The sequence below is a fragment of the Hevea brasiliensis genome, chromosome 9 (genome assembly GCF_030052815.1).
Source record: "Hevea brasiliensis isolate MT/VB/25A 57/8 chromosome 9, ASM3005281v1, whole genome shotgun sequence".
In the NCBI taxonomy this organism is placed as follows: Eukaryota; Viridiplantae; Streptophyta; class Magnoliopsida; order Malpighiales; family Euphorbiaceae; genus Hevea; species Hevea brasiliensis.
Genome location: NC_079501.1, coordinates 21,054,615 through 21,179,319, shown reverse-complemented (window position 1 = coordinate 21,179,319; position 124,705 = coordinate 21,054,615). Strand labels below are relative to the sequence as shown.

Sequence of the window (124,705 nt, the reverse complement as noted above, 5' to 3'; positions counted from 1 at the left end):
AGGGCTATATAGGGAATCAGCTCCCACATATGTATTGTTTGACAGTGTTGGGTGTGTGAGTGCCCCAAATTGCCTTTTTGCTGTTATGATGTGAATTATATAAAAATTATGATGATATTGCATTTCATTCCACAGGGTGCATTAGCTTTAGATAGCTATAAAAATTGTACTTAAAATTGGTATTTTACTTACTGAGTTGAACGCTCACTCCTGTTCACCTATTTTTCCAGGCTACAGGAGGAGACCTTTTTCAGGATAACCTGTTCCTTTCCTCGCAGGTTATGGAAAAAATTACTTAACTGTATTATTATTGCATAAATTTTTAATTTAAAATTTCGCATGTACTAGTAGTAGCATTAATCCTGTCAGGGACTGCATGCATTTAAGTTTTTGTATTAACAAATGAAAAATTTTTATGAGTTTTAAATAGTTTGTAAATGATATAACAGGGTTGAGCTGGGCTCCCCTAATTTTAGTTTCTGATAATTACTGGGTTAAGTTGGCCCAAAATAAAATTATAATAGTTTGATTTAAATTATTTTATATGCATATTGGGCCTAAATTGTGGGCCTGGTCATGGGTTTGAGAACAGTAAGGATTACTACAAGCCTCGGGAGCTTTATACCTGCCTAGGTCCTAGTGTCTGTCCGGCCCATAGGTTGGGTCATGACAAGAGTGGTATCAGAGCTTAGGCTTCAGATTCATAGGAAGTACATGTCTAAAACTTTAAGAAGAGTCCAATTAGGAGTATAGGATTCTGTTTCGTCTTTTTCTGTAATTTTTTGTTTTTAGATTTTGCTTTATTCCTCGGTTAATATAAGAGTGCTTCAGTTTAGCACCTCAGTTTTGTGAAGTACATAGAAGTGTGAAATAGAGTTAGCAGATATGTTGAGGTCTGCCATGGAAATATGTTCTCTAAGAAATACTATATTTCTATCAATATGGGTCTAAGTGTTGTGCCTATCTGGTGCTAGGCACGAGTACATAAAGGTGAGTTTTGATAGTATAATTGCACTAGATAAGGGTGAGGATACCACTGCTGGCGGTCGTCAGTGGATGACACAGTCAAAGTAAGTTTATGATAATAGCAGATTCAAGAGAGATAAGAGATTAGGAGACCTAGTTTGGACGTATTTTAGTAAGTATACAATATTCTCGATATCTACTCTGTAAGCTGCAGATTACAGTACCAACATGAGATTATTGTGTAGAGCTGCGTGCATCCCCGTGGTGCTCCATAATGAGGTTGTTTGCGGATGGCCTCTGTTTTAGTACAATTATGCTAGAACAGAGTTCTATATCTGCAAAGGAGTTGGGAACTCCTGGTTAGGGATCTAGAGCTAGAATATCGAAAGGTCACAATTGGGTGGTAACTAGATTCAGTAACTCGGTTACCCTATCATGAGCTCGAGTTATAGCAAGAATTGCCATCAGACCAGAGGTTGTAGATTAGTTGCAAAGTAAAGGTGACATCTATAGAGTGAGACCATTTGGTCTTCGGTATAGAATTTTGGATGGTTTTTGCAGTACGACAGACATTTTGCTTAGAGCTTAATGAGAATAATATATCTTGTGTGTATCAACAAGGTGTAAAGTATAACCCTAATACCTAGGAAAGGTCGAAACTATGAATTGATGATTTACAGAGCTATGATATGATAAGAGAGTCATTAATTTGACATGGTTTTGGCAAGGTGGTAAATGTAGTACCTTTTGTTGCAGTAAGTTAGGGTATAGTCCTATTCTTTTAGAAGGGATCGAAGGTTTTTACTGATAATGATGACTTATGGAGTAGTGACCTAGATGGGATTGTAGCGTGAGATAGAGAGTTGTTAGCTCAGGTGTTCTAGAGAGAGTACAAGTTCCATGTAGGAATTATAAGATGTAAGATCAAGATGTATGTAAGCCTTTAAATTGAATGACGAGTTTGGATACCTAGTATTTTAAGTTTCAGCTAATTAAATGAATATGAAAAATTAGAGTTGCTACAAATTCCCTCCCTAAGGTAGTAGGGGTAGTATGTAGTCTAAAAGGATAAGAATAGAGATCACGCCGGAGAAGTATGACTGCTATTCCTTAAGTTCATCCTGAGCTTCTTACTGCTTAAGACTAAAGTATACTCCAAATAAAGTAAAAGAAAAAGGACAAAAGTTAGCATCGATAAATCATAAAATATGTATGTATATATATATATATATATATAAATGGAGTGCTGTTCAAATGCAGTAGAAGAGATAGCCTGAATGCCAGTAGAAGTTTAGCTAGGGTAGTTAGAGGATCAATTCTGAGTAACATTGAGGTATAGATGACGTGGTAGGGATAGTGAAAAGGTATAAGTTTCTGATATGACAATCAGGTTCAAAAAGAAAATAGAGCTAAATGATGGAAGAGTGAAAGTTTGGATTTGGGTAAGATAAAAAGAGTTGGCTAAAGAATAAACTGGAAAAACAGATTAGGATAAGATTAGGAAGAATAAAGCCAAAATACCGAGGAGGTGAATGTGGTTCTAGGAAGGGTAAACGAGATAAAATAATAATAATAATAAGGATAGAGAGAGTAGAAAAGGATGGCATTAGGAAGAACATTGTTAAGTTATGGAACCCAGAAGTACATGACTTAGAGCAGATCATAATTAATGTAGTGTTAGGAGCCTGAGCCTAGAGCTTAGAGTTACAGGATCTGGATTAGATCTTATCTGTTTTCTACCCCCAAGGTAGGATAATGGGACAATGACATAAAGAAGCAAGATCAGTAGGAGTAAGTTGGATAAAAGTCAACATAAGGGGTATAAATATGCAAGATGAGGGATAATGTCACAGAGGCTTGATATTAAATTTAGAGTGGTGAGACCTAGAGTAAAAAATTAGAGTTAGACATATATTTTCAGTGTGATCGATAGAATAATTACGTAAAAAAAAGAGTAATAATAAATAAATAAATAATAGTATGATAATATGTAGCAGAACGCTAATAACGGTCTGAATAGGACAAGATAGGTATAGGCATAATTATAAGATATTGAGAAGTACATGGATTAGAGGAGTGATTGTTGGTAAGATTGGAGTAGATCTGAAAGAATCTATGAGTGCTTTTATCTTCTAGAATATAACTAAGTATAAGGAGCATTGGACAAATAATTATAAGTATGGAAGATAAATGGAGAGTAAAAAGGAAATAGTAAATTCTAATATGATATATCAGGTAGGACAACAGTATAACAAATAGTAGATACAACTGATATCTTGTAATAACGCACAATAATTACAAAGATATAATGAAACTAAAAAGGGAGACTAAGGAGTATGAGCTAAATCTTATTTATTAAACAATGGTATACCATAAATGGTGGGAGAACATTTCTTCTTCTTTTCAAATTGGCTCGTGTTTCAATTCTAGGAGATTATATTAAGAAGAGAGGTCGTGTCAAAGTGACTCAATTAATTGAAAATTTGATGGGTATTAGTACATATCCAATCTTTTGAGGCGAAAATGATGATAATGGTGTACCTAATGTCAAGTATAAAAGAATGATCAGAGAGGTGACAGGAGTTAAATCGAGCAAGTTACTAGGGCTTACAGCCCTTTTGAACTATAAGCTGGAGGAAGTGCTATTTGCTAATGAGTTACAGCGAATGAAATTGTTGCTAATGGGAAAAGTTGAGGCTAAAGTTTGGAAAGCTATGGGCAATATATGTGATTATATTAAGGAGAATGAACACGTGAAGTATCTTGTTTAAAATTAAGGCATGGCACATATTTCCCACAGCCGTGTTAGTTCAGATGCAACTTATAATTTCTGGGGCTCCTATCCATCCAGAATGAGCAATTTCCTACTAAGGCTGATAGGGAATGATAATGTTTTGATAGGTAAGTTGGGAAAGGGGATACAAAAAGAATTTTCTATAGTTAATTACAAGTGTTACGTAATGTGAAGAATGTGTTGGTAGGAGTCAATCATAAAGTTAGAATTCTTGAAGTAATGGAACTAGTAATCAAGATAAGATTAAGAAATAAAAAAAAAAAAGTTAAAGTTGATGATGGGATGGACATCCTTGAAGGAAAAGGTGTAAGGGTGAGATGGGACTAAGATTAAGGAATAAGTACAACATGTTGAAAAGATATTAACGAAAGCAGAAATAGGAAAAGAAAGTGGATAAGATCCAAAGGACAGGAAGAAAGCTCGGTAGAGCTAGTTATAATGATGAGGATAAGAAGGAATAGGTATGCTAGGAACACACTAAGAGATGTTTGAAACAAGTTATTATGAGATGATAGATTAAAGGAGTAGTAGAGCCTCGATCTGAGTGCCAATGTGTCAGAAGTAGGCCAATACTAAGAAGCTTTAGGAAGAAGTCTAGATATTTCCATTCCAAAGAAGGAGTGGGAAACGATCAAGTTGCATTAACTAGGTTGTCAAGGAATACAAATACATTTATCCTATAAGAGAAGAGACTCAATTCACTTTCCAATATTAATAAGTGGTGTAGGGTACGCTTGACACTTGGATGGAGCTCTACATAACTAGTTACATAAGATGGACAAGAGCTGGTCTAAGGACCTTAGTAATGACACAAAAGAGATTGAAAATTTGAAGTATCATGGGAGTGAGAAGATTTAAAGGTATTGACCATTGAGGTCATAGGACAAGTAAAGGTTTCGAACAAAATGTATATGATAGGTGCTACAGGAAAGCATTTCATAGGATACTATAGGGTAAAGAACATAAGTCATATTTTTTGGAAACAGAGATTATTGAAACAAAAGAATGAGGATTGAAGTCACCAAGAGACACATTAGGGCGTAATAAAAGTGAGGTAAGTGCCAAAGTTGATTAAAGTTATCAGATATCAAGTCGAGAGTAGTGGAATTATAATGAGTACTAGAGATGACAAAAAAAAAAGGAGGGGTAAATAAGTAGTTAGATGTGATGGTTTAGACTCAGAAGGAGGATGGTAGCTGGCATACTACGATAGGGGCAGATAGACATAAAAATTTTTAACCATCCATGCAGATCCAAGGCGGAAAGATATAAAATTTGCAATGGGTGATCATGTTCTTAAAGGTTTCTCCTGTGAAAAGGGTTATGAGATTTAGAAAGAAAAGGCAAATTGACACTTCGTTATATAGGACCTTTTAAGATCATGGACAGAGTGGGAGCAGTTGCCTATCAGTTAGAGTTGCCACCAAATTTTTCTCATGTCCACCCAGTATTCCACATTTTTATGCTTACAAAGTATGTTATTGATCCTTCTCATGTGCTGAAACCAGATACAGTGGAGTTAAATGAGAATTTGATCTTTGAGGAGCAATTAGTAGCCATAGTAGACTATCAGATGAGACAACTTTGGTCAAGACAAATCCTTATGGTTAGTCCTGTGGAGGAGTTAATCTATGGAGGAATGCACTTGGAAGTTAGAGCGGGATATGCGCAGCAAGTACTCATAAGTTTGATATGCAACTATGTGTCATTGTTCTGCCTTGTGTAAAATTTGAGAACGAATTTTCTATAAGGGGGAGAAGAATGTAATATCCCTAATTTTCAAATAATTATTTTATATATATATATATATATATATATATATATATTATTTTAACCCTGGTATTGTGGAATTCGCATATGTACTTTTATTTCATGAAAATTCGATCGTCGTCCAGATCTGCAATTTTGGGCCGAGCAGATAAGCTGCTGGAACTATTTCAGAACCAGGTCAAGATTATAGGCTATCTCACCATTTTCAGACATTTTAGATGCGTTCCAGTTGTCAGATTTGGCATAAGTAAACTCGAACTCTATATTATTCAATTTTTGCCTTGTACTGGATTAGAATAAAATTTATAAAATATTTGTGGATGACAAGAAAATTACGATTCCTATTGCAATAGCCTTATAATATTGTTAAGGACCGCGATACAGGTTTATAGAATTTTAAAGTTAGTTTGGATAGTTTTTGAAAAATATTAGTTTTGAAGTCTTATAATTGAGTTGTCTGATATTGTGATTATTGCTTGGTTTGGAGAGCCCAGGAGGGGCCATATAATGATGATGAGATATGGGTTGAGTTTAGAAGTGTTATTTGAACTAATTTGCAGGTTGGGTAGGTCATAGGTATAGGGGAAACTCTGCCGGATTTTCAGCACAACTTAGAGTGTCTATGATCTTTTTCTAAACTTGTATTGAGTCAAACATATTAAATAATTGCAATGAAATTGTCAGGTGAGCCGGGACAACCTTCCTCCTCCACCCAGCCACCGCAGTGACCTCGGTACAAATTTGTGAGTAAAATATTAATTTTAATTGTAATTTCGATATTATTATATGTTCAAGCATGCCCATGCATCACTTATAAATATGTATCTATGTAATTAAACACTTGGCACGTTTTATATTGCATTCATAATTGTTGAAGTGCCATAGATGTTGTTTGTGGTAATTTGGAGCAGTATGTATGCGTGGCGTGCGTGTGGTATGGTATTGAATATGGACAGGATGGGTAGACACGGCTTGAGAGACACTTACTGAGACCCGGTCCTTCGGGTTAGACACGGCTTGAGAGACACTCGCTGGGACCTTGCATTCGGTTTATTAAGCGAAAGTCTGACTTGAGAGACACTCGCTGGCAAAGGTTGGATTAAGAGGGCTGTATAAAGGATCAGCTCCCATATATGTATTGTTTGACAGTGTTAGGTGTGTGAGTGCTCCAAATTGCCTTTTTGCTGTTATGATGTGAATTGTATAAAAATTATGATGATATTGCATTTCATTCCACATAGTGCATTAGCTTTAGGTAGCTATAGAAATTGTACCTAAAATGGGTATTTTACTCTCTGAGTCGAACGCTCACTCCTGTTAACCTATTTTTTCAGGTTACAGGAGAAGACCTTTTTCAGGATAACCTGTTCCTTTCCTCGCAGGTTATGGAAAAAATTACTTAAATGTATTATTATTGTCTAAATTTATAATTTAGAATTCTGAATGTATTAGTAGTAGCATTAATCCTGTCAGAGACTGCATGCATTTAAGTTTTTGTATTAAAAAATGAAAATTTTTTATGAGTTTTAAATAGTTTGTAAATGATGTAACAGGGTTGAGTTGGGCTCCTCTAATTTTAGTTTCTGATAATTACTGGATTAAGTTGGCCCGAAATAAAATTATAATAGTTTAATTTAAATTATTTTATATGCATATTAGACCTAAATTATGGGTCTAGTCATGAGTTTGAGAACAGTAAGGCTTATTACGAGCCTCGGGGGCTTTATGCCGACCCATGTCCTAGTGCCGGTCCGGCCCATAGGTTGGGTCATGACAAGCACCACCTGTAATCTCAACCAAGATAAGAGCAACATATGCATGCAACAAGCCCATAACACAGAAACTAACAAATAAAAATACAGACAAGGCAGATCCATAGAAAAACTCTTTCTATCTCTCTATAAAGCCCAAGCTGTAGGAAGAGACACAAAAAGAAATACATACATCCAGCCAAACCCACAAACCAGGTGGAAAGAAAAGCCTCCCTTGCCCAGTAAGGGCAAGGGAAGTCATTGGATCGACAGATGAAAATGCCCTAAATGCAAAGAGGAAAAGGACAAGGAAAATGGAATAAAGAGTGTTAGTTGTGTATATATTGCCATCTATCGAAGAGCTTGTGGTTAAACCCCATGGGTTTTAATTGCTATATAATCTTTAGATCTTTTGTAATGTGTGCTTTTTTAATTTAATATATCCTGCTTTTTGAAAAAAAAAAAAAAAAAAACATCACATAGGCACATGAACACAAATCAAAATACTTCACACACACTTATCTCTCTCAAACATTGTGTCTCGTCCCATGATTCAACGTACATTAAAAAGTTCATTTGTGATTTCACAATTTTGGTTCCATTCCATTTCCATGGACTTTTCTTTCTATAGTCTCCTTTCTTTTTCTTCTAGATGGAGAAGGGAAAAAGAAGCGTAGAAGGTGAAGATGAAGAGGAAAGTGCACAGAATTTTTTTTTTTTCAATTTTTTTATGTGAGATCTATTTATTAACACATTATATATTTTAATAATAAAAAATGATATATTAGCAAGAATGAAATAATATTATTTTTATGTTTTTTTTTCAGATAATTTGCATTAATTTAACAAACGATGATAATCATATATATATATATATATATCAAAATTAAAAAGATGCATAATCATACTTAAAAAAAAAAACCCACAAACATAAACCAAAATTGGTTTTATTGTCTCACATGTTTAGAATGAAATGTTTGTATTATATATAAGAGCTAAGAATTCTCCTTTGCTTGAACTAATTTTGGGTGGGGTTGGACCCTACTAATTTTCTTTAAAGATTTTGGTTTTCTAAAATATATATATATCAGACAATGATTTTAAATGATTGAAAGTTAGTTTTGGCCTTAATTAACAGAACTTCTTAACCTGCAACAGCATTTACCGAAAGGAATTCGAACGCTCATGAGAATCAGAAAAACCATCAATGGGTTAACGTGTGGAAACGTGATATAGGCCGTTAGATCTTCTTGTAAACCCAAGATCCCTCTTATCTTCCCTGCTTAGCAGTTAGCAGACCTACATGGGGTTCCCCAGTTTATCTCCCTTCCAACAATCTGATAAAACTAGGTAAGGTACCCACCTTTTATTTTTGTTTACAACTTGTCCAAGTTTTCTATAATTGATAGCTGAAACCCAAATGATAAACTCATTCCATTAATAGGAATTCTTAGATTTTATTGGTCGAAAGTGACTGGCTTACTGCTGCTGCTGTTGTTGTTCTGTAGAGAAATGGCGACTTTTCTGTTGTTTGTAATAATAGGTTATTACTTTGTAAAGAGAACTTAAGAGTTCATAGTGGAAAGGCCAATCCTTTGAGGAGATACATAAGTGATAGTTATAATTAGTTTTTATCAGCTCAGTGGGAATTTACACTATTAACAATTCCCAACCTTTTATGCTATCTAGGAATGAGTTTAGGCCACTTCATAATGGAAAAGTGAAGTCCCTTTGTCGGTTTTTGTGTTTCTTGTAAATCTCAACATGGGTCATCTTGTCATAATATTTTTAGGCCATTGGTGAGTAGAGACAGCGGAAATGACAAGTACATATGAGAAAAAGGGTTGCCTCTGGTTTGAAAAAGAGGTTTTCATTGAGATTGCGACCAAGATTGTAGTTGTTGACGATAAGATTGAAGAGAGTTTTAGTGAGGTCAATGTGAAATGATTTTGGATTGTTCTTGAGAAAGAACATAAAGAGATTGACCCTTTATTATTCAATTTCTCTTGCATTGGGGATGTGCTACTTGTTCTTGAGGTTAACTGCATTGCCATCTCCAAAGATTGTTCCATATTCGGATTTGGTAACAAGCCTTCAAAATGGTTCTGTTACAAAAGTTTTACTCAAAGAGAGATCTCTTTGTATATGCTAAAACACAAAATCACATGGCATTGAAAATACTCAAGATACAGAAGAAAAATCACCAGTAATAGATGTTTATGAGAATGCAGCTGCAAGAGGAGCTATTCTGACTTCTGAGTACTACTGGCAACAAATCAAAAGTAGATATATATAGGAAGTTTTCACGGCCTCAAGCTTCTACTCCTGAATGGCAGTTTTCTACTAGGAAAATAGACCATGATAAGAAATTTCTTCTTAGTTTGATGAGAGAAAAGGGTTGCATAGTTCAGCCGCCCAATCAGTTTTGATGTCAATGAGGAATACATTGATAACTATAATATCTCTCTGGATTCCTTTAACTCCTTTGACGTGGCTCCTGTTTCATCAACTTTCTGCTGCTAACAGCCCTACAAGAAAGTGGCAACCTAATAATCAGATGGTCACTTCTGATGATGTGGAGGGTGTTGATGCTGCTAAGGAAGAGCTTATGGAGGTAAATCACATCTTCTCTTCAAGTTATATTGGATAATAAACTATTTTATTGTTGAGACATTGCTGCATTAGTGGCTCAATGATGGAGTTGTTGAGAGTCAGATGTGACATATTATAAGCCTCACTGAAAATTTTATATGCTTATCAAAAGTTTGAAATCTTCATGCTTCAGAAAATAGCATTTAATATATTTTTGGGCTAATAATTATGTGAGAGACTACTTCTTGTTCTGTGGATGGAACCTTTGGCTAAAGCTGGAAGGTGCATCTATTTTTTCCTCTAGAAATCTCTTTCAGTCAAAACTAAAGAACTTATCTAATCCATTAGAAAATGAAAATACCAAAGGGCTATTTTTTTTAAAAAGATTATCAGCCTGATTTCATATAAAGTCATAGAGGCATGATAAGGCCTATGATCAAAATTGTAAAGTTTTATCAATATATATATACATATAAAGCAAACTTAAGCTTAAGATGCTTGGCAGGTTTTGAACATAATTCAAACTACTATGGTTTAAATTGCCAAACTTGTACAGACCCCTGATTTATGAAATGAAAATGTCCTTGGAAATACATCATATAAAAATATTTCCATAAATTAATTTCTTAACATAGATTTTTGAGCTGGTCTAAAGATTCAGAGGTTTGTATATGGAAGATACATTTTGATGGTTGGTGGAATCCATTGAGCGATTGACAGTTGGGTTTACACTCTCTCAGTTCCAGTTACCAAGTCTCAACTGTCAACAATGTGATGGGGAGTAAGGAATTAATTCTTCTGAGAATGCTCTGTAACCAAAGTGAAACATTCTCTGTTAATGAACATTTAATTAACGATTGTATATGTCGAAGGGTATTAATGCTTTTGTTTGGGTGTTGGGGATACATCAATTCTTCAAAAAATTGGAAAGAGTCAGCTAAGGAATTGGGCTGACATTCCTTGTTCCTCTCCTCCTTTTAATTGTGCTGGACATCTCCTGGATGCGATTGAAGAGGGAATATCTTTGCCTAGGAAATTTATCATAATTATTGTTATTGACTTTATCATATTCATTTGCATACTTAGGGGCGATTGCTTGGTGCAGTGACACAATTCTTGGCATTGCTACTAGAGACATGGTATTGAGAGCAGCCAGCTCCATGTACATGCTACACTGAAAGATAGCATTATTTCTAAACTCTTCATCCTAGGAATCTAGGAATCCACCTTGGTGGTTGGTAGGAGTGGGATAATAACTCGTTAATGACTTTTTCTATTTTCATTTCTAGCCTTCTAAATGGTTAATGAATTTCATTGATTGGGAATAAGGATGGATCTAATTTTATTTCTCTGCCATCAAATATTCCTAATTTGGATTTATTTGCTCTTTCAAGAACTTTTGGAATGCTAAATCTTATCTGAATTGGTGATATTGGATCATAATTTTATGCCCCTGCATCCCACAAAACAATTTTTAATTCACTTGAACTTTTTCCCATGTTATGCATCTGCATTTCTATACAAGGTACTGTCTACTTGGTCATCCTTTTGTATTGTTATATTTGTGGGAGCTTCTTGATCTGTTATAAAGCTGGTTGATAAAGAACAGTATATAGATTTTTGGGATCTCTGTCAATTGTATTGCTAAGATTGCCATTCAATATTTTGTTTAGTGTCTAAGACCAATTCACTATTTTGTTTGGTGTCTAGCAAGATTTCTGTTACTTCTGGTCAACATTCCAGTGTAACTTCACTGGTTCTTAAAAGTAATTTTCTTTCCTTACTGTTAACTAATTCAATTCATGTTGGTAGATAGTTTCATGCCTTCAAGGAGCTATAAACTACCAAAAACTAGGAGCAAAGTTACCTAGAGGTGTGTTGCTTGTTGGTCCCCTGGGAACAGGGAAAACATTGCTGGCCTGTGTGGTGGCCGGAGAAGCAGGAGTACCATTTTTCAGTGTTTCTGCCAGTGAATTTGTGGAGTTGTTTGTTGGAAGAGGAGCAGCTCGCATTGGAGATCTCTTTAATGCAGCAAGGAAATGTGCTCCATCAATTATATTTATTGATGAACTTGATGCAGTTGAAAACGGGGTAAAAGTTTCAATGATAAGCATGACCAAACACTGAAGCAGGCAATCTAATAATTCAACTTCACTGCATCGTTCAAATATAAAATGTTCTATATTTTGAGTGACTCCCAGATTTACTTGGTCTATTACATTAATTTTTAAAGGAGTTCATTCTACAGAATATTATATAGTTATCTGGCAATACACTATTGTTGAAATTATTGAGTTATAATTTGTACTTGAGAATGGAAGCCTTTTGAATCAGTTATGTTTTATCCTTGCGAAAAATGTTTAATCAGTTTTTTTAATATTTTCTGCTTCATTTTTTTTTAACGTGCTATGTTTTGTCACTGAAAATCTGGAAAAATCCTCTAGATTTTTGGATGACAATAAATTTCTTGTTCTCATCTGGCTTTTGAAATCTGTTTCCGCCTTTGCAGTTGCTGACAGAAATGGGTGGATTTGAGTATTGTTGTTGCAGCAGCTAATAGGCCAGAAGCATTGGATCCTGCCTTTTGTAGGCCTGGTCGATTCTCAAGAAAGGTACTTGTAGGAGAACTTGATGAAGAAGGAAGGAAAAATATCTTGGCCGTATAATTTAAGAGGAGTTCCCTTTGAAGAAGACATAGATCTCATCTGTGATCTAGTTGCTTCTCTGACCTCAGGTTTTGTAGGTGCTGATCTTGCAAACATCGTCAATGAAGCTGCTTTACTTGCTGCTCAAAGATGTGAGTTTTAACTAAAGTTTGTTAATTTGTTTTGTTTCCAAACTTCTGCCATTCTCACCATTGACAATGATAATTTAAAATTAATTTCGGGTCACTTTATGTACTGTCTTTTACTGAGTTCTTTTTGCATCATGTTCAGTGATTATCTTTCCCTCTTCTTTCCTTGATTTCATATTTTGAGCAAATTTACAAATAACACTTCTGGGTTTTACTGGTGGTGATACTGTGACAAGGGAAGATATAGTGGAAGCTCTTGAAAGAGCAAAGTTTGGGATCAATAATAGGCATCTGAAGCCCAATGCAATTAGCAAGGAGCTAGGGAAACTGTTCCTGAGGATACCATGTTTGCTGGGAAGGAATGACGCAGGACAAGATGGTTTGCAAGGGCATCTGGGTACCAAACTCTGAGCTGACCTAGTATGTTGGCTTTCTTCGTGCTTTCACTGTGATTCATGATTATTCTTTATGTCATTAGACTCATTTTCCACTTATCCCTTCCCTTTGTAATATCAATTTTGTGGGTTTATCGGCCATTATATTCTTCACATCCTTCTACAGTCCGAATGTTTGAAAAGTTTTTATTTCTATTGGTCAAACTTCCAGAGATATATTTAGTGCAACTACTGTGGGTGTGCTTTTTTTTTTATGTTGACACCATGCAGCAATTGGAATCTAAATATATGCTCAAAATAGGTTCAACTTTATCATGAAAGGCTATTGGCTCTGTTTCTTTTTCAATGTCTCCTATAAAAAGAATAATTAATCGAATTCATTCATAGGTTGAGAACTTCATTCTCGTTTTATGGATTAAGCAGTGATTAAAGTTAACGGGATCATGGAAAACTGTGATGGTGGCAGCTTGGGATCATTCAATTGCTTGATATGTTAGTTTTATTGATTGTGGTTCAAGTAATGCTGGAAACCTCTACTGTAGCTATGCCACTAATTATCTGCTGACAATGTACTTCACTAATAAATATTTCTCCTACCTTTATGTTCCAACACCAAAACCTGTGGAAGTATGGCTAATTGGTTATTGACTGCATTAATATTCTTACTTGTGGTGTGTGTGGTAATTTTTCTTTCTTTATGTAGGATTGCAGATTTAATTCTATGGAATTAGGCCTACTTAGTATTATCACAGATTGGATTACATTTTTGAAGAACTTTGTTTCTGTTTGATTCCTTTCCTCTGCGAATGAACAGTTTTTGGAGCATGAGAAATGCAGCTTGTCAGGCATTTGGGATCATGGATTATCTGGTGGGTTTGTTTTCTAATTTTTCCGTAATAATGCTGGTGAATTGCAATGCTGCTTCAACAGTCACTATAATATCAGAACCCTTGGTTATTGAGTCTTCAAATTGTGACTGGATTCACAGTCAATAACAGTCAGCAACCCCATTATTATTCGCCATCCATCCTTATTTGTGTACTCTGACTAATTTTCTTACTAGTGCTTCTTTCATATGCAGTGGTCTCATAGGAATCAAGAAAACTAGTTTCTTTGTTATTCACACTTTGAAGACTAGTATGTAGTAAAGGCAGCTAGCTAGTAGCTGGGCGATTATGGAAGCTGAATCAAGAAAAGCAGTACATGAAATGGAATCTTATATTTTGTTTTTGTATGCGGAAAGATGATATGAAATGGGTGGTTAGTTCTCTCATTGCTAGTCATTTTCCTTACTGGAAACACTATGCCCTTCTAGTCAGCTGTCACGAAAGAAAAGTGAAATTCCAAGCTCACTAAGTGCAATCGCCTCACCAAAGCAAAAAAAAAGAGTTTGTATATGGACAGTTTGCGTTTCTATTCTATTCCTAGTAGTAGAAATGGAAGAACTAACGCTCTCTCCCACTGCAGAATTGATAGCACATTTGAAGCATTCAAGGGAAACATTCAGCTTAAGAGAGTAACCTATTGAAGGCTACGCGAGAACTCTAGATTCTTCCAAAGTCACCCTAGGACGAAAACTGCAGCAGTTATAATCCTTGAGTGTCATTTGAATAAATATTTTTCAGTACTGGCCAATCTGCAATCTAGCTTGGAGAGATGCAATTGATAGCTGATAAACACTCAAATAAGTGAACTTTAATGTTTGGTAAGCTTAAAAAAATAAAGCTTAAAAAATATTTCTCCTGCATTTTGTATCAGCTCTATTTTTAGAACTATTTCTTATAAGCTGATAGCTGATTTGATTTTATTTTTTATTTTGATCATATTATCTTTTTTCATTTAATTCGAAAATTAATATAATTAATATTTTTATTTTTTTCATTTATAATTTTAACGTCTTAATTAACGCATTTCAACTTTATTAAAATATTTTTTTATTAATAATATAAAATATTTATTTATATCTAAAAACTTAAAATTAATTATAAATTTTTTCTTTATCAATAATAATAATTACTTAATTATTTTATCTATATTTTTAATGTTATTTAATTATTTTTAAAGAATTTAATTATTTTTTTATTTCAATAATATAATATAATAAATTTATAATTTTATATTTATTTCAAAAAATTATATGATATATGCGTTTATTAGTCATTTCACATATCAACAATAACAACTAAATATAATTTTATTAAACATTTTATATAAATCAACTACTAGCTATCAACTAACAGTAAAAACTATCAACTAACCGTTATTAGATTTATTCAACAGTTAATCCAAATAAGCCCTTAGCCTATATCCGATTGTTGGATCTCTTCCATCTTGTACTTATTTTCCTCCGTGACTGCTTCAATCAAGAATTGCATCTCCACCTTGATGAACACTTTTCAGTGATTATGCTCTACAATAAAATTTATCTAAATAAATGCTCTAAAATTAAAATTTCAAGAGTTGCAGAAACCGAAATGCGTAAATATGCTCCAACTTCACAAATTCTAAGTAAACAAAGGGAGGTTATATTGGTTGGCTTGAATGAGATTTGCTTGCTGGATAGAGATAGATCTGAATTACTAGTAACCACAACAAAACTTTCTGGCGATTTCTTATAAATAGCCATATATTAGCATGATATTACCAGAAGATAAAAATGGCTGACTTACAAAAATAACAAGTTAATACTACTAACTTTTAGAAACCTGGTATTGTTAGGGAACATAACCAATTGGATTTAGGTATCTGTTAAAAGAGATTAGAGCAGTATATATGCAGATTTGAAATAAATTTAAATTTAAAAAATAATATTCATATCGAGTTTAGATCAGATTTGGATTTTATGTATTGAATAGTTATTATTCAAATTTATTTATAAAAATAAATGATTAAATATAAAATATATTTTTATAATAATATTTTATAAATATATTATATTTTAAATAAATAAAATTTAAATTATTAATAAATATATTTATTATTAATTAAAATATATAAAATTAAAGAGTTTAAAAATTATTAAATAATAATAATAATAATTGAGTTTAGAATGAATTTAAACCCTTGGAGTGGTGCTAATTGAGTTTGGATAGAATTGTGGGACCATATCCACTTGTTTATCCAAAATACATCCAAATTGTAATGATCTTTGACAATAAGCAGGAAAACAAAAACATACGTGATGCAGACAGGATAATCCTATCTCATGTTCACGTTTATCTGTGGCATCTATTGGCTGGAATCATTGCCTGTGGACCAAACATTTGAAACCTGGGCACCTTAAATTCTTTTTATCTAAGCTTTGAAGTGTCAAATGATCTACAGTTACTTAAAATATGGTAATTATCAGGTTAGGTTCTAATCAAGAAGCTTACCTGAACAAAAAAGTTCCTCCGTTATCCATCAGTCAAACTCCAGCCACTGGCAATTGCTCTTCTTTCTACTGCACATGAAGTGAAAGGTATAAAACCAATTAACAGCATTATTGGCTTTATGTCTTAGCCGCAAACTTCTTCAGGAAATCCAACGTGGCAACCCATGTTTACTTTCCAACTTGAAAGCATGCCATGGTTGAATGATTTCCAACTAGTGCTTCTTTCATTTGCATTTGCATGATTTTAAATGAATCAAGAAAAAAACTAGTTTCTTTATTACCAGATTTTGACAATTTGGCATGTAGGGCGTTAGGCAGCTTAGCTAGCGGCTGGGTAATGACGGGAATGGAACCTTATATTTTGTTTTTATCGGTGGAAAGATGATAATGAAATGGGCGGTTAGTTCTCTCGTTGCTAGTCATTTTCCTGGCTGGAAATGCCACGCCTTTCCAGTCAGCTGCCGTAAAAGAAAACGGAATATCCCGGCTCCCATCTAGTTGGGATCCCACTTGGTGTGATTTTGACACCCACTAACTAGTGCACCTAAAGGTTCTTTGGATTCTCTTCCATGCAGAGATTTTTTTTTCAAAATCAATGGATAGAAATTCATTTCCAGGAAAATGCCTAGCTCCACAATGCAAAAAGGATTCAAGAAAGATTCTAAAATAATTGTATAATGACTAAGAGTATTCTATTCTAATTCAGTTCAAAATTTACTTAAAAATTAAAATTAAAATAAAATTTTAGTATGATCCTCATTTAATTTTTTATTGTTTCAGGTTCTCTAAGAACTGTGTATAACTCTAATAAAGACCAAATCTCAAAAGTTCAACTTAGCTGTAAAAGTCAAATAGGCCTACAAGTACAGTCCAAGTTAGAAAAATCAAAGCCCGATAAAAAAAAAGTCCTAAAGGCTATCCAAACTTGAGCAAGAATAAGAGCAGAGGCCGAAAAGGACATAAAGTAAAATAAGATTTTATAAAGTAAAAATTTTTAAAGTAGAATTTTTTATGATTTTTAAATATTTATAATTTTTTAATATTTAAAAAAAAAATTTTACGTATTTAAAGATCCTAAAGAAAAAATCACATTAACTCACTAATTTAGTGAGTTGAAAAATAAGAATTTTTAAGGTATTTTTAAAAATTTTTAAAAATTATATTTTAAAAAATCCTCTATTCTCTCAAATAAAAGTCTAAAATTTTTAAACCTCGAAAAACCAAAAATACTTCTTCCCAGACAAAGTTAAGTAACCCTACGCGTTGAAGAAGATATGACTTATTGAGGAAGAAACAGGTTGAGGAGAAGCGCCGCCGTCCCATCCTCCATAACCTAGCAAAATCAAGAGGAAAATATAATTTTTAAATAGAAAAAGAGAAGCCACGGAAGAATCAACACGGCCGAAGCCTACTGAAAATGGGGCCCAAAGTGCAGCAAGGAGAAGGATCTCAGAGCCGAGGTGGTGAATCAAAAACTGAACCCAAGGGACCAATAAGCGGTAGGCAAAACTCTTTCTACTGGCATTGAAGATCTGGATGTTGAGGGATGACACCGATAACGTCCCAAGAGATAGCATGCCACTAAAATCATCAAAAACTATCTTCCACTGTTTTTAATTTTAAACCCACATGTTCTGCAGAGAAGTTTGGTTTAGATTCTGATACTATTTCATGTGAACAGTGTCTGCCGAAAAATTCTAATTTCAAGAGTGTCCCTAACTCATAATAGGAGCAGACCACCTGTAAATAAAAATGAGTTTTACTAGAATAGGAAGTGTCAAAGTTATAATAAAAATTTCTTTAAGTGATGGTCATTTCACCACATGCTTCCCAGCAACTAAGCCAGGCTCGGTTGGCAACTATTTTATTTCCTAGTTGGTGCAATTTGAGATTGAATTGTAACCTGGAGTTATGGGCACTAGTGCCTAGATAAGAACAGGATGAGGAGCCACAGGGATCCATCCCTTTCATTTTGGATACAGATGAGCAACTCGTTTTATATATATCACGTTACGGGTTCAGCATTAATTAAAAAAGGTTTTTTTTTTTCTTTTATTGGGATAACTTTTCTAGAAATTTCTTGAAATCTTGTGACTGCACCACAGGAGGAAAACAAATTCGATCCTGCACATCTCATCATCTAAGCTTTATTAAATTTGAAGAGATTGTCGATGCAATTATATATATATATATTTTTAAATCAGATTTCACACATTTTAATTTGAAAATAATGTATTTAAATTTATTTAAAAGATTGAGTTATTTTACACATTAAGATGAATTTAGTGTTATAATCGAACTACTTCAATATTACGCTTTTATTTTATATTTTTTCAATGTGAAACTACACACAATTAAGATAATTATTTCATATTTCTATGAACTCAGAGTACTTTGAAACTAGGAAGTTCTTATTAACGAGAAACAAAGTTCAACCACACACAATTTATTATCGAACAATATTGCCAAATTTCAGGCCCTGGTCTTGCCCAAAGCCATGGACTTTGGTCACTTCACCTCAGAAGAGAACAGCTTTTAGCCTTCTGCACAACTCCTTCCTGCACATATGCAAAAATTATGTGATAACATCAATTTCATCTAGAGTCCTTGTTAAGGGAAGTTTGTTTTAGTTACCTGGTGAGTACTCTGTCGAGGCCCGAAGCGGATAATAGTCCCCTATTTTCTTCAGCCCTCCTCAGAAGGTATGGCATTACAATCTCAACGTGTCCAAATGGCAAATACTTGCTAACTTGAAAACCTGCATTTCTTAAACCGAAAGAAAGTGCTTCTGCCATTCCATATACCTGTGCAAACTCAAGCTTTTGATTCCCATTCCCAATTCCCAAATCCTGTGCTTTTTTTGCAGCCAGTGTCGCTGACTGAACATTATGGGTTGCAAGAATGACTCCATGCGAGCCATTAGTGATCGCCTCGAGCAGGAAAGAAGCACAGTCATTGTAGCAAGAATGTGTCTGCTGAATGTTATTATGAATGGGAGATTGATACCCTAGGGAAGAGGCTAATTTTCTTTCAGTTGACATATAAGCACCCCTCACCAGCTTGAATCCCATAGAAACTCTCATCTTGTCTGCAGCTTTAGTTGCTAGTAACAATCTCTCTTTTGCATCTTTCAAGTAGGCTTGAATTGTTCCATACACAATAGGTTTATCATCTTTGTTGTACTTAATTGCTGATGAATATGTCAAGTAATCTATGGCAGGTTGAACTGTCGAATGCTCTGCATCGATTACTAATGGAACATTGGCTTCCACACATGCTTGACATAGTTTCAATAGCCTTTGCTGCCCTAAGAGAAGATGTTTCTCCTCTTCTGGGGTTAATGGTTCTGGTTTTTTGACTGTGTGATATAAAGGGCTAGAATCAGAAAAAATTGGAAGTGTATTCTGTTTCCATGGAAGATTGAAAGAGGGGTGTTTTTGTTGCCACCTTAGTAAATCACTAACTCGTTCAAGCAAGTTGAGGGGGCAAATTGCTGTGATCTTGACAACCACTGAGCTCACCTAATGTTAACCAATAATAAATTAGTTCCATATATACACTGCCAAAATAAAACTTGCAAATTATAAAATAGACAAATTCATGTGCTCACTTTAAATTCCAACGATTTTTGTCCAGACAAACAAAAGTGGAAATCGTAACTCATGAATGCAAACTTGTCAATAAACTAGAAATTTCAGCATCATTCAATAGGGACTAATCGATTCACACCAAAAGAAAAAAAAAATTATATATATATATATATATATATATATATATATATATATATATATATATATATATATATATCACAAAATATTAATTAAAGATTATAGACCCCTCATATTTAAGAGTTACGCATAATTTTTCTGTCATTATATATAATATAAATATATATTATCAATTTAATAAATAATTAAATAATAAAAATATTTTTACGAGAAATATATTTTTAAAAAATTCTTTTATATAATAATTTTTTATGTATAAATTATTTCTTTCAAAAAAAAGTAGGTGAACTTAATATTATATTATATTATTCATCTGCAACCTTGCAGAGATTCAAGATTGGAATATGATCATGATTCATGACCAGGTGGGAACCGTATCGTACAGGTGCTGAAGGGTCCATAAGTATTTTTTATTGGCTTTATTGGCTTTGCTTACTTCACGGCTCATCTCTGCCATGGTATAGCAAACTAAGAATTTAGAAGAAATTTTCTTTTGGCTGAATTATTACTTAGATTACTTGTATGTGGAAAATTTTATCAGGAAAATTTAGTTGTAATTTATCCTTTTCTTTTTATTTGATTTTTCTAAAAAAGAAATTAACCTTTTTTTTAAGGAAAAAACAAAAATAAAGAAATTAAGTAGTGAATCTGCTCACAGTGGATGGAGGGAGAGACTTGGCAGCTTCAACGGTGCTGAGAAACCCATGAAAATTTCGATCACAGGCATCGTTATCACTTGCAAACTCCACGGCAAAATCAAGCATTCCTCTTAAACCAGACTCATTGAGTCTCTTCAAACAGTTGGCTGCTTCCACAGTATCCTCTCCAGCACAAAAATGTTTATAAAAACTATGCCTTATGGCCCTCAATATAAGATCACGTATACTATTATCCATACCCATGAGCCTAGAATTCATAACCCAGATGCTGAAATCAACCAGCGGCTCCATGGCAGCCATGTGAAGAATAAGAGAAGCATGCAAGAGTTTTTTAGTGGGCAAGGGGGCAAATAGTTTTTGGTGATCCTGGAGGTCGAGGATAGATGGTGGTGATTTTGGAAGGGTAGCTGTGGGTAGGGGTTTTTGAGTCAAGTTGAGGGAAGGGATGGCGGAGATGGGGGAGGAGGAGGCTGAGGAGGAGGTGGTGGAGGAGGAGGTGACGAGTGGTCTGGTGAAGAAGCGGAGGTTCTTGAGTAGTTTTGAAGAAAGGACTTTGGCCGCCATCCGTCTTTCGGAACCGGTTTTTTTTTTTGTTTTTTTTTTTTTTTTTAAGGACTTTGTAACGGTGAAATGGAATAATGGAGGATGCCCTTATAGTAGATAGTTTCTACAGGGCAAACTATTGAATGCACTGTACTCTTGCTCGTACTTTGCGAGTCTTATATTTATAAATGTAAAAAATAATTATTTTTTTGAGTAATAAATACATTAGTTCTTAATATTTATAATCGCTATAAACAAAATTTTTTAAAAAAATAAATAAATATATTAAAAAAATATAAATAATAGAGTTTATATAAGAAAGTATTACATGAGTTTATATATAAAAACTGTGTGCTTAATTATTATTCTTATTAATGAGATAATTGGGATGTGATTAATGTATATTTTAGGAAAAAGAAAATTTGCTAGAGCAAGTAATTAAAGCTGCTCTGAATTGCCATTGGAGATTTGCTGAGTTTTGGAAGCTCTAAAACTAAGATTAATTTAGTAAAAATTTTCCAACTTAAACTTTGATTACAATAATGTTAAGATTTTTAGTTTATATTACTGGACATCATATGCGCATGCTTAATTATTTAAGGAGTCACCCTGTTAATTACAAATTCTTAAATATGCCATTGTTATACATCAACCCTATGAAATGTCATCCATAAAAGTTAATATCATTTTTCACTGTATTAAATGCAAAACATTAGTATCTTTCCATTTTTATCTCTCAAAAATGATTTCCATAATAAATTAAATAATATTAATTTTCATTTTCCGCAAATAGAAATACATCCTGTGCTATATATGGATGTTTTTATGTAATCTCTTCTAAATATGTACAAAAAAAAAATTAATAATTTTATTTTTTTTATATTTTTATTTTCTTTCATTTTTTTCCCTGAGAGTCTGTACCAAAGCACATGGCGATATCTATTAGCGGCAAAATATAGACATCATTCAATAAAAGGCATGTCCAGTTTTTCATATTGTTTGGCAGGAAAATGGGTATGCCTAAAAACTTAATTAGGCCAACATTAACTACCCTATATTATTCAATGAAATATCAAGCGCGGTGCATTTGCCATTAGGTGCGAGGAACAGAATCAAAACAGCACAACAATGAAGTACAAGGAGAACTTCAATTAACAAAGGGTTAGATTTGAGATAACGTACACTGTAGAAGATGAAAAACCCAGCACTGTATCAAGTTCAAGCCCAAAACACACGAGGAAGGTCTGAAGCACTAAAGGAAAATTAAATAGGAATAAAAATCAAAGAATGCAAAAAATAATAGAAATCAGCAGTTTTTATAATTTTGTGGGAATGGGGAAAAAATAATTTCACATGAGCTTCAGTGTCATTTTGTCATCAGAGATATTCCTCCAACCCCCCACCCCCTCTAAAGAAAAAAAAACCTTTATTATTCTTATGCAATCTGAGAATTGGAAAATAATTAACAATTAATTATTAGTGTTATTAGAAACGTGCATTAATAAGATTAGGCCTAAGTTGGGTCATTATTTCTGCTAATCAAGCCCTGGGGTCAGCCCAGTGCTTATAACAGAACAACAATATTGGATTCGGAAAACTAAAAGATGGAGCATTTTTTTTCCGTTATCATATTCCAATTAGGCTAGTTTCGCCTTTGATGGCTTAATGAAATATCTGCCTCTGCTATAAAAATAATTAAAAAAAGCTAGTTTCTTTTCCCACGTTCAGAGGTTTTAAGTACCAAGAGGCGAAGACGTTAACCGTTTGTTCAGATCAGTATAACGAAGAGGAAAAGAAAAAACATAATTTCTTTTGAATCGTTTAGATACCTTACTAAAATAGAAGGAAAATACAATTTCTCTCATAATAAAATTATTTTATTAATATAAATTTATAATTTTATTATTATATAATTTTAAAGGTATATAACTAATTTTAACATAAATAGTATCATATTCTCTACTATTACCACTCTATTCCACTCCAAACAAACAACAAAAGAAAAATGTTTTGGGTTAATAAAAGAAAGTAAAAAAATATGATTTCTCTTCATCTCTACTCATTTCTTTCATCTATATGCTATCCAAACAAACAAAAGAAATATGAGAAATCACATTTCTTTTCTTTTTTATTCTCTCTATTTTCCTCAACTATGAAATATCACACATACACAAAAAAAAAAAAAAATCAAAATAACACTCATAAATTGATTGTGCATGAAAATACAGAAAATTTTCCTAATGCTATAGTAAAAACAAAAATTTCAGAACACAAGAAGCTAACAACAATTAAGATTACCTCCTCTGTGAGATGGAAGATAAAGGGTATTCCTCAGCTGCTTTAAAGACACAGTCGATGTATTATTTGAAAACCTGCAGCAACAAGATCAATAATACGTGCATTGCCCAACTTTTGCCCGTTTAATCCTAACTAACCAGCAGCAAAAGCTATTCTAAATCAGATAGTATAAGAACTCAAAGATGGTCAGTCTCCTCTTTGATGCATAAACTACAGGTGACAGGACAACCTGCTTTAAAGACCATATACAAAACTCTATATTAATGAGTTGAAGTAGGTGCACAAGTACTTTCCAATCCCATCTTCTGCCCCAAAAGTGTTAGCTGCTCAACAAACTCCACTCCAGTGAGAATTTCTGTTGTTCCATATATAATATGCTTGACAGGCTGCTGGCGCTGTGCAAGCTCTAGCAAGCTGCCGTACTCCACGTAATTACCACCACCAATCATGAAAACCATAGCTTCTTTAAATGGCCCTTTGAGATGGCTACTACCAGCCCCTGACTTGGGAGCACGAGGGTCAAACACAAGGTAAGAGTCAATTTCAGGATTAGGTTTCCCCTCCACCAAAGCTTCCACAGTCCTTGTTAATGCTAGCTGCCTATCACTAGATAATAAATTCTTCACACCAGCTGTCACCGCACTAATCGACTGTCCATAAAGCTTTTCGGCCCAATCAACAATATTACTTCGACTTGCAGAATTTGCTGATGCCAATGAAACATTCAAGGACTTGATTTTCTTCACATACTGGAATGCACAAGTATCAACCTCAGACTCCCTAAGAGCTGCTTCCACTGATTCGACTTCTGCCTGGTTAATGCTATCAGATGATATAAGGTAAATGATTGCAAATCTCAGCTTATCCATCTTGGTCCCTTTCCCTCTAAGCACTCCCAAAAGTTCATTTCGATCAATCCCACCTCTGACCATCATGTCATTCTCCTTTTTGGCATACGAATCAAGGGCCCTCTCCTTGATCTCACCCAATAACACAGTTGCAATGTTTGTGTGCTTATCAATCACCTGCTTCCGCTCTGTCAACTCAGGCAGTACGTTCACTGCATTCATCAAATGTTTTGTATTCCCAATCAGGTCTGTTCCATCAAATTCTGCCCCATCTGTTCCGCCAGTCCTCCTATTCACCTCATCAACATCCTTCTTGTACTTGTTCAATTGCGTCTCAATTTCCACTGCGACTTCAGGAAATTCCAGAGATCCATTTGCAACCCAGAAAGGGTCAGAACTATCCAACTCATATGACTTCATCCCTCCCTTTTCCTCCTGCACACTCAACCTATTCAGCTTCAACCCAAGCACATCATGAACCAGAGGGCGATACCTAAAATCATGCTGTATCCCAATTGCCAATTCAAAATTTCTATCAAATATACACAAAATTGGCCTCTGAAATGAGCTCATAAAACCCCCACCTTCCGAAAACAGATTGTTCTTTGACAATAAATGATCCCTCAACCTCTGATCCAATGCAGATGCCACCATCTCTGCAGGCCCTCCCCGTGGGCACCTGATAACGGGAACAACAGCGAGGGTTGCCAGCACGCAAAACAAACCACTAACAATCTTCTCAATTATCTCCTCAATCTCCCTATCCCCAGCAGATGGATCATTCAATTGAACATAGCTAGATTTCTGGGCTAGTGAAAACAAGTTATCCTCCAAAGTGACAAACTCCAAATACTGATCATGCACTTTGGAGATCCTATGTATAGATTCCGAATTCAGGGTCCCAGATGCAAGATCCTCAAGAAGTGGACGAGCGATTGAAGACGAAAAATTCAGGTGGAAGCTATCATAGAGCGAGCAAGATGCATCAGCAATAATTCTTTGAACGTTGATTTGACTGGGTTGAACAAAATACACAGCAGGGACATCATGAACAGGTTTTCGATCCTTGTCAACGAGGAAATAGAGGGTAACACCATGCTTGCGCAGATCCTTGACATGAATCAATGGGGATAAAATATTTTGACAAAATTTATCATAAATCAAAATCTTGTAGACCTCTTCATTGGCAGTACCAGTTGCATTTACAGGTTGATTCAGGTTTAGCATCCGAATTATGCATTCTGTACGCAAAATTAACAGATCAAAATAATAACAAAATATCAGTTCATTCTATTCGTACAAGAACAAGATGGGTGATTACGTACAAGAAATTTGAGAAATGAAACCAATTAATCTAGAGAAAAAAAAAATTACCGGTTTGTTTTTGACGCAGATTGAGAGCCATGACCGAGAAAACTTTGATTTTTGAAAATTGAGTAAAATTTTGTTCCCTAAACCAAGTATTTTCTTCAAAGCTCAGTGCAAGGCTTCAACGAATTTGATAGTTCTTTCCTTCAGTCGCAGTGGTGCTGTACTGCCATGGGGACTGGAGAGGAGAGATCTGGTGACAGAGGCGTAAAACACCACACCCACACACCCACCCACCGCTCGTCCTACCGCAATTTGGGCTCGTACAGTCCACAATCTCGGCCCATGAGGCCCCATTAAGAGTTTGGAAGGTTAAATATAAAGGATTTATCATCAAGCAATGGCAAATCATAGAACATACTAACTGCAATATAAAATAATATATTCTATACTCACAAAAAAATAATTATATTTTAAATGTAGAAAAATTGGACCTACACTTAATAATTTGCCGCGGGTGATACTTTATATTAAAATAGTTTTTCCTCATTTGTCTATTAAATTACTATCTCCAAGTAACTCCACGTTAAAGCCATTTTTAAAATAATAAAATTAATATTTTAACCTATTTTTGATAATAATTAATTTTTTTAAAAAATAAAAATTAACTTTTTAATTTTTCAATCACAATATATCCACCAATAATTATATATTAAATTCACTATATTATACATTAGTTATATGTATATAATTTAATTTAATATTATTTAATTTTACTAAAATAATATTTATTATTTACTTATTTTAATATATTGAATGAAATATAATTTAATAATAACAAATATTTAATTATAGATTCTAAGTCTTATATCCAAAGTCTTGGTGCAAGTAAAAATTCTAGAATACAATATTATCCAAAGTCTTATAAATATACTCTTTTTTTACAATTAAATTATAGTCTTTTCCTTTTATTTTTAAATAATCAAATTCAGAATTCTAAATTATTCATCATGAGAATAATTAAAAGAAATTAGCACATCCATTTTCAGCATAAAATGGTTAGGATAAAGTGGAGTTTTAAGCTTAGTTTATTTTACAAAAATATTTATTTTTTCTATATTTTTTTTATTATTTGGGACTGTCACAAAAATAGTCAGTCAAAAATATTTTTTTATTAAAGAAACTAAATAATTTTTAAGAAAAATAATTTCTTTTTAAAAGAGAACATTATTTTTTATTTTTTAAATTTGATTAATCTTATTGAAATATGAAAACACTTATATATGCATAATATAAATACATACTATTAATTTAATATCACAATTAAATAATAAAAATTAATTAAAAAAAATAATTTGAAAAAAATTCAAGTCAATAATTTTAATTTTTTATTTTAAAATTTTCTTTGAAAAAAGAATATACTATTAAATTTAAAAAACAAATTTTCACATTATAATATATATATTAGAAGACTACTAATTAATCTAATGGCAATAATATGTATTCTTGATAATAATAATAATAATAATAATAATAATAATAATAATAAACCAAGAACACAAAAGAAAAGGTCAGTAAACCCCATAAAATCGTAACAAATCTTGAAATAGAACTACTAATATTGTGAGTGGCTGCCCTAGTTCGAAGGCTAGAATGCTTCAATTTCTTGAAATAATCTTTACACGTGTCAAGCAATGTATAGGATGCAAACAACTATAAATCTCCTGGAAAACATAAGAGTTTCATCACCAAGTTTAATATTATTTATCTGAGCCAAATAATTATATTAAGCAGTTTTTGTGTTCCGAAACAAACAACAAGATGAATCAATCTCAGGATGCTAGCTTCCAAGCTGGTCAGGCCAAGGGCCAAGCTCAGGTGAATTTCAAAAAAAAAAAAAAAAAAAATTCCTGCAGCTCTAGTATTATTGAGTTAAAGATTTATGTTTCTTAATCTTCAGGAAAAGGCAGGCCAGATGGTGGATCAGGCTAGCAATGCTGCTCAGTCTGCGAAGGAATCATCCCAAGAGGTTCAATAGTTTTCTTTGAAAAAAAAAAAAAAAAATCAATACACGACACTCTCTGCTTTGCAAAAAGTTAAGCAGTAAGGCATGTCGATTATGTTATTGGATTTTAAATATAGTTGAATTTTAATTGCAGGCTGGTCAGCAAATGCAGGCAAAAGCAGAGGCAGCTGCTGATGCTGTTAAGGACAAAGTTGGAGCAAACAATTGAGAGAATTTTATTTATTTATTTATTTATTTAATTTTGCAGTTGGTGCTGCCTAAAATTTGTGTGTTTCCAATTCCAATTGTTGTTGCTCTTTACAAAGGGCTGCTTGCTTGCGTGCTTGCTTCCTGACTTTCCTTCTATTAAGAAGGGACAGTTTTTGTGATGTAGCAATTAAACAAGGTTCCTTTTCTTGCAATTTCTTTCTGTATTAATTGCTCTTTTCCCTTTATTTTTTTATATTATAAACTAAAATAAAAAAAATATAATCTAACGCACAATATTATTCTAATACTTACATATAATTAAAATATTAAATATTTATATCATAAGATTTTTTTTTTAAATAAGCATTGAGAATCATTTTTTTTAAGTTATCAAAACTAAAATTATGCAATTGGCAGCATCAGCTTCGAACCAAATAAAATTAAAATAATTATTGAGAAATGATATTAACCAAATTAAAATAGGGACTGAGTTGAATTAAATTAAATAAAATAAATTAAGTTATATTCAGCTCAATTTATTAATTAGGACCTATTTTAATGGGTTTTTTTTTTCATTTTTATACTCTTATTCTTTAGGTCTGCTATAAATTCAACAAATTATTTTTCATAAAAGTCTATAAAATCAATAAAAATTTATTATAAATTGATTAATTCAATTGATTCGATTCTTTATATTTTTTATAAAAATAATTAAATCGAAAACTAATTTTTCTAGAAAATGTTAAAAGATCCAAATCAACTCAAAAATAAATTAAAAAATTAAACTAAAATCATTTGATTTGATTTTTTAATTATATAGAGTTGATCATTAGACACGTTTGATTTAATTATTATCTAAGATATTAAACTGAACTAAATTTTCCAGAAAGTGTTAATCGATCCAATAAGATGGTGTCCGCCTGATGCTGGTAGGCTCAAATGTAACTGTCGGGAGCATTTTATTGTAGCGAGCTCGCGTTAGAACTCTCTCCAGGCAGAAACTTTGAATTGTCGTGAAGCTCTAAGTTGGGTTAAATCTAATGGTTGGAGGAGAATTGTTTTTGGGTCAGATTCGTTGTTACTTGTTCAAGCTATTTCCAGGAAGGAAAAGGATCTCTTCTAATTTGGCTTAATTATTGAGATTGTCGCATTCTCTTGCCGGAAATCAATAAATATTCCTTGCATTTCATTAGGAAATCAACGAATTAGTCAGGTTCACGCTATTGTTAGAGCTAGTCTTTCTATATCTGATCCTGTTGATCGAAGTTTTGTAGCTTGAGGATGTAATTCAGTTTTATAATACTCCTCTTTTATTTAAAAAACAAAAAAATAAAACTCATCAATAAATTTTAGACAATTATTTATGGTATGTCAAAGCAAACAGATTTTTCTCTGATGTTATTGTATAAAATTTAAAATTTATTATATTTATATCAGGTGATAATATTTAAAACAGTTAAATTTTTTTTGTCACTGTCATATAGAATTCTAAAACTGTTACATTTATATCAAGTAAAAATATTAAAATTTATTGATAATAATTTTTTCCCTGTCATTTATATCAATTTTATTGATAGCAACTTTAAGAAAAAGCCAGCTGAGTTAAATTTATTAATATTGATTAAATTTCACATAATATTTATAAAATATTGATTTTTCATAACTTTGACCTTTACTTTTAATTTAATATCATATATAATTATAATATATAATTATTATTTAATTTAAATTTAATTTTTAAATTATAATTCAAATTTAACTTTTTTTACCAAAAAAACAAACATAAGAAAGATTTTTAAAATTCTTCTTAGTGACTTGTATATTTTTATTTTCATCAATATTGGCAAAAATAAATTTTATTCCAAATAACATATATTATTAGAAATAATTTAGTAATATTATTCTAGATAAGCTTTTAGCCCAACTTGACCTTGCCCAATTAAATAAAAATTTTACTAATATTTTAAACAAATGAAATTATTATTTATTTATTTTTAATTTTATTGTGTCAATATATATTAACTTATCAATTAACTTTTAAATAGATATTTTAATTAATTACATTATAAATTAATTAAAAATTTATACAAATTAAATTAAATAAAAGAGAAATTTTAATTAAAAATTAATTTAATAATAATAATTTATTTTATTTAAAATATAATTAAAAATTAAATTAAAAAATAAAATTATAAATTATTGATGCATAATATGAAAATTATGTTAATTAATTATATGAAAAATCAAAAGTGGAATTATGAAAGGAATAGCACTTTCAAATTGATTTGGGTGAATTGAATTACAATTATACCCTCCAATTCATGGTTTAAAATTTTAAATTGGTTTGCCACTTTTGTCTTCTTTCGCGTGCGTCCCTTTCCTATACCGGAAAGTTTCAGTTACACATTTGCCCCCTCCACCTCCATGCTTTCTTTTAGTTCACAAGGCCAGTGCTTTTTGGCTCTTCATTGCTTATTCCTTGTAGGAGTGTGAATTTAATTCATGGAGATGGAGTCGCCGTTTTTCTCCTGCAAAATATGCAGACTTAATTAGTTGAGTATCCTTCTCTTAATTTTCTGCTCTATATTAAAACTACTATTTTTCCTTTTGGTTGAAGATAAATACATCAAAATAATAATTTTTTTTATGTAATCACCTTAAATATATTATTTTCATGATTGCTAATAATGCTTATCTTTAGCATCGTATTAGGTTGAGTTTGGCTGTATGTCTTGGAAAACGCATTAGGCATATAATGCTTATTGCTGGTTTAGATTTGCCCAAATATGTGATTTGTTCTAATTTTATACTGTGATGGTTTCTTATTGAAGAGAGTATTTTTTTTATATTTTACTGAAAATTCCACTGCAGCCCGAGCGTTATTAGTTAGTAATTGTCTAAAATTAAGTAGTACGTAACATGTGCGTTGTTGATCATAAACAAGGCCAACATATATAACCCATAAAATTAGAAGTCTGTAAATTAATTAATGCTGTAAAATTAAATGCGAGAAACCTTGATTTGAATTACTAATCTTGTCAAGAGTTGTCCTCGTTCCAAGGCTACAATGCTTCAACTTCTTCCAACCGCACAAACACATTCCAAAATTATCATTTTACGTGTCAAGCAATGGATGGAATGCAAACAACTATAAAATCTCCTGGAAAACACAAGATTTGCATCACTGAAGTTGAAGATTATTTATTTGATCAGCCAAAGAATTATACTAGTTTTTGAGTTCCAAAAGAAATAAGAAGATGAACCAATCTCAGGATGCTAGCTTCCAGGCCGGCCAGGCCAAGGGCCAAACTCAGGTATATCTCTTTGAGGAACAGCATGATAAATGTTAATGTACAGGTTTAATTATGTTTCTTAATTTTCAGGAAAAGGCAAACCAGACGTTGGACAAGGCCAGCAATACTGTCCAGTCTGCCAAGGAATCGTGCCAAGAGGTTCAATACTTGCAATTTCTTTCTTTTCTTCTTTTTATACGAAAAACTATTATTATTCAAAAGGGAGAAAAAAATCCCAGACATGCACGAGAAGATATTTCAGAAACTAAAGTTGTATTTTTTTATGGTGGTATCTGATTTTATACATGAACTTGAATTAATTGCAGTCTGGTAATCAAATGATGGCCAAGGCACAGGAGGCTGCTGATGCTGTCAAGGACAAAGTTGGATCAAACAATTGAATTGAAAGACTATTTATTATTATTATTATTATTATTATTTATTTCAATTGGTATTGTATGCTCTTTAATTAAGGGCTGTTTCTTGATCTTTCCTTCAAATTGAGAGGAGAGTTTTTGTGATGCAGTGATTGAATAAGATTCTTTTTCTTGCTTACTTCTTAGTACGGCATTGTTTTTGCATTCTAAATCTAATCAAAGAGTGTTATACAAGATAAATATAATTACAGAAATCAAATAAATAAATATATAAAATGAATAATAAATGATAAAACAAAGAAAATATATAAAATAGATTAAAATTCTGTAATTTATTGTACTATGTGAGCAAATTAAGCTCAATTATATTAGAAAAAAGAAACTTCTAGTTAATTAGATAGAACAAATCTTCTGGGAAGGATCATTCTGGTACAAACAAGTATTCATTAAACAATATCCAGTGTAAAAATAAATAAATAAAAATTGAATTATCGTGCAATGTAAATTTAAGAACTTATATATATTCAAAGATAAAAGGTAATTTCCATTAAAAAGTGTTTAATGGGCAATTACAAAATAAAGCCCAAAGGCTAGGCCCATGGTTCACAATCTTAACATCGATAGCCAACATTACTTCTTCACTATGCCATCTACGAGTCTATTTGATATTGCTGGTGGCTGTTGAGAAAATTATCTTTTTAAATATACTAATCAGATAGTATTAAAAAATAATTAAAAATTAAATTTAATAAATTTTAAAATAAAAATACTATAATAATAAAATAACTTTTTTATAAACTAATTTTCTCAATGATCTCTAAAATAATGCTTTTATTCAAGAAAATAATTTCGAATTATGAAACTCAATAACAAACAGATCTTACGTTGCCAAGAGAACCTAACCCCATGGCCACTGGAATAACCATTAGGAACAAGAAAACCAAAGAGAGAACTACCATGAGAAGCCGTACGTAGCTAAGGACAACCAAATCAAGTAGAACCCCAATTCCAATGGCATCGCCTCAAGCTCCCGAAGATTGAAGTTAGGATCTATCACTGCAGACTTTGAAGTAGATGGATGGCGGAGCTTACAGTCTCTCAATTGAGTCACCAGAAAGCAACAAATAGCATTAGTTTTAGGACTCGGAGATGCTCTCTGAGCCATTGTTGCCTCAAACACAAACCATAAAATAGAAAAGGCAGCTCATAAAAAACTCAACCCTCACCGAGAAACTCCACAATCTGCACCAAGCCAAATTGATATTTATAGCCCAACCTAGAGTTAGGGAGAGCAAACCCACACTAAAAGTCGGGAGGAAGAGCTTCCCTGCTTGGAAGGGGTAAAAGAAACCAACCAGTGGCAGACATTCAGCTAGACCGAAGAGAAAGGACTCAACGAGAAAATAAAGAAAGTCTCCCTCTAAAACACTAGAGAGAAAAAGACCTAATCAAGTAACAAAACAGTTGAAAAAAAAAAACTTATATTTACTAAAATGAAAGTGACTTAAAGCATGCACATCAGAGAGGTTTTATAAGCTAACCACTACTATTCTTCTTATTTTGCGTAATCATACCCGTAAAGATTTCTCAAGCAGAATCAAATTGCTTGAGGTCCTTGTTTAGCCAATAGATGTGCAAATTGGATTGCTACTAAAGCTAGGGAAGGAAATCTTGGTCCTGCTTGGGTTTCATTACCCCACTACTAGTCTTGTGGCCCTGATAGCCGATGAGAGAGTTCGTAATGGATAGCTCGTTTTTCTGTTTTCATGAATAACAGTGTCACTTTTTGGAAAAAAAAAAAAAAAATAAAAGAAAAAGATTAGCCTACCAGAGGCTGGCTTGGCCCGGCCCAGCCCAATAATGAACAACCGAATAGCCACTTGAATGCGCGTAGATTTTTATTTATTAAATCTTTATGCCTGGAACATTGTATGTGCTTCCTTTTCTTTTAGCCCTTCAATGCTGAAACCAAAAGCAGAGCAAAAGCGGCACTGAGCTTATAAAGATTCTCTTTTTCGTTGAACCATCCAAAACCCAAATCAGAGGAAGGCATATTAGAACTTTCTCTTCTTATTCTGCGTCCTAAAACACTGAATTAAATTGACAGTGAAGCTGTTTTTGAGGTTAGCAAGCAGCCATTGATCAATATTTTATTAGCTAACTTTCTATTCACATGCACTTGTTTAATATTTCATTTTCTTTGTTGTCGAATTACAGTCTCTGATTTATCAGAATTCTTTCCATTAGCATTACGAAATCGTTTCGTTATAGTTTGTTGATGTTTCATTTCGCAGTTCATCTTTGATTACTTAGCTTTTAATCCTTTATAAATATGATTTAGCCATAGTTAGAGACACCCACTTGGATTTTTTGCTTTTATTTTGAAGAAGTCGATTTCTTAACTAAAAAGACCGCAACAATTTTCTGATTCATTAATTTTATAATATTCAAAATTAATGCCTGCTTATTTTTGGGTTTTCCTTTAATTGGCTGCTCAATTTTTTTTGTTTTTTGACAGCTAATTGACATACTGCTATGCGTTCAGCCCATTTTATGTTTACTAATTTACAAATCAAAGTTACACTTTGAGTTTCTAATTTCAATTTCTGCAGGTGTCTGTTGTACCATTGCCACCTAGTTGCTTTTAATTTTCTAATTCAAGAACCATGAATAAATCTTCTGATTTAGAACTGCTTTATTATCAAGAGAACTATTTTGGTACAAAACATCTAATGGTTTTTCGTTTTTCCTTGCCTTTTTGTGTGTTTGTCATTTGAGTCTGCTGGTAAACTCTTTGCTGTGAATCCGCCAATTCTTAACGTTTTCTTTGTTGTTCATTTTGGACAGTAAAGGTGCATATAGCATATAGAAGCATGGGAAGTCCCCAACAGCCAAAGAGGAGAGTAGCTTTTGTGCTGATTGATGGATTGGGTGATGTTTCGCTGCCAAGGTTTGGGTACAATACTCCTTTGCAAACTGCCAATGTTCCAAACCTGGATGCTGTTGCATCTGCTGGAGTTAACGGCCTTATGGACCCAGTTGAAGTGGGTTTGGCATGCGGAAGTGATACTGCTCACCTTTCACTATTGGGTTACGACCCACGAGTCTACTATAAGGGTCGAGGTGCATTTGAGTCAATGGGTGCTGGACTCGCTATGTCACCTGGTGATATTGCATTCAAGGTATGTATGAAAATATTTTTTGAACATGGCTATACAGTTTTTGCACTCCTTTCAACCTCCTTCTATTAATATTTCATGTTTCTGGTTATTTTTGTTTCAGACAAAACTTAAGCAGCATTGCCAAAAATCCTTTTTCTTTTTTTTTTTTCCACTGTTGATCTTCTCATTTAATTCCCATTAATGTGTTTTGATCTATAGTCAAATTTTGCAACATTTGATGAGAAAACTGGAATAGTCACCAGTAGAAGAGCTGACAGGCACTTTGAAGAAGAAGGGCCTATTCTCTGTGCTGCTTTGGATAGAATGAAGTTGCCATCTTACCCTGAATATGAAGTCAGAGTCAGGTCTGCAGATATTTTATTGTGCTTTCCTTGCTTCTTGATTGATCTAGGAATATGCATGCTTCTTTTGTTTAATATTTCTTTTGAACTTTTAAGTTCCCATCTTTGTGGTATCCTTCCCAAATTGACAGGATGAGCTAGGGTTCATGGTTGCATATAACGCAATGGGTGGTGGGTCATTGTTCACAACTTGATAGCCCAAAATAATTGGAAAATGAAAAAAGAATGGACAAAAATAATTGCCTGACTCAGTAAGCTTGAGAAGTAAGGCCAGAGTGTCTCTTTTTCTCTATCTCTATGGTTTCAAGTGTGAAAAACTGTGTAAACTATTTGAAATCAAAATAGGAAATATTGAGGTCCTTTGATTGGAGTTCAAGGCTTCTTATTTCAAACATAAGAGAGAAAAAATAATGAGAAATCACTCCCTACAGGTATGCAACAGAGCATAGATGTGGAGTGGTCGTGAAAGGACCAAGATTGAGTGGTAATATATCAGGAACGGACCCATTGAAGGACAACCGCTTACTTCTGCAAGCTGAAGCCTTAGACGATACTGATGAAGCAATTCATACAGCTGCAGTTGTCAATGAATTGTCCAGGGAGATGTCACGAATTCTGGTCTCTCACCCGTTGAATGCAAAACGATCGGCAGAAGGGAAGAAAATGGCCAATGTTGTCCTTTTACGAGGATGTGGTATTCGAATTGAAGTGTGTTTTTTCTTATCCATCAACATCTTATTGTTTTATGTTTCCTGGGAAAGTAATGGGTATGCTTGTGGAAAGAAAATTTTAAACTTTTACTTCTTGGAATATTTCTTATCTGGCTCTCAAAATTATTTTGAATTATTAGTTGTTGTACTTTCTCCTTCTTTTGTTGGGGGGAGATGGTTGTATCAACCACCAATCCTAATTTATTTTCTTGGCCTATAATGACTCTTGATTTGTGATCCATTATTAGAACTTTTAAAGTCCATGATAATTATTATAAAAAAAAGGTGCATGATAATGAAGCCAAAATGAAAAATGTAATCATGAATTTCTGGGCTTGGGTTGTTTGTCTTTTATGTTTGAACTATGACTGCTTGTGTTACAATTTTGCATTTTGACAAAACTTTAAGGTAATTGATAACTAGTAGCTGGGAACATTAAGGAACAATCTTGGCAGTGAGATGCACTAGGCTATTGTTTATTGCTCAAATTTGTTAATTCTGATATGCAAATAATTGAGGATGCAAATTTGCTATATATTGTGATAGTCCTTGTATATCATTATTTGAGAGACTCTGGGGAAACACGTGGGATTCATGATGTAAGTGTTGCACAGTATGGGACAAGCTAATTTGTACAGATTTATATGCTTGAGAATTTAAGTGATTTGCATAATTGAAAGATTTTCTCATTATTGTACAGGTTCCATCATTTGAAAAGAAACACGGTTTATGCCCGTGCATGGTAGCTCCTACTAAAATCATAGCTGGTTTAGGCCTATCACTTGATATTGACATTCTAGAAGCTCCAGGGGCAACTGGAGATTATCGAACTCTTTTGACTTCAAAAGTGACTGCCATAGCTAAGGCACTCTCTGCTCCATTGCAGTCTTCTCCCAGTGTTTTTGTGCCTGGAGAGGATGAGCACAAACCTGGCAAACCCGATGGTTACGACTTTGGGTTTCTCCACATTAAGGTGTTAATATCTGAGCATTGATAGACATTTATGTTTCTAGTATTTCCACAACCACAAGCATCACTCCACAATGTGGCCTTCTATACAAAAATGACTTTTAACTTATTTATTTTACCCTTTTCATCTTTATTTTCTTTTTCACAAAATTTTCCATAATTATTACAGCAAACACAAAAATACTAGGGGAACCAGCTTGCATTGAAGGTCACCTGAATGACTTTTAAGTTCTTTATTTTTCTTCTTGTATCATCAATGATTAAGATTTGACCATGAGAGTTGACTGTCCAGCATGTTGTTTGACACATCTTACTATATTCTTTTACGTGGCTAATTTGTTGGCTCAAAATCATTTGAATTTTTGGATTCTCCAATTTTTTTTTCTTGGTTATTTTGTTCTCCTTCCTTTCACCCTTTTTGGGTTGTTTGAAGTTCTCAATGTCAGTATGACAATGAATTTCCTTGTTTTTGTATTCAGGCAATAGATGATGCAGGTCATGATAAGGCGAGCCTTTTAAAAGTCAAGGCATTGGAAGCAGTAGATCAAGCTTTAGGCCAGCTGACCAAACTTCTTTGGCAGGCAGAATCAACTGGAAAGTTCCAGTATTTCCTTTGTGTCACTGGAGATCACTCTACTCCAGTTGAATATGGAGACCATAGTTTTGAACCAGTTCCATTTGCCTTGTGCCGGTTAACAGACTTTGTGAGTGCAGTGGGTGGAGAGCCCATTGTTGTGGCAACTTCCCTTGAACCATTTCCTCTTCCAACCATTAAGGCTGGTGAAGACCTAGATGAAGATAAGATGGGAAAGGAGAGAGTGAGCAAACAACTTAAAGCATTCAGTGGTGACTCGGTTTGTGAATTTAGCGAGATAGCGGCAGCAAGGGGATGTCTTGGACGGTTTCCTGGAGGAGAGATGATGGGTGTGATAAAGGCATTTCTTAAATTAAATGCATGAGATGTTCTTATAGGAACTAGGAGGGTTGGAAAAATTGTTTTCCTAATAAAAGATCATTTTGAAACTGGAAAAATAACCAAGTCATTATCTGATGATGTTTTTTACATCATTGAAATTTTGAAGGCTTTGTGATCTAATGTTTAAAGAAAATTTATGCAATTTGTACTCGGTGTAAAATAAACCAATCCAAATTCTTCTCTCGTAGCTTAGATGTCAATACATGGTCTAATGCATTTGTCACAGTGAGCTTAGAAATGTGTTTTTCTTTCATAATTTTGAAGGCAATATCAATCTTTTAATGTTTAAAATTCTTGGATTCTAATGCGTTCTGAAAAGCTACCGAAGAACATCAAGAATCTAAACTTCGTGAGAGTTAAGAGCAGGAGAATGCAGTCTATTAAAGTAACCAGCTGAACTTTATCGTCTATAATACAGCTGAATGCCTGCAGGCATTGAACAACTTTCTAAAGTGAGATGGCATAACGTGAGTTGCTGCAAACAGCTTCGAATTGGTTCGAGGCAAACGGGTAGATACTGTGGCAAATGCGCAGCTGAAAAAGCAGCATTTTTATATGGGGGCAAACATTATGATCGATGGGGAATTTCACCTATCCTAGTACTGAAATTTCACTATTCAGCATCTGCCTCCATATTGGCCAAATCATAGGTTCTTGGGGTTTGCTTTAATCATGCACAATCGTAGCATTAGATGATCATTTTATCTGTGATTTCCGTCGTGGAGTTGTTGCATGTAAATGCAATTTTGACAACAATTATGATGGAACAGTTCTCATATTTTTCACCTTGGGTAGTTGGAAATGTTTTAAAGATGCCCTGCCACTGCCTCTATATGGCATCGCACTGTGTATGTCCTACTGAGAATGCCACTTCCTTGTCACTTCATGCCATGATCTGAGGAACTTTGGCTAATGATGCTTGTATTTTCTCCTCTGAAAATGACAAGTCAACCATATTTCCCCTCAGATAATTCTGATAAGATATAAGGTCAAAATGGCCATGTCCATACATTGCCATGAGAATAACCTTTGCTTCTCCGGTCTCTCTACGATGGAAAGCCTCCCGGATGGTGGCAGCAATTGCATGAGCCGGCTCTGGTGCAGGTATTAGCCCTTCAGATCCTGTAAACTTGGGGCACCTGCAATAAAATAAATGTATAATCTGAACTTGTTTGCTCAAGCATTCAAGCACCATTGCAAGACTACTTATGCATGGATCCTCACCTCCTGGATTGCACCCAGTTGTGAAATTCCCAGTTCAGAAATCACTTTTAATTGTTCCCACTGTAAAATGAAACTCACTAGTTTAAGTTTAAATAGGGAGATTATGGGAATGGAGATTCACATGCGAGTCTACTAGTAGAGTGATATTTATTTAGCTATTAGACCGAATCAGGGAAAGATAGTTACCTTGAAAGCACTAGGTGTGAGGAATTGCAATTGCTTCCATGAGATCCAATTCATAGACATGCTATGCCTGACATGCTAATCTGACATGATTGACCTGTCTTCTGGACTTTGTTGAACACATAATAGCCCAGTATGAATTAATCGCATAAATTTTGATAAATTGAATGCAGTGAACAAGACCTTTAAGCTATGTTTGGAGGGAGGATTTGATCAATAAATTTGGATTTGGGTTAAATTCATTGTTTGGATATCCTAAATGTTAACAGATTTCAATTTAACCCTTGGTATTTGTGACAGCTTAAAAATTAAATATTTAAAATAATTACCTTAACTTTATATAAATTATTTATGAATATCTTTATTTTTTTTCATTAAATTCTCCTACTAATAAAAAAACACTTCCTAAAAATAAAATTGTCAACTATATCAAACTACTTATCATAATTTTTGTGCGTTATTTATATGATTTACTATTTTTGGTACATAATAGTTTTGGAGCACGCAGTCGAAGGAAACGACAGCGTTTTATTGCCCTGGAAATATTTTTTCCACATTCAATTGGTGCTCTAGCCAGAGAGTTTGCCTCGGTTGCCAAAAATCGCTCGAGCTGTTTCACCGTCAAAGGCTCCGCCATAGCATTTCCGTTCAGGTGAGGCCGAAAACAACCTTGACTACTTTGTTTCTTCTCCAGTTTTCCTTTTCTGAAAATATTTTCTCTTGAAAACTATAAAACTTAGGTTTCTTTAGAATTTCGTATTACCATATCAGTCATGTACATCTAACTATTACCTTTTTTCGTATCATTTGTTCTAGGGTTTATCTTGAACATTGCATGCGAAATTTTATTAGCTATTAACCTAATCTGAGTTCAATTTCAGTTCTAAGAAGAACAATAGGATTTTGTTGACAATTAGGATACTCTTTATTTTGTTTACATATGTGAGGTGGTCTAGTTTTTGGGATTTGCTTCTGTAAGGTATAGGTTTTGCACATCCATGAATGGCACAAATGAATTTGGGTGTTCATGTTTGGTTCACTATGGAAATAGAATACAATTCGTGGAATATTATTTCATTTTCCTCTTTGGCATATAAGGAATTTTTTTATTATTATTTACATGTGAATAGGTTGATTTAGTTGAAAATGGCATATACTTTCAAGTATAATTTTTAAGGTTGCCATTAAATTATATTGATTTATGTCAAATGAACTTGGCATAAGAGAGATACATTTTCATTCCCATTCTTTTTGAAGAGTGAACCAAGTGTGACATTACAGTGTTCCTGATTGTGGAAGCTTTTGTTACTGTACTGTTCTCTTTTTTATTTTATTTTTTTAAACAGTTAGATATATAGGTGCAAAATTTTTCTATAAATTTCAAGGGGTTGATTTGTCTTACTTGTAATGCCCTTAAATTATTATTATTCTATCTAAAGAACTGAGTTTGAATATAATATAGGATGATTGGGAAAGAAATTATGTAATCGAGCTTATGATTCTATTTTAGTTCTATGAGTGTTTTCTTTTTTCCTTTCGAGTTTTATCACCATCTCTTTATGGATTTCAACAATCACTAAACATGCAATGACCTAAAAGTCATAGTTTTCTTAGTAAGCTACATCATAGTAATGCATCTTTTCTTGGGTCTTGTTCCTTTTTTGATGCAGATCAAAATTATCTATTTTAAATGGGAAGTAAAAGTCGAATTCCTCCTCCTCATCTGAGGCGTCCTCTTCCTGGGCCGGGTATAGTGCACCCTGATCCATTTGTTCCTGGTGTACGCCCTCCGCTTGGCCCCATTCCTCCATTTGACATATTGCCACCCCCAGAAGTTATGGAACAAAAGCTTGCTACACAACATGTGGAGATGCAGAGACTTGCAACAGAGAACCAGAGGCTGGCTGCCACACATGGAAACTTGAGACAGGAACTTGCTGCTGCGCAGCATGAGTTGCAGATGTTGCATGCTCACACTGGTGCTATCAAGTCTGAAAGAGAACAACAAATGAGGGGCCTTATGGATAAAATTGCCAAGATGGAAACAGAGTTGAAGGCTGCAGAGCCTGTTAGGTTGGAGTTGCAGCAGGCACGAGCAGAGGCTGAGAACTTGGTTGTAGCAAGGCGGGAGCTTATGTCTAAAGTACATCAGTTGACTCTGGATCTTCATAGGGCCCATGCAGATGTGCAGCAGATTCCTGTTCTGATGTCGGAACTTGAAAGTCTCAGACAGGAATATCAGCGATGCAGGTGTTTGTTCAATTGTTTCTTCTGACCTTTACCTGGAAATTGATTTTAAAAGCTTTCATTATGTGTTGCATATGTTTCTTCACATAATTTTACTCAATTTTTTTTTGGGCCTAAATCTCTACTGTGGCTGCCTTTATCGGTCTGTTTAATGGATTTGTTATAACTGATTTAATTCCAATCATGAAAATGCTTTTTCACTTTGACCATGCAGGGTTTCATATGACTATGAAAAGAAATTATTCAGTGACCACCTGGAGTCACTTCAGGCCATGGAGAAAAACTATGTTACAATGGCTAGGGAAGTGGAAAAGCTTCATTTAGAACTTACTAACAGAGCAAATGTTGATATAAGAACTGGTATTTTATTGTTCCCTTTTGCTTATCTAAAGCTCATTATTTCCCTATATATGCTTCATATTATATGAGGATCACTTTTTGCATTCACTGTTCAGTTGCTGGTGGGCCTTATGGTGGTGCCTCCGGGAACAATGAGAAGGAGGCTTCTGGTTGGCCTGTCGGACAAAATATGTATGAAGATAGCTATGGTGTTCCCCAAGGCCAGGTGTGACAACTTCTGTGTCTTGTTAAGTTACTGTTTTTCCTTTTATATTCTTGTCCTGTATGTTTTGTCATTCACAATTTGGTTTCTCAGTGAAGGTGAACTTTATCCAGTATTTTCTGTTGAAAATTCAGCTTAATATTTTCTTTCATCAACTACCATAGAAAAATACTGAATGCAATGATATTAAAAAGTGAATGTGAAACATTCTACCCATACCATTATATTGCAATTTGTTGGGGTTATTTTCATCCAACGTCCCTCAACCTAAGTAGTTGTTGTACTTTTGTCTCTCAATTTCAATTTGCATCACAGATGTACCTAAGCTTCAGTTTGAGTAACACTAAAATCCACTGACTGAATATCAGTGATTTACAAGTTAACCTGCGGTTATACCCACCATCCCTCAACTTAGATGAGTATGCCACAACTGTCTCTCAACTTCAACCTGTATCGCAAAAATCCATAAACTTGAATTTAACATGTAAGTTATTGTGACTAATTTTTGCCAGTTTCCTAGTTACTATGTTGATCTAGCATCACTTTACCAAAAAAATAAATACAAAATGTACTTGAGAAATAAAAGTTACTGCTGTCAATCTATGGGATTTTTTATTAAAGAAAATGAAAATTAGAAAATTCAAAAATATTCTTATTTTCATAAATAAAATATTTTACAATATTTTCAAAGCCATGATTAAATTAAATCTTTTGCATTTTCACCAATTACATCTTAATTTCTAAAATATTTCTTTTTTCTTCAAAATTCAGTTTTTGTTTAAAACGGATGGAGGAATTTTAGATTATGTATTTTGGGACGTTGCTACTAATATTTGGGGAATTTGTATTTGAAAATGCTGAAATTAATTATTTTTAATAAAAATAAAATGGCTATAGAGTTTGACAAGTAGAATTAAATGGAAAAAATAATTTTGAAAATGTAGTAAAGTGATGATAAATTGGTATTTTAATTAAGAAAAATTAAATTTTGATAATTTTAAATTTTGAGAAAGATGAAAATATTTTAGAAATTAGGATGTAATTGGTGAAAATGCAAGATATTTAATCTTGATTGTGTCAAAAATTGAAGCCCATTTTATTTAAAAAATAGAATATTTTTAGATTTCTAATTTTCATTTTTTATTTTAATAAAAATTTTTGTAGATTGACAGCATTAGCTTTTATTTTCCCAAGTCACTCAAATTTATATTTTAGTGTTTTTGCAAAGGGATGTCAGGTCAACAATTAACCAGAAAAAGGGCAAAAGCATATCATAATGAATTTCTTGTATATTAAATCAAAGTTTAATATTTTTGTGATGCAAATTGAAGTTGACGGGTGTTCATCTTGCACCCACCTGAGTTGATGAATGGTATGTGAAATTTGGCTGCAGGTTAACCTGTAAACTGGAGATTTCTGGTCCCCAAGTATTTTTGTGTTATTCAAATTGAAATTTAGGGATATTTATGATAGAAATTGAAATTAAGAGACAGTCATGAAATAATCCCTAAGTTGATGGATGGTGGGTAAAAGTTGCACCAGTTTGTTGATATGAAAACATGAGTTCTATTTCTTCTCATGAATCCAAGCTTGTGATATAGAATCTGAATTTGCAGTACAAATTATCCCTTGTTTGAAGTACAAATTCCGGGGAAAATAATTAACCATAGAAGCTAGTGATTAGACTGAACTGAACCAATTGTTCATATAAATTTTGGTAATGGAACCTGGCTGACTCTCTGTCGAACGTACATCTACATAATTAACACAAAAACACAGATATGTCATAACAATTTGAGCTGATCGATAGGATAGGCCCACTTTGAGCTAAAACAAGTAATAGGCACACATAAGTTGGCTTGGTCTCCAAATCTATATGACTTTCAACAAAACATGATGCAAGTTTGCCACTGAATTACTAAGACACAACATCACCAATTTTAAGACTCATACTTCTCATTCCTTTTGAGCTGTCCCATTCTCCTGAAGAAATGTAATAAACCCCATTATGAACAGACTCTTCTATCTTCTCTGGTGTGGTCTCACCCTTCTTTAATTTGCTATGCTTCTTTTTCTCTCTGTAAGATTTCTTGGATTTACTTGATGGAAGGTGTATTTTATAGTTACTTGATTTCATACAAAGTAAAGTTATTTTGTTGTAAAAAAATAAAATGATTTAACATAAATTTACAAGTCCTCCCATGAGATTTTGTAAAATGATTCCTTTTTTTCTGTAAAATAGTTAATAAAGATTTATTAATTTAGCGGAAAAAGTTAAGTTTTTTCACATAAAAAGACATGTAATATTTTTTAAAAATTTAATAGATAAATTATACGTCACAGATTTTATTAAAAAATTATAGGAACAGGTTTATGGTTTATTAAATATTATCTATTACATTTTTTAAAAAATATTATATGTGTTTTATGGGAGAAAACTTTTTTTTTTCCAAAGTTAATAAATTTTTCATAATTAACTATTTTACGGAAAAAAGAATTATTTTACAAAAGTCTTATGAGATGAGTCGTAAATTTATGTTAAATCATTTTATTTTTTACAATAAAGTAATTTTACTTTTTATAAAATCAAGTAACTATAGAAGGCACCCTAATAGAAATAAGACCATGAGACAGCATATAGAATATAATTGTAATATAAAGTTTTCTCAAGAAATTATGTATAAATCAAACAAATAAGATTGCTTATTTACGAGTTCTAATATCTTCTCTAATAACAGCTTCACTTTACCCTTTGAAATTACTAATATCTCCTTGAGTTTTAACTAAGCTCTGGCCTGCTGCCTCATCATCTATATAAAAAGAAAATTGACTAAATTAATTTTTAAAGAATAATATGACTGACATGGCATGATGGCTGGACAACTACACCACTTAAACATCTTGTTGGACAGCTTCAACATGGAAACAAGCCAAAGAGGGAAAACCAAGGCACTGACATTGGCAGTTCAGAAGATCACTCCAAAATGGTAAATGTACTATGGTATGCAGTCAGCCAAGTCTTAATCTCAAAGTGTTTGGAAGTCTCATAATTGTTCTACTCCTAAAAAGTTGTCTTCCATTGTTATTATGTCTGCTGTTATATTCTCTCTGTATCTGGAAATGAAAGTAAAAACTGAAAAGTTTTTGCATTTCTGTGACAGGGGCATGCTGCCATTCCTGGTAAATCTGGTGCTGGTGCTGCCAATGCTAGTACTGTTGCTAATGCTGGTGCTGGGACTCCTACTTATGCTGCCAATGCTAGTACCGTTGCTAATGCTGGTGCTGGGACTCCTACTCATGCTGGAGCTCAATCTGGCTCTGCGGCTCCAAAATCTGTTTATGATGCACCCAGAGCCCCTGGTTATGAGGGATCAAAAGGACCAGGCTATGACACATCCAGAGGACCTGGATATGATGTACCAAGAGGAGCTGGATATGATGTACAGAGGGGATACAATTATGAGCCTAGAGGATCTGGATATGATATACAAAGAGGACCTACCTATGATGCACAGAGATTACCTGGTTATGATGCACAGAGAATAACTGGCTTTGACGTCCAGAGAGGACCGGCATATGGTGTGCAACGAGGACCTCATTATGATGCATCCAGGGGTGCTGGATATGATGCTGCTTCAAGAGTACTAGCTGGACCACATGGACAAATGGCACCTGCAAGCAATGCGCCTTACGGGTCTGGAACGCCACCAGATCATGCTGGAAGTGGGTATGAGGCACCAGCTCAAGGCGGAAATTACCCTGTTCGAAGATAAGCACTTAGCTAATGCGGTTGAAATGAAATCCAAGGCATATCCCTATTGGGCATCTTTTTCATTTTTATAATCAAGTTGACCTCTTACGGCTGCACACTTTTGTTAGCATTGTTTTTGCTGCATTCCTTCTTTGAGCACCCATTTTCCCCCAAAACACAATCCCGTTGATGTGGGTTCATTAACTTGTCAGTTTTATTCACATCGCGTGTTTGTAACTTTCTTTGTTTGGAAGTATATCATCGCATTCCTCCAGCAATTTTGCTATTCCAACTTCTTGCATCTGTACATGTTGGCTTGTATGAGGTCACTAATGGAGTTGGATATTATCTGAAATAGAAATTTCTGTTGACAGGAAATTGAAATATGAAATTATCTTTGCTACGCCTAGTTGTTTTATGCCTAGGAATTAAATTGCCAGCCTATTGTCGACAGGTTCATTTTTTTTTTTAATTATTACGAAAACTGGAATAATATATCAAGAAACAGCAGCCAATAGGTAATTAATTATACACTATAACACATGAGCCCATACATGAGTACTAGACCACCAAACTTTGTTCCTGACTTCGTTCCTGACTTCAATTTTGATACTAGTTTACAAAATCAAAAGTAAAAGCCTAAGATTTATTTTAAATTGAAAAAAAACAATTATAACCTTTTTAATTGAACTTTCAAATTTTTAATTGAACTTTCAAATTAAAATAAAATTTACGTGTTGTTAAAATTGAATCAGACAACTGATCAGATATATTTAATTAAAAATCATAATTTGATATGATTTAGTTCAACTAAATCCGAAATTTCAAGAAATCAGTATAAATCAATGTGAATCAATGGAATAATTAATAAATTAAAAATCTGATCAATTTAAAAAGGGTATTTCACCAAATCGAACCAATTAATAAGAAAGAAAGTTTTGAAGGACTCAAACCTGACACCCATTGAACTTCTTTGCGAGTCAATTACTATCTAAGCAACAACTACTATTTGCAATTTTATTTAATTTTTTTTGGTTGAATATGTTATTATATAAATTAATTAATTAGTTAAATTAAATTATATTAATATAAAATGATTAATAACCATTAACCTATAACTATTGTAAAGAAAAATGAAAAAAATTTAACTTCACCCACTTATAATTTAAATAATTAATATTATTAATAATTTATTTTATTTGTATATTAAATTGAATTATTAAATTAAATTTTTATTTTATTATCTTTTATACAATAAAAGTATACAATTTTTTTATTTACTGTGTTATATAATTTTAATATGTTAATATTTATTTTCACTAATACATTTATATTGACTATTACAAAAATTTTAGTTTTAAGCATTTTATTACAAATAATTAGATATTATTATTTAAAATTCTAATTATTTTTAAAAAATATTTAGATATTAAAACTTAACTAAACCTATTTTTATAGTTATTTATAAAATATATAAAATTATTAATTTTAAGAAAATATTATTATTAGTTTTATAATATTTATTTAATAATATATCAGTTAAATTCTATCCTTAACTCGATAATATTTTTACCTTTGACATGGAAACCGGTTACCTTTCGGGTCTGGCCCAAAATCCAAATTCTGAAATCCGAAACCATATTATTGGCCATTGGCAACCCCGCTAAGGTTGTTTAAGGAATTTAAAAATTTGCATTTCCCGGCAAACCTCGCTGCAATTGGAGAAGAAAACGATTCGTTCCACATCGTCTTCCATCTTGCTCCATCCAATCTCACGGTCAAATTCTCTTTCTGCTCTCTCTTGGTAGAAACTGCAGATACCAGAAGCTTAAATTCATTTTAAGGCTTTTTTTCTTTAAACCATTTGTTACTTTTCTCAGTAAAAACTCGGTGGATTTCAAAATTCTAAGAATATAATTTGAATTGGTGTAGCGATTCAAGTGTGTGTGCGGAATCTGGGATCTTTCTATTGGTTAGGGTTTGACTCTGAGCTTCCACGATTGGTACTCTTTTTTTTTTTCAAATTTTTTTCTATTTGCATGAATTTTCTTATTTGTAATATATTTTGTTTCATTCAGATTTTTTTTTTTTTGTAGATTTGATATATGGATTGTCCCATTAGAGGTATGGAAACTGTGGTAGCAACTGTTAGTGGCTACCATGGGTTGGAGCGGTTCAACCTCATCAAGCTGATATCTCAGGCTGGTGCCAGTTATGTGGGTGCGATGTCAAGATCTAATACACATTTGGTAGGTTTCTACCTCTGAATCTCAAGTAATTGCAATGCAAGTTTTAGGTCCCATTTAGAGGAGTGGCCATGGCAACTTTAGAAATGTGAAAAACCAGAAACATGATACCCACCAAATGGGTCTAGGGTTTTGCTGTTTGATTATGGATCTTTTAGGTGACTGTTTGCTTTTTATTTGGATCATCAGGTGTGTTGGAAATTTGAGGGAAGGAAATATGATCTTGCCAAGAAGTTTAAAACAATTATAGTTAACCATCAGTGGGTGGAAGATTGCATAAAGCAAGGGAAGCGTGTTCCAGAGCAACCCTACATGCTGCAAAGGTGTATATGCTACATTTGTTATGTATATGCTGTGTATATTCAACTGCTAGGCATAATTTATGATATATACGATATTTAAGTATCAACTGTGAGCATGTGGAAGAACAGTCTCGCTTATGGTAATATATCTATGTCGTCAGATTGAATTCTTCATGCTGTCACATGTTCTGCTTATACTCAATGGAGTATAATAGATAATGATGTCTTTTTGGTTGTTAGTGAAAAATCAAAAACCACAAATAAGAGAATTATATGATAAACAAATTCCACTTATTAGATACATTTTTTTATACTCTATAAACCAAGAGAAATGCTGCAGTATCACATAAATTCTATCACTTTTGTATCATGAAGACCTGCATACTTATAGATTATTTTTTGTCCAGAGTGTAATAGTGATATTTGTTGCTGAGACTTTGAACTTTTGAGATTGAAAAAGAATCATTTATTTATTTAGTTTTGGGATTGCCTGTGGTGTGCATCATTCAATTACATTAAAAAAATTTTTGGACTTAAGTTAATAGTTTTAATTATTTTCAGTGGAAAAGAAGTGGGGCCTTTATTGCTGGAGGTCCCAATTCCTGACAAGGTTGGATTCTTGAACGAAAACCCTAAAGCACTGGCTGACAAATCCAATAATTCTGAAGGCTATGAAAGACTACTAACTGGTATGGTCTGTGGAAATTCTGGCCTTGCGACTTGGACCAGTTCTTTTTTGTTGGATGAGGTAATTCTGCAAACCTCTCTCTCATGTGTGCACACACACAAAAAAACATGTGCAAACAATCATGTTGACATTTAAATTTCTAAAGTTCAGAACATATTAGGTTTTTGCAGCTTGAGAACCACAAATTATTTTGGAAATCCTACCTTTAAAGCATTAGCATGTGCTTTTATTTGGCAGCATGATATTGTGAGTTCATTTTTATCGTCAAGGTTCTGAGTCAACATTTATCTTATTCCTTGTCATTTAACCGCAGAATTTTTTTCCCGAGGTCAATAAAAAGAACATTAGTGCATCTAAATCAAAGCCAAATCAGGTAAACAAATCTTCAAAGCAGGAACGCAGGTCAAGTGGTAGATACTGTTTTCAGGACCCTCCTTTATCTGGTTTAGTTACATTGGAGGTAATTGAATTATATTCTGCTTCATGTGCTCATTAATTTTTGTAAAATTTATTGTAGCTGCTATAGAGTTCTTGATGCTCTCTCATTTTGCCAATTTCTGGATTTCAATTTCTTGTAAACTTTACAAGTTGTGCGTGATATGAGAGTCAAGCCTTTGAAACTGATTATTCTAAGGGTAAGATGGAGTAAATTAGTTTTCTCATGCTACTTAAATCACTGTGAGAAGTAAAGAAGAAGAAACTTATTTGTAGATCAAACTGCAATGCAAAATTTGTCATAAAATCTTATTCTTTGGTAAGGTATCTGTTTTTATTTCCGTAATCATAGTCACACACACGAGTTGCTTTTTAAGAAATCCGATTGATTATTTACTTCTGCATGCACCTAAAATTTATTGCTAGCTGAAGAAACCTGATGTCAGTTTTATGATCCTTAAATTCTTCTTTAATGGATAGTTAGTAGTTTTTACTGGTATATTTGGTCAAAAAGTGAGTCAGTAAATCAAATACCAGACAGTCTTGCTTCTTATAAAACCAATTATATTTGGAATAGGATTTCCATCAAGACATTTTAAGTTTCAGAAATACTGAACTTCCCTTGTTTCTCGATATAGAAAAATTTTATGACTTTTTGAGTGCACGAGGTAATTGCCCATGCTTTACATGCAGCTATTAATTTATACATTAAGTTGAATAGTTTTTTATTATCTTTTTTAAAGTTCAGTATTCATTGGAGTGGGCAAGGCTTGGTGTAATGTTAAAGTTGCTCTGTGGGGACTGGAAGTTTATGGTGTCAAGTCATGGAAACAAATCTGCAAAATTTAGGGAGAAGCTTACTTTACTTTGGGTAGACAACCCTTTCCTAGCCCTTACAAAGTGAGGAGCCTTGTGAACTAGCAACTCTCCCTTATGTTCATCAGAGGAAATTGAACTTTCTTGTAAAGATTAAATAATCAAACTTCATGCAGTATAATTAATCTAGTAATATGTTTTTCATATGTTAAATTAAATTAAATGAAAGTAAAGCATATTTTTGTTTTCTTAATTTGCTAAGAAAAATTGCCTTTTAAATTAACTTTTTATTCGCTATCCTAACTTTATGCCTTTTGTTTTCTATAAATTTCTGTCCAGTTTTTTCCTGTTCCAACATAAAATTCATGCTATATCATTTTCTCATTTTTGTCCACTTAGTATTGTTGATTGCTTTGAATTATCTTTGTTAGGTTGTCTTTGAAAATTGTTTTTATCTTTCATAAGCTTCTTTTATTGTTGATTGCTTTAAATTTTTTTCACTAGTTCGTCTTTCAAAATTGTTTATATCTTTCATAAGCTTCTTTCTCCTAAAATTTACTTTCTTTAACCCTTTACCCAAAAGGAAGTGTTTGTTTCTATTGAAGAAAATTTCCTCTTTCCCTTGAAAAGCATGAAGGGCCTGTGAGAGAGAAAGGGAGGATTTCGGGGCATGAGAGGCCAAATACTTGTTCTGACAAGCAACTAATGAGGGGAAAAAGGAAGATTTCTGATAATATTGGAAGCACTTCTTTGGCTGAACCTTCTCGAATTGGACGGAGGCTTGTGAAGAAAAATGTTAGCAGATACAACATGGAGATTGTGTCTTTGGATTCTGATCAAGAGCTCTCTCCAGTGGGACTTCAAAACAAGAACAGTAAAACTGCACCTCCATCTGAAAATGAATATTGTGAAAGGAGTGTTAATACATTTGAAACTGGAAGAACATCTGATGCTGCCTTGAATAACAGCAGGGCTTCTGCATTTGAATTTTCTAATGATATTGCAGTGATAAGAGATTGGAATCATCTACCTTCCAAGGATTCACATTCACATACTGAGGAGGCACAGACTGCAGTAGAAAGATCAGATGATTTTCCTGCCATTGAGAACTTTGATGGAAAGAACAAGGATGTGAGTCACTCTGAATCCATTACCAGATTACCTACTTCAATGGAATTATCATGTGTTATCTGTTGGACAGAATTTAGCTCAACGAGGGGTGTTTTGCCATGTGGACATCGATTTTGTTATTCATGTATCCAAAACTGGGCTGATCATTTGGTATGTAACCTCTCCTTTTTTGTTTATACCTATGTCCTTGTTCATAAACTTATCTGATTTTCATATTTTGGAATATAAAATATCCATTTCAATAGAATAGAATTATGAAATTCTTGAACTTTTCCATAAATTTGCATTATTTTAGGCTTGTCTTTTTCAGTTATAGACATTTTTTGTTTTCCATGCAAGTTGTTCCTTGTCTAGGTATTGTTATTCCTCTTTATTTTCTTTTTTTCCTCTTCTCCTTCATATTGTTTATGTTTACTGAAGTTGCAATAATTTCATTCCAGTGTCTTTTAACATATTCTCAAGATATGATAGGTAGTAGTTCAGATTCCACTTACTGTCTGAAGGTAGTCCTTGTAATGTGACATGTTGAACTCGTTATCATTCTTGAAATATATAAAATTTTTGTCAAATGTTCTTGTCTGAAAAATTTCGGGTTTAGGAGGTGCAAATGATTACTTCCGATTTTTTTTTCCAGATTTAATTTGGCAATTTACTCACTTTTTTTCCTTTTCAATTTTCACGATGGAAAAAAGGCCCTTGAAAGTTCAATTTATTACTTTTTTTGTGCTTTTAGAAGACTTGGTTTCGTAGAAGTCATTTGAGATGAATCATTTATGCCAATCTTTTCAGTTATGTCATCACTTTTTTTTTTCTCTGTTTCTTCTTAAAGTCTAAAGATTTTGTGAAACATGTCAATGATCACTTGTGAGGGGAGTTCTTTGTCATCAGAAAGTACAAGTTGCCCAAATGGATACAAATGCTGCAAAATGGTTTTGTAGATTATATTTGTGAATTGTCTTTGAGTATTTTTTGGATCATGAGCAAATCTTCAGGTACAGCACTGCTATTTTTATGGAGAAGTGGAGAAAAATTCCTTCTGTTCCTCTTGTCTATATGCATCTCGTGGAAGCAAAAATGGCTAGCCATAATGCAATCCCATTATTTTCTTGATTATTAAGAAACTGGTTCAAATTTTAATTGTATGAAAGTTGAAAATTCTGTGCAGGTTTACTCATTTTATTAATCCACACTGTATGATCTCCAACAATTCAGTGTCTCAATAGACTTCTCAATGCGTCTTCTTTGATATGTTGTTCTGTGTCATTTAGTCAATCACTGTTTTAAAGCTTTTCCTTCTGATGCTGGTGATATATGTAGATTTCAAGTGGAAAAATTTCAAGATGTCCTTTGTGCAAGGGTAGTTTTGTAAGCATAACTAAATTTGAGGATGTGGCCACTTCTGATCAGAAAATTTACTCTCAAACTATTCCTTGTGCCTCCTCAACAACAGATATTTTCTTATTAAATGATCAAGAAGGAGGCAGATTTGGTGCTGAGGTAATATTCATTCTTTTTACTTGTGTACACTTATATGACTTTGAATTCTCATTAACTGCTTAGTCTTACCAACCATTTTTTAGTGTTCATTTTTATCATGAATTTTTGTCTGGATATGATTCTTGATGCTAAGTCTTCTAGTTTTCTTTGGTTTAGCAGTCTTCATTAGCATCAGTTTGTGGTGAATGCTGTTGCCGGGAACCTGAGGATCTCCTAATTACTTGTCATTGCTGCCAGATTCGATGTATTCATATATACTGCCTGGACCCTCCTCTGTTACCATGGACCTGCATTCACTGTAAGGATCTCCAAAGGCTCTATTATCAAGCCAGATAATATGTTTCTCAGGAGTACATTGCTTACGCAGCAAGGATCTTCATATCTTATACTCGTAGGATTTTAGCTTCAGTGCTGCTCATGCAGTTTTGATCCGTGTAAATCACTGAATAAAAGGTTATGCTTTTCCTTCTTTCAACAGTCATTGCTAGTATCAGCAGTTGAAACTGCTCATAGTCATTAACCGAACAACATTTGGCACATCAACTAATAGTGCCTCTTATCATTACACCCATTATTGTCTTCAAAATCTCAGTTATTACTTGATTATGACAATATTCTCTTACTCTATGCTTTCAAAATGGCATTTTGGCCCGAAAATTATGCGCTCTTGATTTTATTCACGGTATAAATATTTAATATATATGGTCCTTAAAAGGGAAAAAAAAAGGATTTTTGTTATTTGAAATAATGATCGGTACCAATGGTTTGCGTGCATGTGCAATAATTATTTGTTGAATCCTAAAGAATCATTGTCAAGAATAGCCATTGCTTTAGCAATTATAGATTTACATTTTTTTTTAGGTACTGATGTTGTTTGAGACTATTGGTTGAGTGATTGATTTCTCTATAGTTTGTAACAAGCAGAAATATAAGATTTGTAGCTTAAACAAGGCCACTCCGGCGCTCAAGTCAGTAAATATTTAAAAATGAGATAGTAAATACTTAAAAGAAAATTGAAAGCATTGAATTGCATCCCTTGGCAGGTGTCATGAGCTATATTTATAGGGTAGAGGATGGCATTTTTTCACCATAATCGGGGTTTTGCCAGTTTATATTTAATCATTTTCTTTTGTATATCACGGGAATACTACTTATATATAGTGATATTCTCGACGAAAATATAGCGCATCTCATCAATATGTATCCGATCTATAAGATAACTCTTTTTATCTGAACATCTTACCTTGTCTGAACACTTTGTGTTTTATTCAAATACTCCACTTCCTGTCTAAACACGTTGTGTTTTGTCTACACACCTTGTGTTTGGTCCGAACACTTTGCATCTGGTCCGAATGCCTTGTATTCATATATGAGAATTCGGACCCAATTTGAATCTACCTTTAAGAATTAGCTCGGATTTTAGGGCGTACTATATTAAGTACTCTTAATTCACAGAAAAAGCTGTGCGGGTTTCTAGTCTGTGTTTGCTTCGTTGATGCTGATCCTATTGAAATGTAACACAATATTTGTGCACAGCTAAACAACGAATTTGGTTATTATTAATGTTCTCCGACATGCTGAGAGGTTACAAAAGTTCTGTATTTCCTATATCACTCACTGAACTTCAGTTAGTGTACCACTTTTGAAATTTAGCCCAATAGTTTGGAGATTTAACCAATATAGAACTAGAATAGACAAATTTTTCCGCCATAACTTGATATCATATATGACGTTTTAGTCTCAATTGCATGCCAAATCTAGTGCAGATATGGATCTTGTTAGCATTATCCATACATTACTGGCACAAATCATAGTAGGTGTGAACCATTAAAGTTGGCGTAATTTCAATGGCATTATTCCAAAGCTGATAACTAACTAATTTAATATGCATGTTGGAAAATATTCAACTAGAACATGATTAGAAGTCAACATGTAAATTATTTTAATCACAATGATAATACATGTAAACCAAAAAAGCCTTTAAGGTTGTAAAATCTTGTGCTTGGTAGAGCTCTTATTTAAACCAGGTTTGGTATGTAGTTAATTAAAGCTATTATATATACCAAGTTAGCAACAGAAATTTCCAGTCTGGTGCTGTGTTGGTGAAATCCCAAAAGAATTATCATCATGTGGACTTAGGTGTCAAAGTAGTTTAGTGAGCCATGCAGGTTTCACTTCATTAGACTTTATTGGCCTTACTAAAATTTATGGCAGACTTCAATGACCAAAATTTTTATTCACGCCATGGTGCTGTGTAGAAGTAGAACGAGTTTGAAAAGTTGGTTTTTTTTTTCCATGAATTGGTTCTAATTTCCGTGTAATAGTTGAAACTAGTGCCCATAATGATGTTTACTGTATTAGTATTATGCGGGGCCTTGTTAAAGAGAGAGTGATTGCAAACTGATTCTCCAAATTAATTTAACTTTGCAAACTCAAACTCATCAGACACAGATAGATGTAGAGGGTGGGATTCTTATGCTTGTCAATGAGATGAAGCATAGGACTGTTTTATGCAGTAATTCCTTGATAGTTTATGTCTGTCAACTGAGTTTTGAATGCTTCTGCTTGTAGGCTGTCACTAAAAGTAAAAGTGTGATAGTAAGTTTTCTAGTGTTGCTTAACACCATAGTCTAGTTTATTTTAACATTCTGCTGAGTCTATTTAGACGATAGAGAAAGCTACCATATTAAAGCTTGACCAAATAGAAATGATAAGACAAAAAGTTAGTACATGAACGTTTAAGAACCTTTCAATTTGTTATAGAGATGATAATTAGCCATTACAAATAATGAAGGGTTACTATTATTTTGGTTTTGCTTTTCAATTTTAATTTTAATTGACTGGGTTCTCACATAAGACAAAGGTTCTGAATCAACATCTACGCTACACATGCAATTTTAGTTCTGTTTTCTTGTCTAATTAGACAATGCACTGCACGCAGATTCTAACCACTGTGTCTAAGAAACACCATTAAATTATTATTTTCCTTCATCGTTTTTTTTTATGAACCCTATTTTCAGTACTATGTATATTTATGTGTGGACACTCTTGCTTTCTAAAATACATAGTGGGAATGAATGTGGACTTCCTTTTTTGAGGATTTTAAATAATTTGTGCCTTTGAACCCATGACGTCCACAATCAGACCTTAATTATCATGTACAAACAAGTGCCACATCACACTCTACTTTCCTTGTCTTGTCTTTTGCACAGGTTCTCAGCCTCTTATTTGCCAACTTCTACTTTCTCTTGTTATTGGCCGTATGGGCTCCTCTTTCTTCTTTTGTTCTATATGCTTTTTTTTTTTTTTTAAATTCTATTATTCATCACTCTCCTTGTCAGTTATCAGGCTAGCCTAGCATCCCAAGGAAAATATTGTCAGCAGGTACTTTTTAGGTAAAGCTTTATCTTTAGTATGGCATTCTTTCATGGACAAAAGCAGTTCTTGATTAAAGTAAGATGATCCATGCGGGAAACCAAGCAGATTTCTGTAAAATCTATATACTTTACATGGCATCTTTTTTTTTTCTTTTTTTTTTTTGTTTTTGCCCCCTTTCTTTTTGGGTAACTTTGATTCGGATAAGCAAAGTTAGGAAGCATATCTTTCTCATTGATCAATCTCTTTTGGCATATACCTTGAAGACTGTGAAATGGTCATGATCTAAGAAAGCTTTCAGGGATAAAACAGTTTGAAAGGAACATGAAATAAGCTTTTGAGCCATTTGATATATTTTATGTTAGTCTCAAATAATTTCAGCTATATGGTATGTGCTAGTAGATTATTAACAAGGAAACTAGCAAAAATAAAATTCCACCTCATTTTGCAGTAGCCACGTCAAGGAGGCATCTAAACCATCTGTTCTTAATATCCCATTTTCTAAAATTTAAAAGAAAGAAAAAGAAAAGGAGAAAAGAAGCTGAAAATCTGCAGATAATGTGTACACCTTATATTATTGACGTGATAAGGCTATGGATGGTTGAGACTTGAGAGAGAGATTGTCACAGCTAAAGAACTAAACACTATTATATTCATCTATAAACAACAGTTGACAAAGCATCAAAACAGGGTGGTACCCGTGTTACTTAAAGTTTGAACTGATCTTGTTTATTCAGAACATTCAAAAAGCATAAGTTCTGCTCTTTGGTGAATCTGCAATTTTCAAGGTTTCTTCAATGAGCTTCCTGGCCTTCCTGCTTCTTATCTCAACTCGCATACTCTCACTTTTTTCTATCTTATCGTACGGTTTCTTCATCTTAAGAGACCTTATCTTTGATTTCAAGGTTACCACCAACCTCTCCAATCCCATCATCACCATGGTAAAAAAAAAAAAAAAAAAACCTGCTAAAAGAATATAAACAAGTCAGGATTAGTAACTCATAGGCAAAGCTAAATCTTAGAGAAAAGGAGAGAGACAGAAACCTTATTAGGAGATTGAGCGTGAGAAATGATAATGTTAAGCAAGATGCAAGAAGAGAAGTTGAAGTTGGGAATGAAACTGCAAGGACTTTTATGGAGCTTCTCAGGACAGAGCTGCTAGAAAGAGAAGAGTTAGGAAAAGGTTTGAGAAGAAGAAAGCAAGTAAGAGAGATGATACGAATGAATTTAACGGTTGCAAGTCACACAGAAAACATTATGGCTACGCATCCTGAGTTGATACAGTTAAAATATATCACTTATTTTGACAGACTAGGTTCAGCCTCACTCCCTCATTCCCTGATAAAAAATAAAAGGCATCAAGGCTACATTTGGTAAGGCAGACCTCAAGAAGCAAGCCCTTCTGACTTCATCTGGAGAATATATATGAGTTAATTCTATTATTTTCATATACATATAGATATAGTACATTCCCTATTTTTTTTATTCCATAAATGCCCTCCAGAAAGAATGTGTTTATGTGGATTTATATTTGTTTTATTTGATGTCTCTATGTAACACTTTCTGTACATAAAGTATTGTTTCATGAACTATGAAGAAATTGATCTGTAGCTTCGGAATCCGCTAACCTTCTCCACTGTCTAAATTCTTTTTATCAATTGGATTTGGGGATTTGACTAGAGGGTTACAAACTTTTATTTTTTTTTTTAAATTATTTGACAATTTTGGTAATATTACCACATAGCATGTTATAAAGAGATGTTGATTTATTAAAATAATAGTAAATTATTTACTAATCAATTTAAAATTAATTAAAAATTTTTTATATTTATTATCTGTATCAACAATTAAAAGAAAAAAAAATCTCCATTCATAATAACAGAAAATTACGTAATTATTTTCTAATTGATTTCCCTAGATTAATAAATTAATTTTCATGAGAAAAAGTTGAGTGTTGACGTAAAAAAAAATAGAGCAAATTAATTACTAATTAAATTAATAAGAAATTTCATATTTACTATATTTTTACATAACAATTAATGAAAAATCTCTACCTCTGTCAATAAGAAATTACTTAACTATTTTTTTAATTAATTTCCTTCTCTTAATTAATAAATTAATTTCCGCTTGTTTTAATAAGAAATTTCTCAATTAATTCTTAATTGATTTCCTTTCTTTCCTTAGTTAACAAATTAGTTTTCATTGCTTAATTAATTGACAACCTAATCAATAAAAAAATATTTTACTTAATTATTTCTATACACATATATAATTATATATAAAAAAAATTTATTTAATTTTTTTAATCATTTTTCTTACATATATTAATAAAAAAAATTGATTTCCCTTTGAGGTGGTATTATGACCTACTCTATTATTCTATGAAATATACCAATTAAAGTTAAGTTATTGATTTTATTTTCACTTTAATGTAAATTGCCTATTAAATGTTTATATGGGTTGATAAAGGAATGGAGATTGAAACCTTTGAATAAAGAGAAAATGTGGACATAAAACGACAATAATGTACATAAAACGACATAATTACAAAGGAAGAATAGGTAAAATGAATGCGATGTAACAAGAATTATGCAAAAGGTATAGGAATTGGGTTTGTAGCAGTGAATGTGATGTGACGATAATTAGTATGGGAATTGGATTTTGTTGTAGTGAAATGTGATGTAACAATTGCTCTCTATGATGTGGTCCAAACCTAATATTAATACAATGAGAGTGAAATAACAATTTGCTTGGCTAATGCCCTCCTCCACTCCTTTCTCTCCAATATCACTTTCCAGCCTTGTGATTTCTTTTAACTTTCTTTCTCTTATTAAAGACAATAAACTTTAATTTAATAATATTAAAGTTAATTCTAAATTCATATTAATTTTAATTCTAAATTCAAACTCCATTTATTTTGTAGAATATTTTTTTTATATTTTTTAATATTTAAAGCACTAAAAAATAAGTTAATAAAAAATATTTTATTAATAAAAAAATTTTTTTTTTAAAATAATTTTGATAGTCTTATTGAAATACGAAATTAATTATATATATAATATATATAAATATGTAATATTAATTTAATATTATAATCAAATAATAAAAATTATTTTTACAGAAAATATTTTCTTAAAAAAATAATAAAAAAAAAAAAACAAGTGGCCAGCAATGAATAATAATCTTATCTCATGTAGAGAGATAGCTCATGGATTTGGTTTTTGCACTTCTCAAAGCAAATACATATGGATACCCAATTTGTTTTCATTACAGCTACTGTCACTCTGTTTAGTTCCTTTTGTCAATAACGACATTTTAACTGTGCTCCATCCACACGTGAACCCTACCCTTCCTTTTCTATAAATTTCTGATTTTTTTTTTCCCCTTTGATTTTAATTTGAAATTTTCAAGATAATTATAAAATTGGGCTCAAAATCAAAACCAATTTGAGCCAATTCATACCGGTTGGATTGGATCTGATTTGGTCAAATTCATTTAGGCTGAGCTGGGCTGAACTGCATACAATTTCTAACCCAATTGGGCCTGTTATAATCTCTGATAAATGCTGACTTCCCATATGCAATTTACCTAAAAGTTTCTACTCCCATTGCTTAAATCAAAATATGTCCACTCTACTTAAAAGTTGATACGTTTACTCAATCTTAAGATTTCGGCCGTAATACCCAAGTAAGTCCAACAAGTTACTTGTGAGTCTGCACTAAAACTCTATTAGCAGAAACTTAATTATATGGCCAACCTATGAATTCTCAATATTAAGATGACAGTCCAACAGAGATGGTTCTGTTTGTGAATATGAAAATGAAAACCCAACTACATTGTGTGAAACCTATGATAGAAATGTAATACCAAACTAGTGACTTATGCAGACTCCAATCAAATCCATGCTCACTTTAACACAATTGCCAAATTATGTGGGCACAGTACTTAATTAATATGCAAGATTATACTAATTAGCTGCCAGATTGTAGAATGCCAATCACACATTAAAAAAATACAATCTGCCTTTATCAAGATAGTTGCACTTCACCTATTTTGGGTTGAGCTGTCCAACAGAGACAAATCATGTATATATTGTTTTTCAAGTACATGAATAATGAATTTAGATGAAGGCATGGCATAGCATTAGATTCTCATGGTGGTGATGATGAAGCTATTTGGTAAACACTTTTCTGTTGTTCACCTGCTCTGCTCATGTACTTGTAAATTACTTGCCACTTCTCTGAGGGACTATTGATTCAAATTGATATTAATTTACAAGCAAGACAAGACAACATGCCAAGAGATTAAAATTAAATTGGAAAAATGTTAATCCCACCAACTATTGTATATTAGCATTCTTTTAATCATATACTTAATCTTCCTAATCCTACCCATTAATTATTCTTTAGCTTAATGTCACCTGGCTGCTTAATTTGTTCTTGATCATAATAATGCTAGAATCCATATGTATATGAAGGTAGAACTTATCAATTTTAATTTAATTTTACATTTTAAGGTACACATAATTTGTTTTAATATGTGTAAAATTTAAAATATTTTGTAAAATTGAAAATTAAACTAAAGATTTGATAGCTTAATTTGATATTAATTTATTTAGGTTGATATAATTAATTGGTTCAAATTTTGACCCAGATATTAATAAATATTTGAAAAATTAATATTTTAATTTAAAATACTCATATAAGTTTATGTGCAGTAGCCTGAAATAATTCAAATAATTAAACTAAAATTCATTTGATCATGGGATTTATTTTTCATCTCCATTTGAAGGGCTAAACCTAATTGGGAAAACAAATCATAACTTATTTAAAATTATGTATAACCTTTTTAATTTTGTTAAGTTTTAATTAGTATATTTCATAGTTGTATGTGTCCTTAAACATTTTATTTAAATTTCCTATTTTAATGCAACTAATTATTTATTTTTTATATTTTAAAAAATTTATTATTTAGTCATTATATTTTATTTTTATTAAATTGTTTAGTTTTTTCATCAATTTTCTATTAATAATATTGGTCAAATTATTATTTATTCTAACTATTTTAATGAAACTAATTAGTTAGTTCATATATTTTAAAAAAACATATAAATTAGTCTCCATAATTTAACTTTTTTGATTATTTAGTTCTATGATTTTTTTTATACTTAAATTATCCTAATCCTTTTTACTTATTTCTCTCTTATCCTCTTTTATTTCTCCCTTTATATATTTTATCTTCCACGCTCCCACCCTTATCCCCTAATTATCTCTTTACTTTCATTTTTTTTTTTTATAATAATGGTGAAAGTTGTCTATACAAAAGGGTTAATTACTTTTCTTAATCAATGAAAATTATTTTCAAGTAGAAAAAACACAAAAATAGCTTCTAAGAAATAAAATTAAAAAAAAATAAATTCATATTTAGTTTACAAATAATAAAATTTATATTTTTATCAAAAATATATTTTTCAAACTACTATATTTTTTAAAATATAAGAACCAATAAATTAGTTTCATTAAAATAGATGAATAAAATAGTAGTATTTTTTAAAATATAAGAACCAATAAATTAGTTTCATTAAAATAGATGAATAAAATAGTAGTATTTTTTAAAATATAGGGATCAATTAATTATTTTCTTTAAAGTAAAGAGACTAAATAATAGTTTGACTAATATGAATAACAGAAAATTTAACGGAGAGACTAATAGTATATTTTTAAAATATAAAAATTAAATAATTAATTTTATTAAAATATAAGAATTAAATAATAACTCATCCCTAAAACTATTATTAATTTATTAACGTGGATAGTAATTAAGCAAGAGTTATGGGGCCACGCATTCCACTTCAAAAGATATAAGGCTATCATATTAAATAGATCATTTAGGATTTATATATTTTCACTAGTCATATGTGTTTTTTAAGAAGGTGGATATCATCTATATTTTTTTTTTATTATAATATGACTTAATTTGTAACTCTTATTTAATTATTAAATTAATATCAAAGAAATAATTAAGTACCAAATCAATTAATTAATTAATTGTTTGAACTAGCCAAACCCAATACATATAAATGAAAGTAATAGGTCTCTTTCCTGTCAATTTCTCTCAATAAATACATATGCGAGGTCTCTTTGTCCTAATTTTCTCTCTCTCTCTCTCAAATGAAGCTTCAAGCTATGGAGCTTATTCCATTTGGCAAATCTCACGCACTAAAAAAGACGCCATTAACTATAGTCCTACTAGGAACCTTTGCCCTACTTCTTCTCACAATAATTCCTCTATGTTACCCTTTACCAGGGTACCCTTCATATTTGCTGCAAAATTTTCCTAAGTCACCACCTTCTTCATCACATGGTCTTAAGGATGATGACCCAGTAACTAAGAAATGCGATATATTCTCTGGAGAATGGGTACCAAATCCTGAAGCCCCATACTACACAAATACAACATGTTGGGCAATACATGAGCATCAAAATTGCATGAAATATGGCAGACCAGACACAGAGTTCATGAAATGGAGATGGAAACCTGATGGGTGTGAGCTACCAGTTTTTGACCCTGCTCAGTTCCTGCAAATTGTTAGAGGCAAATCTATGGCCTTTGTTGGAGACTCTGTGGGTAGAAACCAAATGCAGTCTTTGATATGCCTTCTTTCCAGGGTAAGTGTTAATTAATTACCACTATAATGTTAATTTCTTTTTTTCTGTGCTAAAATTCTCTATACTTTCTTCTTTCCTTTGGGTTTTGACAAAGTCTATATCTATGATCACATGAAAATTTCATCGCCAGAATTAGTCAGAATTATTTTGTATTAATTTCTCATTGTTTTCTTAAGTGGACAATCAACAATTGGTTAAGTTGACAAGAGTATATTTAATTAAAAGTAAAATTATTATTTACTCCTTTATTTTAAAATAATATATTATTTAATCCCTCTATGTTATAGTCCGTGAATTATTTAGTCCTACCATCATTTTAAAGCAAATTTTTTTCTTAACTAAATTATTTAATTTTTATAATTTAAATAATACAACTATTTAGTTATTGTAATTTTAAATATGTAAATTATTCCATCACTATCTGCAATTATTTTCTCTTTTAATGAACTTGACCAATATAAAAATTAACGGGAGAGACTAAATAGTTTAAAAGACTAAACAGTTCAAGGATTGAAAATTAAAAAAAAAACTAAATAGTATTTTTTAAAAAAATAAAAAATAATTAATTAATTTTGTTAAAATTAATGTAATGATTAAATAGTAATTTTATCTTAATCAACTGTAACATTGATTAAATTAAATCATACATACAAATTGATATAAAAATTCGTGTATGGATCCTCCTCTATATGTCAATTAATCCATATATACTCTGCTTATCTAAGTAGGAATTTGCTTAAAATAAAAAAAAAAAGTAGGAATTTACATATATATTGTCTATACAAAATGTTTTTACAGTGACATCAATTTTGATTTGCATGCGTTAGGTTAATTAGTTAACCTAAGACATTAATTATTTTTTCCATTTTGCACAAACATGATATCAAATTCAGAACGGATCCTATTTTAAATTTTTTTTCTATTTATTGTGTTATAAAATTTTAATATATTGAGATTTATTTTTTTTATTGATATAAATAACTTTAGTATTATGAAAATTTTATTTTAAATATTTCTTTAATTATAAAATATTATTATTTAAATTTTAATAGAAATTTTGAATTATTTTTTTATAAAAATTTACTTATTAAAATTTAATTAGATTTATTTTAATAATTATTTATAATATTAAGCATAACAATACATTATTATTGTTTAAAAATATTAATTTTATAATATATAGTATTTATTTACTAATATATCAATTAAATTTCAATTCAATTCTATTAAATCTCAATTAAATTCTTAATTTGTTCGATCTTTACTTATTCACTATAATCAGACCAAATAAGAAAGCACTTTAACTCGAGTATTATGCCTTTCGTCATTGGACTAAGCTAAACTAGTTTCCAATCAGCCACTACAGTCATCCAATTTAAGAAACTGATTACGTCCATGTGGAAAACTTATTTCCCATTTTCTCCCCTAGTAAGTACTTGACATGGCATACTCTAATTTCAGGTGGAATATCCCATAGATGTTTCATATACACCAGATGAGCAATTCAAACGTTGGAGGTACCCATCTTACAATTTCACCATGGCAACATTTTGGTCACCCCATTTAGTGAAGGCAGAAGAAGCAGATGCCAATGGACCAACCCATACTGGCCTTTTCAATCTCTACCTTGATCAATTCAATGAAGAATGGACTACCCAGATCGAAGAATTCGATTATCTCATCATAAATGCTGGCCATTGGTTCTTTCGTCCATCTGTTTACTACCAAAATCACCAAATTGTTGGCTGCCGCTTTTGCCTCTTAGACAATGTCACAGATTTGCCAATGTCTTATGGGTACAGAATGGCTTTTAGGACTGCCTTTAGAGCTATTAATAGCTTAGAGAATTTTAAGGGCATAACCTTCCTTAGGACATTTGCACCTTCACACTTTGAAAATGGCGAGTGGAACCGAGGGGGTAATTGCTTGAGAACAAGACCTTATAGGACCAATGAAACCAAATTAGAGGGTATAAACTTGGACCTCTATGTGACCCAAGTAGAGGAGTTTAAGCTTGCCGAAAGGGAAGGGAATAAAGTGGGCTTGAAGTTTAGGTTGCTTGACACTACACAGGCCATGTTGCTGAGACCAGACGGTCACCCGAGTAGATATGGGCATTGGCCACATGAAAATGTCACATTGTATAATGATTGTGTGCACTGGTGCTTGCCTGGACCAATTGACACATGGAGTGATTTCTTGCTGGAGATGTTGAAGATGGAAGGCGGCGGTCATGATAAGAACTCAAATCAGGAGAAGCTTCGTTCAAGTGACAGGAAAATGAAGTTCAGATAAATTCATTTCTTTGTAAATTTTTTTTTAGCTTTTATTAATTTAGTGGTTCTTTATTTTTGTATTTCAGGCTTGTGGTGGATTAATTTGTAAATCTAGATTCATGCAATGAGATGGATGCATATACGATGATGAGCTTCATATTACTAAAGAATAATACTAAGTTCATGGCAGATTCTTCATATTAACTACAAATATTGCATATACATCATAATATTTTTTTTCCCAAGAATTTTCATAGCTGTAATTAATATTATATTATAATAGTAACTAATATTTTTTTAATGAAATTTTTACAGGCAGAATGAATTTGAATTTAAAAAGCTAATAGCTATAATTATTTTAAGTAAATTGATATTATTAATATAATAAGTTTTAGAGTGTGTGAAACGCATGTAGTCGGTGACTTAGAGTTAGCGCGAGAGGGGGAGGTTGGACTGCATAAATTTTTGTAGGGAGACTTTTGATTTATGTTTAAATAAATCTATTTTTAAGTTTTTATTTTAATTAATTTATAATTCTTTTCAAGTTAAAGTAAGTTTAATAAAAAAAAATTAAATTAATAAATTTTCTAATTAATTTTATACTATTAATTTTAATTTTTAAATAAAATATATTAATTTTTTCTAAAAATTGGATTTAATTGATTTAAATAGAAAATTATGGGTTATAGAAGAAAAGAAAAAAAAAGAAAAAAATACGCAATATCGGGAGAAGAACCGGTGGAGGCAAAATCTGGGAGTTGAGCGTGAGAATTGTGATTCTTTGTGAAACAAAATTAGAGATTGTAATAGATAGATCGTCAAAATGATGTGGCAAATAACAAATTTTAGTTGATTTAATTAATTCAGTTATTTTAATTGAATTAACCGGATCAAATTAAATTTTTATTTTATTTTTTTTTAATTTAAATTGATTAGATGTAAATAACTAGATTGAAAAATTAAATTTGATTATCAATTAAAATCAATTTGATTATCAATTGATGTGACGCGGGTGTCCATTGATTGACAAGAAGCGATTTTACATTCTTACCCTAATACAATGCCATTAAGTAAGGCTAACAAGAAACCGGATTCATACTTGAGCCCCACCGTTCCACCAGAAGAAACTTCCCACTGAGTAACATTTACATACTATATCATTTAGTGCTCAAATAATAATAATAATAATAATAATAATAATAATAATAATAATAATAATAATAATAATGAGTATTTTTTTTTCTTTTCTAATTTCTTTATGTTTTCTCTTCTCCAAGGCATGTATGCGGTTGTTTCCTCCATTCTTTTGGATAGAGGGAGACGCCTCTCCCTACCTGGTCAATGGATCTCCTTCTTTGTTAATAGAGATAAATTTTAATCCTCCATTCTTCTGGATAGAGGGAGATGCCTCTCCCTACCTGGTCAGTGGATCTCCTTCTTTGTTAATAGAGATAAATTTTAATAATTATTTTTAAATTTATATGATTATAATATTATAATTTTTTAATTTTAAAATATAATATAATAGTTATAGTTAGAATCTTTATAGAGTTACGAAGCTTTTTAAAATATATTTTATACTTTTGACAAGCCTTCTAATGAAATATTATTTTTAATAATAATGATAATAGCGTTGAAAAAAAAAAAAGAAACTTGAAGGATGCTCCTTAATTTGATGGCTTCCTTCTTCTCAAACGTACAACATTTTAATTATTAAAACCCAAATTATTATCCCTTTCTTCACCATGGGGATTCAGTGGACCTTTTCTCAATGTATCTTGCAATCATCATATACCTTAAACCTTGACCTCAAATGTCCCACAAGCTAGAACTTCCCTTCCAATCCAACCTCTCCCTTCTCCCTCTTTTCGCACTTCCCTTCCTAATCCCCCATTTTCATTTCTTCAACGGAACCTTAAAGCCAAGTTGCAACCCCACAAAACACCCTGTCTCGTCCGCTTCCTGCTGCAAACTTAGGAAGGAAAACTCATAACTAACAAACTAGTCAAATTTCTTCATCTCCCCCCTCTTTCCTCTCTACCAAATCCCAACAAATATTTTTTAAAAAAAAAAACAACTAATAATTGTTATCTAATATATAATTTCACCCAAATCCATATCTACATCAGCATTAGTATTGTGCATAGGGCTAATTATTAGGTACATCAGGAGCACTAAAAAATAGCTTCATATCTCACAGAAAGTGGGTCCTTCCTATTATATAAGAAATGGGTCCCACGTGATTATGAGAGAAGGTGTATGTGCACCGGGTGCATCTAATAATTCCTCTGTGCATAGTTCTTGGAGAATCAAACTGAATCGAAAATTGTATCGAACCGATAAAAACAATATCGAACGAAAGTTTTTTTTACTTTTATTCGATTTTGGTTATTCACTAAGAACTCAATCAAAATTGTATAAAAATCGAACTAGAACTTAATTGAGAACCGATTTATACATATTTTTTTGATGCACTATATATTTTCAATATAATTATATATATTTATATATGTATATATATAATTATGAATTAAATATAATCTAATATTATATGTTATTTCTCTATATTTTTTTAATAATTTTAATTATAAATATATTAAATTATCTTATAATTATTAATTATAAATTAACTATTATATTATATATATGTTAATTTTTAATTATATTTATATCTTATATTTAAATACTATATAATTAATAAATAGTTAAAATATATAATATAAGATATACTTATATTATTATATAATATAATATATTTAATCTTCAATTGTATAAATACTTTTTTCTAAATATTATATAATTTAAAAATAATTAAAGATATATTATATGATATATTATGTATTAATAATTTAATTTAAAATTTAAATATTAATTTAAGTATAATTTTTTTAAAAAATAATTATATAAAATATTTTTAAAAATTAAAAATTAAATCAAAATAGAGAAACAAAAAATCATACTAAATTAGAATTGAAATAATAAAAAATTAAACTGAAATCATATTAAAATTTTAGTTTTATTTTAATTACTAGACAGATTTTAAATCGAGTCACTAAGTCTTTCCAAAAACCTCGCAGGCACCATTCTTATAAACCCACTTCGCCAAGTTCCTATCCAACACCACCACCAGCTTCATCTCCTCCAGCTTCAAACATGGTTCCCCAATCTCACCTCAGGCGTTCAACTTTTCCATTTCTCTTCCCTAAAGCCCAATCCTCTGTCCTCCCTGATCCTTCTCTCTTCTTTTCTCCTTCCCTCCTCTCATCCCCATTGCCTACAAACTCTTTCTTTCAGAACTTTACCCTTAAAAATGGTGACCAGCCTGAATATATCCATCCTTATCTCATCAAATCTTCTGACTTTTCCCTTTCTATCTCTTATCCATCTCTTTTTCATAATTCATCTTTCATGTACCAGATTTTTGTTCCTGATCTCACCATCTCTGCATCAAATAAAATTCACCCAGGTTCACAAAAAAGTCATATCATCTCTTCTTATAGTGATCTTAGCGTCACCTTGGATATACCCTCTTCAAACTTTCGCTTCTTTCTTGTTAGAGGAAGCCCCTTTTTGACATGTTCGATTACTGGGAATACTTCAATTTCTATATCAACAATCCACGCCATTCTTTCATTTTCTTCGAATAATTCACTCACCAAGTTCAGCATTAAGCTTAATAACGGTCAAACATGGCTTATATATTCCTCTTCCCGAATAAATTTGAGTCACAGCCTTTCTTCAATCACTTCTGATGGTTTTTCCGGCATGATAAGGATTGCAATATTGCCGGATTCTGACCCAAAATATGAAGCAATTCTTGATCGGTTCAGTTCTTGCTATGCTGTATCAGGTGATGCAGCTTTGACTAAACCATTTTGTTTAGAGTATAAGTGGGAAAAGAAAGGCTGGGGTGATTTGCTTATGCTTGCACATCCTTTACATACCAAGCTTTTATCTGGTGAAAATGTTATTATTTTAAATGATTTTAAATATAGAAGTATTGATGGTGATCTTGTTGGTGTTGTTGGAGATTCCTGGATGTTGAAAACTGATCCTATTTCAGTAAAATGGCATTCAATTAAGGGTATCAAAGAGGAATCATATGCTGAAATTGTTTCTGCACTTCGTAAGGATGTTGAGGGTTTAAATGCATCAGCTATAACAACAACCTCATCTTATTTTTATGGGAAATTGGTTGCAAGAGCAGCAAGGTTGGCTTTGATAGCAGAGGAGGTGGGTTTTCTTGATGTGATTCCGGTAATAAGGAAGTACTTGAAGGAAACAATTGAGCCATGGTTGGAGGGTACATTTGGTGCCAATGGTTTTCTGTATGATGATAAGTGGGGTGGAATTGTCACCAAACAAGGATCAAGTGATTCTGGTGCAGATTTTGGATTTGGAGTTTATAATGATCACCATTATCATATAGGCTACTTTCTTTATGGTATTGCTGTTCTTGCAAAATTTGACCCATTGTGGGGGAGGAAGTATAGGCCACAAGCTTATGCTCTTATGGCGGATTTTATGAACTTGGGCAGGCGGTCAAATTCAAATTATCCACGTCTTAGGTGCTTTGATTTGTATAAATTGCACTCTTGGGCTGGAGGGTTAACTGAATTTGCTGATGGACGGAACCAGGAGAGCACAAGTGAGGCAGTGAATGCATACTATTCAGCAGCTTTGATGGGATTGGCCTATGGAGACACTCATCTTGTTGCCACTGGATCATTGCTTGCTGCCTTGGAGATTCATGCAGCACAAACATGGTGGCATGTTAAAGAGGGTGATAATTTGTATGAAGAGGATTTCACTAGAGAGAATAGGGTGGTGGGTGTTTTGTGGGCTAACAAAAGGGATAGTGGACTTTGGTTTGCACCTGCTGAATGGAAAGAGTGTAGGCTTGGAATTCAATTGTTGCCCTTGTTGCCTATCAGCGAGGTTTTATTCTCTGATGTAGGCTTTATAAGGGAGCTTGTGAATTGGACGTTACCAGCTCTAGGAAGAGAAGGAGTGGGTGAAGGGTGGAAAGGATTTGTCTATGCCTTGGAAGCAATCTATGACAAACAAAGTGCTTTGGAGAAGATCAGAAACCTGACTGGTCATGATGATGGTAACTCACTTACTAATCTTTTATGGTGGATTTACAGCAGAGGTTATGAAGAGGAAGAATTGTGTGAGGGAGGAGGGAAATTCTGCTGGTTTGGTCACTATTGTCACTGAATATGTTCAGGATTGAATAGGAAACGAAGTCAACAATTAGAGTATCTAAAGTGAAAGCTATTATTTTTTAGGTGTAATTTGGTCATTTATAATTGTTCCTTTCTATAATTTTTTTTTTCTTTATGTTCTTTTTTTACAGTGAATTTCTATATGAATATGGAAAATGAAATGGAGATAAGCATTCCCTGACTTGCATGAGCCTTGGCATTATATGCCAATTTTATTAGTAAATATTGAGTTGCTTAAGAGCGGAGCTCCTGCTCTTAGAGCTTCTTGCCAAATTATAGGTCATTAACTGGTATTGAAAGAGTCCATATTTTAAAATTTTAGTGAAGCAGAATACAACTGCATGTCTTTCTTTTGCCATTAAAGCTTTTGATAGACTTGTTTTCGGAATATATGACTGATGAATTTTAGGCATAAAGTATGCTTTTGGCATGACATGTAGATTTAACTTCAAAGGATGTAGAAGTGAGGTAGCTTGACTTCACCATTTCCATCAGCTTATCAGAATCATTTCTAAGGTAAAAGATTAGATCCCACACGACACTGATTCTGCATGTACACATGTATTTGGTTCATTGAGAAATGCTCCAGTTTCCCATGTTTTATTAATTCAGGTAGTTCTGTGCTTATTCCACAGTTGTATTTACAATGATAGTAAATGATGAAAGTAGTTTCTTTGCAGAGTTGTAATCCATTTTTTGATGTTCAAAATATGAAACCTTTTGGCTTGTTTAGGATTTATTCAGGTCTAAGAGCTTTTAGTTCAGACTTTCTGTCACGACCCAACCTATGGGCCGGACCGGCACTAGGACCTGGGCCAGCCTAAAGCCCCCAAGGCCCGTAGTAAGCCTAACTGTTCATTAACCCAACTCTAAGGCCCATTTGAGCCCAGTATCAAGAAAACAAACGGACAGAGTCCGGCCATAAAATGGACTTTCCAACGGGGAGTTTTCGACTCACCCGACCTGTAAACACAATAAATACTCAATTGGGGAGCTCAGCTCACCCTCCACATACTCATATCCTCATAATAATAAATGGGAGCTCAGCTCCCTCATCCAATCCATCAAACATGCATATCATTATACGTTTACAGGTCCAACATGATAATAATATTACAGACCATAATCAATAAATACTTCTAACACATGCGGAAATTCTAGGAGTAAATAAAATTACACAAATATTGATAAACAACCTGCGAAGTAGAAAAGCAGGTTAACCCAGAATAAAATATCCTCCTGTGGCCTGTAAAAATTTTTGAACAGGAGTGAGCGTTCGACTCAGAGAGTAAAATATCAATTTTAACCATAATCTCTATAACTATCTAAAACTAATGCACCCTGTAGAGTGAAATGCAACATCAACAACATTTTCACATCATAACATCAAAAAGGTAATTTGGAGCACTCACACACCCTGTAGTATCAATCATAACATATGGGAGCTGATCCCCTATACAGCTCTCTTATATCCAACCTGATGCCAGCGAATTACTCAAGCTCGGACTTCCACTTAATAATCAAATCGAGGGTCCCAGCGAATTACTCAAGCCGTGACTACCCCTCGAAGGATCGGGTCCCAGCGAATTACTCAAGCCGTGACTACCCCGTCCTATCCATAGTCCACACCACATCACACGCACGCCAACGCACGCACACTGCTCCAAATTACCACAACAACATCCATGGCACATCAACAGTTATGAATGCAACATAAATCGTGCCTAGAGTTTAACTACATAAATATATGCATATAAGTGATGCATGGGCATGCTTGAACATATAATAATATCGAAATTACGATTAAAATTAATATTCTACTCACAGAATTGGCGCAATCATCGTGGCGGGCGGAGGAAGAAGGTCATCGCTCACGACAATTTTATTACAATCATTTAATAAATTTGACTCAACACAAACAAAGAAAAAGACCAATACGCCCTAAGTCGTAGAAAATCCGGCAGAGTCTCCCCTATACCTAGGACCTACCCAACCTGCAAAAGGGCTCAAAACACACTTCTATATCCACAATCCATATATCAACAACTCAATCACATCACACAGCCCCTCCTGGGCCCATCAAATCAATCATCCATCACAATATGTAAAATTTCAATTTAGTCCCTATAATTGACCATTTTTGCAAAAACTGCCCAAATAAGCTCTAAAAATTATAAAACTCGCTTGCGGTCCTTAGAAATATTACTAAGCTATTGCAAAAAGAATCGTAATTTTCTAAGCTACCACGAATATTTTATGGATTTTCAATCCTATTTAAGCACTAGAAAATTACGAAAAAACAAGGTTCGGGTTTACCTTTGCCGATTCCGACTTAGGGAACGCGCTCGGGATGCCTGACAATGGTGGGGTAGCCAAAACCTCGATCCAATTCGGAGACTTTTCCAGAGTGGTAGTGCATGCCGGAAATTCACGCATCCGGACAATCACAAATTTTCGCGAATTGAGGATACCTACACGAAGCCCAATAATAATATATAAAAAATCAGGGGTGTTACATTCTTCCCCCCTTACAGAAAATTCGTCCTCGAATTTTACACAAGGCAGAATAAAGCACATGATTATACATTGAACAGATAAGGGTACTTGCTACGCATGTCCCGTTTTGACTCCCAGGTGCACTCTTCCACTGACTGGCTCCTCCACAAAACCTTAACCATAGGGATCTGTTTTGATCTTAGCTGTCTCACTTGGTAGTCCACTATGGCTACAGGTTGCTCCTCAAATGTCAAGTTCTCCTTTAGTTCTATTACATCTGACTGTAGTACATGAGAAGAATCGGGAATATATTTCCTGAGCATAGAGATGTGAAACACGGGATGAACGTGAGAAAGGTTGGATGGTAGCTCCAACCGGTAGGCAACTGCTCCAACTCTATCAGTAACCTCAAAAGGTCCAATATACCGAGATGCCAACTTGCCATTCTTTCCAAATCTCATGACTCCCTTCATTGGAGAAATCTTCAGGAATACATAGTCGCCATCGCAAACTCCACATCCCTCCGTGCAAGTGCATAACTCTTACGCCTCTTGAAAGTTTTCAGTCCTTCCCTGATTAAAGGAACTATCTCTGAAGTGTACTGCACTAGGTCTACATCATGCACCTTCGCTTCCCTCATTTCTGTCCAACACAGAGGAGACCTACACTTTCTTCCATATAATGCCTCATAGGGTGTCATCCCTATGCTGGAGTGGTAACTGTTGTTGTAGGCAAACTCCACCAAAGCTAGCTGCTCATCCCATTGACCTCCAAAATCCAAGACACTCATGCGAAGCATGTCTTCCAGTGTTTGGATTGTCCTTTCAGACTGTCCGTCTGTCTGAGGGTGGAAAGCCGTACTGAAGTTCAACTGTGTGCCAAGTGCCTCCTGCAACTTTCTCCAAAACCAAGAAGTGAATCAGGCCCTCTCGGATATTATGGAAGCCAGAACTCCATGCAATCTGACTATTTCTCGAATGTAGAGCCGGGCATACTATGCCACAGAGTAGGTAGTCTTTACAGGCAAGAAGTGAGCTGATTTGGTCAGACGGTCTACAATTACCCATATCGAGTCATATCCTCGCGTGGTACGAGGCAACCCAGTCACAAAATCCATAGTGATCATTTCCCACTTCCATTCTGGGATAGGGAGCTCTTGCAGCTTCCCGGTCTACCGTGTTCAAACTTCACCTTCCGACAAGTCAAGCACTTGGACACAAAGTCTGCTATGTCTCTCTTCATGCCATTCCACCAAGAGCTATCTTTCACATCATGGTACATTTTGGTGGAACTCAGGTGGACATCATGCAGTGTGTAGTGTGCCTCTCGCATGATTTCATTCCTGAGGTTGTCCACATCAGGCACACATATCCTAGAACCTTGCACTAGGGCGCCATCATTGGCAAATCCGAACTCACCACCTTCACCTTGCTGTACTCTTTCTATGATCTTCATCAATTGTTGGTTGGTCTCGTGTCCGGGAAACTCTAACTCTGTCCCTCAAGTCTGGCCTCACTGAAAAGTGAGCCAACAATACCCCCTCATCTGAAAGATCTAGGATTAAACCTTGATCCATCAACTCATGTACCTCCTAAATCAACAGTCTCTTCTCTGCTGAAATGTGCGCCAAACTGCCAGAAGATTTTCTGCTTAAAGCATCTGCTACTACATTGGCCTTCCCAGGGTGGTACTGGATGGGGCAATCATAGTCTTCCAGAAGCTCCATCCATCTCCTCTGTCTCAAGTTTAAATCCCTCTGTTGGAAGATGTACTTCAAACTAATATAGTCGGTGTATATCTCGCACACTTCACCATATAGGTAGTGTCTCCAGATTTTTAGTGCAAAGACTACAGCCGCCATTTCCAAATCATGGGTGGGATAGTTCTGCTCATGCCTTTTCAGCTGCCTTGAAGCATAAGCCACTACTTTTCCATTCCGCATCAAAACACACCCTAGGCCAACTCTGGAGGCGTCACAAGACACCTGTATCCTTCACCGCTCATAGGTAGTGTTAACACAGGGGCAGTGGTTAGACACTCCTTATCCTCATCATTATAACTGACTCTATCGAGCTCTCTTCCTGTCCTTTGCATCTTATCCACTTTCCTTTTCCTATTTTTGGTATTGCTGGTATCATTTCAACCTGCTATACTTATTCCTTAATTTTAGTCCTATCTCATCCTTACACCTTTTCCTTCAAAGATGTCTATCCCATCATCAACTTTAACTTTCTTTTTATTTCTTAGTCTTATCTTGAATACTAGTTTCATTACTTCAAGAATTCTAACCCTATAATTTACTCCTACCAAGACATTCTTCACCTTATGTAACACTTATAATTACCCATAGAAAAAATTTTTTCTTGTATCCCCTTTTTCCAACTTAACTATCGAACATTATCATTCCCTATCACCTTAGTAGGAAATTGCTTATCCTGGATGAATATAAGCCCCATAAACTATAAGTTCCATCCGAACTAACACAGTAGGAAATATGTGTCATGCCTTAATTCCAAACAAGATACTTCACGTGTTCATTCTCCTTAATATAATCATATATACCGCCCATAGCTTTCTAAACTTCAACCTCAAATTACCCATCAGAACAATTTCATCTATTGAATCTCAACCATAAATAGTACTTCCTCCAATTTCATAGTTTAAAAGCAGTTGCAAGCCTTAGTAGCTAACTCAATTTAACTCCTGTCATTACTTTGTTCGTCCTTTCATACTTAATATTAGGTATGCACTTACTGTCATTCTCATATCAGGAAATTATGTATGAATTTGTGCCTACTAAACTCTCAATAACTAGGTCTCCTTGACTCAGTTTCTGTTCCTTATATAACCTTCTAGAACCAAAAGCACAAGCTAAACTTGAAAAGAAAGAAAATATCCTCTTATATTCAACTACACCCGATTGTCATATTATAACGTTTCACCTAAGTTTCTTGGTCTTTCTCTTCAAATTTCATCATCTCCTAGCACAATTATGCTCTACCTATAAGGTATCATCTGCATGAACCCTTTACCGTACCATTTTCCTTCTTGACATAATATTTTATAATTTATTAACTTTACTTATACTCGACCTATGATTCATATCTATCATCGTTTTTATTGTGCCCTTAACTTTTGTTGATTCCTGAAAGATTTCTCTCACTAATAAATTCTTCCAACACTAATTCCACCCTTATCTAGGGTCATTAATTTGATCCTTGAACTTTCTAGTGATTTATAACCATCCGGACTTGTTACTTTTCGTTCTACCCCTACTATTGTCCTGTCGTTATTGCTTCACTACAAAGTGATTCTGTTGATCACACTAAAAATGTTTGCCTGACATTCATAACGAACCTCTAACTACCTTCTCACTATCTCAAAAGTCTAACCTAAAACCTATGTGTCATTATCTATCATTCTTTTCCTCTCATCATACCTATTTGATCCCTTAGACTGACTTTTATTCAACTTACTGCTTACTAACTTCTCTTTCTCTACCTATTTAGGTAGTCCGCAATACCATCGCACACCTTCTAACATTTACTCATTATTATTGTATTCCATACCTCCATCACTTTTCTCACTAATGTGGTCCCATTTTGGGTTTTCCATCCTTGTCATTCTCCTTGCCAAGAATAACACTTAGCCTATCCTATATCTTAACTTTGTTCCTTTTATTATGCGCTCTTTAGGTTGTCCTTTCATTTATTTCCTTTGTCTTACCCAAAATAGAACTTGACTATTCTATCCCTGGTTCCATTCTTCTTCCTAACATAATAGCTATACTTGCTAACTATATCTTTCAGAGTCTCTATCGCGTTATCATATGTCTGTGCTACTCAGATTTGGTCCTTTAACCACTCTAGCTAGTACTTCCACTAGCATTTAGATTATATTGCATCTGCAATCAATTGCCCAAACTTTCATTCTGCACTTTCTTTATCCATTGGCCTTCTGTGATTTATCTTCGCTAATTTATTACTCTTAACACTATTATAATTAGATTATACTATTGTTTTGAATAATTTGAAATTAGAAAGGAACTCAGCAAATTACAGTCATACTTTTATTGTATGATCTCTATTCTTATCCTTTAGCTTACATAATACCCTTACTACCTCGAGAACTGATTCTGTAGTAATTTTATTTATTTGTTATTATTATTATTATCCATGTTTACTCAATTAGCCAAAACTTAAGGTTCCGGGCACCCAAACCCGTCATCCAATTCAAAGGATTTACATCCATCGTGATCTGATTATATATGATTCCTATAATAGAACTTGCATCCTCCGCAGGATACCTGAGCCAACTTCTCTCTACCACACTCTACAGTCCCATCTGGGGCACTATTTTGTTGGTCACCATTATTAGTAATAACTTTCGATCCCTTCTGAAAAGATAGGACTATACCCTAACTTGCTGCAACAAAAATACTACATTTACCACCTTGCCCAAAACCATGTCAAATTAATGACTCTCCTATCATATTATAGCTCTGTGAATCATCAATTCATAGTTCCGACTTTCCCTAGGTAGTAGGGTTGTACTTTATTTCATACTGATACACACAAGGTATACTATTCTCACTAAGTTCTAACCAAATGTTTGTCATACTGCAAAAACCATCCAAAATTCCATACTGAATACTAGATAATCTCACTTTATAGGTGTCACCTTTACTTTGCAACTAGTCCGAAACCTCTGGTCTGATGGCAACTCTTGATGTAACTCTAGCTCATGCTAGGGTAACTGAGTCACTGACTCTAGTTATCACCCCACTGTGACCTCTCAATATTCTAACTCTAGACCCCTAACTAGGAGTTCCCAACTCCTCTACAGATATAGAACTCTGTTATGGTATTACTGTACCAAAACAGAGACTGCCTGCAAACATCCTCATCATAAGCACTACAGGGAAGTACGCAGCTCTACACAATAATCTCATGTCGGTACTATAATCTGCAGCTTACAGAGCAGACATCGAGAACATTGTATAGTTACTACGATACGTCCTGACAGACTAGGTCTCCTAATTTCTTATCTCTCCTGAATCTTCTATTATCACAAACTTATTATGACTGGGTCATCTACTGATGATTGCCAGTAGTGGTATCCTCATCCTTATCTAGGGCAACTCATTTTTTAAGACTCACTTTTATGTACTCGTGCCTTACACGAAATGGGCACACCATTTAAACCCATACTGACAAAAATATAACATTTCTTGGAGTACGTATCCTCATGATAGACCTCACATGTCTACTAACTCTATTTCACATTTCTGTGTACTCCACGAAAATCAAGACACTAACTGAGGTAATCTTATATTTCCCGAGGTATAACGTAGAATCTAGAAACAAAGAATTACAGAAAAGACGAAATGTAATCCTTTACTACGCATGTGACTCCTAGTTGACTCTTCCCAACTCTAAGATAATTTTTTCCTATGAATCTGGAGCCTAAGCTCTGATACCACATTTGTCACGACCCAACCTATGGGCCGGACCAAGACTAGGACTCAGGCCACCTAAAGCCCCAAGGCCCGTAGTAAGCCTAACTGTTCATTAACCCAACTCTAAGGCCCATTTGGGCCCAAGATCAAGAAAACAAGCGGACAGAGTCCGCCATAAAATAGACTTTCCAACAGGGAGTTTTCGACTCACCCGACCTGTAAACACAATAAATACTCAATTGGGGAGCTCAACTCACCCTCCACATACTCATATCCTCATAATAATAAATGGGAGCTCAGCTCCCTCATCCAATCCATCAAACATGCATATCATTATACGTTTATAGGTCCAACATGATAATAATATTACAGACCATAATCAATAAATACTTCTAACACATGCGGAAATTCTAGGAGTAAATAAAATTACACAAATATTGATAAACAACCTGCGAAGTAGAAAAGCAGGTTAACCCAGAATAAAATATCCTCCTGTGGCCTGTAAAAATTTTTGAACTGGAGTGAGCGTTCGACTCAGAGAGTAAAATATCAATTTTAACCATAATCTCTATAACTATCTAAAACTAATGCACCCTGTAGAGTGAAATGCAACATCAACAACATTTTCACATCATAACATCAAAAAGGTAATTTGGAGCACTCACACACCCTGTAGTATCAATCATAACATATGGGAGCTGATCCCCTATACAGCTCTCTTATATCCAACCTGATGCCAGCGAATTACTCAAACTCGGACTTCCACTTAATAATCAAATCGAGGGTCCCAGCGAATTACTCAAGCCGTGACTACCCCTCGAAGGATCGGGTCCCAGCGAATTACTCAAGCCGTGACTACCCCGTCCTATCCATAGTCCACACCACATCACACGCACGCCAACACACGCACACTGCTCCAAATTACCACAACAACATCCATGGCACATCAACAGTTATGAATGCAACATAAATCGTGCCTAGAGTTTAACTACATAAATATATGCATATAAGTGATGCATGGGCATGCTTGAACATATAATAATATCGAAATTACGATTAAAATTAATATTCTACTCACAGACTTGACGGCAATCACTGTGGCGGCTGGGCGGAGGAAGAAGGCTGTCCCGGCTCACCTGACAATTTTATTACAATCATTTAATAAATTTGACTCAATACAAACAAAGAAAAAGACCAATACGTCCTAAGTCGTGCCGAAAATCCGGCAGAGTCTCCCCTATACCTAGGACCTACCCAACCTGCAAAAGGGCTCAAAACACACTTCTATATCCACAATCCATATATCAACAACTCAATCACATCACACAGCCCCTCCTGGGCCCATCAAATCAATCATCCATCACAATATGTAAAATTTCAATTTAGTCCCTATAATTGACCATTTTTGCAAAAACTGCCCAAATAAGCTCTAAAAATTATAAAACTCTGCCCCGCGGTCCTTAGAAATATTACTAAGCTATTGCAAAAAGAATCGTAATTTTCTAAGCTACCACGAATATTTTATGGATTTTCAATCCTATTTAAGCACTAGAAAATTACGAAAAAACAAGGTTCGGGTTTACCTTTGCCGATTCCGACTTAGGGAACGCGCTCGGGATGCCTGACAATGGTGGGGTAGCCAAAACCTCGATCCAATTCGGAGACTTTTCCGGTAGCTGGTCTGTCTGGCCGGAAATTCACAGATCCGGACAACTGTCAAATTTTCGCGAATTGAGGATACCTACACGAAGCCCAATAATAATATATAAAAAATCAGGGGTGTTACACTTTCTAACAGGTCTACTGAAATGCGCTATGATAGGGGTTGGACTAGCAAGAATAGTTTCATCTGCAATCTTTATAATTGAATGCAAAGTCATAGCAATTTTCAGATTGAACCAGAGAGGGTTTTACAGGCACTAAAACCTGCATGCAAAAATGTGCAAATGTTGATGCATATTCAAATTTGTATGCTTGTTCTTTTGTTGCAGAATGGACATGGGTTACCATTTTCTTTTCTTCAATAGCTTGCTTGTTTCTCCATTTATAACAAAATAATAACTGGTTTTTTTTCTTCATCTGTCATGCTAGAGCATGGAAAAACTCAATGTCAAGAATAAGAATTTGTTCGGTAAAATTCGCACAGAGAGAGAGAGAGAGGGAGAGAGAGAGAGAAAAACTCAATGTCAAGAATAAGAATTTGTTCGGTCAAATTCGCACACACAGAGAGAGAGAGAGAGAGAGAGAGAGAGAGAGAGAGAGAGAGAGAGAGAGAGAGAGCTAGTTGAGACTTGAACTCAAGACTTTACAATTTTAAGTAGGGCAATTATTAGGTGCACTCAGTGTATATATACCATTTCTTACAATCATGTGAAACCTACTTCCTATATTATAGTGAGTGCCTACTTTTCTGTGAAAAAGGGAGTATTAATTTTTAGTACTCTTAATGTATCTAATAATTAGCCCTTAAAAGTAAAACTCACTTATCATCATTTGCAAACAAGAAAGTTCAAATCATTCTCACACATCTTGGTTGATGGAAAACTGTTATTCAAATATTGAATCATCTTGACAGATCACATTTCATGTGTTAAATCAAAATTATAATAATAATGCTAATGATTCTGTGGTCAGGTAAGGCATTAGGTGATAATAATTTGTAATCAAGCAAGATGAAAATAAGAGCAACTAGTTGTTGTCTTTGTCCTATTCGCTTTCTTCCCAGCAATGTCATCTTCAATTACATTTGTTTAAGACACCAACAAGAGGATATTAATAATAATAATAAGGCACAGATTTGCTGGGGCTGGGAAACAGCACTTTCCTTTGCTCAACAAGCAAGAAACCATTTTTTCTTTCCCCGTTAGCTCAACAAACCATCTGGGGATAACTACACTTGCCTATTAAAATTTAATTCTTTTTTTTTTTTGCTTAGTGTTAATCTTTATTTAAATTTGAAAATGTGAAGCCATCCGCACAATCTAATAATGGTAAGAAATTGTTTGATTGATTGTTAAGGAGAATAGGCACATTCGAACAACATGATTATTGAAAGGCAGTGATAAATTATTTCATTGAATATTAATAAATTTTTATTTTTATATAATTAATTTAAATCAAGGGTATCAAACGATAATCTTCAGATTCGAATATAAGGAGTTATCAACGCCATATCTCAAATAGCCTTTATTTTTTGCAATTAAAAAAAGAAAAAAAAAAAAAAGCACATTCGAACAACATGGCAGTTGAAGTTCATCATTGAGAAACTTCCTCTGTATATGTTGGCCGTGTCATTGCAAGCTGACTTTCTTGAAACACGCACACGAGGACCAATTATTTCACTGCTACAATCTTACATGTGCAAAGTCTTCGGGTTTTTTTTTTTTTTTTTTTTTTTTTTTTTTTTTTTTTAATTCTGATTGAATTTGAGTTGTCTTTACAAATATGAAATTTTAAATTTAAATTTTGCAGAAAATTAATTATATTAAAAAACATAAATATGTAACATTATTTGACAGCGTACAATTGAGATTAGAGAGAATCTATTTTCCAAATTCATGAGCTTTTTATATTTTATTCATTATAAGCAATATAAATATTTAAAATAATATAATTTTCAATTTTTTCTCTTAATAATATAAATATTTAAATAATTTTTAATACCCTTAGATTTATATCTAAAAGAATTTGTAGGATGAATAGCACAAAATTAAGGCCATAGTCAAAATTTATTTTTGAGATGGTATTTAATATTTTAATTTTAATTAAGATATGATATCTTTTATTTATATTATTTAATGATATGAGTATTTATATTAATATTTAAAAATTAAGAGATGTGAATCATAAAAAATTATCTTTTTAACTTATATTTAATCAAAGTCGATAAATATATTATTATTTTTATATTTAATATTTAACTTAATTTATATTTGTATTGAATATTTCTATTTTAACTTATTATATAAATAATTATAATTATTAATTATTAAAATAATTAATATTAGTGAATATGTCATAAATAATAAAGCTAATAAAATTTTTTGCAACATGGCAATTCCTTAATTCTTGTTTTCACATTTTCAATTTCAACTTCAGAATTTGACAAATTCCTAAAAATTCTTCTCTACAACTACAAAGTCTAATTCAAGCAAAATTTTTCCTTTTCTTTTTTATCATTAAAAAATTTAAATAAAATAAAATTTAAGTAAAAAGAAAATAAAAAAGAACAGCTAAGATCTGATGGGGCTCAGCTTCAGAACATGCTGCGAATGAATTTAGCAAAGACAAAAAATTTCCTCCCCCCTCTCTATCTACTGCACATGTGAGGTAAAGTTTACTCCCAAAGTTGCCCCCACGTTTCTTTGCATATTTTGTGGGCGCACTCCCTCTCTCTCCATTCTTTTTCTTTCAAAGAACAAAGCTTTCTTGGGAAAAATTTCTTCAATTTCTAACATTCTATCCAACCTGTGAAAAAAAAGCCTCCTCCCAAAAGTGTTCAATTTGGGACAGATTGGTAAGACTTTTTTGAACATTGCGCTTCTGGGTTTTCTTTGGTTTCACTTTGGTGATCTGGATAATGCTGCATTTGTCTATTCACAGTTTAGAATTCATTGTAGTATGTAAAGTTTGAATTTTGCTTAATAGAAGTTAGCCTTGGAATGAAATGGTTTAGTTGATCTCATTATTGCAGGAATTTTGGAGTTATTTTTTTTAATCTATTTTTTGGTCAGCTAGGGACTTCTGTACTGAATTTTGGTGGGTTTTTGTGAAATTGGGTTTTTACTTTTTGTTGAGCTCTGTCTCTGCTTGGAGATCTGTGTTTCCTCTGGTAAATAGGAGTTGAGACCTTTTGAATTGGCATTTTCTGGAGGTATTTGGACATTTGCAGTGAAGAAGTATACTTGCTTGAGATTTATTCATGTTTTCGACTGACTAGTGTGATGTACCCCCCTACATCCTACTGAGCAATTATAGATTTGGCATAGTTATTGATTTCTTAAATTTAGCAGTGGAGGTATAGTTTCTCGTACATTTTGTTGGATACAGACATGGCCTCAACAACATCACCTTCACCAACCTCTTCACCTTCTGCTGTTCCACCAACTACATCCTCCACTACCTCACTACCATCACCACCACCAGCCCCTTCTTTGCCATCAAATTCTACTGCCACTTCACCACTGCCTGCAACAACTTTGCCTAATCAGACCACTGATCCCCCGGTCCCTTCAACCCCTTCTAAATCTTCAGCTCCACCCCCTCAATCCTCCCCGCCCTCAAAACCTGCTGCCCCACCTCCATCCCCACCATCATCACCTCCACCATCTCTAACAACACCCTCAGCGCCACCACCATTAGCACCACCTCCATCACCCCCAGCATCCCCACCACCAGCCCCTCCAACATCACCACCTCAATCAACACCTATTGTCCCTCCTCCAGCTGTCACTACTTCACCGCCCCCTCCTGATATATCCCCCCCTCCACCACCAGCAAGCAGCCCTCCCTCTAAACAGCCCTCCCCAACCGCTCCTGTGGCATCCCCTCCTTCCCCTCAAGCTGTTGCCCCTTCCCCACCTTCCCCTGTTAATGTCCCTACGCCTCCTTCCACTAATTCACCGCCTCCACCACCAGTCAAGGCCCCTGAAAGTTCTCCTGCACCTCCAAATGTTACTCCGCCATCTAGTTCTCAGTCTGGTAGTCCTCCAACTGTAACAAATTCTCCTCCTCCTCCAACATCTACATTGCCATCACCACCTACTTCTGTCCCGTCGACTTCTTTACCCCCTGTAGTACCTCCTCCTGCTCCTCCAGATAATTCATCAACAACAGGAACTTCTCCTTTGTCGCCCTTACCCTCTATCCCTACAGAAAAGCCAACTGCAAAAGCAACTAACGATAGCAATGTCTCTGCAAATACAACATCCACAGGTGCAGGGAATTTTAACACTGGAGCTGCAGTGGCAATAGGCATTGTTGTTGGGTTTATAATACTCAGTTTTCTCGTAATGGCTGTGTGGGTTGTACAGAAACGAAAAAGAAGGCGTGCTAAATCAAATATTGGGTACACTGTGCCGTCCCCATTTGCCTCCTCCCAGAATTCAGGTAAAGAAATGACATTGCTCTATTGTTAATACTTTATACAGTTATCATTTATTGATTCTCTAGATTTTTCAAAGTAGTTACTATTAGTTTAAAATTGCTTGATGGATAAGGATAGGAGTCACGGTTACTAGATGCAAACTCTGAACTTCAGAGTTGAAGTAAAATTTTTTATGTCACTCAATTTAAAATGTTGATCCATATGTCTTTTCTTAAGTTCCCCTTGTGTCTATACTAGATAAATGATCTTATAACTTTTACATTCAGGTATATACAAAGAAACATGATGCTTAATGGATAAGTTATGGGATTTCTATTGTTTTGATCTACGTTGTTAAGATCTAGCAATTTGATAGCTCAGATAAAAGCTGTATGGGGTAAGCAAATGAATTGAAATTAGTAAAAATCTACATGAAAATCCATATGAGCTTTTTGGCTTAGATTCATAAATCCTGTTCTGCCACTCCAATCTGTTTGGGGCCATATCCAATTTCAATTCTTGAATTGTAGCCACCTTAATCTTTGTGGAGCCTTAACTTGAAACAGCTCAGTCTACTGGTTTAGTTTTTGTCTTCCATCTTGTGAAAATTTAGCTTGTGGATGTGAACTAAATTTAGCATGAACTTTCTCTTTTCTTTTTTCTTTTAGGTCAGGTTCTGTCAAATAACTTTTCATGTTGTTTCTACTCTGATTTTGAAGTATCAGTTTTCCTTTTCGTTGATGGTCAATTGTGCAACTGCTGTGCAAACTAATGAAACTTGGGTTTAACGTGCAGAATCATTATTTCTAAGGCCCCATTCTCATGGAACTTTGGGAGGAAGCCCTTCTGGCAGTGATTTCATCTATTCGCCTTCAGAGCCAGGAGGAGTAAGCAATTCAAAGTCATGGTTCACATATGAGGAGCTAGTACAAGCCACAAATGGGTTTTCAACACAAAATCTTTTGGGTGAAGGTGGATTTGGTTGTGTATACAAAGGTATCCTGGTGGATGGCAGAGAAGTAGCTGTAAAACAATTAAAGATGGGCGGTTCTCAAGGAGAGCGTGAGTTTAAAGCTGAGGTAGAGATTATTAGCCGAGTACATCACCGCCATTTAGTTTCGCTAGTGGGTTACTGTATATCCGAGAATCAAAGATTGCTCATCTATGACTATGTCCCAAACAATACCCTTCACTACCATCTCCACGGTAAGATATGTTTATGAATTAAAAGAGAAGAAATTCTTCATTTTGAATACTTTTTGCCCCTTGAATTCAATGTCCAAACTTATATGGCTTGCTGATAAATTTATTTCTGAGCACCACATGAGATATCTGCTAGGTGTAAATTTGACTTGTTGCATAATCATGCTTTCTTGTAACGTTCTTACGGACCCTTGCAGATGAAGGGAGGCCAGTTATGGATTGGGCAATTCGGGTCAAGGTTGCTGCTGGAGCAGCTCGTGGCATCGCTTACCTACATGAAGACTGTAATTTTCCTAGTTTTATTCCTAGACTTATTTTCAACAATTTTCAACCATTTTAGCTTAGTTGCATTTGATGATTTTGGTCACTGGCAGGAATCCTGAAAGTCTGAAACATTTACCTCCTCTCTCTCTCTCTCTCTCTCCATTTAAGTGCAAAATTATAATCAGAATAGAGAGACAAAATCTCAACAACAAATTATAAATGAAAAATTAAACGAACAACAAATTTCTCTACAAGTTAAATTCAGCTCCCATGATTACATAAATTTTCAGCTTCTTCACTGTATTCTTCCTTCCTATTTCATGGGATTACAATATCTATTGATACATTTTTCTCTAATTTCTTACATATCAGGTCATCCCCGCATTATCCATAGGGATATAAAGTCATCAAACATCCTTCTTGATGACAATTTTGAAGCTCGGGTATGTCTGTTTCTGCAAATCTATGTTCTATTAGGAGCCACGAGTTTCTGTAGAGCAAATTGCAAATGCCTTTTCAGTGCTGATGATATATTTTATTCACCCTCTGCCACGTAAACTGTCTTCTTGATATATTTTATTTCAGAGAATGGCTAATATGTTCTATGGCAATGCATGTAGCAAATGAAGCTGATTTTTTTTTTTTTGGGTTCTGTACTATAATTTCTTTAGCTAGCGAATTGGTTTCTTAAACTTGTGTTTTCTAACAGGTTTCAGATTTTGGACTTGCAAAGATAGCACTGGAGCTGGATTCAAATACGCATGTGACAACACGCGTGATGGGAACCTTCGGGTAGGTGAACCATTAGTGCTTTGATCTTTGGTAGAAGCTACCTATGTAGTAAACCTAGTGTTATAGGCATTGATCTAGGGAAACATCAAAAGAAGGCTGGAATTACTTTAATGGTCTGTGTTATAGTTTCTTTTATTATTCCCTTTTTTTGTAGTACAAAGTTGGTATTTATCAGCTTTTCAGAGTATTAAAAAAAATTCCCTTAAGATGCCAGGGAAACCTTCTCTTTTTGAAATTTTAATGGAACTTTGATTTCCAGGTATATGGCTCCCGAGTATGCAACAAGTGGCAAGTTGACTGAAAAATCTGATGTTTATTCTTTTGGAGTTGTGCTTTTAGAGCTAATTACAGGCCGTAAGCCTGTTGATGCCTCTCAGCCATTGGGTGATGAAAGCCTAGTTGAATGGGTAATTCTGTAAAAATTTGAAGTTTGTAATTTAATGTCTTTTAGATGCTATCTATTTTTTGAGTCTGCATAATTTTTTGGCATACTTTGGTTGTGAAATTGTTCTAGAGTGTGGATATTATTCTTTGCTTAGGTAAATGTAGATAAGCATGCTCACAATTTTTTCAGCAATGGCACAAAATGAAATTATAACACTCATTTAGGCATGCTGCTATGCTATTTTAATTTCTGTTGTGTTTTAGCATGTTTATTACTAATGATGCTCCTTAGCATATAAGTGTGAGTTTTTACCTTTAAATCTAGGTGCATGCGTGGTTCTTTGACACTTCCAAAGTTTCCATATCCGTTGTGCTTGAAAAACTGAAGTTTGTGTGCCAGAAGGTTGCGGGTGGTTCAAAATAATCTTATTTTCAGAAATTGCTTCAAAATGTTAAATAATTTAAAAGAGCTCTTGAATTTGAAAATTCTGATCATGCATGCTTATTTTCTAGAATAGTCAACTTGCTGTCTTAGCCACTACTTGGCCCCAGCTTAGCAAAATTTTGTGAAATATGATATTGTTCTAGCTCTTTAGCTTCTCTAGGCCCCTTACTCAAATTCCTAAATGGGCACATGCAAAATTTCTAGTAGCAACTATTCAGAAAAATTTCATGACTTAATATGCTACATAATCAACTATCAAACCTTGATGTTCCATTTAGTATAGTACTGACATCTACTAGTGAAAAGTTAAAAGCAGGATAAGGATAATCATATGAATAAGAAAGCAGTTGACTTTCTCGTTATAAAATAATATTGTTCAAAGATAAAACAGATAAGATATCCAAGTTGGAGAACATAAGTTTAGTTACTCAATATGAGTAGCATTAAGGATTTTTTCTGTGTAGTAATATCCCGGTTGGCTTGTAATACTTTCATTTTTTTGGTCCCTTTTCTTTGATACCTCTTTCAGAAAACATTGCATGCAAATTGCATTAATCGGGTTTTCCATGAATTCAAATCTAGCCTCTGTTAGCAAACTAAAGACAACAGAAATTGATGGCAGAAAACTAACTTGAGTTGGCATCCCTTTTTGATAGAAAATTCCTAAGGGCTAAGGACTTCAGTATGCAATTTAAAATCTATTGCTTCCATATATTGTATTCCAATCTGCTTTTTCGACCTCATTTAAATTATTAAATTCAGAGTAGTTTGGAATGCATTATTCACTTGTGATGCCTGCATTTTCTTTCTCATTGTTATGCATATCATCATTTCCTTTGTCCCTCCTTTTATCGGGTTTCTTTGGTAGAGAAATTTTGGGAAGATGTTATAGAAAAAGATCTCTGGTAAGATATTAGATCATATAGTTTAATACTGCCAAAAACTTATTGTCAGGCTCGACCATTGCTTGCTGAAGCACTTGATAATGAAGATTTTGAAGCACTAGTTGACCCAAGGCTGGAGAAGAACTATGTAGCTAGAGAAATGTTTCGAATGATTGAGGCAGCTGCAGCTTGTGTGCGTCATTCAGCTGCAAAAAGGCCACGAATGAGTCAGGTAATTGGGTATTACTGAATGTATTTTCCTTGTTTCCTTGCTACATGGGACAAATTAGTCATGGATTCTTGCTTTTCACTTCTTCAGGTGGTGAGAGCTTTGGGCTCCTTAGACGAGTTGTCAGATCTATCTAATGGAATGAAACCTGGCCAAAGTGAAATCTTTGACTCAAGACAACATTCTGCGCAGATTCGTATGTTTCAGAAGTTGGCATTTGGTAGCCAGGACTATAGTTCAGATTTTTTTGATAACAGTCAAAGTAGCTGGCAGAGTCGAGAGCATAGCCGTGGTAACTTTATACCGTAAGTGCATCTCAATATGGAACAATTGATTTGAGTTCAGGTTTTCCATGGCAAGCATGATTATCTTAAATTTCCAATCTATAAAACAGCTGATTTCAGAAGGGTTCCAGTTTTGCTCATTCCTGGATTTTGTGACCCATTTATGGTTTTGTTCTTCTTGGAACCAGGTCATGCCGAGTAAAGTCTCATGTATTTTATTCTTGTATTTTTCCCTCCACTTCTTAGCCAATATGATTTTTCCTTGTAAGGTTGCCTCATTTTGTTTCTTTATTAGTTAAACTCATCATACAGCTTATGTGTATTTATATATCCTATTAATATAAGCCTCCTTTTTCCATTATACTCAACCCAGTTATGCATTTATTACTCTAGTCAATGAACTGAATTAAGCTGCATGTGAAAACCATTTACTAGTCCCATCTAGATCAATAGTCATTGCTAAAACCCTGACTGTTAGTTTTATCTGACATATGGCTGCTTTTACCGAGGGCATATTATGTGAGTTCTGCACTCTGCAGTTATGAACAAGTGCCTTTGTACTCAGTTCAGCCTAGACTCATACCTGTTTTGGCAAAGAAAAAAAAAGAATGAATAGATCATATCGGATAAGATTCACTGACTATGGCTGTAGCTCAATGATCTCTAGTTATCTTCTAAGAGCTTGAAATTCTTCATCGTGTAGAAAATAAGCCTAATAGTAGCTTCAGTGAATGATGGGGTGGATAAAGAATACTGACTAATTTTCATGAAAATTTCCGCATAGCACACCTGAATCATATGCTAAATGTCTCATCCACGAGAGTATAACTCGCCTATTTATGTTTTGAGTTCATAATCTCAATTTTAAATTTCATTGTATAATTATTAAATCAGAGCCAAACCTTAATCAGATTAGAAATTGGATTGATATATCATTGATTTAACAAGTACATCATAAAAATTAATTAAATATATATTAAATAATATTATACTTATTAATATAAATAAATAAATTTAATTAATTAATTTTTAATTTTTAAAATCAGAATCTTAATATTAATTGAATTTCTGAATTTTATGCAAAATTATATTTTATCAAATTTTATGAGTAATTGTTAAATAATAACAATAAATTGAATAAAATATATTTCTGTTCATAAATTAATTAAATATATTTATTAAAATTTAAGATTTAAAATCATTAATATTATATTATATAAGAAATAGTTAATTTGAGTAGCGTGCGCACTGCAAACCACAGTTCACGCATGCTATTCCTCGCCAAAAAACCAATGGTGGATAAATAGTAGCCATCCCAAGAAACTAAGGTTGCTCAATTTTTTTTTAGTATTTTTATAAAAATTATTAAATTTTAACTTATTTTATAGAAATTATTGGTTCATGAATTAAAAGTTTTGCATTTTAATCTGTTCACTTGTTAAATATTTATAAATAGAATTACTTTATTTTATTAATTTTTTTAAAAAAAATAAGTTGTATAAAACGCATTAGATTATCTTCTCATCATCAAATCTTAAGAGTGTGTAAATGGTCAATCCGGTTTCGAACTGAATTGATAAAATCAAAAATTAAAAATTAAAAATTTTGAAAATCGAATCAAACTGATCACTAAGAGACAATCGAATCGAATCAAACCGATAAATATCAGTTCGGTTTTAAACCGATCAAACCGAATTTTATAAGATTTCATATTTTCAATATTAAATCTCATTAGCAAAAACATATAAAAAAAACTTAAAAATCAAAACACAAAAATCTTAGGATTTCCTTCATATAACAAATTTTATTAAAAAAATTATAGAAACAAATTATCCATTTATTAATGCAAATTGCATTAAATTAAAATAAGTAATTGTGTTACATAAAGTTTTTATAACAATTATTTGTTTAAGTTAATAAATTTTTTTGTGATTAACAATTTTATCAAGAAAAAAATAATTTACAAAAATTATATAAGATTAATAGTAAAATTTAGACAAGTCATTTTATTTTTCATAATAAAATAATTTTACTTTATAATAACAATAATTAATCATATAATGCACTCAAATTTATTTATTAAAATAATTAAATATATCCTTATAATCTTAAGATAGATTAAAAATATTTTAAAATTATTATTTTTCATTTTTCTTTGAATTCAAAAAAATAAAGAAACATTAAAAATTATCTAGTATAATCTACTCTAATAACTAGAAATATATCAATGACAAACTATTCATATTCGAATTCTCACACATTCGATACTTCTATTATAAAAATTAAAAAGTTTATTTAGAATTCATGTTGAAATTATTAAAAAAAATTTAAATATATTAAAAAAATGTTAAAAATATTTTAAAATTAAATTTAGTAAATTTTGGGCATTAAAATATTAAAATAACAAATAATTTTTTTTTTCTTTCTATTGTTTTCTCAAACAGCATATTTTTTTTTTTTACCTAAAAACAAATTGACCTCCAGTTCGCAATGCCCACTTTCCTCTCGTGTCCAAACACAGCTGCAAATGGCCCGCAACACTACGCGACTTATCTGGTTATCGTATATCTCTAGCAAATATATTATATAAAAAAGAAAAATTAAAAATAAAAAGCTTATCTCTCTTATCAAACCAATCCAGTAGATCCAGCGCTTGATTCAGGACCTGTGTGGGGTTCACAATTTTCCTCGGACAGAGAGGGAATTTAAATCATATCAGGTAAAAACCTCACTTCAAAAACAACAATTACATATCCATCTTTCTTTTCCCTGTTTGGCTGCTTAGAAAGCTCAGGAAAAAACTATGGAAACAATTACACCATTCACTCTCGTTTTCTTTGTTAACTTTTTCTTTCTGTTCCGGAAGAAATAGTGAAAGGATTAGCTCAATTTAAATATAGTTATGTTCTTGGTTGAAGTTCTATTGTTCTTTTCCATCACTCGGTAAATAGACAAGTAATTATTAGCTTATTTTATTATTTCTTCTGAGGTCAAGGTGAACATAGTAGGATTTGTCTGGCATTGCTGAGAGATACTGTTGAGAAAAACGGTTAGTTAACATATTAAAAATTAATTTAAAATTAAATATAACATGTCTTAATCATAAATTTTACAATTTTTTCATTATTTTGCATTGGTGTTAAAGAAATTATTGGTAGTTCTAGATAAATTTCGGTGCATAATAGAATTTCCTTTTAGTTAAATGGCCCCAAAAAAAAAAAATCAATTTAGGCTCATTATTTCCCCAGGCAATGGAAGATGCTTATTGCTGAAAATATATTTTATTTTGATGGAGGCCATGTGATTGGTTTGAGCTGTAGGAACTCCATATTTCCCGCACGTAATTGAATAGAGGATCAGGGGAGAAATTAATGAAATAGTGACTTTTGGTGGTTGCCACACTTGATAGTTGTTGGTGATGGCTGATGGCAGGTAGCAAACACCGGTGATCTAGAGATGGGAATTCAACTTTATGAGTTCCTCCCTTTTCATGAGTTTGTGGGGTGTAAAAATGGGAATTCATTTTTCTTGAAATTGGTTTACTTTTCCTTCAGTTAGGAAAATATTTTTTATTGAACTATGTTTGAATGTACCTCAAACACCAGGAGATGTATAATATTTTTCACAAGACATACAGAGCCTTAGAATTATTACTGTTATTGTACAGCATGATTGAAATGAACTTCATTATTGCTTTAACCGTTTTTATATTTCCTTATATATATATATATATATATACACATTCCTTTTGGCAATAGAGTAATTTCTTCTTCTTTGTAGTGCAAACACTTGATTAAGAGTCACTATTATTAGCATTTGCGAAGACTGAGTTGCAATGAGCACTGAACTAAAATTTTGTATAATTTACTGAGCATTTGAAAGCCTATTTTGGTGTTCTAATAGTTCAAACTCTCACATCCTCCTTCCCTTTCGCTTGTAATTGTAGAGTTTGTATTCAATTTAATTCTTTGTGGTGGTTACATTTTACATACTGGAGATAGCATATTTCTGGTTAAAGAAAAATAATTAGATATTGAATTTTCTCTATCACACTATTATATATAATTAATGAGATTGGTAAGTTTTCTGTGGCTGTAATTACCATTTGAGGGTGATACTTTCGTCAAATTTCTGCTCAAATAATTAGAGTCGATCTTATGCAGGTTAATTGCATTATTTTAGGTAGTCTTGTTACGAGAGAGACACTTCTCTAAGTATGGAAAATGAGGATGTGATTAGGCTTCCTGTTTCTGGTAATTCTGGAGATAGCAGTGAGAATAATGAACTTCACAAGTCCGAATCTGGTTCAGGTGAAGCTGATTCTCAACCTAGGGTTTATGAGGCTGAAGAAGGAACAAGAGATGGGGAAAATTTGGGGCTTTATGAAGTTGATATTGGAACTGGAAAAGGAGCAAGAGTTCTAGAGAATTTGTGGCTCAATGAAGATGATATTGGAACTGAAGAACGGACGACAAGATTGGAAAATTCAGTACTTGATGCTGTAAGAAAAGAAGGCACAACAGATCAGGATAGTTTGGTGTTCAATCAAGTTGATGTCAGAAATGAAGATGGGCAGCAGTTTCCAGTGGAAACAGATGTTGACATGGATGTGGTTGATTCACCTGTCATGCAAGTGAAAATTGAAGTGGCTGACACTGTTACAGTTTCTGAGAACCTTAGTGGCTTTGGTTTTCAATTAAGTTCTCAGAATGATTGTCCCAATAACCAAAATAAGAGTCTTATCCATAGCCACATGATGAATGGTGGTCGTATCCTGCTTTGGCATCCAATATTTTTATTTTTTGTTATGTTATTTATTTATTATAATAAACCTCTTTTTTGCATATTCTCCAACTCAACCTTATATGGACTTTTTAGTTATAGAACTCAAACACAAATGAGCTTTGTATCCAGAGTTGTAAACAGCAAATTAGTTAAGTAAATTGTCTATATTTAATCCACATAGTCCCCTTTATTTCTGAATTTATTTTTTGGTTTATTTTCTGCTTTCCATGATTCTGTATGAAAGCTCTATCAGGTGTTAAGAGAGCAAGGATTGCATATGATGAATGGCAACCTTCAGTGCATGTCTCTTATAACTCACTAACAAGGTCAGGGTGGAAGTACTCATTATAAGTTGGCCAATCCAAGAATTTGGAGCAATAGAGCTGTATATTTTGGTTTCTATTCAGAGTGTTTACAACTATTATTATTCTGGATTTAAGAGAAGGCAATATGTCCTATTAGAGTCATCTTGGATTTTCATTAATTTAATTCTCTGAAGATTGTTGACTTTCTACAGAGCTAGCAAAAGGAAGTTGGAGGAACTATTACAGCAGTGGTCAGAGTGGCATGCACAACATGGTTCATCATCTCAAGTAAGACTTTTTAAAATTGTTTTTTTTGTTGCTTTTCTTTTCTGCTGTAGATTATCTGCATTAGATGAAGGGCACTGTGTTTAGAGTGAGGCAGATTGAAATATGATTTCTGATGATTCCTCCTACATAGTGAGCTGAAGTGTAATGTGAAGGCACCCAAATTTGCTTACCTTTTTTGAGCTTGACTTTTAGGATGAAATTTAGATATTATAGACCAGATTGGCCACATAATAGGCAGCCCAGTTTACTCTTTAGTTAGAGCACCAATTCCCTCCAATCTTAGAGTTCTGTGCTTACTCGGTGTTAGATAAGAATTCGTGATACCAAGGCAGTTGCACTCGAAACATGACACAATCTTAAACTATTGCTAGGATGAATGAGAGGAGAGTTTTTTTTTTGGGGGGGGGGGGGGGGGGGGGGTTGTGGTGGGGTGGGGTTGGTGGGTGGTTGGGTGGGTTGTGGTTTGTTTGTGTTATTTAGTTCTCCATAGAATGACCAGTGAGGAAAGATTTGAGCCAATTTTTAGTACATGTGATATTAGAAAATGAGCATGAGATGTTGCTTCTTAATTTTAAATTTGTATCTCCTCCATCTTGTTGCTTTCAAAACTTCCTTAATCATTTTGCTGGCACTATACTATGTCTCATGCATCCCTAATTATTCCAAACAAACACTGAACCACATTGGCAGCACTGATGAGCATTTATTTTATTTTCTGAGGAAGATAGAAAACATCGACTAATTCCTCATGTTAGGAAATGCTAACTGCCCTTGCTTTTACCCCACAGAGCTATTGATTTGATTTTCAAAACACATTACTAACTATTGAAATATCAATGTACCTAAGAGAGTGGATTAAGAATGTACTGACTTGAAACCTCCTTAATTTTTTATTGGAAGGAGAATGTATTCAGATGTTGTATATAACGCTGACAATCTATTGGCATTTACCTGTGCTCTGAGCCTGTAATTTTGAACGAACTGATCTGAATCATGCCTTTCAATTTTTCAGGACTTGAATGAAGTGCTAGAATCTGGCGAAGAAACATATTTTCCTGCTCTCTGTGTTGGTATGGAGAAATCATCTACAGTGGTAATCATCTGTACTTACATCTCTTGTTTTGCCTGTGTCCTGTTTGTGGACTGAAATTTTTGTGGGCCTTTGTTCTTGGAGTTGACTGATAACACCCTACTGTAGTTCATCAATTAATTTCCCTAATTCAGAGGGATTCTGTCATTCTGTTGGCTCCAAACTACTTATAGAAATATAACAGATGATTAAAAAAATTCCAAAACTTTGGTTTGAGTGATGATTAGTCTTTATGGATCTCATAGAATAAATGCTGAACTTTGGAAATGTGTGCAATACTATCTTGATAGTCATAAATATTTCTGTTGTGGAGCCCATACCTTTACCTCAGGTTTGTTTGAAGAAATCTTTTCCAACTACACTTTGCTCATAACATTATTGGCACTCTGGAAGTTCTTTCAGATTTTTCATTACCATTGAATTTTTCTTCTTTAATTATAAGTTTTATCTCATTTGTAACTGTGGGTTGGTCCTCCTTTTGTCAAGGGTGGTGAGGTCTGGGTTTATCCTGGAGATGTGCATGGGTCCGATGTCCCACCCAGCCTGCTAAAATGTTGGGTTTGGGCATGGTGTTTTCTCCATTCAGCTTGGTTCAGTTGTGGCTGGGCTTGGGTTTTATGTTTGTATAGGGACTGGAATGACCTGAACCACCTGATTGATAAATACTAACATCTTATATGTTTTTTATTTTATTGAGCTGGGCTGTTGCAAAAAGATAAGCCTAAAGCAAGGCAGCAGTTCAAAAATACTAGCATGTCTTTCGAGAAGTTTCATTTACCCTTCTCAAGTTCCTTCTATTTCAAACATTTGGATGGATCTTACAATTTATCCCACTTCTTAAGAACTAAATTCTTCATATTATCCATATTTCACTGTATCAGGCTGGGCAGTTAGTTAGTGTATTCACCATTGCATTTTCTACCACCATAAAAAGTGTCAAAAGTTATGTTGTTTGTAAGGTTAAGTGTTTATCATGTCTGTTTTTTTATTTGAAAGTGTTATTTTATGTGCAGTCTTTCTGGATAGAGAACCAGACAAAGAAGCAGCAGTCTAATTGCTATATTCCTCCTGATGGTGACTTTGTGCCTCTTTATGATCGTGGATTTGCATTGGGTTTGTCTTCAATAGATGGTCCAAGTAATGTTGAGGGGTAAATTACTAACTTTTTTGGTTTGCATGTTTCATAATATATAATGTTTCGAGATCTATCCTCTTGCGTTTGACTGTTTAACTGCCTTGTATGCTCAAGCTATTTGGAAATCTAACTGGATATATGAGCTTATTTTCTTTTTACATCAATTCATATGCACACAAACAAGCTCAATTAGTTTAAAAACTGTTAACTGAATGATTATATTATTACAAGCTCAATTAGCATGCTGGGAGATCAACAGTTGTAATGATGATTTTATGATCATCACATGTCGAATCTATATACATTCATGAGAGTTTATCGGCAAGAAATTGTATAACCTTGTTCATTCTTTGGGGATAACTGGGAACATTTGTGTAAATCATTTTGCCTTTGTAGATTTTTATGACTGCATTTTCTGTGAAGATGCTTAAAGTGTAAGCCTCTGGTTGCATGGCCATTTTTTAAGTTATATATATATATATATGTAAATGAAAATGAAAACATTAATGCCTTTCCAAAGGGTGGGTGATGCTATTTATATACATGTTATAAATGATGAATGTGATTGATCCTGGGGAAACTTGGCAAGTGTGTGTTATTGAATGCATGAACTCTAGGCTAATAACGTAACAAGGAGAGGGCAGGGGAAGATTATTGCATACTGTTATCTTTCTAATACTCCAGTGGATTAGGCCAGGCCATTTGCTGCATTGCTATCCTTCCGCTAGACCACAAGTAATACACCTCTATTTTGCTGGTGAAAATTGAAGCAAGGGCCAACTTCTCCAGTAATTATAATTCTATTCTTTATCAGTTTCCTGACACCTGCTGTTTCACATTTACAATGTTCTACTTGGTTTCACTATTGTATCTCATGTTTTACATCTTGTTTCTGTTTCTTCAGAGGCCTGGAAATAGTAGATGAGGCTGCCCGTTGTTTCAACTGTGGTTCTTACGGCCATTCTCTCAAGGAGTGCCCTAAGCCTCGCGACAGTGTTGCTGTTAATAATGCTCGAAAACAACACAAGTCCAAGCGGAATCAGAATGCTGGCTCTCGCAATGCAACTCGATATTATCAGAACTCTTCTGGTGGAAAATATGATGGTTTAAAGCCAGGTGCTCTTGATGCTGAAACAAGGCAACTTTTGGGGCTTGGGGTAAGAGCTTGCATCATTAAATGAAAACAAATATGTTTCTTTCCCTTTCTAGAGATTTAGTACTCTAAATGCTTCTGTTGGACCCAAACTTACAATACCTCCGCCCTGATGTAATGTTAAATTTAAGATGATAGCGGAGGTGGACTGTGCTTTGGCTTATGGTGAGTGTCAGAAGTTATCCATCATAATGTTGAACTTCGAGTTGTTTTGGTAAACTCAGTATAAACATTTGTTGTGAGGATTGACCCTTTATTTATAGTATCTTATCAATAGAAGGAATGTAATATTAGGGAACATTGTTTTGTGCTATGCTATTGGTTGTTGGCTGCCATTCATCACGGTCTGAGGTCTGAGCTGACAAACAGCAAAATTCCATGTCCTGCACTCAGGCAGCCTAAGGCTTACAGCAGGACCCCCACCCCCCCAAAAAAAAAGAAAGTGATTATTCATGCATGCAAGACTATCTATGTGGAGCCAAGCTTGGAGCTTCCCTCAATGCACTCCACCCTAAAAATGGGTTGGGGTGGGGACAAGAGAAGAAAACCTTTTCCTTGCATCATTGTCATCCTTATTTAGTGTCTGTTGGCTTTTGTGAGATATCAGTCTTGATTTTCAGAAATTGTTCCTCTAGCTTGAACCATGCTTTAGGCTTCTATTTATGCCTACAAAGTTGGTTGCATGAGGTATAGACATCACTTTGATTGTGTTAGAGAACTTAGATATATAATGTGTTATTTTGAGTTTGTCAAGTCAACAGTATCTTGAAAATTCAATCAACTTGAGATGGTTTAATTTTGTTGTCAACATTGATATTCATGTCAAAATTTGTTATTGTTTACAGGAGCTTGATCCACCTCCTTGGCTTAACAGAATGCGACAGCTGGGATATCCACCAGGATATCTAGGTAACTGAATATACTTAGCTTGCTTATCTAATTTCCTCACCTCAGCATTTTGCACTTGGATAGTTTAGCTTTTAAAATGCTCATACTGGCAAGAATCTGCATTGAGCCCTCCGTTGAATTTTATTTTCTTTATTCATATCTAGGGAATTTTAGGTTCATTTCTCCATTTTGTTTCCTGCCAGTGGGCTCTTGCAGGGAATTGGAGTATTTAGGTAGTTGAGGATCTTGATATAATTTTGCTTGTTGCATTTGGTTGAGGCGTGGACCCACCGACCCAATGCTCAATTGTTGTTTCCCCTTCATTCTTTGTTGAGCCTATTGCTTGATGGAGTATTCTGCCAATTGTAAAGGACACTTGATGCTTGACAATAGTTGGGTTTCACTGTTGTTTCCCTGTCATTATTTGTTGAGTCTATTTGTTGTCCTTTGCTATGATTACCTCTCGCACAAAAAGGGCAATGTAGAACCACAAAGAACACTCAGAGGGGAAAAGGACTAAGCTTTGAAATTCTGTTAGTTCTCAAATATAAATATCAATAACTATAAGCTCTTTAATAAAATACCTAGATGACATAGGTATTTATAGCATGATAGTAATCCTACTACTGTTAGGATTAAGAATCCCAAAATAAGAAAATACTAAACCAATCTAACTAGGAATATAAAATCAAACACTAATTAGGAAATTCTAACTAGTAGAACTCTTAAATCATTAAAATTCTACTTCCTAATTAAATTTCCTAAACAATAAGAACCTAAAACTTTTTTTTTTTTTTTTTTGAAAATAACCTAAAACTTCTTAATTTTACAATGAAAAATTAAATTAAAATAATTCCTAAACTTAGTTTTCCTTGACTGTGATTGCATCAAAGGGAAAAGGAAAAACCTCATGAACATCAATTCTAGAAGGGTGCTAAGAAGGTTAGCCTATTGCATTTAGTATAATGTTTTCCCTCTGCCCTGTTCTATGTGATCCTCTATCATAGATAGGGAGAAGGAAGAAGAAAATAAACCCCAGGAAATATCATCACAGAATCCAGAATGGGGCTAATAAGGGCCATCGATTGCAGTTAGTTAGCGTAATGGTTTAGTTGGAGCTTCTTGTGCTTGCAGATTGTCAATGTTATTCACTTCAAGTTGCAAGGATGTTTTGTTGATATGCTATAATAACCCTTTTATGCTTACATATTTTAGATCCAGACGATGAGGATCAACCATCGGGGATCAAAATATTTGCTGATGGGGATGTCAAGGTAGAACAGGAAGATGGGGAAATCATTGAAACAGATTACCCTGATCCACCAATAAAAATGGCTGTCAAATATCCTGGAATAAACGCACCAATCCCAGAAAATGCTGATGAAAGACTTTGGGCGGCTGGACGTTCAAGTTATGATCCTTTTAGGAACCGATCACACCATAGATCAAACCATTCTTCAGAACCTATCAGCAGATGGCGGCACCACGAGCAAAGAGGGTCTAGGGATTCCCTTGACGAAGGGCCTCCAGGTGTTGACCCAGTATTCAGTCCATCTAATTATCCTCCGAGATATGGTAATTATGATTCTAGTTATAATTTTGACAACACCAGAGGTCCAATACCTTCCTTGTCAAGGTCCCATTCGGACAGAGGAAGAAGGAGCCCTTTGGCGAGCGAAGAATTTTCTAGTCACAGTTCATCACCTTACTCATCCTCTGAAAAACGTTCTCCTCATAATGGTTAGAAAATGAGACTGATTGAGAGGCGGAATGACTGCGGAATGGATTATTCATATCGAGATAAAGAGTATGACCACCATCGTCATCGTAGTTGGATGTGAATGGACTTATACTTCGATGTAACATTACGCTATAGATGGGATTGTAATTTGTAAAAATGTGGAAAAATAGGGAGAAGGGGAAATCTTTTTTTGCTGTTAATTTTTTCCTGACAGGAGCTGCTCGTTTCTCTGTCCAATGGCTAGGGAAAGTGGCCGAAAGACCTATTGTACAAAAAATAGATGGTTTTATAGTTATAGCCCGGCACATGCATCGAGTAGGTGGACTCTATATGTGATTCGAATGTTAGGATGTACTTGTTTATTAAGAGGCCACGTTCACGTTTTGGGACCTTTTTTTTTTCTTTTTTTTAATATATATATATATATATATATAAGTTTATTTTTAAACTTTATAAATTAAAAAAAATTCGTAACACATGATTTTTCAAAACGTTTTATATACATGTCTCAACTTTAATAAAAATTTTATGGTACATGATATACTTTAATTTTTCTAAAAGTGAAATTAAGATATTTTTAAATTATAGTTAGTATAGCATCATATTAGTAAAAAGAGGATTCACTTTCTTTTGTTTGTGACCTTAAAAATATTTTAGTTCATTTTATAAAAATTGAAATGTGTTTTTAAAAATTTAAAGTGTCATTAAAATTTTTTTTATAAAGTTTAAGTTTTTTTTTCTAATAAAATTCAAGTATAAAATGATATACACGTGCAGTTTCATGCTATAGTTTCACTTAAACCATATTAAAAATAAAGGAAAGGATTTAGTTGTGATGTGAGGTATTTTTTGTTCACCTCTTACAAGTAAATCATTCATATTGATATGAGGAACGAAATTCTTCCTTTAATAGTTGATTTGATGTAATTCTAAAATTGTGTTCAAATAAAAAAAATTACTTGAATAACTAAAATTTTATGTAATTATCAATATTTTGTGTGATATTTTTAGTGGTGTTTCACCTTTTAGTTTCAAAAAAATATATAATTAACCTATAAATTAAAAAAAAATTACAGAAAATAAAAAAAGTAACTTATTAGTTATTATAGGATTTTAAATTCAGAATTTTGAAGGTAATTTAATATTATTAAACTAAAATTTATAAATATTTATATCTTTATTTATAAATATAAATATTTTCCTAAAAAATGTATAAATAAAATAAAAATAAAAACAAACACCATGGAAATTGGAATCCACATCGCTAGTCGTGCGACGAGGGTGGGTCCCCCATGTATGTAAATTTGGACCATCCATCAGATCCCGTTATAATTTCTCTTTTAAAGAAATCCAAGCCACTGGGCCTTTGGGCTGGTGGTAACGGGTTCCACCCATCAACCTTTTCCGCGCGAATGCGGATTATTAAAAATAAAATAAAAAGTCTGGCCCACCGCCACAGACACAGATAGCGAAAAAGGAGGGACAGAGAATATATATATATATAAGTAAAACAGCATATAGCCTAATCCAAACCTGAAATAGTTCTGCAGCCGAACCCAAAATTCTCCGCAGGTCTCTTTCTATCCTTAAACCCTTCTTTTAATTCTACTTCTCCTCTCTCTTCTTTTTAGGGCTTTTTTAAATTGGTTGTCGATTTTGTCTGTAATTACTATTCCTTATCCGTCGTCTCTCTGTAACTCAACTTTTCTCGCCGACGAACCAACAGCATTGTAAATTTTCAATTTGGTGGTGTTATTCTTCCCTTGAATTGTGCTTCTGCTTTCATTTATCATTCTCATTCTGCTGCTAGGGAAAAAGTGTCGTTTTCCTTGTGTTGGGACTTGGGAATTCCAAGGCCCTAACGCACACGTGCGTTTCGTTTTTTTTTTTTTTTTTTTTAATGAAACGTTTTGGGCTATGGGAGATATGCAGAAGTTTTGGCGGGTAAATGATGATTGTTTTTCTCTATAGGCTTTGTAGAGTTCTGGTAAAATTGTAGGGAGAATGTACGACAATTGGTTTTCTTTTGGCGGTAATTTGGTTCTAGTAATTATATCATGGAGTGGAAATCTGTGGTTGTATTTGGTTTTATTTAAATTTCGATTTAGTTACTTTTCTGCTCATGATAACTGATTGTAAATTTGGTAGGAATTGGTTTGAATGTAGACAAACACCAGAGTTTATGGGTGGAGGCATTTTGATATGGTAAATTCCTTAGAACATTCTTGCATTTGGGGGGTTCTGAATGATGAAGTAGCTCACAAAGTACATTGAGATGAAGATGTTTCTAGATGAACAAATCTTTTTTTTTTTTTTTAAATTTTCTCATATTATGCTTGTTATTCAATTTCTAATCGTTGTATAGTTCTTGCAGTTTGAATAAACCTACGTGACTGATAAAGATGCTTGCAAATGGATACGTGCCAGGGCAGGTCTTTGGCCAGACACCAAGCTATCCTTTCTCAAAATTTGTCAATCAATCTCAGTTGGGAGCAAATGCTCTAAATCAGTACCCAACAAATGACCTGAATAGCCTGAGTGACTGGCGCAAAGATCCCAGAATCAGTTTCTTTCGTGATTTAGTTAGAGAGAAAATGTAAGTTTTATGAGTTTTCCTTAAACCTATCAAATATTTGTTTTCAACATAAACTCCAAGGAGCACGAGAGTATTTAAAAGAATTTATATTGAATGAATCTTGATCCATTATATTTCAAAAAGTTTCTTTTGTTGTGACTGTTCTAATGCTTATGCAGTGCTGAAAGTTGTAAATTGGAATTGCAAGAGCAAGGATCTAATATTGTAAATGTCTTAGAAAACAAACTATTTATGGAAGCTGTTTCAGAGGTATGTTATTTGGATAATTAAACTGATAGTTAGATCATTCCTATCTTTGTTGTTTAATTTTTTTTCAACTTGAGTAATAGCTTACGTTGTCAAGCAATAGCCCTCTGTTGCTTTGCACCACATTTTAGATTGATATGCTATTGTGAAAATTCATGCAGCTTAGTTCCTCTCTTGAATTAAAAATTGAGTATGTTTACTGGTCATCACTTAAATATTTTATAACTTCATCTCTTGTGTCAAATAAATTAATTACACGGTGGGGATAGCGGGGTGGGCGGGAGGGGGGGGGGGGTGGTGTGTTGAGAGTAGTACATTAAACCTTGAAGAATCAATTGATTTCACTTTACTTCATTTGAAGTTTCATGAAAGCACAAGTCAAACTAGTAAAGTTCTTTCAAATATTTTTAGGAGGAGTATATGAATCTGGATGTACTGAGAGAGCGGTTGCAAAATTTTTATCAAAAGGACATGGTTGACCTAAACTGTAGTCAACAAGTGTCCAGCTACAGTGGTCCCACCTGTGAAGTGTTGCCAGCCCTGGGTTTGACTCATAGTTGCAATTCAGATGCAGCATACCCTCCTTTTAATCACTTCAACAATGATATTACTGACTATAACCCAATGATGGCTGGAAACAATGATCAATTTAGCTTCCTAAAAGGTAATCCATTGATCCCTTCTGACATGTTTCCTGCATAATTTGATATCTCTATGTCACTTCTCATAATTCTTTTCCCCTGTAGGATTTCTTGATAGTGGAAACAAGCTAGGACTTGCAAGTTTGTACTGTGATTCACACATGAGGAAGATTTCTAATGAGTTGCTTCCTTCACATGATAGAAGTTCTGTCATTACATCATTTTCGGATAGGGGTTCCACCATTACAAGAAATTCCAACAGTGATAAAGTTTCAGAAATTGGAGCTTATGAAGGTGGACCATTCTTTTCCAAGGGTGACTATCAATATTGTCTTGAGGCATCATCCAAAGACAGTTTCCAACAGCATAATCTTCCACATGTTATGTGCATTTTTCATTCTTGAAGTCTTTATGAGATTTAATTACTCTATTTCAGCTAATCTTATGTTTTGCAGCTTTATAATTGTTGATTAGTAGCTAAATTGAAAATTTAACTGCCAAATGATCTCAAGTTGTACTTGTGTTCTCTGAATATTTTCATTCCTTGTTTTTATTTTAAGCGTTTTTTTATGAAGTTTTCTTTGATTTTTTTTTTCTATTCCTGTTTTTGTTTAGTCCAAAGTTGTGGATGATTCTAAGAGTTTTACCAACCAGTAAATTAATTCCAGAATCTCAATATTTACTAAATGAGTGTGTGTGTGTGTGTGTTGTTTTTTTTTTTTTTTCTTAACAGTTTCAAGGTAAAATCCTACGGTTGGTTATACAATTTAAGAACTTGTCATAGCTCTTTGTGGTAGCACATCTGCCAGTAATTGTCTGTCTCAGCTGTAATAATTGTCCTGCTAGATCTGATAGAAAAGGTCTGGTATTATCTATGGTGTATGTGCCTATGCATGTTTCATGACTTTTTATTATTCAAAACTGTATTCATGAATGGTTTATCCATTTTGTGATATGTAATGGACCTACATGCTTGGTTTTGTTCTTTTCCATCTTACTATCCTTTGTGATTTTGGATGTAGGTCATGACTTATTCACACATAGATTTTTGTATGCTTGTATTTTTTTTTTATATATATATATATAACATGCCCTGTCATATCTTCTGCTATTTTTTTGATCTTTTTTCCCTTGTATTTTTACTCATAATCTCTTTGCTTTATAGGTGTGTTTGTCCATTTGAGTTACTACTTTTTCCGGTAAACTGAATCTGGTGAGTTTACAGGTGTTGCAGATGACCTGAGCCTTCCTGCAATGGCATTTTCATCTACACTCAGAGAAAGCTCAGAGTTCCCCAATTCAATTTTGCAGATGTCAGAACTTGTTCCCCAATTGATTTCTGAAGACACTATTTTTCCTAGCATGGATTTTTCCATAATGAATTCAACTCTTGGTGATGTAGTGCAACCTAAATCACATATTCAAGAGCAGAAGCAGCAGAGGCCTTATTCATCATATGAGCAATTCAGTAACCCATTGGAGATGGCTGGAGAAATAGTTCCTATTCATTCTCATTTCCCCTCAGAACAGATACATGGAGTTCATATTGCTTTAGAAAGTTCTTCACTTCTTTCCAGTTCAAACGGAATTGCTGGACCAGCAAATCCTAGCAACCATTTGCATTTTTCTGTTGAACACAAGAGTTTACATGCTTATAGTAGCTGCAAGAGTCCTGCAATTCCAGCAGGTGACTGTCTAGCTTCTTTTGTTATTCATTTGCATTCAACAGTGTGCAGTAATCACATGTGCATGTGTGAACATTTCCATTTTGATAAATGCTCTTATGCTGATTGCTATAATTTGTGGTCCTGTTCAAGATCAATTTAATACCAGTAAACGTCACCAAAGTTTTCAAAATATGTACAATGGTCTTATGATGGATTCAAGCACTACTGGAACCGGTGGGTCTGGCTCTTGTGCTTCAGAAAACATGCTGCCACCTACAAAACGTTTCAAGCCCAGCTCTGACAGTTCAGAAAACTTGCTGACTCCTTCAAAGGATCTGAAGATTGAAAAGTCCAGTTGTCTGTTGTCATATGAAAACAGAATTGCTTCTATATTGGCTCCATTGATGGTACAACCCCCTTTTCCTAAAGGACTTCCACCCTTGCTGCAATTGCCAGAATCTCCTGTATCTATTAATTCTGAGGTTTTGGATGGAAACATTGAATTTTCAAAGCCCATGCAAAATCCTTCAAGTGTAGATCAGGTTAGGAACAGTGCTGGGTATAATCTTTTGAGAATGAATGCTGAAAACTTGCATACTCCTTCTGAAGAACAAATTGTTGATGGTCCTAGGACACAGGAGATAGACTGTAGTAGTTTTGGTGAGATTGCAGATGCTGTAAAAGATAAGCCTAATGAGGTATATTTTAATAAATCACCTGCACTTTCTGAAGAGCTGGGTGCCACTTCTAGAGAGGAGGTGATACAAGTCATGTCTAATTTTGACCATGCCAAGCCTGATTTAGAAACAAAAAAGGAAGAAGAAATGGAGCCAGAGAATCTAAAAACACGAGGTGTGTCTTTGATTGAATTTTTCTCAGCTGATGAAATAAAGGACCATATTTCAAGTCTTCAGCAGTGGATTGGTCAGGTAAGTACATCATTATTAATGCTTTGATTCCTGAAGTCAAATGTTATTAAAGCCTTTACTACGAATGAAGCCTTGCAATCATAATTCTATATTTTCGTTTTATCCATTTTTGTTGCAACTCATTTGATCATACTTCTGTATTTTGCAAACATTGGCTGTAATAAGTTTTATAAATTACATCAATCGCACAGGAAACAGACCATGCAAGTTCTGGTCCAATGTCTTTAGTTGTTAGATTGTGATCGCTTAAGTTGGTGGATCTGAAGTTTAAGTAGTTGCATGCAGCCTTATTAAAGGCAAGGAAAGGCGTCAGGCAAGGCAAGAGGCAACATTTGCACTGCTACACCAATTTAAAATTTTAATTTCAAGCCTATATCCAGTTCATGAATTTGTGTTCATATTTTCAATGCTCAGTACATGTGTAGTTTTCTCATGATCTTACCGGAGTTCATCCTTTCTCTTCATTCTTTCATAATCGTTTGAATGAACATTAATATCCTTTTACATCTTTTCTTAGAGAATGTCAAAGGGAGGAAAGGAAAAGCAAGTAATGCACTGTGCCAATGAGAATACATGCCAGTTGTGTGCAGCAGATAAGCTGTTACTAGCCCCAGTTCCAATATATTGCTCTTGTTGTGGTTCTCGAATCAAGTGCAATGTGAATTATTACAGTACCTCAGAGGAAAATGGTATGCGGCATTGTTTTTGTACCTCATGTTATAGGGATTCTCGAGGTGGGAGTATCACTTTCTTTGGAATTAGTATTCTGAAGGCAAAGCTGGTTAAGAAGAAGAATGATGATGAAATTGAAGAATCAGTAAGCTAAAAAACAATATATTTGCTTTCTCAGCCTTTGGAAATTATAGAAAACTCATTGTCCATGATTTTTTTGCGTTAATGCAGTGGGTCCAGTGTGACAAATGTAAACATTGGCAACACCAGATATGTGCTCTCTTTAATGACATAAGAGATATGGAAGGGAAATCTGAGTACGTGTGTCCCAAATGCTGCTTAGAAGAGATTGAACAGGGGGAACATTTGCCTTTACCAAGGGCTGCTGTTTTTAGTGCAAAAGATTTGCCTACTACATTGCTTAGTGACTACATAGAGCAAAGACTCTTTAGGCGTCTTCAGCAGGAGAAAGAAGAGAGCGCAAAGGCTCTTGGAAGGAGCCTTGATGAGGTTAGAATTACATATCAACTCTGCACAATAGTACTGTAATTTTTAGCAATGTTTACTTGTCGGGATGCAAATTACAAATATTCAGCTTGTTGTGAATTGTATGCTCAGAAAGCAGAAGAAATATAAAGAATAGTCATAATGGATGAGTATTTGTAATGCAGAATAGGAAGTTTAAAATTTTATTTAGGAATTTTAATTATTATAGAATTAGGACATTTGAAGAGTTTTTATCGTTCGGGAATTTTATTATTATTAAGTTTATTATTTCCTAATTTATCTTATTTAGTATTCCTAATTAGAATTGAATTAGGATTTCTATTCCTAATTTGATTAAGATTGTAAGCTCTATAAATAGAGCTAATTTTCTGTTATTCAGTAGCTTTGGATTATGATTATTATTGAGATTAAATAAAATTATTGAGAATTAGTTCTCTTTTTCAAGGATTGGTCCTTGGTTCCTCCTGGTTTTTTATTTTTCTTCCCTTTGTTCTAGATCAGTTTGGTTCATTTATATTCTACAGAGAAGGGTAAAACTTTGAATATTTGTGTTTGAGAATCATGATTGCTTGTTACAAGAAGAAAGAAGGATACAAATTAACTTTCTGAAGGACTACCTATTTAAACTATGTTTCTATAACAAATAACGTATCTTTAAATGGTACATATTTGATTTCATGGAAATTTGTTCAGACTTCTAAGAGTTGGTCTTCTTATAATGAAAATCCTCTGCCTGTAACATATGTGCTAAAGACAAATTTGATCTTTTTTTTTTCCTGTTTTCTTTTTTCACTTTTGCCCCAGTATTCTGAACATTTCTGTTTTTTGTGCTTACTAGGTTCCTGGAGCAGATGATCTTGTTGTAAGAGTGGTGTTGTCTGTTGACAAACAGTTGAAAGTGAAGCAGCAGTTTCTAGAAATTTTTCATGATGGGAATTACCCTGATGAATTTCCATACAGATCAAAGGTGAGATTTTGCTTTTAAGATCATGAATGAATCAATTCACTTCCCGCATAATTCCTTCAGGACGTTATGAAACTTATTTTGAGCATTGAAAATAGCAGATATTATGGCACTAATCTTCCTTCGGCTATGTTTAAACTTTAAATAGACTGATTTCTTGCCAGCTTTTGTTGCATGCTTTCATTGGTCAAACCTCAAAGAAATGTTAATATTTATATAAATTTGTGGAGGATGTTAAGTTTATTTTGGTGCAAGTTCTGAAATTTGCCCCTCATCTGTTATTGGGCAGTCCTAAAGTTTATGTTAAAACTTGGCTGCTTGGTTTTTTTTATTTCAGGTGATTCTTTTGTTTCAGAAGATTGAAGGAGTAGATGTATGCCTTTTTGGCATGTACGTACAAGAGTTTGGTTCAGAGTGCAGTCAGCCAAATCACCGTTGTGTTTATATCTCATATCTTGATTCTGTTAAATACTTTAGGCCTGATACAAAGACTGCAGCTGGAGAAGCTCTTCGTACAGTTGTTTACCATGAAATATTGGTAATGTCACCATCTTTGATGCCTGTTTGATTGTTATGAACAATCTTGATTCTTTATCTGTTTTTCTTATTGTCTTTTCCCATCATCAGATAGGATATCTTGAATACTGTAAGAAACGAGGTTTTATCGCTTGCTATTTATGGGCCTGCCCTCCTTTAAAGGAAGAAGATTATATCTTATATTGCCATCCAGAAATTCAGAAGACTCCAAAGTCTGACAAGTTGCGGCAATGGTCTGTATCCCTCCCTCTCTGATAAGCTTTCTGCATATTGTGTGTATGCGAGTGTGTAAACTCTGGTTGAGTTCTGCTCAACATTCTTATGGGAGCATAATCCTGCCCTCATCTTGAGCCACTCTTCTGCATTTCTTTTTGCCCTCATCATGGCTATTACTATTCCCTCTTTGTTTTGTTTTCTTGCCTTTCTCTGCTAGTAAGCACATTTATTGACTAGTAACTGATATGCAGGTATCATTCAATGCTAAGAAAAGCAGCCAAAGAAAATATTGTGGTTGATTTCACTAATTTATATGATCACTTCTTTGTTCCTACTGGGCATTTTTATTGCAAAGTAACGGCAGCTCGTTTGCCATATTTTGATGGTGATTATTGGTCTGGTGCTGCTGAGAATGTCATCAAGAATATTGAGCAACAAAATGGAGAACATTCAGGGAGGAAGGTGAAGAAAGTAATGACAAAGAGAACTTTAAAAGCCTTGGGGCATACAAATCCTTCTGGTGGTGTTACTAAAGATATTATACTGATGCAAAAAGTAATCTCACCTCTCTCTCTCTCTGAGTAATGTGTATGTCTCCATGTATATTAGTTTTCTTTTCTATTTTTTGTGCAATTTCTTTTTTTGGTTAAATATGCAGTTAATTTTGTTAGATATATGTCTTTGCATAGTCAAGATGAGTTTATTTGCCTCAAATCAGCTGGAGGTTCCTCTAAGAAGTCAATTAAGAATTCCAGCAAGATCACTAATTTACACTCTGTCTGGAGGAGTAAAGTAGTAAGGTTTTTCATGGTTGCTAAGCCTTCATAATTTTTCAGTATTTGAGAGGAAAGTATTTTAAGGTATTTGAAGGTAAAGAGAAAACTTTCACCAATTTAAAGCCTCCAAAAACATTGCTTCAAAAAATCACATACCCTCCCAAACACAAGTTGAAGGTTTTTAAACTTTGAAAAACCTCCCATTACTTCAAAGGGTTAAGAGTAAAAGAATGACGAGTGCAACTTCCAAATTCAAACCAACTCATATTTCTTGCATCGGACTAATATGGTGTTAGATGCCTTGTAGGCAGCTTATGTCTGTTTCAAAATCATCAATAGAAACAATTAGGTGTGGGAACCATGCTTTCAAGGTAAATCATTTGAGAAGAAGCACAATGATGTGGATTCATAGAGTATCTTTAAGATATATAAAAGTAAATTGATAAGGTCAACATTGGCTTCTGTTAATGTTATAGAAGATATAGGGTTGGAAGGGAATGTACTTATTAGCATTTCCTCTATTTCTTCTACCAGCGTCTTAAGCCAAGCCATTTCAAATGCTGGAGATTTCTCTGTTTGCATGCAAGTTTCTGAAATGGATAATATAATGATGAGCATAGTTGGATATATGCATTTGTCTCCGCACTAGATCTTCCATGAAACTGGAAGAAGTATAGATGAATTCAGTATATTGAATCTAAAGAAAGCCATTTTTTTCATTCTGTGTGATTGGTTATTCCATGAGTCTCGGTTATTCTAATTTCCATCTTTTCCTTTATCAGCTAGGACAAACCATCTTTCCTTTTAAGGAGGACTTCATTATTGTCCATTTGCGATTTGTTTGCTCATACTGCCATGAAGTGATATTTTATGGATGGCGTTGGTGTTGCAATCAGTGCAAAAATTTTCAGCTTTGTGAAAGGTAAACTGCATACTAATAGAAAAGTAGGCTCTTCTATGAGCTCTTTGTGGCATGGAGCTTCTCATTTCAGTTTCATATGTATGGTTGAGATCCTGCTGCTCCTCCAAATTTTGCACAGAGTAGTTCTGGTATTTTTCGTTGGTCTTTTATTCTAAAATATCATTTGCAGATGCCATGATATGGAGCAAGGCCTTAATGGTGGGGAAACACACGCTATAGGTAGCAAAGAAAAGCATTTACTTTCTAAGGTGAATCTCAAACTTAAACTGAAGTAATCTTTGTAAATACGAATTTGGCACATTTAATTAATATTTTGTTCTCTTTTCAGGTTATGGTTGATGATATTCCATCTGATACCAAGGATGAAGATGCTATTTTGGATAATTGGTTATTTGAAAATAGGCATACCTTCTTGGGTTTCTGTCACAAGAATCATTATCAGTTTGACACACTTCGCCGAGCCAAGCATTCCTCAATGATGATCCTACATCATCTTCATAATCCAACAATTCCCACTACTGGGGAAACCTGCAGCATTTGCCAGCAGGATACTGATACCACAGATAGTAATGTTTGTGCCACCTGCTATAATGAGAAATTTGGTTCTTTGCATATTCGCAGGTCAACTTATCACTATTATGCAGCTAATTGTGAAAATGAGAGTATATCTGCACAGCGGAAAATGCACAAGGTATGAAGAATCTACTTTGACGTTCACTTTTGAAGCATTGTTTGAATGATAAAATTTAGAATACTCTTTGTTTCTTCTTATATGTCTGCAAGGTAATTAGATTATTATCATTAATATTTATGAATTGATAATTTAAAATAAAATGCTATCTGTGGCATTTTACTCGAGGAAGGATAAATTAATGTAGTGATTGGAGCATTTACATTTACTTTTGTAACTTGGTGGCGTAGCTAAAGGAACTGCTAGATGTTCTACAACATGCCTCTCAATGTGAAGCAACCAATTGTGACCCCTGCTCTTACCCTAACTGCCTTCAAATCAAAAGGTTATTCTGTCATGCATCTAAGTGCCCCATTCGGATCTCCAGAGGTTGTGTGCCTTGTAAAAAGGTGTGGTTCATACTGAAGCTGCATGCAGGAAATTGTGGACAGACAGATTGCTGCATACCACGCTGCAGGTTGGTTAAAGCTTCCATTTTCAATGCTTCTGTGTCTGATCTTAAAATTCATGTTTTCCCTTATCATGTAGTTCAAAATCATAGTAACATCCAATCTCAAGTCTAAACCACTTATGCTAAATTTTATAGGGATTTGAAGGCCCGAAGCTAAGTACTTGCACTGCAATCTGAAACCTCATGGAAAGCGACATTTGCAGAATATTGGGACAGGAAGCACCAGTGGATGGGTGAGAAGAATAGCCAATAAAACTAACCAAGTGTATAGTTTGTCAAGGAAGAGAACCAGTTGTACAGTTAGCTGAGTTTTGAAGTAACGGAAGGCAAAGCCAATTTTGATACCCAACTTCACAAAAGTAATTAGGCCTTTATTATTATTATTTTTTTTTTCTCCCTTTTTCTGGTATGGTCATCCAATGGTGATAAGATAGGTAGAGGCAGTTTGACATAGTGTTGGTCTAGATCAATATCATTCATAGCTTCCTGTTGGATGTGTATAGCTGGCAAGGTAGCATTTGCTTTGATTATCTAATCCTTTATTGACTATGGGGGAGTTGATATAAGCTTCTCGTGTTTTAGTCCTTAAAAAAGTCGGATTATTTATCTTAACTTAGTGTTTTTTTTTAAAAAAAAAATTGAAAAATATATATAATTTTTTATAAATTTTTAAATAAATCATAAATGTATAACAATTGGAAGAAAAAAAAATCAATAAATAATTACAAAATAAATTTACATGTTTCATAATATAAAAAATGTATAACTTAAATAGTATTATTATTAAGTTTATGAATAGGTAAAAAGAATTTTTTTTTTTAATAATTGTATTTGATTAATTTTTTTTTTAGGTTCGAATTATTTTTAATTTTTTTAATTAATTAATGGTATTTATTGTAGCCGGTTTATTCCGGATAGGAAACTCTAAATTAGTGTATATTCCGATTTGTTGATGTAGGCGCATTCACCGAGAGATTCTCCCTTTTTTGGTGGATTGAGCGAGTTAACGGTAAATTGTGGATGGAGTAAAAAAAATTGATGGGGATGGCGCAAGAACAGATCTGGAGAAGCAAACAGCGCGTCCATTCAGATCTTTGATCGCAACCAGACTCTCACCAGAAAATGCCTTTAGGCCACCAACTCTCAACCGTTCGTTTATTTTCTATTTCTCTTTTCGATTGTTCTGAAAATGCACGAATTGCTAATCAGGCTTGTATCTGCTCCATTGGCTTCGATCAAAGTAAGGGATCTCCAGCAGTCCACAACATACACGAAGTATAAAAAAAATACAAGCACTTTGATGCAAACAATATGGGTGATGTGGAAGATGTCTCCAGTGTTTTAATATCGCACTGGTCATTGCTACATCAAATCATCTACGATTGTACTGAATTATAACAGCCCCCAAAATCCTGAATCCTAACCAAAAGAAAACGAGGGCCAAAGAAAACAAGATCCCTCCACCTGGATTAAGACTTCATTACTACATTTGATTTGTTAATACACACTAATACACGTCAAAGAACTCCTAACACCAAATCCTAATTAAAAAATATATATATATATATTCTTTTTTTTTTTTAAACAATCAAGAATCCATAAAAGCCACCCAACCAAACACAATATTCGGTCATCACGTTGTGAAGAAAGTCCAAAGCTTCTTCCCAATTGAGACTTCACCAGGCTGTTCAGACTCATCTTCCTCATCCTCATCCTCATCTTCATCTTCTATTCGGGATTCACTCCTGTACTCATCTCCAACACCATACTGACCGGCGGCATCTGGAGTACCATTCACCTCCTCACTCAATGCAGCACTGTCAACCATGTTTCTGGTTGTATCAGCATCACCATCCTGATCATCTGAGACCTTCTCCAACTGCCAAAAGATATAAACACATCCAATTTTATTGTGTGGATATTTAAATGACAGTCAAACCAGGAAGGCTTTTTAAAAGTTACCAGTGTCAAAGAGGTCACATCGCAATGGTTTCCAAGGCACTCACCTGTTCAGTGTGTGGAATCCCACCATTCTCACTAACCATCCCCGTCAAAGTCAGACCCTCAACACCATCTTCCTTGTTTTCACGATTGTTATCTGACAAGGCTTTATCAGTCACAACTGTGACTCCACTGGTTACATAAGACAAAAATTCATGTGTTAATTGCCAGAAATAATAGAAAATGTTAAATAACTTGTGAAGAACAAATGTTGCATGGACATGCCAAGTATTAACCTTTTAAAGTTTAAAAAGTTTAAAACAAGATGCAGCACCCATGCTATTATGCTTCGGTCAGGCCAATGTTGCATAAATTGCCCCTTAAGAATTTACGGTACCCATGGCTAAGTCAATAATTAAACATTGGAATTGAGAACTTACCGCTTAGGTCGTCGAAGATTGTAACACTTTTCCCCTGGAGCTTGCACAACAGCAACTTTTTGTTGCCTCCTCCTACGCTTGCCAGCTGTGACACTATCAGAATGTCCCTCACTTTCTTCACCATCACGTTCACTCACTGTATTTTGAGATGTATGAGCACGGTTCCGTTTCCGGGCATTTCTTGGAGTTCCTTTATCTGCAAGACTAGACTCATCGCGGCTTTCAGCTTTCAGATGGCTAGAATTTTCAGTCTCATTTAGCTCCAAAGATTCCCCTAGTATAGCCTTGGCATCCTGTACAACTGCCTTCACTGAGCGTGTTCTGCTAACTCTTGGCCTGAGTCTTTTATGAAGCTGGCGGCCAAGCTTTAAATCAGACCGCTGAGAGTCCTCCTGAATTTCCAGAGCCTCACTGTTAATATTGCTCTGATCATCAACTGACAAATCCTGAGCAGCTTCAACCTCTCTGATGCTAGAATCTGCCTGTATCCTCTGGAGATCCAATAGATCATTTCCAATTGCAAAAGATGACTCCCTTTCATTTACAGTGGAATTTATTACTTTTGATGGTTCTTCCATGTTGTCAACAGACAAAGGTTCCCCCTCTGTCAGATTTTGTACAGCAGCAGGCTCATTCTTTTTACCTGGGGAAAAGTTAAATAGCTTTGATGTGCATTTACGGAGCCATGAAACTGGAGATACCGAATGAAATGCAGTGGGAGATTTATCAATCTCTTGCCTCGCAGCCGCCACCAGATTTTGATTATCATCTCCTGTCACATTATTATTAACCAACCCTTGTTTGGGAAGGACCTCTGCATTCTCAATTTCTTGTGACAATATTAAATCAGAAAGCACATACTCGGAAGTTATTTCACCACAGTTCTTGCAACTCTTGTGTTGCTCAACAAACAAAATGAAGCGCTCTTTCTCCTTAATAAATTGTTCTCTGTGGTCCTTCAATTTCCTGCTAAGATCGCCAAGCTTATCAATATCTTCTCGCATTTCGAGTTGTTGCTCTTGAAGATGCTTTTTATTTTCTTCAATTTCTAGCCTTTCTTTTTCTATCCTGATTCTTTCCAATTTCGTTTCTTCCATTTCTCTTCTAGCTAGATCTCTTAAGAAATTAATGTTATTTAATTCTCTTTCTTTCTCTTCTTCGAACAATTCGTTTTTACTGCGCAAAAGATTTTCCATCTCCTCCTGCCTTTTCTGCAAATCATTCTCAAGTTCACTCTTTTGAAGATCAAACTCATCCAGCATTTGCTTTCTCTCACTTTGAGCTTTCTCAGCTATCACAGACCGTTCATGCTCCATATTGGCCTCAAAAGATTCTTTGGCAATTTCAAGAGCTTCCCGCTCCCTTTTAACATAGTCTTCCACTGCTTTTTTTTCATTTTTTATTCTTTCTTCTTCCGAGACTTTCAGCTTTTCAAAATTTTCCTTCTGCTCGCTGATGCTCTTCAGCTCTTTCTCAATCTCAGCTCTTTTCTCATCCAGATCTTCCCATTCCCTCTCAAATTTCTCCTTTTGCTGCTTTAAATCTTCAGCCTCCTTCAAAAGCAATGCTTCCTGATGCCTGCACTTTTCTATCTCCTCTTTTAGTTCAGACTGCAATCGAACATACTCAGCCCTCTCTTCTTCATTTACTTTGAGCCGTTCGTTCTCTTCACGAATCTTCAGCAGCTGTTCTTCATTGGCAGCTCTTGTCTTCTCAAGTTCATCCTTGAGATTCAGAAAATCCTCTTTATCAGAATTCAGTTGTCGTCTCTCTGTCTCCACATTCTTTTCCTCAGATCTTATGGTTTTCTCCCTTTCCTTTAGTGCTTTTGATTTTGACTCAAATTCTTTCTCTTTCTCCTTGAGCTTATTCAACCTTTTATCCAATGCTTGCTCCCTTTTCAGAATTTTCTCCTCCACATGCTTGATTTCAACTTCCTTCTTTTCCACTTCAACCACCTTGCTTTTCAGATCCTCATCCAGAGATTTCCTCTTTTGGTCAGCTTCCAATTCAAATTCACGCCTTTTTTCATCCAAAATGGCATTGTGTTCATCAATGAGCTTCTGAATCTCAGCCTGTGGATGTCACATGCAAAAGAAAAAAAAAAGGATTAAGGACTGACTATTACGGATATACCAAAAGATTTACACAGTATAGTTCTAAACTAGCAAAACATTTGTGGATAAGGATGTAAGTGTGAATTTTAATGAAGAGGATGAACAAAATGAAGAGGAGAGATAAAAATTCCAGAAAAGGGGACTAAGGATATGGCATACTCATTTAGTAGATAAAATACCAGGGAGAATAACATAAACAACTGTGAAGTCCACTACTTAATACCAAGCGAAAAAAAATTACCAAGCACCCAGAACATGCCATCATAAGGTAACATTCTAACAGATTTTCACATTTCCCACAAGATATTACAAAAAGACATTGCAAGGACTCACTTTTTCTCTATCATTTAGCTTTTCTTCTAAGGCATGCAACTCTTGCTCTTTCATCTCTAGTTTCTTTCTCGTAGCGCCGAATTCCTGCACAAATCAAACAGGATACATTAGCAGAAATAACAGTTAAGGAATCAACAACTACTCAGTGCGAAAAAAAGCATGCCTTCTCTTTTAGAGTTAAATTAGCCAGTCTGCTGTTCATTTCATCTTCTTTACTTTTCAAGATTGAGTTTGCTTCATCAATCTTTTCTCGCGCCTCTTCAAGGTCCTTCTCTTTTTGTTTAAAGATCCTATCATTCTCACTGGCCCTTTCCTCTCTTTGGTTGATAATCCTTTGTGCTTTGGATAGCCTTTCTTCTCCCTCTTGTAATTTTCTTTCCCATTCTCGCAAGTCCTCTCTTTGCCCAGATAAAGCAGACTCATGTGCTTCTCTCCTGAAAAATGATTTGTCAAATAGCAGATCAGACAATTACGGAAGCAAATAGAATCAAATGTAACAAAGAAGTAATGTTCATTGAGAATACTCTGCAATAAAGGACAAGCGCTCCCTCTTAAGAACACTTTCACGAGATTCCACATCCTGTGATTTCCTATCAATCTCTGATCTCTTTCTACTCACTTCAGCAAACTTAGCATCGGCAGCACGCAATTTTGCCTCTATTTCCAAGGATTTCTCTTCAACATTAGTGATCAATGCATTTGCTTCAGCCAACTTTGAATCAGCTGTAAACTTTAGTTCTGCATTCTCAGCACGCATCTCACTAACTGCCTTCTCCAACTGCGGCAACACGCATTCTCCAGAAATTATTCAAAGAATCATATCATTCAAAAATTTACAATAGCAAACTATGCCAACCCTTGCTGTATCAGATGCCTAATGAACTTACACTAACAAAAGAAAAGAATACATGTGTATAGTTACAGGATCTACTTACATTAGTTAATTCCACAATTTTTTACCCATTTTCATAACTTTTTGTTCGATTCAGTTTTTAATAAATTGACTGCTGGATTTAACAGTACATGAATTTAGAATCTCAAATCAATTTTATTACTACTACTACTACTACCACAACTACTACTAACAATAATAATAATATATACTAAATCCAAAGGACCAAGAGATTAATTAATTACCAGTAATGCCCCTAAAACATAAAGAAGGCAAGTAACAAGTGAGAATAACTTAATGCTTGATAGTAGTGATATAAATGGCACAAAAAGACAAAATAATAAATTCAAAGAATATAGCAGCAGCAGGGGCTGCCATCTGCCAGAAAGGTCATGTACATGGCCCTATGTGACAGTCAAATTTTACATGCTTAATCACCTTAATTGCACGAGAGACAGACACTGATTGTTTCAAAGCAGCGCCAAGATAAAAGACTAGCAACAGATCTTTCAATAGTGAACTTGAAAATCAAATAATTGATTCAATAAAAGCACTAACCCATTGGGTTGAAACCCCCCCTCCCGACCCTTTTTTCTGAATCTAAGCCATTGAGTTGAATCCAATAATCACTATTTTATCATTATAATCTACTAATCACTGTCCCAAAATCATCACTTTAAATATTTAGGCTCAGTATTTTAAGTAGATGGAGGATGTGAGGAGGATGTGAGGAGGATGTTAGTCATAGGATTAAAGCCGGATGGTTGAAGTGGAGACGTGCCACGGGAGTTTTATGTGATCGTAAAATTTCCAATAAATTGAAAAAAAAATTTTACCGTACAACAATACGACCAGCTATGTTATATGGTAGTAAGTGTTGGACACTGAAAGAGTCGTACGCATCTAAGATAAGAGTTGCAGAGATGAGAATGTTAAAGTGGATGAATGGCCATACTAGACTAGATAAAGTCCGTAACGAGAGTATTAGAGAAAAGGTAGGAGTGGTGTCAATTGAAGATGAGTTGAGAGAAGGGAGATTGAGATGGTTTGGTCATGTGAAGCGTAGACATACGGAGGCTCCAGTTAGACAAGTAGAGCACATTAAGTTAGAGTATAGAAAGAAAAAAAGAGGTAGACCTAAATTGACTTGGAGGAGAGTAGTACAACATGACCTAGAAGTATTATACATTTCTGAGGATTTAACCCAAAATAGTTTAGAGTGGAGAAAGCGAATCCATATAGCCGACCCTAAATCTTTGAGATAAAGGCTTAATTAAGTTGAGTTGAGTTGTATTGCTTATATGTTATTACAAAATTCAAATATACTTAGGCAATGTGCAATTTTCAAGCTTTTTTAACAGATAGTTCAGTCTTAAAGAGTTGTTTACATCAATCTATAAATATCCAATTGACTTGAAATTTACTGCACATGATCTAAATGAATATATTGTTTAATCCAATGGTCAAAATTATGATAACATCCTCATTTTTTTTAAAATTCTGCTTATAAGGAGAGAGAAGGGGGACTCAAACTCAAGCCTTTGCCCAAGTTGAGAAGTGTACCTACCAGCAGGCTAAGCATATGTGTGCCTAAAGAGCATTTTCTAATAGATAGCAACTTTAAAGGGGTGAAAACATTTATACTTGTGGGCATTGTCTGACACAAAAGTGGCGTATTGGTTCTAATTTCTACTGATGCATACCCAGTATATTCCCATTCAATCAAACTATTTAATGTATTCATGTAATTCAGTGAGTAGGTGATATATGTGACAGTTGTGTGCACACATACACATTACACACACAATAAAATATAAATCTTACATCAAGCACACACTGTTTCTCAACACCCAAGGCCTTCCTCAAATGCTCCTCTCGCCTCTCAGCATCAGAGATTGCAATCAAATGTGCTGCTTGTTCTCGTTTCAGTGCATCTGTAGTTTCTGTAATTGCTTGCCTGAGTTCTTCATACTTTGACGTCCATTCTTTCTTCTCAATCAATAGAAGCCCCATATTGTATTGATAGTCAAACAGCTGGTATATAGGTTGGCAGATCAGATCAGAATTCAGAACCACAAAATAAACACAAGAAGCCCATGATTGAATGAAAAGAGAGCTTAATTCGTTACAAATGCAATTTTTATAATGTACAAAACAAATTAAAAATGAAGACAACGGGTGCATAATGACCATAATAACAATAATAAGCTTGTGTCTCAAATAAAAATAAAATTTATACACAGCCATTGTTACTTCATAAATCACTTTGGCAGCTTACAATTATGTGACTTAGCAGTTCCAAACCACATCAGTTGATGATTAAAATTTTTTTAAATTGGGCATGCTTACACAAAAATGGCAGAGCTGTGACCTCCAAAATTCCTACATAGTTTGCATAATTAGTATTTCCATGAAGTATAGAATCTTCCAGAAATTTTAAATCTCGAGCTTTTTTTTTAAGGTTTCATTCGTCTTCAGCTAGTGTTTCTCTATAGTTCCCTAATTAGGAGCTTCAATAATTGTAGGATAAAAAGGGTCCAAGAGTGATGTGGGAGCAACAGTTTAGAAAATTTTCAAACAACTGTCCATGCTGTTGTAGTAATTTTAGGGTATTGTTATTTATGTCTTTTCCTAATCTTTTGATCAAATTATTTTAGACAATTGCGATTGAGATTAAACTATGTCTAAAAGGCGAAGATCAGATTTTATGGCAGTTTGATTATATATAAATAGGGCTTCAAAATCAGAATTGAAAGCAGACTTCATAAGAAAACGAATTTACTAGTCGACTACTTTCCTGGTAGTGTAGCCTGAAATTTGATCAATCTGTTGATCTCTATGTTCTCCAGTCAATATTCTATTATCTACTCTACAACCTAATTATGGTTAGGGTTAAGTAGCTTTTATCAATGTAAATAGTGGTTATCTTTCTTCTTAATTTCCACACACACACACATGTTCCCTGCTGGCTGCTGCAGAAAAACTTTTAGTAAAATTCATTAAATAGGAAGACCAACCTTTTCTTTTGCCATCAAATTTCCCTGTTCTCCAAAGAGTCTTGAAAGCCTAAAAAAAATCTACACATCCCCATTGGTTTAAAAACCCTAATTAACCAAGTCTCAGCCACAGCAAGCACTGATCTACAAATTGCTTAAATTTTCCTATATCAACTTCCATTAAACAAATTAGGTTTCTAATGTACTACAATGCACATTGCCTACCTCAGAAAAATGCATGCTTATAAACATTAAAAATGAGGCTTATTTTAATCAACAATCTAAATGGCCAACTGAAGGCATCAACAAAACTAAAGCAATTTAGTCATCTTCAAGATTCTTCAAAAGAGTAATTTGATCACGTACAAAAATCCAAAGCAAGCTACTACCCTACTCATGAAGATTTTTACACATCCACTCTCTTTCCCTACCCGTGGTCTCCAGCAACCTCATTTTTCCAACAACATTGTTTGACCAAAGCTAGAAATATAAATTTTTCCAAAAGAGGATTTTGGTGCTCATCACCAAGTTCAGGAAGCCACATCAAACATTAAAGCTCTCAACATCAAAAACATTTGTGATATCACTATGGGCATCTATGAAATTAAGGCTGTGCATATCGGCAATTGCTGTTATATCCTGATGTTATACGGTAGCCACAGTTGCTTCAACTCTTGGCTTTGTCCCAAAGTATAAATATTGGACAAGCACAATTGGGCGTGGATATGAAACGCAGATACATCAAACCAGCAGAAAATCGAAAATGAAAATTAAAAACAGCCATACCCAAGCTCATTGCTTGGAACATACCCATATTTTATACTCATAAGAATCCCAGTAAGATCGAGCGGTCATAGTGTGGCCGTCAAAGCACAACTCTATAGCTTTCTTAACTACCATGGTAGCACAAGCATGAGACTTATTATAAGTTACTAATTCCTGAAACTAGCTAACTGAAGCACCAAGTACCCCCATTTACACTTACCAAAATAAAATATACAACCAATAAAAAACAGCATATGAAACGATTAAAATGACGAAAAAAAAAAAGCAGGATTTGGGGGAAAAACATTCAACAAAATTCTCAATAAGGAGGACAATATACCAACCTCGTTTTCGAGGTTTGAAATCTTCTCCACTCCATCACCTTCCAAGGCCAATCCAACGCCATTAGGAGTCACCGGCTCAGCAAAAGCCACAGTCTTCCCCTTCAAAACGCTCCCGTCCACAGAATTCAGGTTCTTTGGACCGTTCGCATTCATATTTGGATCCGACCCCGCTCCGCTCTTCTGGGCCTCGCTTCGTGGCGTCAGCGACCAGCCGGACCACACCTTCCTTTGCGGCGTAAACATCATGAGACGCTCCACAATTGCCCCTCAACAAAACCCCAAATCTGCAGATCCCAAATTCAACCTCATAAGCACCAGAAAAACCTTTTAAAAAAATATTTGAATCCCTCAACCCCCTAAAGAAAAAACCCCAAGATAAATCGTCGAAAACCTAAACAAGAAATGGTCACAAATTCCGAGGAATCGGAGAATTCCAAATCCGTTAATTAATATTCTTCATTTTCTGTAACACTCTATCTCTCCAAAGAATTTGAAAACCCTAGACCGGACACGAACCGGGTTCCCAAAATCCGGCGGAATGTAGATTTGGAGTCCGATAACGTCTCCAAACGAACTTTTCCCTTTCTCTCTCCTTTCAGCCCACACTTTCTTTTGTGCTGTGTGCGCGGATCACTCACGTTACCTCATTTTCCTATTTTATATGGACGGGCCCACAGACTATAATTCCCACTATGAAACTACTATTTTGCCCTCATTCCCTACATTCTTTGGTCAAATAATAGTAAGGGTAATATGAAGATTTTAAAAGGTAGCTTTCCAAAATTTGGAGCTCGAAATTTTGCGTAGTGACGGAACTGCCCTTAGTTGGTAGAAAAGAATTCTGATATGATATGTTTTGCCGATTGGCTTAGAGAGCCGCCAATCCAAAATGATATTAATTCAATTAAAATAAAAAATGAAATTGTAAATATTAAATTTTTTTTATAAATTAAATTAATATATTTAGATTGAATTAAATATTAAATTTTAAACTTATAAAGGATAATCAGTTGGTATTTTTTATTTTTTAAAGGTAAAAAGGCTTTAAATCTCTTTATTTATTTATATTAAAATTTATCACTTTTACTAATATTTAAAAAATTATTTTCATGACTTAAAAAATATAGTTAAGCTTAAATAATTTTAGATGTAAATGATTTAATAGTTAAAATTAAAATTAATAATAAAATTTAAAATTTATTATTTATAAGGAGTAGGGTTAGGAAGGGAGGGCAATTTGGAGAAAGTAGGGGAATAAAGTATATACTGGCATTGAAATGCCACGGTGTTAATGAGGTGTTAAGGTCTTGAGGATAAGCATCTTTTGTCCCATGTGGGTTTCAGTTCAGACCAACCATCATCGTCTCTCTTTCTTCGGTCTTTACCAAAGTGGAGCCTAAGCCTTCTCTCTCTTGGAAAAGGTTTTCAAAAAGTAGAAAAAAAATAAATAAATTACGCCATGTGTTGTTTTTTTTTTTTTTTTTATTAAGTTGTGAGAGAAGAAAAAATAAATAAATACACATTTAAAATGGGAATGACAGATAAGAGGCTCACCAATCATTTGTTTAATATTCATATTTAAATCATCGTTAAAATTGTTTTAAATAAGAATAATTAAATTTTAATTTTAAATTAAATTTAATGTATTTAAATTACAATTATTTTAAAATGATTAGAATTTTCTAACTCTTTTTAAATAATATTTAAAATAATTTTTTTTTAAATTACAACTATAATTTTACTTTATATTTTAAAAAAAAATAAAAATTTAAATTTAACTTTATTGATGAGTGATGTACATTCAACCATTAAGACTATATAAAGTTAGGCAATTTACCTTAAAATTTTAAAACCAGAAAAAATGGCATTTCTAATGATATTGCTTTAGCTATTGTTCGTGGATCTAAAGCCCACCAACTTCGGCCCAGCCTGACATCCTTCAGTCATAATCTGCACAAGAAACAGATAGTTGAAAACTTTTCAAGCGAAACTCGAAAGCAATGAGTCGGCATCCTCATTTATTTAATATCATGAAATTTCTATTTGAAATAGATTTAAATTTTATATGTTAAATATTTATTATCTGAATTTATTTATAAAAATAACTAATTAAATATAAAATATATATTTTATAATAAATTTTATAAATTATGTATTATCTTAAATGAATATAATTCAAATATTTAATAGAATCATTGAATTTTTAAAATATAAATCAATAATAGAAGTTTATAATAAATTTTAATTGAGATTAAATATTGAGAATATTAATCGTATGTAAATTTTGATGAAATATTTTTTTAGATATATTACCTTTTGTTGTCCCTACATCTGACTTACGCTTGAGATTAATTCAATCCGTTCAATGTGAAAATTATAAAATGTTGTTGGGTAATACAAATGAAAGCTTTTTTTTTAATAAAGAATGCATATCGATGACAGTGACATCACACATTTCTTAATAAAATCATGAAAATATTATTAATGTGTACCTAATTATATATTTTATATGCACACACTCTTTTCATAAAATGATGTAAAATCTCAAAAAATTAGTCTTTACATAAAGACACTTGAAAATAACATGTAATTTTATTACATAAAAGTATATACATACCTTAACAAAATTACGATAATTTTAT

General features: G+C 33.7%; 13 protein-coding genes, 1 long non-coding RNA gene and 1 pseudogene across 31 annotated transcripts; 11 read left to right on the top strand and 4 right to left on the bottom strand.

Moving 5' to 3' along the window:
• Nucleotides 1–8,371: 8,371 nt before the first annotated feature.
• LOC110670910 (probable inactive ATP-dependent zinc metalloprotease FTSHI 3, chloroplastic) lies at nucleotides 8,372–13,278 on the top strand (annotated as a pseudogene).
• Nucleotides 13,279–18,789: 5,511 nt separating this feature from the next.
• LOC110670916 (proline dehydrogenase 2, mitochondrial) lies at nucleotides 18,790–21,435 on the bottom strand. Its single transcript, XM_021833230.2, has 3 exons — nucleotides 20,820–21,435; nucleotides 19,070–19,956; nucleotides 18,790–18,993 (listed from the first exon to the last, which is right to left on the bottom strand). The coding sequence occupies exons 1-3, from the start codon at nucleotides 21,384–21,386 to the stop codon at nucleotides 18,954–18,956; spliced, it is 1,494 nt and encodes a 497-aa protein (XP_021688922.2). The 5' UTR covers nucleotides 21,387–21,435; the 3' UTR covers nucleotides 18,790–18,953.
• A 2,112-nt stretch (nucleotides 21,436–23,547) lies between these two features.
• On the bottom strand, nucleotides 23,548–26,159 carry LOC110670922 (SEC1 family transport protein SLY1). Its single transcript, XM_058153396.1, has 2 exons — nucleotides 25,886–26,159; nucleotides 23,548–25,752 (listed from the first exon to the last, which is right to left on the bottom strand). Exons 1-2 carry the CDS (start codon nucleotides 25,914–25,916, stop codon nucleotides 23,924–23,926), a joined length of 1,860 nt encoding a protein of 619 aa, XP_058009379.1. The 5' UTR covers nucleotides 25,917–26,159; the 3' UTR covers nucleotides 23,548–23,923.
• A 1,414-nt stretch (nucleotides 26,160–27,573) lies between these two features.
• Nucleotides 27,574–28,279, top strand: LOC131183386 (stress-induced protein KIN2-like). Its single transcript, XM_058154163.1, has 3 exons — nucleotides 27,574–27,697; nucleotides 27,780–27,848; nucleotides 27,979–28,279. The coding sequence occupies exons 1-3, from the start codon at nucleotides 27,641–27,643 to the stop codon at nucleotides 28,051–28,053; spliced, it is 201 nt and encodes a 66-aa protein (XP_058010146.1). The 5' UTR covers nucleotides 27,574–27,640; the 3' UTR covers nucleotides 28,054–28,279.
• A 2,889-nt stretch (nucleotides 28,280–31,168) lies between these two features.
• Nucleotides 31,169–31,880, top strand: LOC110671627 (late embryogenesis abundant protein 2). Its single transcript, XM_021834138.2, has 3 exons — nucleotides 31,169–31,348; nucleotides 31,418–31,486; nucleotides 31,654–31,880. Exons 1-3 carry the CDS (start codon nucleotides 31,292–31,294, stop codon nucleotides 31,726–31,728), a joined length of 201 nt encoding a protein of 66 aa, XP_021689830.1. The 5' UTR covers nucleotides 31,169–31,291; the 3' UTR covers nucleotides 31,729–31,880.
• Nucleotides 31,881–33,622: 1,742 nt separating this feature from the next.
• On the top strand, nucleotides 33,623–38,105 carry LOC110670934 (uncharacterized). The gene is made up of 6 exons (XM_021833257.2): nucleotides 33,623–33,827; nucleotides 34,552–34,886; nucleotides 35,085–35,230; nucleotides 35,659–35,935; nucleotides 36,638–36,910; nucleotides 37,386–38,105. The coding sequence occupies exons 2-6, from the start codon at nucleotides 34,578–34,580 to the stop codon at nucleotides 37,863–37,865; spliced, it is 1,485 nt and encodes a 494-aa protein (XP_021688949.2). The 5' UTR covers nucleotides 33,623–33,827; nucleotides 34,552–34,577; the 3' UTR covers nucleotides 37,866–38,105.
• A 1,685-nt stretch (nucleotides 38,106–39,790) lies between these two features.
• LOC110670962 (protein FLX-like 2) lies at nucleotides 39,791–46,156 on the top strand. Its single transcript, XM_058153395.1, has 5 exons — nucleotides 39,791–39,941; nucleotides 40,960–41,539; nucleotides 41,751–41,896; nucleotides 41,992–42,101; nucleotides 45,260–46,156. Exons 2-5 carry the CDS (start codon nucleotides 40,980–40,982, stop codon nucleotides 45,869–45,871), a joined length of 1,428 nt encoding a protein of 475 aa, XP_058009378.1. The 5' UTR covers nucleotides 39,791–39,941; nucleotides 40,960–40,979; the 3' UTR covers nucleotides 45,872–46,156.
• A 1,360-nt stretch (nucleotides 46,157–47,516) lies between these two features.
• LOC110656030 (uncharacterized) lies at nucleotides 47,517–53,586 on the top strand. Of its 4 annotated transcripts, none has more exons than XM_058153392.1 (9): nucleotides 47,517–47,653; nucleotides 47,782–47,852; nucleotides 47,946–48,098; nucleotides 48,285–48,418; nucleotides 48,959–49,145; nucleotides 49,399–49,545; nucleotides 50,967–51,617; nucleotides 52,785–52,964; nucleotides 53,121–53,586. In XM_058153392.1, the coding sequence occupies exons 3-9, from the start codon at nucleotides 47,955–47,957 to the stop codon at nucleotides 53,298–53,300; spliced, it is 1,623 nt and encodes a 540-aa protein (XP_058009375.1). In that variant the 5' UTR covers nucleotides 47,517–47,653; nucleotides 47,782–47,852; nucleotides 47,946–47,954; the 3' UTR covers nucleotides 53,301–53,586. The 4 variants fall into 4 exon arrangements, with proteins under 4 accessions (XP_058009375.1, XP_058009374.1, XP_058009377.1 ...); XM_058153393.1 differs by having other exon boundaries at nucleotides 47,544–47,626; XM_058153391.1 differs by having other exon boundaries at nucleotides 47,526–47,852.
• Nucleotides 53,587–62,454: 8,868 nt separating this feature from the next.
• On the top strand, nucleotides 62,455–65,440 carry LOC110656028 (protein trichome birefringence-like 19). Its single transcript, XM_021812553.2, has 2 exons — nucleotides 62,455–63,007; nucleotides 64,469–65,440. The coding sequence occupies exons 1-2, from the start codon at nucleotides 62,510–62,512 to the stop codon at nucleotides 65,300–65,302; spliced, it is 1,332 nt and encodes a 443-aa protein (XP_021668245.2). The 5' UTR covers nucleotides 62,455–62,509; the 3' UTR covers nucleotides 65,303–65,440.
• A 2,088-nt stretch (nucleotides 65,441–67,528) lies between these two features.
• On the top strand, nucleotides 67,529–70,692 carry LOC110656005 (glucan endo-1,3-beta-D-glucosidase ARB_01444-like). The gene is made up of 2 exons (XM_058152169.1): nucleotides 67,529–67,644; nucleotides 68,316–70,692. The coding sequence occupies exons 1-2, from the start codon at nucleotides 67,529–67,531 to the stop codon at nucleotides 70,501–70,503; spliced, it is 2,304 nt and encodes a 767-aa protein (XP_058008152.1). The 3' UTR covers nucleotides 70,504–70,692.
• An 8,005-nt stretch (nucleotides 70,693–78,697) lies between these two features.
• LOC131183385 (uncharacterized) lies at nucleotides 78,698–80,231 on the bottom strand. Its single transcript, XR_009151488.1, has 3 exons — nucleotides 80,049–80,231; nucleotides 79,544–79,601; nucleotides 78,698–78,964 (listed from the first exon to the last, which is right to left on the bottom strand). It is a non-coding gene; the product is annotated as an uncharacterized LOC131183385 (long non-coding RNA).
• A 2,503-nt stretch (nucleotides 80,232–82,734) lies between these two features.
• LOC110656027 (proline-rich receptor-like protein kinase PERK8) lies at nucleotides 82,735–89,396 on the top strand. Of its 2 annotated transcripts, XM_058153390.1 has the most exons (9): nucleotides 82,801–82,981; nucleotides 83,159–84,573; nucleotides 85,346–85,756; nucleotides 85,951–86,037; nucleotides 86,390–86,460; nucleotides 86,727–86,809; nucleotides 87,069–87,216; nucleotides 88,593–88,754; nucleotides 88,842–89,396. In XM_058153390.1, the coding sequence occupies exons 2-9, from the start codon at nucleotides 83,517–83,519 to the stop codon at nucleotides 89,058–89,060; spliced, it is 2,238 nt and encodes a 745-aa protein (XP_058009373.1). In that variant the 5' UTR covers nucleotides 82,801–82,981; nucleotides 83,159–83,516; the 3' UTR covers nucleotides 89,061–89,396. The 2 variants fall into 2 exon arrangements, with proteins under 2 accessions (XP_021668244.2, XP_058009373.1); XM_021812552.2 differs by having other exon boundaries at nucleotides 82,735–84,573.
• Nucleotides 89,397–91,595: 2,199 nt separating this feature from the next.
• LOC110656025 (uncharacterized) lies at nucleotides 91,596–100,824 on the top strand. 4 transcript variants are annotated; one of them, XM_058153389.1, is made up of 9 exons: nucleotides 91,596–91,754; nucleotides 93,199–93,804; nucleotides 94,074–94,146; nucleotides 94,338–94,413; nucleotides 95,426–95,506; nucleotides 96,517–96,653; nucleotides 97,543–97,795; nucleotides 98,637–98,700; nucleotides 99,895–100,824. In XM_058153389.1, exons 2-9 carry the CDS (start codon nucleotides 93,252–93,254, stop codon nucleotides 100,422–100,424), a joined length of 1,767 nt encoding a protein of 588 aa, XP_058009372.1. In that variant the 5' UTR covers nucleotides 91,596–91,754; nucleotides 93,199–93,251; the 3' UTR covers nucleotides 100,425–100,824. The 4 variants fall into 4 exon arrangements, with proteins under 4 accessions (XP_058009372.1, XP_058009369.1, XP_058009371.1 ...); XM_058153386.1 differs by having other exon boundaries at nucleotides 94,065–94,146; XM_058153388.1 differs by lacking the exon at nucleotides 91,596–91,754 and adding an exon at nucleotides 91,777–91,978 and having other exon boundaries at nucleotides 94,065–94,146.
• Nucleotides 100,825–101,889: 1,065 nt separating this feature from the next.
• LOC110656023 (histone acetyltransferase HAC12) lies at nucleotides 101,890–112,847 on the top strand. Of its 10 annotated transcripts, XM_058153384.1 has the most exons (19): nucleotides 101,890–101,992; nucleotides 102,795–103,016; nucleotides 103,175–103,265; nucleotides 103,674–103,926; nucleotides 104,009–104,218; nucleotides 105,129–105,590; nucleotides 105,721–106,499; nucleotides 107,017–107,316; nucleotides 107,403–107,681; nucleotides 108,517–108,645; nucleotides 108,980–109,032; nucleotides 109,120–109,180; nucleotides 109,270–109,412; nucleotides 109,647–109,950; nucleotides 110,954–111,093; nucleotides 111,263–111,341; nucleotides 111,422–111,784; nucleotides 112,015–112,241; nucleotides 112,371–112,847. In XM_058153384.1, the coding sequence occupies exons 2-19, from the start codon at nucleotides 102,823–102,825 to the stop codon at nucleotides 112,390–112,392; spliced, it is 4,089 nt and encodes a 1,362-aa protein (XP_058009367.1). In that variant the 5' UTR covers nucleotides 101,890–101,992; nucleotides 102,795–102,822; the 3' UTR covers nucleotides 112,393–112,847. The 10 variants fall into 10 exon arrangements, with proteins under 10 accessions (XP_058009367.1, XP_058009365.1, XP_058009366.1 ...); XM_058153382.1 differs by having other exon boundaries at nucleotides 103,677–103,926; nucleotides 108,980–109,180; XM_058153383.1 differs by having other exon boundaries at nucleotides 104,009–104,197; nucleotides 108,980–109,180.
• Nucleotides 112,848–113,513: 666 nt separating this feature from the next.
• LOC110656022 (nuclear matrix constituent protein 1) lies at nucleotides 113,514–122,702 on the bottom strand. 2 transcript variants are annotated; one of them, XM_021812534.2, is made up of 9 exons: nucleotides 122,455–122,701; nucleotides 122,064–122,347; nucleotides 119,783–119,992; nucleotides 117,591–117,844; nucleotides 117,230–117,500; nucleotides 117,067–117,150; nucleotides 114,617–116,691; nucleotides 114,242–114,368; nucleotides 113,514–114,114 (listed from the first exon to the last, which is right to left on the bottom strand). In XM_021812534.2, the coding sequence occupies exons 2-9, from the start codon at nucleotides 122,307–122,309 to the stop codon at nucleotides 113,869–113,871; spliced, it is 3,513 nt and encodes a 1,170-aa protein (XP_021668226.2). In that variant the 5' UTR covers nucleotides 122,310–122,347; nucleotides 122,455–122,701; the 3' UTR covers nucleotides 113,514–113,868. The 2 variants fall into 2 exon arrangements, with proteins under 2 accessions (XP_021668226.2, XP_021668228.2); XM_021812536.2 differs by having other exon boundaries at nucleotides 113,968–114,114; nucleotides 114,198–114,368; nucleotides 122,064–122,702.
• Between the last annotated feature and the right edge of the window lie 2,003 nt (nucleotides 122,703–124,705).

Bases quoted from the DNA above. Each gene is read 5' to 3' on its own strand.
- LOC110670916 (XM_021833230.2), bottom strand. From the start codon at position 21,386: ATGGCGGCCAAAGTCCTTTCTTCAAAACTACTCAAGAACCTCCGCTTC. The intron at 19,957-20,819 runs GTGAGCAGATTC...GGTTAACATTAG, and splicing joins AGTCTCTCCCTCCATCCACT to GTGAGCTCAGTGGTTGTCAA. The intron at 18,994-19,069 runs GTAACTAAAACA...GCATATGTGCAG, and splicing joins CTCGACAGAGTACTCACCAG to GAAGGAGTTGTGCAGAAGGC.
- LOC110670922 (XM_058153396.1), bottom strand. From the start codon at position 25,916: ATGGCTCTCAATCTGCGTCAAAAACAAACCG. The intron at 25,753-25,885 runs GTAATTTTTTTT...TTTTGCGTACAG, and splicing joins TCTGCGTCAAAAACAAACCG to AATGCATAATTCGGATGCTA.
- LOC131183386 (XM_058154163.1), top strand. From the start codon at position 27,641: ATGAATCAATCTCAGGATGCTAGCTTCCAAGCTGGTCAGGCCAAGGGC. The intron at 27,698-27,779 runs GTGAATTTCAAA...CTTAATCTTCAG, and splicing joins AGGCCAAGGGCCAAGCTCAG to GAAAAGGCAGGCCAGATGGT. The intron at 27,849-27,978 runs GTTCAATAGTTT...TTTTAATTGCAG, and splicing joins CGAAGGAATCATCCCAAGAG to GCTGGTCAGCAAATGCAGGC.
- LOC110671627 (XM_021834138.2), top strand. From the start codon at position 31,292: ATGAACCAATCTCAGGATGCTAGCTTCCAGGCCGGCCAGGCCAAGGGC. The intron at 31,349-31,417 runs GTATATCTCTTT...CTTAATTTTCAG, and splicing joins AGGCCAAGGGCCAAACTCAG to GAAAAGGCAAACCAGACGTT. The intron at 31,487-31,653 runs GTTCAATACTTG...AATTAATTGCAG, and splicing joins CCAAGGAATCGTGCCAAGAG to TCTGGTAATCAAATGATGGC.
- LOC110670934 (XM_021833257.2), top strand. From the start codon at position 34,578: ATGGGAAGTCCCCAACAGCCAAAGAGGAGAGTAGCTTTTGTGCTGATT. The intron at 35,936-36,637 runs GTGTGTTTTTTC...ATTATTGTACAG, and splicing joins GATGTGGTATTCGAATTGAA to GTTCCATCATTTGAAAAGAA. The intron at 36,911-37,385 runs GTGTTAATATCT...TTTTGTATTCAG, and splicing joins TTGGGTTTCTCCACATTAAG to GCAATAGATGATGCAGGTCA.
- LOC110670962 (XM_058153395.1), top strand. From the start codon at position 40,980: ATGGGAAGTAAAAGTCGAATTCCTCCTCCTCATCTGAGGCGTCCTCTT. The intron at 41,540-41,750 runs GTGTTTGTTCAA...TTGACCATGCAG, and splicing joins CAGGAATATCAGCGATGCAG to GGTTTCATATGACTATGAAA. The intron at 41,897-41,991 runs GTATTTTATTGT...TTCACTGTTCAG, and splicing joins AAATGTTGATATAAGAACTG to TTGCTGGTGGGCCTTATGGT.
- LOC110656030 (XM_058153392.1), top strand. From the start codon at position 47,955: ATGGATTGTCCCATTAGAGGTATGGAAACTGTGGTAGCAACTGTTAGT. The intron at 48,099-48,284 runs GTAGGTTTCTAC...TTGGATCATCAG, and splicing joins CAAGATCTAATACACATTTG to GTGTGTTGGAAATTTGAGGG. The intron at 49,546-50,966 runs GTAATTGAATTA...TCCCTTGAAAAG, and splicing joins CTGGTTTAGTTACATTGGAG to CATGAAGGGCCTGTGAGAGA.
- LOC110656028 (XM_021812553.2), top strand. From the start codon at position 62,510: ATGAAGCTTCAAGCTATGGAGCTTATTCCATTTGGCAAATCTCACGCA. The intron at 63,008-64,468 runs GTAAGTGTTAAT...CTCTAATTTCAG, and splicing joins TGATATGCCTTCTTTCCAGG to GTGGAATATCCCATAGATGT.
- LOC110656005 (XM_058152169.1), top strand. From the start codon at position 67,529: ATGAGAGAAGGTGTATGTGCACCGGGTGCATCTAATAATTCCTCTGTG. The intron at 67,645-68,315 runs GTTTTTTTTACT...TTTAATTACTAG, and splicing joins AAAAACAATATCGAACGAAA to ACAGATTTTAAATCGAGTCA.
- LOC110656027 (XM_021812552.2), top strand. From the start codon at position 83,517: ATGGCCTCAACAACATCACCTTCACCAACCTCTTCACCTTCTGCTGTT. The intron at 84,574-85,345 runs GTAAAGAAATGA...TTTAACGTGCAG, and splicing joins TGCCTCCTCCCAGAATTCAG to AATCATTATTTCTAAGGCCC. The intron at 85,757-85,950 runs GTAAGATATGTT...GGACCCTTGCAG, and splicing joins CCTTCACTACCATCTCCACG to ATGAAGGGAGGCCAGTTATG.
- LOC110656025 (XM_058153386.1), top strand. From the start codon at position 93,252: ATGGAAAATGAGGATGTGATTAGGCTTCCTGTTTCTGGTAATTCTGGA. The intron at 95,507-96,516 runs GTAATCATCTGT...TTTTATGTGCAG, and splicing joins TGGAGAAATCATCTACAGTG to TCTTTCTGGATAGAGAACCA. The intron at 97,796-98,636 runs GTAAGAGCTTGC...TATTGTTTACAG, and splicing joins GGCAACTTTTGGGGCTTGGG to GAGCTTGATCCACCTCCTTG.
- LOC110656023 (XM_058153376.1), top strand. From the start codon at position 102,823: ATGCTTGCAAATGGATACGTGCCAGGGCAGGTCTTTGGCCAGACACCA. The intron at 108,646-108,979 runs GTGAGATTTTGC...TTTTTATTTCAG, and splicing joins AATTTCCATACAGATCAAAG to GTGATTCTTTTGTTTCAGAA. The intron at 109,951-110,953 runs GTAATCTCACCT...TTCCTTTATCAG, and splicing joins ATATTATACTGATGCAAAAA to CTAGGACAAACCATCTTTCC.
- LOC110656022 (XM_021812534.2), bottom strand. From the start codon at position 122,309: ATGATGTTTACGCCGCAAAGGAAGGTGTGGTCCGGCTGGTCGCTGACG. The intron at 117,501-117,590 runs GTATTCTCAATG...ATCATTTTTCAG, and splicing joins CGCTTGTCCTTTATTGCAGA to GAGAGAAGCACATGAGTCTG. The intron at 114,115-114,241 runs GTGAGTGCCTTG...ATCTTTTGGCAG, and splicing joins GGATTCCACACACTGAACAG to TTGGAGAAGGTCTCAGATGA.